The sequence below is a fragment of the Corapipo altera genome, unplaced genomic scaffold (assembly GCF_003945725.1).
Source record: "Corapipo altera isolate COAL_440 unplaced genomic scaffold, ASM394572v1 61411, whole genome shotgun sequence".
Classification (NCBI taxonomy): Eukaryota; Metazoa; Chordata; class Aves; order Passeriformes; family Pipridae; genus Corapipo; species Corapipo altera.
Genome location: NW_020884875.1, coordinates 20766196 through 20910374, shown reverse-complemented (window position 1 = coordinate 20910374; position 144179 = coordinate 20766196). Strand labels below are relative to the sequence as shown.

General features: G+C 38.1%; 2 protein-coding genes across 4 annotated transcripts; one reads left to right on the top strand and one right to left on the bottom strand.

Moving 5' to 3' along the window:
* Nucleotides 1-39742: 39742 nt before the first annotated feature.
* On the top strand, nucleotides 39743-69265 carry OSMR (oncostatin M receptor). 3 transcript variants are annotated; one of them, XM_027634403.1, is made up of 19 exons: nucleotides 39743-39836; nucleotides 42079-42161; nucleotides 46336-46432; nucleotides 49422-49591; nucleotides 51607-51766; nucleotides 53385-53660; nucleotides 54260-54389; nucleotides 55621-55778; nucleotides 56397-56533; nucleotides 57210-57369; nucleotides 57879-57955; nucleotides 58370-58592; nucleotides 59148-59330; nucleotides 60473-60574; nucleotides 61011-61190; nucleotides 62860-63024; nucleotides 64486-64564; nucleotides 64841-64913; nucleotides 65900-69265. In XM_027634403.1, exons 2-19 carry the CDS (start codon nucleotides 42132-42134, stop codon nucleotides 66347-66349), a joined length of 2850 nt encoding a protein of 949 aa, XP_027490204.1. In that variant the 5' UTR covers nucleotides 39743-39836; nucleotides 42079-42131; the 3' UTR covers nucleotides 66350-69265. The 3 variants fall into 3 exon arrangements, with proteins under 3 accessions (XP_027490204.1, XP_027490205.1, XP_027490206.1); XM_027634404.1 differs by lacking the exons at nucleotides 39743-39836; nucleotides 42079-42161 and adding exons at nucleotides 42303-42414; nucleotides 45705-45761 and having other exon boundaries at nucleotides 46334-46432; XM_027634405.1 differs by lacking the exons at nucleotides 39743-39836; nucleotides 42079-42161 and adding an exon at nucleotides 42303-42414.
* A 175-nt stretch (nucleotides 69266-69440) lies between these two features.
* Nucleotides 69441-143827, bottom strand: RICTOR (RPTOR independent companion of MTOR complex 2). Its single transcript, XM_027634402.1, has 38 exons — nucleotides 143734-143827; nucleotides 143519-143566; nucleotides 127326-127423; nucleotides 119612-119676; nucleotides 115378-115509; nucleotides 114357-114420; nucleotides 110075-110201; nucleotides 109031-109200; nucleotides 108716-108783; nucleotides 107569-107636; nucleotides 105548-105630; nucleotides 104807-104894; nucleotides 103727-103817; nucleotides 103556-103622; nucleotides 103369-103449; nucleotides 101542-101642; nucleotides 99887-100049; nucleotides 99375-99476; nucleotides 97178-97224; nucleotides 96312-96447; nucleotides 95544-95743; nucleotides 94411-94537; nucleotides 92011-92175; nucleotides 91480-91556; nucleotides 91278-91356; nucleotides 90325-90434; nucleotides 88107-88194; nucleotides 87269-87361; nucleotides 86363-86469; nucleotides 85496-85725; nucleotides 83661-84690; nucleotides 79995-80172; nucleotides 78625-78709; nucleotides 77049-77282; nucleotides 75834-75986; nucleotides 75014-75137; nucleotides 74372-74510; nucleotides 69441-74220 (listed from the first exon to the last, which is right to left on the bottom strand). Exons 1-38 carry the CDS (start codon nucleotides 143780-143782, stop codon nucleotides 74146-74148), a joined length of 5142 nt encoding a protein of 1713 aa, XP_027490203.1. The 5' UTR covers nucleotides 143783-143827; the 3' UTR covers nucleotides 69441-74145.
* Between the last annotated feature and the right edge of the window lie 352 nt (nucleotides 143828-144179).

The following is a 144179-nucleotide window of genomic DNA, read 5'->3' as shown; positions in this document are numbered from 1 at the left end:
GCAGCACTCACCACTACTACTTCAATACTCCTAAGAGGGCTGTTGAGGCCATGAATGCACCGATAAGCCTTAATTAGCCTGAACCACACTTCATCCACTTCCTAACAAATACATTCTTCCCTTCCATTCCACCTTTTCTGTTCCTAGGTGTGGCAGTCCAAGAATTGCTTACAACACACTAGTTCTCGGGAACTCCTCTGCAGTTCTCAAGAAAGCATCTGAATTCTGCTCTTGATGATATGAATTAGCTTTATGTTGTCCTGTGAGGAGCAGGGATTTGGACTCAGTGATCCTTATGGGTCCTTTCCAACTTGAGATCTTCTATGATTCTACAAAATATGGGAGCCTAGGAGTTAAGCACTGATTTACACATAGGCTAAAAGGCTTTGTGCTGTCTCTTATCAGTGCTGGTAAGTGTGGACTGGGAAAAGAAAAAGAGGAAATTAATCATTGCACAATGAATCAAAAGGTGGCAAACAAGATTTCAGGGCAAATAGAAGTCTGTGTTACAGCTCTGGGCACACAAACCAGTAGAGACGCAGAATGGTTTGTGCAGTTTTTCCCTCCCCACAGCCCACAGCTCCCGAAGGCAAGCTTCAGTGGGGAGGAGCTGTTTGAACAAGGACACAGAGGCTGACCCTTTTTCAGCAGAGATTGCTGTGAAACTATCTGCAGCAGGGGAAAAACACGCAAGACAGAAGCCCAGGAAGAGATTGCAAAGTCAACATGTGGGTTAATTGGAGGGTGGAGTGGGTGGTTTATGAAGTCCCAGTATACTGAAGTCTGCATCCAACTGCTCAACAAACACAGCAGTGCAATGCTTTTGCATGCTCAGTTGCCAGTAAGTGTGACAACCAGGATGCCATAGCTCAGAAGGGGTGCTGAATATATGTTCTGTTCTTTGTATCTAGCAGATGGCTGTGCTGCAAATTACGAGAAATGCGGTGCTTTCCTTTAAAAGCAAAAATGGAAATGGGATTCTTGTCAGCAGAGATATACTAGACTCCCATTAATCTCACTTTCTTGCCACTAAAAAGCAGAGTTCAAACATCCTGCAACCTTTACTGATAGCTAATAACTTGTCTCTCTGAGAGCTAAGAATAAAAAAAAGAAGAATTCTTACCGGAAAAATCAATGGGGCCCTTCCTCTCAGTTGTGGCTTCTGTGTACCGTGTATATTGAACGTAAAGACTTGCACACTATTTTAACAGCACTCCATAAAGTAAAAAACCCACTATAGGCATCTGCAGTATCTACTGCTGGTTAAGTAGAAGAGATCCTGGTTTTTGGGTACTTCAGGTTCCTAGAGCATCTCCACTGATACTTCATGTGCCTGTCCAGTTGTTGAAGGTTAACCATTCACACCAAGCATTCGCAAAACTGATCCAGTGACACGAAAATTCTCCAGTCTCACTGTTAAAACTGCCCCTGATTACTTTTGTATGTACTTTCTCTAAGACAAAATCATGTCAGTTAACCTTAAAAATGTTCATATGCTCCAAGTATGTAGGAAGACAAACTATACCAGTAATTATTTATAACTCATGTGATACATTTAGCTTTACAACAGTAACTCAGCACTCAATACACACATAATTGCTTAAAAAATAGTCACATCAAAGAATAATGATAGTGATAGATGGGAACCACAACAATTGTAACCACTGGCAACTACTTCCATAAAAATCAAGTGATCAATTGTTCATATGAAACAAGCACTAAAGTCATGGGAAGGTAGACTGATCAAAGCAAAATCATTACAACCTGGGAAATCTGGACTTCTTATTAATTATTCTTCAAGCCTTACTGCAAATTCACTAGAGGTAGATTTTTTGATAGCATGATGCATGATTTGTAATGTGTGCCATGACTCATGGGGTAAACGTCGATTTATAATTCTATCTTCAATGTTGTTAGCCCTTCACATAGGAAGACATCTGACTATCACCAGTGGGACAATGTCTTTCAATTAGGAATGCCCCAAAAAAGGGCTGTACACTGAGAGCATCAAATCCACTGATATATGTTTCTGGTAGCTTTCAATTCCTGACAGGTCCTACTGAATAGGACCTGTTCAAACACAAACTGATGTTGTATGTGCCCACACACATTGAACATACTCTCTCCAGGTATCAAGTCATAACAATCATATAATCTCAGAATGGTTTTGGTTGGAAGGAATCTTAAAGGTCATCTAGTTTCAATCCCCCTACCATGGGCAGGAACGCCTTCCACTAGACCAGGTTACTCAGCCCCATCCAGCCTGACCTTGAACACTTCCAGTCCACAACTCCTCTGGGCAACCTGTTCCAGTGCCTCATCATCCTCACAGTATAGAATTTTTTCCTTATATTTAATCTAAACCTGCCCTCTCTCATCTTAAGGCCATTTCACCTTGTCCTATCATTATATTCCCTTGTTAAAGGTCCCCCTGCAACTTTCTTGTAGTCTCCCTTCAGATACTGGAGAGTGCTATCAGGTCTCCCCAGAGCCTTCTCATCTCCAAACTGAACAACCCCTGCTATCTCAGCCTGCCTTCAAGGAGAGGTGCTCCATCCCTCTAATCATCTTTATGACCTACTTTTGACTGACTACAACAGGTCCACATCCTTCCTGTACTGAGGATCCCAGAGCTGGATGCAGTACTCCAGGTGGGGTCTCACAAGAGCAGAAAGAAGGGGCAGAAACACCTCCCCTGACCTGCTAACCGTGCTGCTCTGGATGCAGCCCAGGACACAGCTGGATATCTGGGCTGCAAGCACATGTTACCAGCTCATGTCAAGCTTCTTATCACCCAAGTCCTTCTTGGCAGACCTGCCCTCAATCCATTCCCCACGCAACCCGTGTTTGTGCTTGGGATTGTCCTGACGCAGGTGCAGAACCTGGCACTTGGTCTTGTTGAACTTGGTGTGGTTTGCACCAGGCCCTGTCTCATGTCTGTCAAGGTCTAAGTCTTGAATTGAAGCCAGCTACAAAGAGCAAAATAAATAATGAGAAATAAAATTTGTGGTGTTTATATAAAAGCATTAACATCCCTGTTGCCACGGTCCGCGTGGAAAAGGGGGGTGGGACCGGGCACTGCAATAAGGGTCCTTGGCACAGTCGAGGGTTAGTGCAGCAATGCCGTTTATTCAGGGAGAACAAGGGGTTAAATAAACTAGGTTTGAGGGGCGGATTCTAAACCGGGGAGGCACAAGAGATTGACAGCTCAGGGAAAAATGTGGTAGGGGGACAGGGGAAAGGTGGGTGGAACTCCCGGGTCTCTGAGGGAACTGGCCAATGGTAGCTCTCCCTGCACTGTGGCAAACTGCAACCAATCAGTGGCAGAGGAGCGGGAAAGTAGGGGAGACAGGGTGACAAACAACTTTTGGAGGGAAAGTGTGAGGGAGAAATGGGGACAATATGGAGGTATAGCAAAATTCATGAAATTTAACAATAAACTGTGGTGCACAAGAATTCATAAGCACACAACAATAAACTGGGGAAAAACTATCAGTCTGGTTGGTGGATTGTCCAGTAAGTGACAAGTCCATTTAGATTCCATTTATGCTTCTCCAGGCAACATATCTCTCCTATTCTGTCTTCTCATCCACTACACCCTGTCCCAGACCCCATTCAGGCTCTTCATGCTGCACAGTCTATCCTTTCCCTAGGATGAACCACGGCCTCCCTGCTGCCTGGTCCGTTAGCTAGGCTAACGCAATGTTTCCAGTCACACAACCACTGATCACAGGGTCTTTCTGGAGAAGCAACATTTGCACCTGCTCTACACTTGACTTGGATGTCAGAAGTGCTCATTGGACAGCGCTAAACCCTTTTAACCCTCTGCCTGTCAACTCTGCAGCTTGAGAGGATGGCTCGTATAGAGGCACACCCTGGAAATCCTAGTCTGGCACAAGCTGCCAAAGAAGGTCCCAGTCTTTCAGTGGCAACCATGGAACTGGACTGGGCCAGCTGATTCACTTCTCCAGAAGGTATACTAGGGCTAAGTGTAGATGGTCACAGAATAATTCCACATCTCAACATATTCCATAAACATGAGGAAAACAAAGTTGATTTCCTTTACTTTTAGGCTGCTGCGCTACCTTGTGCACTCTACCACCAGTATATACTGAACAGCCCTACCTGCTCTCTTGCTTGGTTTATGTAAAAAAAATTGGGCAAATACCTGTATCATTACCTCAGCATCCTTCTATAACTTGGTTTTAAAGTTTCCTCCCTTTAGACAGACTTGCTGAAAAACTGAAGTCATGTTGGTGCAAGTTAGATTTTGAAAACCTGCCTTATTATCAGACATCTCTTTCATGCAGACAGCTGTACATTTTAATGTAAATGTCAATGGAAAGCTCAACCTCATGCATAGTTCTCTTCTTTTGTGTACTTTTCACTTGATTTATCCTTACAAAGTTCATATTTTCCTTTATATTTTTAAGAAACAGAATATCCTTGTTTCTCTGCCTTTATATAATTTATACACACACTTCTATAAATTATTTCTTTTGTAACAGCAATTCTTTCCCCATCGAATTCAATGATTTCCACTTTAAAAATGAGAAAAAAATTGAAAACAAGCTTTATAATATTTAGAAATGAATGGTCCTTTCACTATGTAACAGCATTAGGGTGTCTCCAGGGTACTACAAATAAAATAATTTATAGTAAACGAGATTATTATTTCTGGGAAAAGAACCACTTAATGTCAGTTTTCTGTGGAAAAACCAAATTATACTATTCCAATAGGGGTGCTCAGAAATACACAGCAAATATTTAAAAGCTTCAAAGGTCCAAAACAACAAGGGAAAAACACATGCTGAGGAAGCAATTTGGAACAGGATATTTCTGTTCAACCTTATCGTAGGGAGGTAGTCTTACTGTCCTGAAAATGAGAATAGGAAGCCTATTTTATCACTGTGTTCTTCCAGTTTAATACCAGCCTATGTTCTACCAGCATAACTGAGCAGTAATGCGGTGTTGAGCCAAGCCTGGATATAGGGATCTAAAATAGAAATTGTTCAGCACTGAGAAGATGTGAATTGCTGTCCAAAAACCCCATAAACAGACCTGTGTGGCTACCCTGAGCAAAACAGTCATGGGGCTCAACTACTCATTTAGCCAGACTAAATGTGGCTCAGCATACTGCTATAGCAATCAGCTAGTAATGGATCCCCTTCCAAAGATACCAGTACTACAAAATTAGTAACTCAGCTATACAGTCACATAGCTGAGCTGTTAAAAATCCAAAATGAACCTTGAAATGACAAATATGTGCATAATGTTCACTAGATATAGACATCAAGGAATGAATTAGAGGTTGATCTATATTCCTTGCCGTTTTTACTGTCTGAGTATGACTATCTCCTTCTCCCTCAGATGCCCACCATACCCTGCCAAATTCAGCTGCAATTCTTAGGTCAAAGGGAATAATGGCATTTGGAACTGCAAGATCAATAATGCAAAACATTCTGTCACATGGATGTTGAGGAGCAGTCCCTATCTATTGTAAAGTATATTTAACCTGAAATCAGTCTCAACTCATTCTTGTATTCTCATGTGCTCTGCTCTGTCTGTCCTGAAGTGTTCATGAGGCACTGTGGGGGCTCAGGCTATTTATCCTGAAAAACTACAGATCTGTCATCAAGTTTCACTCCTCTGTTTCACCCACTCAAACACTTCAAGGAAAATTTTCTGGTTTTGACTTTCCCCATGCTTGTTAGTGCAGAACAAAGTGATTAAAGCGCAAAGGTGGAGAAATTCTACTGGATCTCTTCTACCTGTTTATATGATGTGAAGATCAATTCTAATGTCATGATTAGCGTGTAAAATAACTCCTTGCATAACTGTTGACAGTTTGAAAAAATTTTTTCTCTTCCCATGCAATATCGGCGTGAGCTAATTAATCCTCATGAGAACACCATCTTAAAGACAACAAAGTTACGAGACAGAGGAATTAAAGCCAAAATGCAATGCAAACATTTGTCGACCAGCTAAATGGACTCACTGACTTCAGGAATATACTTGAAAGCTTCTTAGGAGCCTAACAGCTAAGTGTCATTTGCACTTGCAGCAAGACATTTAAACAGCTCATTAGATTCTAATTATGAAGTAGGTAGGAATTAGATGAAATAGACGAAAAACCTGGCGCCAAGAAATTCATTGAAGACCCCACTGTTAGGACTGTGACTATACCAGTAGGTCTTAACTGCTCTGACCAGCCTCACCTGGGACCTTCAGATGAGGTTTTGTCCAAGGACCAGGAGCTCCCTGTAGGTTCAGACCTGGCCCTTTCATTCCCTGGCTCAGCTATGTTGTTAGCACACCTACCTTCCGCCCTACCTCCTAAATGACTCTTGGTCCTATGCCATAGCCTGCTTTAGTCTTTTCACTCGTCCCATCTCCTGCTGCTCCTGATTAGACTACCTGGATGGTCCCTGGACTTCTTCACCTCATCTCCACCACACCTCATGTGTGGAACTCTTGATGGAACAGTCTGCCCAGCCTATAGTGGTTGGTTTGACTTGGTTTGTCTTATGTTGCGGAGTGTTCTACTCCTTGACACACAAGACAGAACCAGGTTTTACGAGTCCTTCCCCTACTAGAATAAGTGCATGTAAGATCAAATCCAAAACTAGTGGTCCTTTTTAATAACTGCTTGCACATTTCTCTTCAATACATTTGGCCACAATGCAATCTCAGCATCTGCATTGTAAAAACAGAAAAATGTCCTGAAGTTCTCCTGTACAGCATGAAACTTACATGCAGCCAGAACTTGTCCAGAATGGAATATAATGTTACGCAAATTGTTAAAGAAATAGGGTATATGTCACTGACAAAAAGTAAGAGGTCTATTTTGAAGGCCTTTGATATGGCTTCCCCACATGTTTGGTTTTGGGGGTTTTTTTCAACTAAAAAGATCTGATAAAAGCTTTGGAAACATACAGGTCATTAATATATAATGAGAAAATACTCTGTTGATTACACAGTTGAAAAGAAAATCAAGATAGTAGGTAGAAAGGAGAGAAAAGAAAAGCACTTAGAGAAAAACAAGATGCAAAACATAGAAAAAAGCGAAAGCAGTAAGTAAATTAATAGAATAATCTACAAATGAACAAAGTCAAGATCCAATTTGGCAGGTGATGATGGTAGTGGAGATCAATGCAGTTGTCAACATTTTCTTCCCTATCCATCACAGCATTCAGAGTAATTCTGTTGAAACTCAATTAAGGAGGAAAACCACATGATTAGGAAACACGGACATAGTGACTTTAAAACATACAAATTGTGCTGCAATTCTTAATGACATAAAAAAGTAAAAAACTTACAGAGAAAAACTCACAGAGGGAAATGAGTTCAAACACCATTAGAAGTACATTTTCAGCTGAGGGCATGAGGGAATTCGGTTGCAGAACTTTTATTAAGTTTAATTGCTGCCATGGTATAAAGTCCCTGTGCATCAAGTTGCTAATGTACTCTATGAGGAATGGCTTTATTCTTCTGTAGATGCATTGAGGAAGAGAATGAAAATAGTGATTTCACCGTGTTGTAGGCTCTGAACATCTAAAATCTTTTTTCTTGGAGCACACATTAGTGCTATTAGTCAGCTTTGACCTGCATGGTAGGAAAAGCCACTTCCAGTAGAGAAAAATAATCTGTATGTTGTTAACTATTCTGAACCAGTTTTTTCACTCAAGGGATTGGTTTTGCCTCTTCTCATCATGCGCATGAATTTTATTAACGTTCTCTCTACAAATGTTCCCCATGTGGAATATGAGCTCAGCTGAATGCTTCAAATTAGGCCCCAGCTTGTCTAACTAAGTTCAGTATGTTGACTTCTCTTCCGTGACAACCTAGGGGGCAACTGATTTACTGGCAACAGAGGATGTCAATGGAAAAAAGGAACCATCCCAAGTTAGCATTCCATTTTATTCTCCACAACGAATTGATGAAGTGTTGTAAAGCACTGACAAGGGTTGTGGATTCAGAGAAAGAGGCATCTGAAGTGATTTATAGAGTGAATATATTTAGCACCATCGAGATTTCTTATTTTTCTCAGATTACATGTCTATCTTTATCCTGGTTGTCTTCTATCTTTTGTAGGATTGAAATGGCTGTTGAGAAGATGAATGAAAAAGTGTGAATATTTGTTATACATATGCCTGCTATCCAGTGCTTTCAGCATCTTCTCCCTTTAATTGCTTTTATATTTCTTGTTTTTTCTTTCTGACTGAATATTTCTTATTAAAGAGTCGAGAAACCAACTTTTGTGAGACCTGTTATGCAAAATGTGTGAATTCAATGACTGATGATGTGGTTACAGGAATTTATGTCAGCTGAGAGAAAACTTTTCTGTTTCCAAAAAAACTATATTCAGATGTCTGAAACCAAGGAACTGAAAGAACCAGCATGTATTTAACCACATGGAGCTAGTTCTAGCCAGTATGAAGAGTCTAGGAGAGATGGAGTTAAATTGGGGGTGTCAAACTGAGTTGTCTGAAAATGGTGCTTAGCACAGCTTGGCACAACTTGGTTGAACCAGGATTATGAGGGGAGACAATTTGGAATATCAGTGTCCTTTTGAGGAGAAATTTATGGTCACTATAACTGTGATTAAAGCCACTTACATCTCTTGTCTATCAGGCTTTGAAGACTGCATTACACTGTTGTGTGACACAGGCCCTATTCCTGAGCACCATGCTGTAGAAGTCTAATGATGACTAAAAGGAAGTAGTGTAGATGACAACTCACACAGAGAGGAGTGTCTAAAATTTTACTAATAGTATTTTCTGTGGAACAAGGTACAAGTCTAAGGTATGGATTCCATTATCCAGTGTTTCGTGAGTGTGTCAAAGTGTGGGTCTAATGGAGACCTCAGGATGACTCTGTGAAGGCTTCATTAGTTTGAGTTTAGCTAAACTTTAAGAATTGTGAGATGAAAAGAATAAACTAGGAGAACAGCCTTGTTTTAAAGCAGAGAAGGTCATACTGAGACAGAATAGATAATAAGAAGGTTTAAAAGCATCCCAGTTATCTCGGTGTTGGATTCAGGCTTAGTCTTACTCCACCAGTGTAGTGGGTTTCTGACATACAACCAGTTCCACAAACCTACTCAGGTTCATAAAGAAATTACTCTCCCTACCACCTCTGAGCTCTGACTGGGGTTGTGCTTATGGCTTTTCGTGTCAGCTTCCCAGCCTCTCTGTGTCCATTCATTCTGTTAAGTGACACAAGGGCAGGGACTGTTCCCATACCATGGGCCAAATGGCAGTGTTCACACTATACAGAGCTGGCTCTGGGTCTTCTTTGTGTTCCATGTGGTGATTACGTGGCTCTAAAATCTTTTCGCATGTTTTTTTTCTTTCAATTTAAGTTGTCTAAGAATAGAAAAAGGGCCGTGTTCAAGGGTAGGGCTTCAACATATGAATGCCTATTGGGAATTGCCTGAGAATAGCCTGGCATGTGCTATTGCCTGCACAACAGTCAGGCAGTATTTCAGACAGTGCTAACTGACACAAGCCAAAACTGTACCAGAGTTTACTAGCAGCTAAGCAGCATCTCAATGTTTGAGCTCCTCTCCTAAATCTGTCTCGTTTATAAACAGAAATACAACCTTTGTTCTTCTCTTCTGCTTGTTCCACTGTGGGAATTGCTGTTTGCCCATCTTTCTGTCCTGCTTCTGGCAAGAAAATTCAGGTACCCTTCTAGGAGAGGCCATGAAAAGCAGACATCCTCTTTGTTACCTGACTTACTTCTCCCAGAGCAATGCACAGAAAGCTATAGCAAAGTATACATATAGCAAACTGCTACCCTTGCAGGCTCAAGAAAAGATTGAAGAATATTACACTATTGAATCTGTCAGTGGCTGTCAGACACTGTCCAGGCTCAGGAAGGCATTAAGCTGCCAAAGACCAGCTAGAACAGTGTACCAGGCAGCAGGTCACATCGTTCTAGCACTTGCTGAGCATCTGCTACTGGTCCTGGTCAGAGGCAGGATACTGGGCAAGAGGTTTTGTCTGCTTAACAGGTTTGTCAGCAGGACAGCTTTTTTTAAGCAATCAGAGTAGCAATTTGACCTTCAAGGGAGAAGGATAAAGGGGGAAATGTATTCTTTGTTTTGCCTACTGTGTTGGGTATGGGTAGCAGAATGCCAAAGAGGTGTTCTGTTAATTTCATCTAACCGATACCAAATTGAAGTGTAGTCTTATTATTAGGCACATTTTCAGGATTGTCATGTGTTTATAAACACTGGCCTCTTAAGAAGAAAAAGGATTTTAAATAAGCCTTAAGTCTCTGTTCTAATATTATTTCTAGCTGTTTTGCCTACAAGGATGACTCAGTTTTAGAAAATCACAAGTTTTTTACAGACAGTCCCTACCCAAAGGCAAAACACATCAAAGAAATTACCTGTCATATTTTTCACTTGTGTGCAGTCATGCAATGATTCTATGATATTTTTTTGGTACTGGGGCACAGCAAAGTGTACATAAAATTATCTTTCAGTATTTAGTAATACATACATTTACTTTCATGCAGAGATAATTCACATTTTTTTCTACCTGAGATATTTTAAAAAATTGTCCCTTGAAAAAAAAGATATGAGATCCACGAAAAGTGTCATGCTATTACCAGTTTTGCCAATATAGGCATGAGAAAATCTATGCCAGAGCAAGCTAGGGTTTTTTTGTTCTCCATAGATAGTTGTATTTTTTTAGCTGGATAACATTAGGATGCAGGTATCACAAATAAAACCTGTGGCTGGCAGAGCCCAGGAGGTTCATATTTAATGTGGGAACTTAGCCCAATATACAATTTACTTTACAAAGTCAGAGGCTGTTCTTATTGTAAACTCTCTGAGAGAAGAAGGGAAGGACTTAATGTTTTAAGTAAACCAATTGTTCTCCATAAGACATCTGTAGACCTTGCAGGTGACTTTATCTTTGACACTGACAGATGGAGGCATACCAGGACACGTGATGGGAAGTATTTCCCTGAAAAAGGGTCCACACGTGGTCCAGTGGAGCAGAGCCTGGCTGCAGCTCTGCAATGTGCCTCCAGCAAGGCTCTTTTATTTCAAGGGTTGTGCTATGAGGTACAGGCAAATTCTCCCTTCTTGCCTGGGCTACAGCACTGTAGAATGATCACTACTGTGCCCAGGGCCATATGTGCTGAGAATATTGATTAAGGGAGCAAAAATGACACCAACCAGCTGCATCTGGTGTGGGGAGAGGCCATTGTGCTAAGCTCAGTTCTGTAAGAATCTGTTGTATAAAACACATGTGTATTTCTGTAGTTGGGGGACAGGCAGCAGAATGTGTCCTTGATGGAACTGGAGAGGAGAGTACATCAGAGTACATCTTGCAGAGTACACCAAAAATGGAAGAAACTCCTACTAGCTTTTTAAAAATGTTTTGATGACTCACACTCATTTCTGTATCTTTTAGAAGGCGGCCAGGCACTGAGGGCATCTACCATGCTCTTTTGCATTCTAAGAATATAGCAGCAAACACTAGTGTCCCTTCAGATTAATTTTTCTCTTTCTCTCCCCTGAATCACACTGCCACAGAAATTCTTTAGGTTTTAGAATTACCAGCTGCAAAAAAAAGGTAAATGAATTACCCTTAACCTTTAACTTTTCATCTAAAATTCCTGACAGGGCTAATGATTAGCAAGGAATAAAAAATTAAGGCTATAACCACAAATCATGTAGGTAGGTATTTGCTAGATATCATGCCTATTTACCTCCAACACCTCCAGTTCCCTTGCTCTTGTCCCCAGATTATCTTAATCAGAGTTCTCCAAGTGTGCCAGCTATTTACTTCCCTAAGAAGGTATGCAGGAGAGAGCCAACTGATAACACAGTACATGCCACTTGTCTACCCAGAACTAGAACAACATTTCTAAATACTTTGCATTTCTTATAACAGCCAGGTAACGTGATGTTATTAATAACAAAGGTCATATCATGTTCAAATCTTACTTTTCATCAGAGTAAGATACAAAATTCAGGTTAACAGTTATCAATGTTTTTAAGAACCAGCAGTCAATTGATTTATCATTTTCTTTTCTTTATAAAATAAAGATCTTAAATGATACTGACAATAAGCAAGAGAGCTGGCGATACAAATTGTTGTTTCAATTATACTATTACATACCTTCTTCTTTTGCCAAGTGTTTACCATTTAAGGAGTGTTGCTACAACATTCTGGTTTGTTCCTAGTTTTGGCAAAACACCACCTCCATTCCTGTGAATCAAATAAGGAGAGAACAGATTATATTAGATTTAAAAACTCATTTTAAAAACTTCAAAATTTACCCTAAGTCTTGCAATATGACAAGGGGACAATCTGAGAATATTAGACCTTTTATTGCTTGTGTGAAAATCTGTCCAGATTTGGCCAACTCACGAACTAATAGAAATGCCATTTATGGGAAAGTTTAGGAATACCTGAACTAGGTCTGAACACAATGCAAACATTGCTGTTTGGGTCCCAATCCAGTGTCTCTGAGAGGCACTGCATTGCATTTGCACCTTTTGACTATTGCTGCCTAAATTTCTGCACAGTGTCAGTAAAGCAAGCAAGCACCATCTGGTTGTTTGCGTTCAAGGATTTCCCCTAATCAGAGCTGGCAGAAAGCCTTATTCTTAAGCAGAAAGTCACACCACTGATTTAAAAAGTTTCATAAACATGAATCATGGGGGTCAGGAGGGAAATAGACTGTGTAGGAAAAGACTGCAGTGAACAGCTAAGAGACCTAGTTCTTTCTATTAAAACACTAGCAAGTAGTGATAAGTAAGCTGTCAGTTCTGTACTCTTGGTATGTTACTTAACAATGGAATTAGACAGCTCCTCGCCTCCCTGATCACTCTGCTCCCTGTGAACCTCTACACACTGGGACTAGCTGCTCTTGACTGGGCTTAGGCAAGTCTTGACTATAGTAACTGTATGTTTGTTTATCATATACAGTCCTGAGAATCAGGAAAAAACCTTACAAACTGCAGTCAGTGATATGGTATGATGAACAGTTGTCAGTGTTTTACAAGGTTTCTTTTGACTAGTTTCTCTGCTTTGAATCTGTTGGTAATGAATGCTAGCAAAACAAACTCAAGAGATTGCAAACACAATGAAGGAAACAAAACAATAAGCTGCTTTTATTACATGAGTGCTAAAATTGCAAAGCTCTGCCATATTCCCCTCAAATATGGAATGCTGAAAAAAAGTTGAAAGGGAAAAAAATGCCCTGTTATTTTGTGCAAAATGTTCAGTGCAGCTCTCTAAAATCAAGTAGCCCTAAAAATAGGAGAGACCCTTCATAAATAGCTACTAAAATGCACAGCCTTCTGTGTATTTTCAGTACACAGAGATAGCACAGAAATTACTGAAACTACTGCCAGAATAAAGCATGAGGTCAGCTAGGTCATCTGCCTCCCCATCTACAGTCGCTCAGTACTTGCTTAAGTCATTTTTAGTTTAATTGTTGAGGATTCAACACTATCTTAGGCAACTTAAGCAAGAGACAGACTACCTAATGCTTCTACCGCATTATCTCCATTGTTGCAACTCATACCCACTACTTCCTGTCTTCTCTGCAACATTTTATTCCTTTCCTCTTTTCTGCAAATTTGAAGCTGTATTATGCCTTCCCACAACCTTTCCTCCTCCAGACTAAACAACTGCCTTTTTTTCCATCTTTCCAAACAGGTCATGTTTCAGACCTTTTGACCTGTAACTTCATTGCAGTACTAATCAGTCAAGGACAATATTCCCTGAAATGATGCAACTCAGATATACCAAGGTTAGGCTGGCTGCCCAGTGGAGGCAACAAATCATTCGGTTAAAACCAGGCTCCTGTGTTGCTGATTCCTCATCCCCAGCCTGCCAGTTTGTTGATTTTAATCTTCTGTTGCATCTTATCATAAACTTCTTAATCCTCTTCCCAGTACATCTGAGCAGCACATAGCACAGTCAAGCCCCACACACCTCCTACTGGGAATTCCCATGGTCCTTTGTGTGGACATCTAATAACATTCAGAGTTCCAGCTGAAGCCCTTTGCAGGCTTGACAGGTGCCAAGTACATCTTGACCTCCAGTAGACCTGAATTCACATGCTGTTCATGTAAAAGCGCTCATCAGCACTCAAGTGGAAAGCATGGTCAAAGGACCTGGATTTTTAATAATTTTTCTCTGGCATCTTTTAAGCTCCCCAAAAGAAGATTAAACCTCTCTGGTGTGGTTTGTCAAGTTCAACAGCTTTTCCTGCAAGGCTTGTCCTTTTCCATGTTAGCACACTGACATTTCTCATTATGGATGGAGATCAGAATTATCACTGCTATCAGTGTTAGGTAGTTCTAGTCATGCATGAAATGAATTCTGAAGGGTTGAAGAGGGGAAAAACAGAGTTATGAGGATGAAGCACAGGTAGTGCTGCATGATAATCTGAGTAATGGGTTTGTGGGGGATGCTGAATTTAACCTTTTGGCTGCTCAAACAGAACAAATTGGTAGAAAATATGTGCACAAAGTAGAACCAGGACCCAGATATGTAGGGGTTTCATATGTATGTTGTTTCAAACACCACCTTGTGATTCACATGTTTTAGGCAATCTGTACATCCAATAAATGTGAAAGTTTCTCCTGACTGCAGTGGTGGTGATTTTGAGATCACTAGAAGAGCAGAGGGATAGAAGGTACTTTCATCTCTTTTGCATAGGTGAGACCTTAATTGTGCATTTCCATGGTCTGGTACGTAACTGCAATATAAGGAAAAATAAAACTGTTCCAAGACAGTCAGCTTCTTTTCCTTACCACTCAATTGCACTGTAACATTTTCTAGAAGGAGGCCAGACCAAAGGAAAGAAAACATGTTATTAAACATTATAACAGTGTTTGCTTTCAGTGGCTGGAACAATTCTTTCCCAGGAGACCTTCCCACAAGATCTGTTCTCTCTTAGAACACTCACTTACTCAGGACTTTCACTTGCTTTGTCTTGAATTTTCTAAGCAAATTATTACTTTCAGGTTTTCGGAAGAGATTTTTCTTTTCCTAAAGGTGATGTTACTTGAACCCTCTGACTCAGTTCTCTGCTAGTCCAGATGCAGATCAAACTTGCATAAAATGCTAATTATCCTGAAAGCAAATGAAGATGTTTCTATATGGTGGCTACACCATATTAAACATACTAATCATATTTTTTAAGGTTTCTGTACAACAGAAAATACCCACAGTTTTATGGGTGGTTCTGAACTTCTCCTAAAAGAACAATAACCTATGTGTCTGAACTTTGCCAGAGAAAAGAAGAAGTATTGAAAGGCTCTAGATGTCTTGCAGGCAAAGCTCTCCCTAGCTTTCCTGTGGCAGCTCTGACAACCTTCTGGAGAACAGTTCTGCATGTTTGGGACACTTGAGGCTTTGTGCATTTGAAGGGAGGAATATGCTAATGATATTTAAGCAATTTTGAAGAACTCTTTCATTCTCTGAAACTGTTGAAGCTTTCTGAACCCATTTAAGGGCAAGACAGGATTTTCTGGGACTTACTGGTCTTCTAAACATGCTCTGATTCTCTTGCTGTGGTCGGAGGTACCAAATTGAATGTTCAAATGGGCATAAGACAGAGAAGGACATTTTATTTGGGAAATAAAGCAGGAGTCAGAAGTAGATCAGGAATCAAGCAGAGCTGAGAATTAGTACTGGAAACTGTTGGAATCCAATTCCTATTTACTTCTGAAATAATAGCAGATAATGGACTAGTAGTAATAATAATAAATGGAAATATTTCAGGGTTAACTTTTATTTTCACCATGTAGCTTGCTACTTTCTGACTCCTCAGAGTCTATAGGAAAAGGACTTGTGAGTGTCTGAGAAGCAATGCTTCTGTCTTTACTTGCTATGTAGAAAAAAAGGAAGAAATATGGTCTATGGAGAACACCAGGATAAGGAAGGGAAAGCTGTCTTAGTAGCTGATGGAAGGCTCTGATAGGCCTTGGAGGAACAAGGAAAAGCAACCTTTCTGCAGGAGCACTTTCAACTGCTCCCAGGCATTTTCTGGCATTCAGAGAAGCATGTATGGATATTTATGTAGGGATAAAAGTTATGCAGATGCCTACATGCAGTGGGAGGACATGGTCCTAATTATACATCTTCCTGAATTTGTATGCAGGCTGGAATCACTCGTATCAGCTGCTATGTGTTTTCCCTCTTACCCTGCAGGAGAATGTAAAGTGAAATCCAAGAGAAAACAAAAAAGTCTCTGTTTTGCATGCTTCCCTGGAGTGAGGTATCATGAGCACCAAACTTTTCTAAAGAGAAAAATGTCCTTTAATAAAGCCATTTGGCATCCAACAACAAGGAGCTTTGAGTTCTCATTGTGACCAATTTCATGGGATGAGCCAGTTACTGTTAGTGACAGAGTAGTGAGAAAAAGGAGGGGGTACCTGTGCTTGTCATCTGTAGTTCAATATGCTACAACAATACTTGGAGAGCTTCTGGTTATCTACAGCCAAAAAGTGCTCCAAGAGATAAGTATCATTATTTGATGTTTCTGCCAACCTCTTCCAATTTTCAAAGGCATATGTAGAGGCTTGCATTAGGTGTGCTCTAACATGGGATCAGGGCTGTCATCCTGGAAGAGAGTGCTCAGAAGTACTTAAGATTTATCTAATTATACTTCAAATGTTTGAAAGATGGAAGTGGTAGTTATCTCTAAACTTTGCATTATGAAACTACCGTTTGGCAAATTAAAAGCCCTCTTTTTCCATCAAATATTTAGAGAAAAGTTCAGGCAGTCATTTCACTGTGTCAGTGGCAGCATTGCCATTAGTCATGACAGTGAAAAATGGACCCTTAAAAGTCTGAAAAATAGACACCCAAAACTGCTGTTTAGCCCAGCAACTAAAAAGTCATAAGCTGAGCTCTTAGGAGTTTTGAAAGGTGAGCTGCGTGGCAAGATATTGGTGATCAGTCGACACAGATCATAGAATCACAGAATCATAGAATGGCCTGGGTTGGAAAGGACCTCAAAGCTGATCTAGTCCCAACCCTCTAGCTATGGTAATTTTTCCCTAATATCTGAAGTAAACCTACCCTGCTTCAGTTTAAAAACATTTCCCCTTGTCCTGTCACTACATGCTCTTGTAAATAGTCCCTTTCCAGCTTTCTTGTGGGCCCCCTTTAGGTACTGGAAGGTGCAATAAAGTCTCCCCACAGACTTCTCCAGGCTGAATAGCCACAACAACAGGCTCTCAGCCTATTGTCATACAAGTGCCCCAGCCCCCTGATCATCTTTGTGGTCTCCTCTGGACTCGCTCCAACAGGTCCATGTCCTTTGTGTTGGGGACTCCAGAGCTGGATGCAGCACTCCTGGTGGTGTCTCAACAGTGCAGAGTGGAGGGGCAGAATCACCTCCCTTGGCCTGCTGCCCACACTGCTCTAGACAGCCAAGAACACAGTTGGCTTTCTGGGCTGCAGATGCCTATGTCGGGTCATATTGAGGTTTTCATCTACAAATACCCCCTAATCTTTCTCCCCAGGGCTAGTCTCTAAATCCATTCTCCAGCCTGTACTTCTGCTTGGGATTGCCCTGACCCAGGTGCAGGACCTTTCACTAGACCTTGTTGAGCTTCATGAGGTTTGCACAGACTTACCTCTCACATCTGTCCAGGTCTCTCTGGATGGCATCCATTCCTTCCAGTGGGTTGACCACACCACACAACTTGGTGTCACCAGCAAACCTACAGAGGGTGCCCTTGATCTCACTGTCCATGTCACCCTGAGGAACCACTTGTCACTGGCCTCCGATTGGACATTGAGCCATTGACCATAACTCTTTGAGTGTGGCCATTCTGACTCTTCCTTACTGACCAAGTGGTTCATCCACCAAATCCACATATCTCCAGTTTAAAGGCAGGAATGTTGTGCAGGACAGTGTCAAATACTTTGCACAAGTCCAGGTAGATGACATCTGTTGCCCTTCCCTCACCCACCCCTGCTGTTATCTCATCGTAGAAGGCATCCAGATTTGTCAGGAATAGTTTGCCCTTAGTGAAGCCATGTTAGTTGTCAGCAATCACGTCTTTGTTTTCCATGTGCCTTAGCACAGTTTCCAGGAGAATCTGCTCCATGATCTCACCAAGCACTGAGGTGAGACTGACTGGCCTGAAGTTCCCTGGGTCTTTCTTATTTTCCTTCTTAAAAATGAGGATTATGTTTCCATTTTTCCAGTCAGTGGGAACTTGACAGGACTGCCATGACTTCTCAAAGCTGATAGTTAATGGCTTAGCCACTTCATCTGTCAGTTCCCTGAGGACCTGTGTATGTATCTCATGAGGTCTCATGGACTTGTACACCTTCAGGTGCCTTAGATGTTCATGAGTCCTGTCATGTCCTACAGCAGGCATGGGGATGGCAGTCATGACTTTGAATACGTGGTTTTCTTCCTGGCAGAACATCACGAGTATGGACTCCATCCCTAGAAACATTATGTGGGAAGACAGAAAACATTTTTAAGTCACCATTCCAAAAGAAAAGGCCCAGTTCAGCCCTGGAACAACATTAAATACAGATATCCAAGGTTTATTTTAGCTTCAATGATTGATATAGTCAGGTCGATACAGCACTCTTTGCAGTTCTGTTCAGGCAAAGTCAGATTTCGGAAGTAATTCACATCACTATCTCTTCTGTGTGCTTGACAGAACTGTGAAGCTGTCGAAATGCCATAAAAATCCCATGTGTGTGTCATGTAGCAGCTGAATCCATAAAATGTCCTACTAAAGCCAATAGGACAAAGTTACATCTTTGGTACTGTAGCATCTTCACTGATAGCATAAATGCCCCCTATTTATATGGGAGGGTTTCTGTATTTTAGGTGGGCATCAGTGGATATGGATTGCATAAACTTGGAGGTAAGAGAAGCACAAGTATCTTCCAAGCTCCTCAAATCTCAAAATGAGACCCAGGGATTTCAAGAAAACATTCAATCCTATGTTAAAAGCCTGAACTCCACCTTCTCTAATCAGCTGCGGAAATAAATTACACTCCTGCACTGAATCACTCCCTTCAAAGACAGTCAAGATTAGCCCAAAAATAGCAAAGGGATTTCAGTTGGTCCCACAGCCATAAACCTCCCTTTACTTCTCTCTCTGGTCTTCTTGGGAAAATCTAGTTAAGCTCCCCCATATTTATCAGATTGGGTTTGGGGAGGTTTTTTTTTTCAGGCTACTGTATAATACTTATCCTCAAGTGCTCAATAAATCTTGAAATAGAACAATAGCGTAATTTTACAGTGAAAGCTTAAATTGAAATATTATCCCCTTGTGAAAGCCCAGACTAAAGCATAAACCACTGGTTGACTGTGCCCAAAAGGCTGTATCACATCTGCTCTCATTCACAGCCCTGAGGCTGATGACACTACCTCAATTGCCCAAGAAGGGCAGCCACAGCTTTCAACAAAAGACCAAGAAAAAAATAATTTTCTTCAATACAAATAAATCTGGCACACTTAAAAAGAATTCTTGTCTTTGTGGACAAGAAATCTTTTGCTTCTGGATGCCAAAGCCAAATGATGAGGCATCTCACTACCTGCAAAAGTAAAAGGCTACTATCACTTGCAGGTTAGCACTGGTATCAGAACTAAGCTGTTGTATCCTCTAGATCATATTCCCTTGTTCCCTTTTCCATATTGTGTCCCGTTCAACACCCTTCATTCCAAAAAGTATCATCTTCAGAGAATATCAGTAGGATTGGCTGTTTTAAGTAGCATTGCTTCACTGCACACAGGCTGAGCTTCTGAAGATCTGAAGTGTGGCTAACCAGCTTACTACTTACTTCAGTTTACTGGCATTCAGCTGAGACCCTGTGAAAGTGATGTATGTCCTGTTTACTCTCTGAATAATAACTCAGAGCCAATTTCAGGGATCCCACCATCCTCAGGGGTCCCACCAACCTCAAGTAGCAAAGCACCTAGAAATCCCCCCTGTTCTACTCCAGCTGTGTATGTACAGCACAAGCCCACTGCTCCCATGTCCTGGATAAACTACCCACCCCAAATACAACCCTTTCTCAGAGGATACTCTTTTCTCCTTTCTCAGGGAAAACACTGGAAGTTTTACCAGCTTTCCTCAAGTCATCACTTTTTTACTACCTGTAGAAAGATCTGTACCCAGTATAAGGCAGTGTTTTTAGCTCTATCTAGATCCAGCCAGGATTCTGATCATCCCATCCCGTCCCATCCTGTCCCATCCTGTCTCATGCATTTCTCACACCAGCTCCCTTCTTTTCTCTTCTGTGGTAGTAAACTGTGCAGTGATTGCAGTCCACCAGTATGGGAAAGCTTTTCAAAGGATAAGAGATCAGCCATAGCTCTGTTGTTAGCTTATTTTACTGCTGAAAATGATGTTTAATTATCAGCAGTGCATAACTAATGCAGCTATAAAAAACAACACTGAATCCTACTTTTCCTCATATATCATTGATAAAGCTGTCAGCTAAAGCTTTTCTTTTTTACTTTTCTCCCTAGAGATCATGACTGACCTAGAAGGAACTCAGTTGGCTTTTAGAAATACTAGTATGTTTGAAGTCATGAAGAAGGCCAGATGGAATTAAAAGAAAATCCCACAGAGCTCTTTTTAGAAAGAGTTTTGTAATGACAGTTGGATTATAGCCAAGCCATTGTCTCTGTTTCTGAATGTTGACAGCAACAACACTTAGCAAGTACCTATATCTGGTCAGATGACAATCTGAAGAATAAGCGCTAATAAATTTAGTTTCAGCATCCAAAAAGAAAAAAAAAGAAAAAAAAAGAAAAGGAAAAAAAGAAAATAAGAAAAAAATGAAAGATTGTTAGGTAGTTATTGCTCCTTTTTAAAAATAGTGTTTGTTGCTTCATTGCAGCAAGAAATGGAAAAATATATTAGAAAAAATAAAACTGTATTAGAAAGAAAGTGTGCAGAGAAAAGGGTATGTGCTTAGGAGGTAAACATTATTCTATGAAGAAAATTTTGTTGTAAAGAAATGCTATAAGGGAACGTGAGATTATGTTTAAAACATCCTTTTTCAACACTTATTTATAGACATTTGACTACTCCCACACAGGCACCTTTCCTGCTGCCTTCAGATGCAAGCAATGGGGATTGGCTTTTGGGTCAGAAAAAATCCAGTATTTTTATTTTTGGAATCATAAGCATCCTTAATCTCTTCAAATTTGAATGGTTTCTTCTTTGGAGCTGTTTTCTCTCCTCTTACCTACAGTTGAGTGCTTTTCTGCTTCCAGTCCTTGCAATACATTTTTCAAGCCTCTTCTCTTTCTATCCTTTCTTATTAGAATGCAAAACATAGGTCTCACTTATTGTCAAATCCCATTTCAATTAAGCTACAATTTGGCTTTTTTCTTTGATCATTTTTCTCATATTTCTTTTCCTTCAGTCCAGTCTTTCCCCAAAGACTGTCTTACAAAAAAAGCAGAAGATAGGATTAGGAAGTATTAGGATCTATGCTGCTGCCCCTGAGTTTGACCGTTTGTCCTCTGCTTGAGCCTTGCATGTTACTCTTGAAGAGAGTGATGGTTCCTCAAAATCAGACCAAACTGAGAGATGCAAGAACACTATCAGAGTGAATGTTAAAAATTCTTTTGTCAGGATCTTTGTACAAACTTTATTTTCATGAAATTATTTAAATGCTTTGGGTGCCATAACAGATTTTTCAAAAACATTAGAAACTCAAGAACTCAATTTATTTGAATCAGGTTTCTCCTGACTGTCTCTTTAGAAGATCAGAATGATTTTGCTGTTCCATGGAAAGTTTATAGCCATTTGAAGGTGTCCCCACATTTCTTTCTTGTAATTACACTGATAAGTAAGGAAGGTCACCTTCTTCACCTAACAATTTGAGAAAACCAGAAGTATGACACCATTTGAGCAGCTCCAGTTTACAGTGCCCTTATATTAAGAGTGAATTGGCAAGTCTACAGCCAAGTAGCTCTATTAATGAGTTTATCCTTGTGATACAGTTAAGCTGCTGGAATGTGCATTTGTGCTGTTTTGTTGCCAAAATAAATTAAACTCTGGTATAAAAGTCACTATTGTTTTTTCTGGTACTGCAAAAGACTTAAATACTTCAAAGCATGATGAGTCCTTTCCAAATAAACTTGTCAGGGGAGAGAGAATTCGACTGTTGGTCAGAGAAAAGGCCCAGAAAAAGGTTGAGTGTGAGGACTTCAGATCAATCAAAAACTTTTTTGCAACCTGTACTAAGAAATTTGATCTCTTTTTCAGTGAGTTTGACTGTAAAGAACACAAGTGGCTGAAGCTGGACATTTAGAACATTTCTAAATCCTTGCTGCTAAAGTGTAGCAAAGGTTCTCAGATATAAATAGAAAATTAATTTCTAAATTCCTAAAAATAAGAAGCTGGAGGCTATTTATTAGGACAAAATAAACATTTCTCATGCTGAAAAGAACATGACTGAGTCTTCATGTTCATAACACAGACAATTAGTGAAGGAATGCTGAAAAAAACAAAGCTTGCAGAGACATTCATGGAAGCTAAATGTCAGGTCTTACCATAAAACCTACAGTCAATGTTTCTCAGATCTGGCATCAGTGTTATTTTCCACAAAACATGCTTTATAGAGATTTTGTGGGTAAGGAATATGCTACAAAAAATGTCTTACCTACAAAGATTAAAGTAGAGAGGGAAAGCAACTTGATTGGGGTCATGAAAGACAATCCCTAGCTCCTAGTTAGAGTTGGAGCAAATCTAAACCAAATAAGTTCTTAAATACAACACTGATTTCTCCCTCTGCCCATAAGAAGACAAAGGCATTGAGAAGGAAATCAAAATACCAGCAAAAGGATAGCTGAAGTTAGACCATATTTGCTTATTCAAATGTCAGAAAGGTACTGAGTATAGTAGGCAGCATTCAAAATGTATTAATAGATAAATTAAATAAAGACATAATTATTTTATTAATAAAAACCAGTATTCCACTGCAAATATATCTGTTGCATACCAAGTTTTATTATTTTATTTTTAATATATTTTATATATATTTATTAAGAACTAGACAAATGGAAGGTTTTAGTAATGATGTCTACCAAAGAAAGCTTGTATCTCTACGGCCAGAAAAAAAAAAGTGGAAGAAGTGCTTTTATAGTGAAGACAAAAAAGAAAGGAAAAAGGAGGAAAATAGACAGGAGAGCCTTAGGTGTATTTTTATAACAGGATGAGGAAGTTAGATGGCTTCACATAATTTGTAGGTCTTACTGCATAGGAATAGTGTCTGCTTAATACTATAAAATTGGAAATAAACTTCATGTCCCTTTCTTACAGGAAGCGTGTTATAAAACAAACACTGGCAATATAATTTAAAAATTAGCATACCTTTTTCTTTCTGCTATAAATGAAAAATTTCCTATATGCTCTTTCAATTTTTTTCATTAAAAAAAAAAGAAAGATAGCAAAACTCTTGTAGCCAGTATGTTTCCACTTCACTCATTCAAGTCCCATATACTAGTCCAGAGTTTCCCACTGACTACCCACATTGCTACCCTTCAGAAGTGCCCACATGTGACTGGCTTATGAGTACTAGTGTAAAAATAGGAAATTCACTCCTGCTAGTAGTATTTAAGGCCCAAAAGACTTTTCTTCTTTCATAAAAATCTCAGACGTACATTTTTAACAGGTTTTAAGGAGTTCGTAACATCATAAATGTCTTCTACTGTATGGCAAGCAGTCTCAGTAACTATAAAGGTGCCATCAGAACAGGGCTTTGAGAAGACTTTATCGCATTGCAACCTCAGATCTAACACACAAGTTCCAACCATTACACGCACTCATCCTGCACGTGCTCCTAAAAGAGGGTTCCAGGTACTACAGTGAAGAGAAACAGTCTTTACAAAAATGATAATTTCCAAATCCATTTTCCAAGCATAAATATGGGACCAATTAAGCCCAATTTAAGGACAAGACTGGGTCTAGGCCACATGCAGCTTTGAGAACTTGAGCAGCTTCTCCCTGTTCCACCCTAACCATACCCTGAACTGGTGAGATCTGAGTATGTAAAGAGAGACTGCAATCATTTCTTGTGCTGAAGATAAATGGCAGCAGATATGCCTTTCACTTCTGCATGTTTGAATGACCGTATGATGGAGTAATAGCTCCCTCAGTACTGGGTGTTTCCACCACCAGTCAAAGATTTTTTAAGGTACCTTTCCTTAGCTTGTCTCTGGAAAGCCTTCTACCTCTGGCTTTCCTGTCTGCCTGTGACTGAAGCTTCCAGTGAAAAATTGTGAAGGCTTCTGCCTACCGCTGCAGAGTTCTGTGCTGCCATTTATATGAGACTGTGATTTCATGTATACAAATGCATTTTCTCACAAAACTGGAATTCTGAATTTGTGTGGATGCTGAACTAAGTAGTCAAAAAAACACTGTGAAAGTACAAATATGAGAGTCGTTGAGGAAATCTAATTGCAGAGGGCAAGGGATCCATTCCTGTCTGCTCTTAATTTTGTGTGACTGGACTGAGTTGCGTTTTTCTTATCTAAAGAGATAGAAAGGCTGCACTGTCCCTTGTGTCCCTGGTCACTGAGACCTAGACACAATTGTCAGAAGTCTTCAGAAGCTTAGTCAAATGCACAGGAATCCTGCTGAGACTGAACAACTCATGATGAGTCTGCAGTGTACACAAATGTCATGCAAGATCCATGACTTTTGGCAGCACTGATATCTCAATGTTTTCAGCACTGATCTCTCTTAATGTTTTCAGTTTTTCAGGTCATATCCTGTAGCATCTTCTGCTCGCACATGCAGTCGCTGATAAAGATGAGACATGACATTTGTGCTGGGCAGTTTAACTGCAGATGAAAAATTCAATCATTTCTGGCAAGCCTTACCATTCTTAATTTCTCAGAAGACTTGCAGGTGACCCATTAAACTTCCTTCAACTCTCGTCTAGAAAATAACTGATCCAACACTTTCCACTTTAGCCTGTGATTCTTAAATGCTTGCAGTGCTGATTTGTGGAGACAGAGCTGTGGTTATAAAAGTTCAAATTAATAACATATTTGAGAAGCACAGTCAAAATGCCCCCTGTATACATTTGTGTTTCCAACTTTTAAGGAAAGCTGATCGGCTCTATAATTTCAATTTCATTCACTATTACCAAGCTGTCTACGTGTCAAAGAACAATATGACCATTGGAAAACTCTGCTTACCTTGTTATTACAACTGTGTACTAAAGAGAAGAAAATACAGTGTTTCTTTCAATGCAGCATCTCTAATCTCATACACTACAATCAGCCTATTGCAGATAAGGTTTGACTGTGGCTATTTTTTGTTTTGGCTTGAGTTTGTAATTGCAGGCAGAAACTGACTTCCCTGTGCTTTAAAATGTTCCAATTGCCTTCAGTAAAATCCTGACACAGCTGCCTTGTACCACAGTGCTTCTTAAAAGTCCTTCTGATCCAAACTGCTAGTAGCACCTGATACATTTGGTAGGCACTGAAAAGGGGCAGAGATATGGAGAACGGGAAGAGGGAACCAAGTGCAGTACAAGCTAAAAGTCTGTATTTAATAGAGAAACTGAATCTATGTGGCTAATGATACAAAGAAAGTTCTTAATCGCTCACATGGTAAAGCAGGAACTCCAGGTGACTGCAATGTAAAACCACCCTGTAGCTGGTAGAGGCCATGGAAAAGGCTTGTGCAGAAGAGATTAGTTACTCTGGAATTACTGAAACCTCACACACCAAAGAATACATGTATGAATGTTCGTTAATATAACCCCCTAGAAGGTGGTGAATGTCCATAAGGAGTGCTCATCTAGAAAATTATACTGAAACACTTTCTAAAGATTCAACTTAATAAGAAACTCTTTTAATAGTTAGGCATATATGCTGTGTTGACAGATGTATTCCAGATGCCTTCTGCAGATGCAGAGAAAACATTTTTAAAATTCAAAAAAAGCTTGCACTAAACTGCTTTCATCAGTTTTCCCTGACTGGATGCTATCTCACATTTTCAGAAAGAATTTTAATTTGAAAACAAATATAAAATCATTTTTGTGAGTGACACAAAATTAGGTGTATTCCAAGTAAAAACAGAGGTAGGCAGAGAACAGACTCAAATCACTTGGGTGATTTCCTTCACATTAGAAATTTAAGTAAATTTAGATGAATGAAAGGAGGGTAAGTTTCCTAGAACAAAAAGGTTGAAAGGGGCATGGGACCATGTGGACAAGGAACTCACGAGACACATCAGTGATGCAGTGACAGAACAGTTAAGAAGGAGGAAGAATAGAAAGAAAGAGAATTATTAGTAGTACTGCTTCTATATGTAAATTGCTGAGATCCGGCTCCTATATGTAAATTGCTGTGACTGATGTCAAAATAATACAGCTCTACAGTCCACATTTTCAGGAGAATTTGAAGAACTGACAAGCTATGGAAAGGTACCTCAAAAAAGTATTTGATTGGTAGTGGAAATACCTGATGCTGAGGGAGGTATTACACCAGCATAGGGTCATTCAAAGCAGCCCAGAGCCTGGATCCACTCACCTCTTACTCCCAAAAGATTTGAAAGGCCCAAGTACTCATAGAAGCAATAACAACCTAATGGTTTACTCACATTATACTAACCTGAAGGGGATTCAAATGACACAGAAGCAGCAACACAGACAAGATATCCTTGATATCCTTTTATATCCTTCCATTGTGACTGGTGATTGTAGCAGATGAAGAAAATTTTAGCCAAAATACAAACCATGCATCTGCGAAACCCAGATCACACAGAGTTATGAAATTAAATTTTTAACACATTAAGTCATACAGATTTTGAAGTCTGAATATAATCAAAAACTTTCTGGATATAAAGAATTTCCTTTCAATTGTTAGTTCTAATAACCCAGATGTTGTTCTCACTGTTTGCTGGTCTTATAACACCTTTATTTTCTCCTGTCTCTCATCCATGATGTCTTCCTTGCCCAACATTCGCACAACTACACTTCATTTTCAATACAACAGTGTGAGAAATCCACCATTAAGTACATCAATTGGCAAATTTCATGGTATCACTCAAGGCATTTTATTATTGCATGTTACCACAAAGAAAACGTGCAGCTGTGAGCAACCACAACAGAGTTACTGTGATCCTTTGATCCCTTCTCATGAGTCAAAATTAACCAAACCCAGTGCAACCACAAACTCTTCAAAGTACATCTAAACATTCACTAGATGCTCAAAGGATTAACACCAGCTACACAAGAAAGAAGTAACTTGTCTCTCACTACTCCTTTTCCTCTTCCCGCATAGGATTTTGGGATTGCTACAAGATGACATTCACTAAGCTCAAACCCAAAAACCTGGTATTATCAAGTTGTCATTCATGTATTCTCACATAGGATTTATGCATCCTTCAGAAAACTTTCTGGGTGAACAGAATTAGCGAGAAAGCAGATGAGGTGGCATTATAGTCAGAAAGAGTAGATAACACAGGGTTGCTCAAGGAGTACTTTCCTTATATGTGGGCTGATCAAATGAAGAATGCTTATTTTTTTCTTTTTGGATAATTACTCAGAAGCACGAGTAAGCAAAAGAAATTTATTTTTTATTAGAAAGCTCACTTTCAATGGTGTAAAAAAGAATAAGAGTAAACTATCACACAAGTAAATTTATAAGATGCAAGTTAGAAAGCCATTCAGTGTCTAGGACAGGAGACAGAAGTTGATAGTGGAGCAGTGGATCAGTATTGATACAAAAAGTATTGTCCTAGTTGATCAGAAAATCACACAGCATAGCAAAGAAGAGGAGAAAGCTGTCAAGGGGAAGTGACAGAAGAGCATGACATACTATTGTGTCATCAGCGAGTAAGACTTGGGTGTTTCAATTATGTCAATGGGATTAACAGGAAAGTTTTGAGTTATAAATCGTGGTAGTAAACCCCCAAATACCATGAGTTCCCTGGCATAGTCTTGATGTTACCATGTACCATAGAATATGAAGAACAATTCTTGGCTAGAGAATGAGCCAAAGCCATTTACCCAATCTGCAAAAAAAAGCTTCCTGTTCTTACAGCAAGCAAACCCATTCAGCAGAATAAATCCAGACATACAAATAATTTGTGCAGTTATTTTAATTGACATTTAATTCACCATATTACTCATCCTTTTTTCCAATCTTAAACCGTTTGCTGGTAAATTTGATGGCACTTGAACCTTCTCAGAAATCCACTACACTTCCCACACTATTTTTCTGAGATACATCACTTAGTCTCACAAGTCAATAACCTAAGAATTATCATTGACTACACTCTCTCAAGTATTTACTGGCAGGTTAGGTCTAAAAACTAAGCATCCTTTCCATGTAACATTTCCACAACTTAGGCTCTTCTATTTTTAGAGCTAGCTAAAACTCTTCCAAAAAAACTGCTGTCTTTCATATCAGCCCCTAAGGAACTTCCCAGCTTGACCTGCTCATATTTATGCAGTATATTATTCTAGCATTTTGTCTTTATCTTTCATTTTGACTGGTTACCTTTCTTTCATTACCACACCAATGACCTCCCCTCCTTGTGATACCATATATCTTTTCTTTCAAGGGCTTTCATGGACTAACCCAAGCACAGACAACCTTGCTGACCCTTAAACCAGAGGGTAGGAACCACAAGTCACTCATCATATCCCTCAGAGACCTGAGTAGAGAAAGATCATAGTTCTGTAAAGATGACAGTGGCTCCCCAGAAGACCCACAGTTCTGTCTGTGGTTTGGGGTTAAACTGGGTATTATCACACAGTGCCAGCTTCAGAAACCCTTGCTGGCTTTCTCCCACAGAGAAGACCTGAGAATACTCAGTAGCCTGGTCCACCAAAGCCCTAGTAACATCACATAGACCTAGAATGGAAGCCATGTTTCAATAGCTTGAGAAATCCATGTTTGCTTCCCCAGAGCAACTTCATGCTCAATATCATAAAGTAGTTGAAATTTCAACAATAGCTAGGCTGTCATATAATCCTGCTAATGCTACTTATCACAAGACAAATATTTTTTCTTTGTGTTTCCCTTTCTGCATATAATCATCATCTGTCTTTTACGTCAAATTTCCACAACTGTTTGGAATTTACATTTATTTTGTCCAGTATATGTGCAGGGCCTGATACAGAAGACACTGAGGTTCCAGGAGAGAGTTTTTTCAATAATTTAAACACTTACCTGCTGCTGGCTTTTTCATCAGGATGCCTTTCCATTCAAATTCCAGAATATTTCCTCAAACAGGCTTCTGCATGGATCTCTTATGATTACACCTCATAAAGTGTGTGGACATTGCCTCAATAAAAATGCTTAAGGAGGTATTTGCTGTTCTAAAGCAGCATGAGCTTAGTTCACACTTCTTTATGCCCATGTAAGTTCTTTAAGTTGCCGTTGCTTTCCTATGGAATACCATTGTTACTTTCCTTTTGGCCTAAACCTGCCAAAAACATCTTCGTAGTCGTTGAAAATACCATAAGAAACTGGCACAGCCCTTGCTATTTATAGAGACTACCACCAAAGGGGATCTAAACTAGTACCTTCCTGAACCCCATGACAGGACAAGTAGATTATCCTGGAATGGGTTACAAATATGAGCTGTGAATGCTGATAGGAGCTGTGTGCTGAACTGGGCTGCTAAGCAATTGCATTTCTACCTTGGGGCAAAGGCTTGCAAAGGCGGTCAGCAGAGAGCTGACACCAATGTGTCCACACACAAAGGAGTCAATCACACCGAGATGTCTGTAGCTGCCCTATGCTATAGAAATACCTTGGAGTGAAGGGCTTAAATCTACCACATAAAGCTTTTCATGGCCTTTGGCTCACTTCAATTTCCCTCTGTTGTCTTCAGCTTTTATGCTTCCCCTACGTCTCAGAGCAGACAGGAGGTATTTCGCTTGCAGGCACTCAGCTCTCAGATTGGTGTTTACGGAGCATTGGTAATTTCCACAAGGCATTTCAGGAGAAGAAATCTAAAAAAAAAAAGAAAAAAATCAAAAGAAGGAAATGGATTTCTCCTACTATCCATTACTGCCTGGATGATAATAGCTTTATTTTGCCAATGGCTGAGAATCTCCTGGAAGTGAGTTCCCTCATTATTTTAATATAATTTGAGTGCACTCAGTGCCTTGCAAAGGCACTTGACACCTCACAGGAACAGACGCTAAATGCTCAGTACATTAACCATCTGACTGTTACCCTCAACTCTTTTGAAATTGGGGTTATTTAAAATGCCACATGCTGCTGCTCAAACATTGGTAACTCTTCTCCTGACCTCTTCTAAATAATATAAATTACTCATTAATCATCACTCAGTTATCTTCTGCAAATAACAATGCATGAGACATACTTATCTTGAACTTTTTATGTAAACAATATTCTCTGAGAAACTAGCAGTTTGCTACAACTTAATTTGGCACCAAAAAAAATTCCATTTAATGCTTAGTAAGCAGCTTCACAAAACTATTCAGGTAGTTTTTCTGAGTTTTTCAAGTAAAACAGAGATTTTTCACTACTAGACTCAGCTTTCTTTTTCATCATAGATGGCACAAGTATTGAGGGCATACTAATAATGTATTTTCAGAAATCTTTCCTTTTCCATAGAGGAAACAGCTGACACTGAAGGTTTCTTAATGTTTGGTAAGTATTTGGAGACAGTGGTTTATTGGTATACAAAGCATCTATAAACACGCTCCTGTGGTATTCAAGAGGGCAGTAGGAACGAAATAAACTCTAATTTTCCCAAATTAGAAGCAGTCAGACTCTGCCCTCCACTGCACTTCTGTTTTGAAGGCAAGGTATAAAATGTGAGAAAAGTGTTTCTATTGTTTTGTCCAGGAAGTACCTTGGAATTTTTCCTATGTGGACTTTTACTTGGATGACTATGAAAAATCATAAGGCAAAAAACCCACAAAAAGCAATACGTTCTTACACATTAATCAGTGCATCAATATATCAATAAACATATGAGGCTATGGAAATTTACAGGAATTTGCAGACTTTAAAACACTTGAAAAACTTTAATGCATTAACCTACTGCGCCACCTAGCCTTACTTGGAGGACATTTTCCCCTGGAATCTGTTGTCCTGGAATAGCGTATCAATCAAGAAACGTATTTAAATATTGAGTACACAGTGAAGTAGTTCCATGGGTAAAACACTCTAGTATGAGCATGATATTTTCTAGCTTGTGTTTCTTGTCTTGAAAGGCTTTATAGGTAAATCAGAAAAGCTACCCTTTCAGAAAAAGACTTGATCTGCAAATCACTATACACATGTCAGCAGAGAAAAAACCATCATACTGCTAAGTGGCACAAGTGTAACCTGTGCACACACGCCCTACATCAGCAGAAAAGCCACTGGATTGCAGCATTTCTTTTTCTCAGGGAAGCAGTGTGAACAGGGAAGACAACAGAACTTTTTTGTCCTGGTTTTGTCTGGGTTAGAGTTAGTTTCTTCTCTGTAGCTGGTACAGTGCTGTGTTTTGGGTTCAGTAGGAGAATAGCGTGGAAACACACTGATGTTTTGGTTACCGCTAAATTGTGTTTATCCTAACACAATACCTTTTCTTTTCATGTGTCGTGCTCTGCCAGTGAGGAGTTACACAAAAAAGCTGGGAGGGAGTGCGGCCGTGACAGGTGACCCGAACTGGCCAAGGGGACATTCCACAAGTTAGGATGCCATCCCCAGAATATAAACTAGGGAGTTACCTGGAAGCAGGGCTGATCTGGGTGTGGGGACAGGGCCTGGCATTGGTCAGCTTCCTTGAGTTTTATTTTTTTCCCTTTTTTAATCACCATTATTATTTACTGTAATTATTATGTTTTACTTTTGTATCAATCATTAAACTATTCTTATCTCAGCCTACAAGTTTTACTTTTGATTCTCCTTGCCACTTCACTGGGGCAGGGGGGATGAGTGAGAGGCTGAGTGGTGCCGAACTGCCAGCTGGGGTTATACCATCCCAAAATTCCATCTCCAGGAAGAGCTTTGCTGATACAACATTAGGGCTGGAATGGTTGGTGTTGGAACGCCCACACCCCCCTGAGGCATGGACAATACCCATGGATTATGCCCATGAACAGCTCTAATGATATATTATTTGGGCTGTTCCTTCCAAAGTCTGCCTCCTCTCTACTTAATGGTCATTAACTGGCACTGGCACTCTGTGTTTGGACCACAGAGATCCAAACAGTGTCTGATTGCTTGGTGCTCTTAGTCCACTACTCCAGGATGTGCTTCTAATGCCTCCTCTTCCACAAGCCAGGCTTCCTAAGCCTCACCTAGATGCACTGTGTAACACTGTCTTTGCCACAGAATCTTTTATTCTGTGTGCCAGATAGGAAATACTGCACTAAATTCCAGCCATCAAACCACTGAGCATAAGAACAAAAAAAATCAAAGGTGCAATTTTCTTTAAATAATATAGCAAACCTTTTATACATTACATCATGCATTCACATTATGTCTTCTTTTATTGTGAATTAATTATTAATTTCTAATTGATTAATTACCTTATTCATTCACTAGATACACATTCAAGTTTCAACAAGTAACAAAACCATTCATGAGGTATACCTTAAATTTGAGCATCTCAGCTTATTGAAGAAATAGTACATAACACTAACGTATTTTAGATTTCAAGACCACCTGCCTGCCAGTTTGTTCTTTCTAAATTTCACATCCTCGACATTTTGGGGGAAGAGGAAAAAATAACTCGATTCTCACTGGTGGGAGTTTGAATTTTTGCTTCTGGTAAATCCACATACCTCCCAGCACTTTTCATTTTTTCCAAGAAATGTATTAGATTTGTCATCCATGATGTTTCAAAATTTTGTAAGGAATCCTGATTGTTGAGATATCTTGCTGTGAGACATCTCGTTGAGATATCCTGTTGTGAGATATCTTGAGTTACACCTAAGAAAGCCTACCTCCTCTTTTAGAGCTTTATTCTCCTTCCCATGGACTTTCTACTGAAAGACGTTTTCAGGAACAAGAATGTTGAATACAACAATTCAAAGGCAAGGCGTGGAACAAAACAACCCTTTTTTTGTTTCATTTGTGTCACCAATGGGTTTTCAAAGCCTTTTCTGAATTCTTTTTATTGACTACTGTGAACTGACAAATAACCAGGTCTATAACAGTAGCAATACCATTTGAAAATGCTACTGCCAACTGCTTATTCAGTTGAAAAACTCAGTAGGGTTAAAATTTTCTGCGAAAGTTGACTGCTGTAGGGTTCTGTGTGTTTTCTTAAATTTCAGTCCAAGTGACTTAGCAGTTTCTAGTAATCATATTTAATGAAAATCTGTAGATTGTTTAGAGCTGTTCCACTACCCACAATGCTTGATACAGTGGAAATCCCCACACTCATTTTAAATAACTGAGAAGCCTGAAAACCACCTGGTTGCAGCAGCTCATGCAAGCTTCTAGTTCAGATTTGTCAGTTTAGAGTAGACATACCTTGAAACTGTGTGTAAACCAAATAATTGTCTTACGGGTTACAGTAGTATAGTATTAATTCAGGAAAGTGGAATATCTATGGAAAAAACTATTTTTGGTAGCAAGGCAACACTCACCCTGTGGGAAATAGTCCTTTGCCTCAGTCTCATTTGCTTGTCTGGCAGAGAATTGTGCCTGAACTTCGTCATGTCAGTGGTTTGTTGTGTTCCAGAATTCAGAAATGGTTTTAGGCTAGTCCCATGCTACCAGAGGGACTTTTGCAGACAATTAACCTATGTGTCATCTCTTGCTAGCTGTTATCTCCAACTGGCATGCTGGATTTTGCACTCTAACTGATGTGATTTCTCCATCAGAAAATGGGCAGAAAACTTCACATCTGTTCTTACATCAGAGTGAAGGCCCATAGCACAGCAAAAATCCACAGGGAATCTTCTTATCCTTCTTCTAAATATGCCCAGCTCCATTACCCAATCACTTAAAACAGGCTGTTGCAGCTGGACATGAGAAATAGTACTGTATGCACATCCTGAATAAGTGCTGTCTAATATAACCATAAAGATTCTCAAGTAGCCCTGCTACCACTATAACTAATGTCCTGATCACATAGGAAGAAATACTGGACCCTTTTTTTCATCCTAGCAAACTTTCTCACAGGAAAAAAAAAAAAAAAAGGAACAAACCAAACAAATCCGGCATACTTGAGCACACAATCCCAATATATAACAGTAAGTAGTGTTCCAGCACACTGTGCTGTTTACTCTTCTATCCTGAAATGTTTCATCACCCTCTCTATGTTTTATTAGTCCAGTGCTCCAAATATAGAATGAATTTTAACCCTTGGTTCCCACGTAGACTAATGTTTGCTCTTTATGTCTCTTCCTCTAGTTTGCCACAGGATGGAAGCAGAGAGTTTCTCCTGAGAAAAACTGATCTGAAAATGTGATCGCAGTGTCTCACGTCTGGGACCCAGCGAGTGTCTGTTCTTGGGTTTACTCTGTTTTGGATGAGCCTGGAAACTACACAATTACATATCGAGGTTCTTAGGCAGAAGCTAATTTCCCCTCTGGAATCCCATCTAGCTATCCATTAACCTGAAAGTCTGAATACACTTGGCCTCTCTACATTCCAATACCTTGAAGAACTAGACTTCATATGCAGAGAATTGTTATAGTGTGAGGAGCATGCAGCTGTAAAGGTGCTTTTGGGATCAAAAACTATGTGTGAGGATTCCCAGGAAGTTCATTTCTCAGAGTATGACTATCTCATGTTGCATACAATTGTCCTCTCAGAAAGGTTTAAGACACCTTCTTTTAAAATGTTAGGGCACAGAGCCCTTTTGTAATAGCCTACTGACCAGAGTGCTCAACCTGAAAGTAAAAAGAAGAATTCAATTCTCTCTTCAGCTGTAAGTGTTCAAATGCATGCTTGGAACGACCCCAAATATATAAACAGTACTTAATTTAATTAATTATTAAAAAGAATTTAACAGATTTAACAGTAGTGTAAATGCATACAGCCACCACCCTCCAGTTAAAGTCGTCACTGTTTGGAAAGACACAGAACTGTGGGGGTTGGAGAGGCAGACTACTAGTGCCTCATCCAATCCAATAGGAAAGAATAGTTCTGGGAACATGATCAGTTTGGAATTTATCTGCTCAGAAAAGTATCTAAAACTTTTAAAAGTTCTTGGAAGGTGCTGGTCTCTAAGCTGCAAACAACCTCAGCAGTAAATAAGTGCACTCAGGATGCACCTGCAAAACAAGTGCAGACACTTGCATCATTCCTACCTCCTACATTTCATGAGACAGTTCAGGCTGGTACCAAGGAATTCTAGCTTGATTCCAAGCTGAGGGGCCTATTGAGAAGCAAAGAATATTAGCTCAGTACAACAATAATATGGCTTTACAGTGTCAATGAATTCTCTGTAGCTGTGGGATGACCAAAATTACTCCCAGAGAAACTCCATGAATACTGCTGAAAACCTCTTGGAATTCTGGCTGCCCTAAAAAGTACATCTGAAATTGTTCAGTCCAGAGCAGCTCAGCAATGGGAAATTTTAAGAAAAAGTTCTTTGAATCAGGATGTGGGTATGATTCATCCTGCTTTGGGGATAAAGATGGCACCTTTCACACTGTCTTAAATATTCATATACAACTGAAAGAACTTCAGATTTCTTTTCATAAAAATTACTGGTTTTTAATAAGAGAATCAACATCTCTAGTAAACTGTCCAGAAACTCATGCATATGACCATTAACTAACTGGAATCAGAAACTTTTGAAATACATACTAATATTTCTGCTTTATTTTAAGTAACATAGTAAAGGGAAGTCCTTCATTGTGTTGTTAACAAGGAAGATTTAACTACCCCACTTTCTTTATTACAAGTCTTTGATTCAGTGCCTGACAGAGGGAATTGTCTTTTGTACATTATGTTTGCAGATTCTTTTTTTGTTTTCCTTTGAAATGGTCCTGTTAGCATAGATAGCATTGTTCCAATGGCTTCCTTTCTTCCTGAAGGAATAAGAAAATTACTTTTTTATTACTCATAAGGGGCAGATTTACTGCACTGTATAAGTCAGTATGGGTAAAGATTACTAGTATACAATACCAGTGGTAATTTTGTAAATGATGCAAGTAGATTACAAGAACATTTTTGAACACAGATCTCAATAGAGACAAATCAGTTTTTGATGCCAAGAAGCTACAAAAAATTGATGTATGAAAAGGGAAATATTCTATTTTAGGTAGAGCTCATGCTAAAATAATAAAAATAAAGAACTATTGCCAAAAGTATCTGCAAAAGTGGATGTATTGAAATTTGTTGTAAAAGTGCAACTTTTACAAAAAAATTCAACAGCAAGGTTTATTGTATTACTTACTGCACAAAGGATATAACAATGATTCAAATCTTCCAATAGAAAAATCAGAGGTGCCAATACAGAAATCTTAGTGTGCCATAATACCAGGTAACGTACACTATCCGTCACTTACCAAAGATCTGCAGTTGGTGGGAGGTCTCTCTGCCCTGAGGAGCAACCTTGAGAGGTGTCCCAGCTCAAGGGAAGATCCCATGCAGCCAGTTGCTCAACAGGGAGAGCTCAAAGAATGCTCATTTAGGCTGTCATATTTATGGAATACAGTGGCTGGCTTGTAGCCAAACTGCAAGCAATGGGAAGGGTATGCGTATGTTATTGACATGATCAGTGATCCAAGTTCGTATGCATCAATGCTCACCTGCATCACTCTGTTCCTTTGTGGATTTTCAGAGAACAGATTGGAACTACAGAAGTTCTTGGTCCGGTTGTGTCTTAGCCTGTTACCTCCTTTTGGAGCCGAGCCTGTACTAGCTACCCCTAATCTGGTTAAAGAGTTCAGTGCATCTGTCACAGTCAGTTTGTTCAGGTACTTTTAGCCAGGTATAGAGAAATTACATATAATATATATATATATATAATACATATAATTCAAAATAAATCAGTTAGTTACTGACTAACAGACAGAAGAGCTAGGTAGAGTTTAATGAGCTACTAGACAAAGCATAAGTATCCTTGCTATTCATGTTAACCTACCCAAGAAGGCCTTGTTTGGCAAGCAGACATGAGTCAAAAGGGAAGGAATCACTATCCATGGCTGTCTGGAAAGGAATCCCAGCACTGTCAACTTGCAATGCTACCAACACTGATAACATAACATAAGGATTGACAGCTAGTCCGCAGTTAGACTGGCTAGCTTGACCAGGTTTCTCCGGGTGATTTTTACCTTTGTGATTTTATACCTTTCCATGCTGGTGTTTTCCCTCTGAAACCTCTGAACATAAACGATCTCATGTCACAGTCCAACTTTCAAATTTCTCTGTAGATGACAGACTTTCATAGCAGTCTGGATCAAGGTTTTGCAGCTGTGTCATATCAGAGATGGTCTTCGGATACACGTACATAGGCAACTCAGCACCTAGGAGAGGTGTGGTTACAGAGAAGGAGTGTGCCAGATTGGACTGGATGTCTTCTAGGCCTTTCCAAATTAGGCTGCTATGATTTGGTATACAGAGAACTTTGGTATCTAAGTTGGGATTTTAGATTCTGTAGATTATGTGACACTTGACACATTGTGCTGCCAAGCTGTTTTGTGGATTTACCTTTGTTCTTTGCCTTCTGCTTCAGTTTAATCTCCTCAAATATGAGAAACTTGGTAACCTGCATTTTGAAACACTTTATGACCAGGCACGAAATTCCTTACGACGTATTCAATAACTTGTTAGGGGTTCTGGGTACTAATTAGTACCTTGAACAGTATTTCTAAATAGCAGTGAATTCATATGTTCATAAGCAAGCATTCAAAGAATATGCTAACACATTGTTCATTCTGGATCTTATGGATCATCTGAATCAGTGTGAAAGCAGCATCAGAGTCTATTGCTGCTACCCAAACAGAGAGGCAAGAAAGAACCATAGCAGAGTTAGAATCAATCAGAAAATGTTAAATATATAAATGGATTTTAACAGGTATTTCTATTAAAAGAAGAAAAAAAGTGTGCTCAAAGCAGAGAAATTAACAAATACATTATCTTTAAAATAGTATGTGTAAAAATTTTCTACCCCATGTTTTATGCATTGCATATCATTGCAAATCCCACTTTCAAACATACAACAGGTAAATTTTCAGGAAGCTTTTCCAATTATACTGTCTAGAAATTTAGAGGAAAGAACTTACTAGCATATTGCAGAGAATTGTTAACAAACATAAGAGAAAAAAAACCACAAAAATTTTGGCATCCCATTTTAGATATCTGTGATTTGCATTTTCAGTAAAACTAAGCAGTAAGATGACCTTTCAAGTGCATACTGCTCTGAGTCCTGACACAACAGTAAACGTCCTGTTGTGGTGCCTCTAGACAAGCATGCAGGCAATAAAAAAGGAGTAACTAGTGACCCTCTGTGAAAGTTCAGTTTCCATGACTCACACAACATGCACAGGAACTCTTGAAGCAATGGACTCAATTCTCCAGAATAAGACTCTGAAGAACAGAACTATCCCTTGACTGGAAATAATTTGCTTGACTAGAAAGCAAAAGCATAATAAGAAAATGGAATACCTGACTAAGAAACGTGGTGTTACTTGATAGAGGGAAGTATGAGAAATCACTGCAATAAAATAAGGTAGTGAACAATCGGCTAGACAGCAATTCAGAAACGAAGGATCAAGGTGCTGAAGTGGTTCACAAGCAAAGTATAAGTGAGCAACACTATTCTATTACAAAAAAAAAGGCAAACTATATATTGGGAGCTATAATAAGTAATATAACCTATAAGGCTGAACTTTGCAGATCTCATCCTCCTGACCAAAAGCAACCAAGCTTCAAGAATATGAGGTAATCCAAAAGAAAGTAAGGAAAGCAGTATCCTAATAGGTACACTGTGTCTAACCTACAAATGTAGCTTAAGAAAAAGAAAGTAGGAGACAGAAGACCTCAGTGCTACAAACTGGAGAAACCTTCACCATGAACACTCTGACAAGGATAAGCAACAGCTTTAAGCAAAACTTTCTCATAGCTATACATCTTCTGATGTAGCCAGGCAGCTTGTGTCACGCTTTACCTCCCTGACTGAGGCCAGTCAGATGGGGACCCTCAGTTGAAGGACAGGGCAACCAGGTCAACTCCTGGTCTCCCTTTGTGCTTTATGTGGTATTGGGACTGAAGACTTTAATCTTACTCAACGTGTTTTCTGAGAGAGATTCCATGGGTCAGCTGCATGAGGGAATGAGGTGCTGCACCAGAACGATTAGGACTCTGAGCCCTGCTGCGAGCACCAGGCCACGTCCTCACCCCCTCTACCTTCGTGACCAAAGTGACCGCTCTTGCCTCCCGGAGCCAGACCAGGGAGACACAGGTATCCCGGGCCATGGCATAAGAGATAAAGCAGCCTTTGAGACATCATTCCTGCCTGCGCTTTCTGTCTGCTGGTGACTGGAGGGCCCGGGGAAATGTACATTCTCTGCCCAACCCCCCCACCCCGGTCATCTTAGGCTACCCCTGCCTGTCCCCTGCCTGTCCCTGCTCGGCCCCCCCCGGGTCCCAGCCCGGACCCTGCAGCCTCTCCACGCCCCGGGGGCACCGCGGACGCCTGGAGGCGGGGACGGAGGGCAGCCCGCATCCTGTCCTCAGGAAGCCAGCTAAGGGAACAGGCGCGCTTCCCGGAGCGGGGGGGAAATTCCCGAAACTCGGCTCAGCCGGCTCGGGGAGGTGGGAGGAGACACCGCCCTGCCCGGGGAGGGGCGGCCGAGCCGCTTCCCTGCGCTGCCCGAGCGGCCGGCGCGTCCCGGCGCTGAGGGTCCCGTCTGCCCCGGTCCCGAGGTGGCTGCTCTCGGCTGCAGGTGAGTGATGCTGGTGTCCCCTTGTCCCTCGTTCTCTTAGTAAAGCTCCCCTCCCCTCCCCTCCCTCGGAGGTCCCGTCCGCCCTCGGCGAGCGCCGCTCAGCCTGCCCCGCTGAGGAACACCCACCATTCCACCCCGGCACTTGTTTTGAAACGCGCTGTGAAGTTTTTACTCTGATTTTTAGCCCTTCTGGTGCCCACTAAGCCCTCTCCGCCCTTTGCTTGCCCTTCAGCCCGTGTTCTCCAGGCACCCCCTCGGCACGAGTGGGTGCTCTTGAGGGGTGGGAGCTGTAGTTTCCTTCCGAAACCCCGCCAGCATCACACACCGATGAATTTAAGGCGGTTAATGACCGCCTAGCCTTTTCTGCTTTCAAGCTATTACTGCTTAGCTGCAGATTAAAAGCTCCTGATTTGACCTGAGCAAAAATTACTTAGGTGAGGTACCTCGTGGGACGAGGATGCTACACCTGCCAGGTGATTAGGTTTGGTGTTAGCATCTCCTATTCCTGCTGATTCAAGAAAACTTCCGGACCTTTGAATCTGGCATCATACAGAGAAAATTCTTGCTCTTACTTTCTTTTAAGCTGCTTAAATCCATAGTTTAATTTCAAAATCATTGGAGTAAGTGAGGAAATATCATAAATTCTAGTGTGGTTCCTGATTTTTTAGTTTGACTTTTTTTTTTTTTTACTTTTTTGGCATAACGTTTTTATTTCTCTTTCTATCTGAATATTGCCTGCCTCGACCAGTCCATACTCCAGGGCAGTAAGCTTGGTTAAGAGTCGATGATGGCTGAAAAACATGGTAAAACTATTTTTCCTGTTGTTATGTGATTCCTTCTCTACAACTATTAACATTCTTTTTCTGATAGAGCAGAACTAGTTTTACACTGTTAATTGTTTTATGCTTTTAGAACCCATTTCCCCCCCTATTTTTACTGCTTTTTTTCTTCAGATTCTGTTCTTTTGGGGACCATGAAGTACATAATTTCTTATTTTGGCAAAGCTTTTTAGAAAATCAACAGAATGCATTAAAGAGCTCTCTACTTACCAAAACACAGGAAATAAAGCTACCTTTAAGTGGTCAAATTACTACAGGCATATCAGACCTTAATTATAGAAACTACTTTCTTCCAAGTGCAGCTTTTTAAACTTGTTGCTCACCCATTAGATTTCAAAGGCTTATCAAGAGCTTTTGCTGTCTTGCACATAGATGTATTTTGTGCACCAAGTGTAACTGAAAACATCTTTAAAAGAAGAAAGCAAATACAAGGACTAAAGGAAGGATTCATGCACTTTAGAATGTGGTATCTCAGCTGTTCCTTTTTTTTCCCCCATAACTGAAAATCAGATTTTCTGTAAACAGTATGATGTTTATTTTAATGAGGGATCTATTTAGTTGTAGGATGTTTCAGCAGACATTGCTTTACCGACACTCCCTAGGTTCCTGGTGGTTAGACATTGCTCACTGTTTCAAGTAAAGCTGCCTGAGTTGGATGTCAGCTCTGCACTGTTGATTTTGCAAAGGATATACTGAGAATGGCAGGAATCAGGAGAGTGGAGGTACACTACTTTGTAGGGTCTTTTACAAATTATTGGTGCCTTCTGGTCCTTTTGACACTTACCTAGTTATCTGTTTATTTAAGAGGAAAAGAAACACGACAGGAGGATAAGTTAATCTGCTTGTGGGCTGCCTTACTTTCTAGGGAGTTTGGAGGCTATGGAAAGAGCTTATTGGGTTTTGGCACTAAAATGTCAGTAAATGTTATCAATCTTGTGTGGTAGGAACTTGGATTGTGATTCCTATCCTCAGTCTGTCTATGAAGTAGAGGAAATTAGAACACAGGATGAACTATGGATTTATATAAATCCAAAGTACTATTATTTCTGCAGTTGCCTCATTGACAATCCTCTTCCATGTTTGGTTTAGAAAAATTTGTTTGATTCATGGTGGTTATGACTCAATATCCCTATCTAGTACTCTAGTACTTTAAATAGATTAAGTTTCTTGAATCATAGCACCTGGAAACATTTCTTTTCCCAGCCTGTGGTTCATTTAAGGATATGGCTTGTGTTGTTATGGCCATGTAAGGGCAGCTGTTTTAAATAAGCAAAGAAAAGGACACTGAGAAAGTTGTATGAAATTTGATTTGAAATATGTGTCTTTAGGAAGATTGACTCTGCAGTTAACTATGATGTTCATAATATGTTCATAGCAGGGGCTTCCTTTTCTTACACACACAGATATTCCAGGTGCTGCAACAGTGTTTGCACTGTATGGCTCCAGCTCCCAACCAATGACTCCTGGACACTGTGAGCTTCATCTGGCAAGAGGTTTCAGCTGAATTTTGGTGCTTCAAAGACTCTGAGGAGGGGTTTGATGAAATGTTTATCTTATGTGTGTTTTGCAGATGAATAACGAGAATTTCTTTTTCCTCTCATCCCTGGCATTGGCCTGGACAGGACTACAGGGATCATCTAAGCCAGAATTTTACTCTGAATGAGGAATAGTTTACCTGGAGATAATTTATTTAAAATATTCACGAACTATCTACTTAAGGAGATTTCATTTACTCAAAGGTAATTTGCTCCTATGCTATCTTTAATTCTTGAGTGATTCTTCTTTAATTGTCAGGTCTCTGAACAATTCCTGTTTCTTCTGAATATTATTGCAATTTCTGTCAGGTCCCCAAAATGGTTCTGTTCTGTTGAAGTATCTATCAGTCTTGATTAATTTCAAGTGAGGCTAGGGAGACCTCAATCCATCTGTATCTTTGTCATACCCCAGGTTACATTTTTCCAACAGGAAGAATTACCAGCAGACTATACAGTCGTGATTTTTTTAAAATCTATCAGTGATTTAGGCTACAGACTGATCTGCTTTACTCCCCCCACAGATTTTAAATTTTTAAAAGGGGAACGAATATAGGGTAAAATGCAAGATTTATTGGTCAGCTAACTTCTGTAGGTCAGACAGATTATTTTGTGCCCAACTGACTTCAGATTGCAACTTAGTGTTATCCCCCATTTTATAGATCATTTTGCAATGTGTCTCAATAACCAGGTTCAACACAGAAAATAGAGCCGTAATTAGTGTTGCTGTTGATGGCAGAGAATTGGAGCTTAGTGATTATCTCCTTCTATTTGGCACAAATGAGGCAATATGTAAATTACTGTGTACAGTTTTGGGCTCACTGTACAAAGAAAGCTGAAAAGACAGAGCTAAGCTTTTTGCAGAGGTGTACAAACAAAGGGCAAAGGAAATGGGTGTAAATTGCACCAAGGAAAATATAAGGAGAAATATGAATATAAAGAGAATATAAAAAGATATTCTCTTTAAATGAACATAAGGACAAAACGCATGTTTGAATACAAGGAGAAAAAACCCTCACAGGGAGAGTGGTTAAGCACTGGAACAAGTTACCTAGGGAAGTTGTGGAATCTCCATCCCTGGAGTTCTTGAAAATGCAACTAGGCAAACTGCTCTGTGATTCTGCAGTAGGCTGAAAAATGCATTTGCAAAATTATGGAATGACGAAATTAGCTAGAAGGGGGAAAAAGTATTAAAATTATGTGTTTCCAGACTATACTCAAAATTACTGACAAAGAGTTTCTTGTCTTACCTGCAATTCGTGGACCAAAGTACACAGATGTTCCAGGTTGGAGCATAGTGACAAAACATATCTTCTTTCAGGCTTAAAAGGAAAGAGTCACCAGTAATTAATTCTCAGATTAACAGTGACATAATGATGTGATATTCATATCTTTTCAGATTGGCCTCTTTCAGGGTGGTGAATTGCTTAGACACCTAAAAACCTTCCCTGGCTACTCGTCTTCGTTCCCTTTGTTGTTCAATTATTTTCATTTTTGGCAAGGATGTTGTAAATTTATTATCATCATGTTTTGTTGTTGTTTTGATGAAATTGATAATGTATTTTATAAAGCTGTAACCAAGATGCAGATTTTTAAATTATTATTTTATAAAAGTACTTAATTATTTATAATACAAAATAAGTGCTTGACATTAGTTGGTAGTAAATATGATGTGTGATTAATTTGTTAGTCTCAGGCAGATGTTTCTGCATAAAGATGATGTAATGCAAAATATTACTCATATATTAAGGACCATATTTCTTTTTTTTTTAACTAATGTTTCATTTATTTAAATTTACTTTTTTTTAGTGAATTTTAGGACTTTCCTGATGACAACTGGTTTGTTACCTACAATTGCACGTTGTACCACAATTCATTTATTATGCAGTTTTAAACTAGAATAATAACATACTCAATAGCGAAAATAATTTTCATAATTTAAAATATGTTTATATTTTGGTAATCATTTATTATATTACACTACCCTTTGGTAGCATAAGGCATTTGCATCAATAAAAGTGATCTAGGTCGAGTCGTTAGTGAACTGACAGTGGAAATGACTGGAGCAAGATAGTTACATTAGGCATTTGTTTCATGACAACAGTAGAGAATACCTCTTAAGAGTGTAAAAGAGTTTAGATTTGTTTTCTAAATAGGAAGTAATTTAAACAAATAGTCTAATATGTCATTACTTCCACAATACCTTCCCACTGTATTTGCTGTTGAATTTAAATGATGCATAATAAATAGGGCAAATTTTGTCTGTCCAACCCCAAAGATGTTTACAAAATTAGGAGTCCTGTGGGGCCAGGTTTTCATCATGCTGATGTAATTAACTCAGGAGATATGCTGCTGAACCCAACCAACCACCCTTGTGTTAAATAGTCTTAGAGCAGAAGTCGACTGCCTTGACTTCAAGGTAGTTTTGTTTTCACCTTTTTTTCTGAAGAAAAGAGAAGAAAAAAAAATAAAGTGTTTAAGATTTGGCTTTGTGTCTCAATATTAATTTCAAACAATTAGAAAAAATAGCAATCTACTGAATAACTACCAGAAGTTTTGACATAATCTACTTTTTGTGTCACTCGCACTCTCTGCTCTTTAAGAAAGTGCCATTCTATCTTGTTTATTCCAGAAAAACCATAACAAATTATTTTCCCTTTAAGATACAAAATTTGATCAGGTGACCAAAGAGTCTAAATTTAGAAATCTAGAAAAAAATCAGATTTCCCATAATCAGTTCTTGGAATGGTCTGTTAGTTGCATGTGAGTTAGGCCTAGCTTCTCAAAAATATTTGGATTCTTCATACATGTTGATTTTAACGTTATTTAAACACTTTTGAGGATATTAGTATAATGGCAAGAAAGACTGCAGAAGCCTATACATTGGGCAAGACAACGCTTGCATGTTAAGTACAGGGCCCTTCATGTGAAGCATTTGAACTCACAAGGAGAATTTGGGGCATGCTGCAGCTCAACCCATTGAGCCCTGGGTTACAGTGCTGCGTGCAGGACTTCTCTACAGAGTTCATGTGACCTTTAAAAACATACTGAAAAAAAAATAGAATCTTCTCTTCTGATCCTTTGGAGAAATTCAGAGCTTCTCAAAACCATTGAATGTAATTAAACTTATTAAACGGTCTGTAGCTCTGAGGCATTAAATTGGAGGTTTTCTGCTAGGAATAAATTATGTAGTGAATTCCTGACCCATCTGAAATCAGTAAATGTTCTGTCCTTGGCTCAATTTTATGGAGACAGGTCCTTCTGGTTATCTCCTGCTGAGTGTTTTCAACTTCTGTTATCAAAGCATGATAGAAGACTCACTTTATCAGTGTTCTACGCAGCTCCAGAAATGTAAAACATAGAAGTTCTAAGTTAAAGATAGCTATATCCATTGTCCTGTTCCTGTTGTTTGTACTCCAGTACCCTCTGTGCCTGAGAGCTTTAACCATACTGGTGCTGAATATTTTCCTCTCCTTTCTGCACAGGGGAATTTGCAGGTGATTCATGTCTTCTGAGATCTGACATACAGTCAGTCCTTCAGACCTGGGCTGTGCAAGTCAAACACAGTTTCTTTCATGCTGTCAAAATATGAGTGTAAAAGCTACGAAAGGAATGCTAGATAGAGCTCTGTGTTACTTGAGATGATGGTCCTTCTGGAAATGGAATGTGCTAAGACTTTGATATGCGTATTTCAACTCCAGTTTAGCTAAAGCCCTCCATATAGTGTCCTCCTTAATACCTTCTTTTAGCTTGTTAGAATGGATATCTTGTTACTTGTGCAGGAGGAAAGACAAAATATATCAGGAGAAACGTTTGTTTCAATATTTCTTTGAAATAAGTGGATGGAAAACTTTAATTTATTAGTTTAGTGATTTATTAGTTTGGACTCAATTGAAGTTTTTGATTGCAGCATTCTCTCTATGCTCTAACCAGGTCCCAAAACCAAGAGTGTTTTTTCATTCCCTATCTTTCTTTGTCCATTCTTTCTGAATTTATCTTAAACTGGGAATCATGTGATTAGGTTTTTATTTTTTCATTTTTAAATACAGTAATATTATCTAGTCTATTGTTTGGCATGCATTTCTCCTAAAAAGACAAATAATTAAAAATGTCTTCTTTGCTGATAAATCTTGCGCAGGAAAAGGTGGACGAAGGATGAATCACTTCATGCTTCTGGTAGTACTGCTCCCCCTACAGACTTGCTATGCTACATACTCACAGCAAGGTAAGTGTCTGAACGTTCAATTTTTTTATTTGGAACCAATCTACAGCAGTTGAAGCTTTGGACTTGCTAACTTCTAAGTCTGTGATTAAGCAACATGTTACACACTTAATCAAATGATTTTCTTTTGTAAGGTGGCAAAGCAACTCGTATTATTACTTTTTGTGACCCCATTATGCAAAATTGCCTGTTGAATCAACGACTTGCAAAGATATGAAGTCAAAGTGTATTTATTTATTTGCTTCCCCTGTTTCTTTTTTTAACTTTTTTTAATGACTCCACTAGAAGAAAAAAAAAAAAAAGAGATGAAAAATTTTCACTGACTTTTCTGTGACCACCATTAAGAAGGCAGACCTTACCAGGCTCTAATCTGCATTATGGAAGTTCTGTTGCCTTAATTAAGTTGGCGAAGAAGGAAGAGAGACGTTGGGGTTTTTTTTGTGTAAATATATTTGTTATAATACTGAAGGGAGTTTCAGACATTTTGCCTCTCTTCAACCTTGAAATTCGTGTGTTCACACACCACTCATGCAAGGTGCCAGTTCCCCAGTTTTGAGGAGGGAGCTCTGTTACCCATGCTCCTAGAGTGGCAAAACTCTGTAATGTGGGCAAGTCCAAACAGTTACTGCATTACCATAATTTGGTCACTTGTTTTCACATGCAATTGTTTAGGAATAAAATTCATCTCTGTTGTTAATCATTAAGCTATTCACATAGTCTTGAGTTAGCTTTCAAGTTAAAACAAGTCTTAAAGAGACCTTGATAGTTTCAGTTTGCTAGGAGGAGAATATTATAGCTGAATGCTACAGATGTTTCTACATCTTAAAATTATGCTAAAAAATTCTTTAATATCCACATTGTAACTCAATGGCTGTCGGGATCTTGGGTATAACCTTAACTATATTGTTTCTTCTCTTTGTTGGTACTGTGTATAAGCTCTGACTGGAGATCTAGACTGTGTTATGCCAGAGTAAGTGGAAAACAAAATTGTGTGGGGTTTGAAGTGATATGTCACCTAGCTGAAAAGACATAGGGGAGAGACACTTGTACAGATGGATTAAAAAACAGAAACTAATGAGACCTTTGTGGTTTTTATCAAGTTAACTAAATGTGGCAGGGGAAAATATTCTCCATCGTGAAAAAAGCAATAATATTTTAGTTTGGACAAAACGAGACAGATGTAGAGAACGGAGGAAGGTTCATCATCAGTGCAATAGGCATAGTAGTAACACTTGCAATTAGAATTGGCTGAAGAAAGAGCAGAAGAAGGATAGGGAAATTCAGAAGATATGCTGGGGTTTGTTTTAATGCTGCACCCTGAAAAAGGAAGTGTTTTCTACCAACTGGCTGGCATTTCTTTTAGGTGTATTTGTTTCTTCCTTTCTTCCAGCAGATTTTAATATCTTGGAACTAATAGTAAAATACATTATTTCCTCCATTTATTCTTCAATTATAGGCTGGACTTGTATAAGCAACTAAGCTGTGTCAGTGTCTGTATTCTCATAATTAACAAATATATAAAGTTTATAAAGTTTTATTTACTTCCTTTGAGTGATCACAGATTGTTAGAACTGCAGCTTCTCTTGAACCTTTCATTCCCTACAGCTAATGTAAAAATCCATATGTAGGGAAAATGCTGCACAGAAGTTAGTGCGGAGCAGACACCACAGGATAAGTTGCAGAATGGTTTGGATACCTGATGTCTGCCAGAAGCATCTATCAAAATGCAGATTCTCAACCTAAATCTTCTGAGTGCTCATGTTTCCTGCTAGTGATATTCTGTGAAAGGCTCAGGTAATTCAGTTGGTGAAGCACATCTGGCTGACGAGTGGAGGTGGCAGTTTTGTGAGAAGGATCTGCTGAGGTCTCTCAATCCGTTGTGTCCCTGGGGACTGTGGTGTGGCAGGAATGCACAGAATGAGTTCTGTTTCATTAAAAGATGCAGCTAAGTCTGTGACTTCTTTTCTGTGTCCCAGTCAGTATAACATTCTGCCCCTGTCATTTGTAACAAGCAGAAGCACCTTGGAAAGCAACTGTGGCAAAAGCCTAGTTACTTGGCCGTTCCAGCTCCCTGGCTTCATTAACAACCAGATCAAGTTTAGGGCGTTTGTGTTTGTTTATTTTTCAGGAAGGAAAGAAGTTACAAATCAGCAAGTACTATATTTCATCTCTTCCAAGAGTTAGGGTTTTTTTTGGGAGGGGTGACAAAGCAAACATCTGAAAAGAGGAACCACTTATGAAGTTATCTGTAGTTTTCAGCAGAATAATGTTCTTACAGGGCCTTTTCTTTCTCAGCAACAAGAGACTTTAGTCTGACTTTTAAACTTTATTTTATTATGGGAATTAACTCCAAACCCACAGAAGGATGGAGATGCCATTAAAACTAGGTGTTTAATTCCAGTAGAAGGATCCACAGCTCCAACTAAGGTGCCTAAGCTCTGTGTAGAACAACTAGGAATGTGCTTAATACTAGAATGTCATCTGAGGTAGCTACTGGAGGCAATCTCTTGATCTATCCTCTTCAAATACTTGTTTCGCATTAACTAATTTAATCTGTATTTTATCAGAGATCAAACCTGAGGCCAGAGTTTCTGCCCTAATGATAAGTAGGCTTGTTGGGATTGGGATTTCTTGGAATTTAATTCCTATTAATACATTATGTTGTTTCTCTTCATAAAAATATGAAAGGTTGGATCTGTATTCCCATAAAATAGCTAGTAAATTGAGGGCATAAAGAAATTTAATAGCATACCAAATGTCATGGTAGGGAGGGCTACTGAGATTCAGGAACCTCATTTTAGCCTGCTGGTTCTTTAAGATGAAAGATTATCTTTGCTTTTTTTATCAGCAGCATGGGTCTTGATCAGTTTTGGTTTTTTTCCTTCAGAACCATCTAGTGTGGAACCTATCATACTTCTAACCACTGTTGTTTCAGATCTGCTTTGTAATTTAGCTAAACAGCAGTATTTTTGTGTCCTTTTTGTGCTCCTAGAATCCAATGTGTTTCCAGTAACCTACCTTAACGTTTCCAAGGATTTGGCTCTCCAGCGGCTCCTAGTGGAATGGGATGTTGTCAAGTCAGCACATGATGCTAAGCTGGCAATGTCTTTTGAAATACAAGTCAATCGAACAGATGAAAATACTTCTACTACTGTGTCGACAGTAAGTGTACTTTGAAAAGAAGTATACTAGTCTTTTACAATATAAAGGAAGCTAAAGGAAAAGGAAGAAGTAGTGATGTCTCTTTGCAAAGTCCCTATCCTGGTAGTTTTCCTTAACACTTAAATCAGCCAAATTTTCTGAAGAGGGGGAAATCACCCAATTCATAGGCCTGTTCCAGGTGTTTTCCCCTCTTTGTGACTTCAGCGTGAGAACAGTCTCCAAAGAAAATTTCCTTTCCTTTGAGTTTGACAAAATCTTTTGGCAATGTTTTAGTCATATTTTAACCTATTATGAGTCACCTGGATTATGGAAGAATATCAAACGCACATATTAAAACTTAGTAAAACTGAAAAACCGCTCTGGCTCATTTAAAGTTGCTGTTCATGAAAAAGCACGTAAACCAGTGAAGGGCTTGTTTTTTCAGAAATCAGTGATCAATAAAATAAGATAGGCACTGTTAAGAATCACAATTTACTCTTATCAGCGTAGCTGGTAGTATTTGATCTAATATTCAGAAGAACCACATCTTCACTGCAGATGACCTCTGTGCAATTCCAAAGATTTTTACCACTTTGATACATGGGTTCCTTGGTGGTCTAGTGGTTAGGATGCGGCACTCTCACCGCTGCAGCCTGGATTTGATTCCCGATCAGGGAACTTCTCCAGGCAGACAGAGCTTGTCAACCCTGTAAGGCCATCTGTCTAAGAGAAGGTCACTCTAAACAAACCTACGTCCTGAGGACTTCGCTGCCACTGTCCAAGCTCGCTCGGCCCCAGCAGATGAACCTTAGGATTAAAGGGTGGGCTCAGCTCAGCGCACACTGTGTCTCACCTGAAAAATCCACTTGGCAGGCTCGAAGGGTAAAGACCTTTCCCAAATCTTAGTTTGCGAAGACTGGCCATGAGTGAATGAGTGACACTGGATAGGATTTTTGACACCCCATGAGTAGATCTAACCCTGAAGTCAATAACTGAGGCCTTACAGCTACAAACAATTAAGTTTTGGGGTTTTTTTGGAGTATCTTTCAATAAACTATTATTAACTTGCTGGTAGGAAGTAAAAGCTTTTCAAATCCAACGATGTAGTGTGTACTGTTACTCATAATAAACATGACAAGGAAAACAAACAGGTTACTTTGGATGTCACTACCACACAAGAACCTTTTTGCTTCTGTGTTTTTCTGAAGAATATGTACCAATAAAGAAACTGTGAGTCTGCTCCTACCAAAGCACAAACAGCCCCTATAACTTCCAAATCAGTGACTACATTTCTCAGGGCTATAACTGAGAAAGTAAATTTTGAACTGATTGCAGAGTTTTTCTCAGAGCAGTAATAGTATGCAAGTGCAGGTGTTGCTGATGGGAAGTAGTACTAGAGAGCAATTCTCTAGTGGTCAGTTGAGCCCGGGCTTCGGTACAACCCATACAAATAAAGTGGGTCTATGTGATGAAAATCTGGTATGGTTGCTTTAAAAGGTACAAAAATGTATAGAATCATAGAATCTTATAGGTTGTAAAAAATCTTCAAGATCATTGAGTCCAACCATTAATCTGGCACTGCTAAGTCCACCACTAAACCAGGTCCTTAAGTGCTACATCTACATGTGTTTTAAATCACTCCAGGAATGGTGATATGTAACCCAGGATGCATTTGTAGGCAGCAGCATCTGTGCATGCTACTACTCATGTAATATCAGGCACAAATAACCTACTTAAAATCTCTGGGATCGAATCCATGTCATGAGAGGTAAGACCTGACTCACAAATATGTCAAGCACATCAGTCACCATACTGCTGCCAGTACAGATCTGCAAGTAGTTAATTAGCTAATAGTTACTTAATATGAGATCATAGGTAGTGAGTGGGATTTCAGAGTTTTGTTTTTCAAAAGCATTTTCCTCCTTTGAGCTTTCTTTCTCTCGCTGCCTTTGATTGTGTTTCCAAATACAGTGTCTACAGAGTGTCTACACTCTGCTGTGTTTTCAATACTTTGCCTTCCTCGTCTTTGTTTGTAGGAGTTTCGTAATGTTACACTTGATAAATTAGGAAAGCCTCTTCATTGGATATGGTATTCAGACATACCTTTGGAGTGTATGTCTCATGCAGTGAGAATCAGGAGCAAAGCAGAAACATCAAAAATCTGGAGTGAGTGGAGACTGTGGGAGACTGTCTTGGGTAAGTAAAACAAGATTTTGCAATATTTGCTTTATTTTTTTATAGTACAAAGCTAGTTTGTAATTCACCATTGTCTGTAATTGTGAAGGACAGTTCAGGAGAAGTGACATCAAATCAAGAATCCATTTTGAACTCATTAATCTCTAAACACTAACCAATTCCTTACTCTTTGTTGGCAATAATAGCGGTGCTTCAGTCATTGTTAGAATTTGCAGACTATCTTCTTGAACTAGTAGACCAAAAGTTTCAGAGCTTTTTTTGCTCATGCGTTAAAACAATGCAGTATGTGGAGTGGCATGGGATCTTGGAAAGGCTGTAGCATAATCTATCACCAGGTCAAACACATCGCTGCCCCAGACTCCTGGAGAGGAGATGAAGCGCATTGCTATGACTACATGATCTGATGCATGTGTTGCTTTTGTCTGGTTTCATAGCTTTGGTTAGTATTATAGAAGCAGAGAGAAAGGAGCCAGTCAGCTTCTCATGTCACCTGGAATGAAGGAGTAAGTCAGGTTCTTATGTCACTTGGAATGAATGTCTTATGAATTCTATGAGAGTAAATGGAGACTGAACCAATAATGTAATTAATAATATCAGAAAACACCTTTTTTTTTTAAGATTACTGTGTCTAGAACAGTTTGATTTCCAGAGAATTTTGTTTAAATAAAATAGGTAACTGCTTTAGAAAAAATTGGTACAGTGATTTTATAATGAAACACTATTCTCATTTGGAGCAGCAAAGGCTTTTAGTTGAGATGAGATACATCATGGTAGGAAGAGCATCACGGGTCTTTAGACTTGGATTGTGACACTTAAGTTGTCCATCTCCCTCTCCTTATATAATAGAAAATAGGATGCAAGACTCCCTTTTTGTCTCACTAACCTCAGTCTTGGAGACCTTATTTTTTTCAATTGAAATTTGATAGGGTTCAAAAATACTATTTCTCAGTCACAAAATGATCCCGCATTACAGACCTGATTTAGAGCTCCTTGAGACATAGTAACCCTAGATGTCATCAGATTTTTGGATCAGATTCTCGAGAGTAGAGTTTATCCACACAACATGTGTAAAAGACTGTGAGTCACTTAAATTCCACTAATTCTTACATCCACCAAGCAGTCCAACATTAAAAGCCATAGGAATCTCATTCCAAGTGGAGTGTCTCCTTACTGGTCTGATTCAGTCAATGTTGACTCCTCTTAGCTGAGCTCTGCATGAGCTTCAGAACATGAGGTTTTTCTAGCCCTCCATTCATAGTTTTCCAGAGCAGGCATTTGGGCTGTAAAACATCAGTCTGGGCATAGGTACAGGAGGTAATGTTCCTCTGTAAAGGCAGTTCTTAATCATACACTCTTTTTTTGCCTCCAAGTGAAAGGCAGAGAGATAGATTTAGTCTCCATCTTGTTGGACTACATTATATGTTTATGAGTTTAAGACAAATATAGGTATTATTGCATGTGAAGTTCATCTCTCTATGAGGAAGAATACTAAAGAAAAGTCTGTGAATGGATAATAAAACATTAACAATTTCTTGAATAAATGCTTAGCTATGTGTTCTGTTTGAAGGCTTTTGCCCTGAGCAGATCTTGAACTGTTTTTTTATGTATTAATTTTCAGGCCTGGACACTTCAAATAGCAGTGAACCACAAATCTTTCCAAGTAAAATAATTTTAGAGGAAGGCTCTGATACGACTTTTTGTTGCATTGGAAGGAAAGGTCAAATCATTAAGGAATTCTCTGTGCTCCCAGCTGTTCGTGTTTTCAATCGCACAAGCAGTCGACTCGGACTTCTCACTATGGAAAATGTGAGACATCACGAAACGCCTCACATCCATGTCTGCTGTTCTTACAGTGAAAATCACTGCCCAGCTCATGCAGCTTTCCTTGTGGGTAGTAAGTAAACACATTATTACAGTTCTATTTTCCCTTTGTTATTAAGTCAGGAGTGGCTGTGGGGGGAGGAAAAAAAAGCCTTCTGTAAGTTGTCGTAGCCCTGTCTTGTCCATCTGATCTTTGTTAATGTCTGACTTGAGATCTGTAAATTTATGTATAGAAAGCATTAAAGAGTAGCATCAAGCATGTTCAAATTAATCCCATTAATTGATCCTAGGACAGGTGATTGATTCTTAAATATACCTACCCATTTAGTAGTTCAGCTTCACTGTCTGTGTGCCTGTGGTAAAACTCAGGACAGTCCCTATTTTGAAGGCGAGTAGCAATTTTTACAGATAGAAGACAAAACAGATTAAATTAATGAATATATGAATATAACAAAAGATGATAACAAAAGTGTTTGGATTGCTATTAATTTATGGTATTATCCTGACTATCTTGCAAACTCGTCATTGAATAAGTGTAATTTCAATAACATTTGTAATAAACCAGACTTTGTACTTATCCATTATTTGTAGCTTGTTAATATATTAAACATTGATGACTTTTGCCTTGACTGCCATGCTATTGATGTGTTTTTGGTTATTCTCTCTGACAAGGAGCACCTGATACACCTAAAGATTTTTCCTGCCAAACACAAGACATGAGAATAATAACATGTACTTGGAGCCAAGGAGGAAGCACCTATCTTTATGGAAAGTATTCATCAAACTACACCTTGTTTGCAAAGTAGGTCTTGTTGTTGTATTAACTCTGGTGTGTGTTGTATAATGGTTTTTTTTCTTTTTTGTAATTAGCTGCCTGACTCTTTCCACCTCACTGATCACTTATTTAACAAAGCTTGAGCAATGCAGAACTGCTCTGATTTAGACTAATTATATAAAGTTGCCTGTCCTTTAGACCAAGTTCTGCCTGCTAAAGCTTGTTCTAATCATTCTTTTGGGTTAATTTGTTTGGATATCTTCCAGTAGGTATGAAGGCACCCTGAAATCAGGATATAGATAACTTAAAAGTGTAACATAATTATTGAGTGCACAACAGACAACTAGATCTAATCAGCTGGTAGGCTGAGTATTAGTGTGCTAACAATCCATTGACAATAATGCTGACTCAAAACTGATGATTCCCAGCTACCTCCTAGTTAGCCTGATTCACCTCCCTAATTCTTTTTTTTTTAGGATTTTAGGACTTTACATGCTGGTGTTTTCTTTCTTGAGTCCTTGAGCTAGTGACAATCCTATCTCAAAAACCCTACTTGTGTCTATAATTTCTGTAATTTCAGCTGGTTTCTTTACTTTTTGTTTGTTTGGCTGGTTTTGGTTTTTTGGTTTTTTTTAAGATTTCTCTGCAGACTTTCGCACAGCTCTTTCTTAGCACTCTGAGTCAAGGTGTGGCAAATCAGAAATGGCTCTCAGATGAGAAGAGGGGCTTTACCCCAGAGCCTGCAGAGAAACTCATTAAACAGGACAGATACCTCATCATCACAGCAAACTTTAATCAATAGATGTCAGCAGAAGACAGATCATCGTTGCATGTACCTTCATGGTCTCTGCATCATTCACTTCTATTGAGATATTATGATGGTAATTTAAAAATGGAAGCTTAGAAGGTGCACGTGAAATTACAGCTTCATTTTAAAACACAATGGTAGATGTGTAAATGGTCCTGGCAAATAAGTCCCTGGTTTAGAATTTCTGTGAGGAAATCACTAATTTAGCTGTATCTTAAAAAGACAAACATAGACTTTGAAGAAAACTTTCTTCTAATATCTATATATTCACCCTACTTCAGGCTAAGGGAAAGAACTGGTTGGCTTTTTATATTCCCCCTCAGCCTTATTTTTTATGATGCTGCATTCTAGTTGGACATCAAAAATTTCAACATTTGTGTTGATTGTACATTATGGAAAAATGTCTTTCTCTCTCTTCGCCACTGTCCCACCATCCCCTTTCTTTGATAGATCTTCCCAGAGAATGGTTCAGTGCACACAAAGTTGTTCCAAGATGTGTGCATGTTCTTGGGAGATAGGCCAGCAGAGGATCTGGAATGTCACAGTGACTGTGGAAAATCCACTGGGAAAGAAAACTACCATGGATGTTTTTAATGTAAATCACAGAAGTAAGGTCTTTTCTATATCTTTGTTGAGGGCTTTTTTTTACTCCTTCTGAGCTTGATACTTTGAGTGCCCTGTTTAAAGTATGGAGGCCACTGATTTTTAACTTCCCAGTTTTGCTACCTGTCCCTATAGTTATCTGCTCTCTCTTCAGTTTCAGCTCTGGAAAGTCATATTAATGGTAGAAAACAGATTCACTCCAAAGGTCAGATTTGGTTATTGAAATGACCCTAAATACTTCAAAATCTTCTGTTTTGCTGAAGCCAGTTCATAGTATAGAAAGGAACATGATACAAGGATCTAAAATGAGGAGTTTAAGAAAATAACTGTGTAGGTTACTTTGGGAATTGGTATGATATGAGATGTGATACAGGTGTATCACAGGTGTAAGCAGCTATTGCCAGGAAAGAAGTGATGATGCTAACCTGTCTTGGTCCTCATATGGGACAGCAATGTCCTTTGTCCTACTGTAAGGGAGGTAGAATAGTTCATCAGTGAAAAAAAAATCTTGCTAATTTTAATGTGCTAAGTATGTATTTTTTACTGTTCAGCTAAAATACCTTAAAATACTTTTGCATATATTTTATGTTTTACAAGAGCTGACTCAGATTTTCCATTTGCAGTTTATCCCACGGCACCTTTCCAGGTGTGGGAAAAATGCACAGATACAGAAATCACATTACATTGGAATTATCAAAGCAATGGAATTGAACTCTTTTGTCAGACTGAAGTGCTCCACCCGGATGGGAAAGTTGAACTGGTATGAGACCTGAATGTCGTACACAAAAACATGTGTCTTGTTCCACCTCTTTAACAAACAGTGAGGCTTCTATGTAGTCCTTTTCTTAGAAAGGCGGCTTGCCTCTAGCACATTAAAAAGGCATAGGGAAGATCACAAGCTGTGTTCTGTGTCAATATTGCTTAAGAGGTCTAGATCAAATGCGGCCATTGCAGGAGACAGTTTTGAGGAGAGGCTTAAAAGCATGCTCACTTATTTTGAGCTACCAGAACAAACTCTATTAGGAGGGAGTGTGGGAAAAGGTTGGGGAAAAAATGGAAAGAAAAGGTAGCTGTAGATTACTCTGCCTAGATCTGGAAGAGCATCCTGCTTACATAAAGTAATAGCCTCAGGCTCTGTGAGGGGAAGATCTCAGTAAACTCCCTCCTTGATGTAAAGAGTACTCGTTTGGAAGGTTGTGACTCCTACTCAGTTACATAGAGGTGACTTTCAGACCTCTTTTGGGATCTCCCAGGCTCTTCATCTGATGCATTTTTTTTTATTATTATTTTTTGATTGTTGTTTCATGATCACCTTTCCCAAGTCAAGCTTAACTTGCTGCTGCAGGACCTAGAGGAAGAAATATTTTTTTAGGACAAGAACATCTTGCTGCTGAGGCTGAACTGAGCTCTGACTGTTCTGTTTTTCTGTGTTGCAGCACAATAGTTCAGACATGCGTTCCCCTCACAGGAGCATAACTGTGGGTGGGCTGCAGCCCTACACAGAATACACAGTGAGGGTTCGCTGCGGGGCAGCAAAGCATTTTTGGAGGTGGAGTGAGTGGAGTGAAGCCCGGACTATCAGAACAAAGGAAGCAAGTATGTCCCACCATTCTTTTCTTGCCACACGTCTTTGCTATTTGTTGTTACTCTTCTGCTGTGTATCTAAAGCAGAGGCCTGTTGCATGCATGAAAGAGAGGCACACTAGGCAAGCTTCCAGAAGGTGACTTTTTAAATAGCTCTGATTCTACTTGCTAGTCTCTGATATTTCATCCAGTGCAGACAGTGGGAAATCCAGATGACTGGGAGGATGGACAGACAGAGTTACAGTGCTCTTTGTGGCCTGGAGGAATGGTACAGAGGTGGGAACAAGCATCTGGGAACTGCAAGCAAAGATTTTCTTGGGAAATTAACCAGACCTTTGTCCAGAAAAAAGAATGAAGGGAAAAGATGTTAAAAGATAACGTTTGGGCAAGACCTGGCAGTGATGGGGAAAAAGAAGTGCTGGGAGTGGAATTTCTTTGAGTGGAAGGAAGCAATTAAACTGTCTGTTCTTTCTGGATCTAGAGCATCTTTTTTTTTTTTTTTTTTGCTATGTTCATTGCAGCTCCATCAGGGAAACTAGACATGTGGAGAGAAATTACACCAGTTCTAGGGGGAAGGAATGTGACCTTGTTCTGGAAGGTGAGAAATCACTACAGAAATAGTAAAAAAACCCTTTATAAAGGGATTGGAAGTTTTTCCCATGAACTTTAGCAAGTTTGTTTGTACTTAAAAGCAGTTCAATATAAAATGTCTTTTATAAATCTAAGGCAGATATTATATATAATGTATCTCAGAACATATGTAGCTATGATGGTGTGCTGTCCTGGCATTTCAGACATAATTCTGTTCTCGTAAGTACTATAATATGACAAATATTACTGAGATTTCTTCCATTTCCATTTCAACCAGTATGTGTATGCATGTATGGAAAAAAGTGTTTATATTTTTACAGAAATAATACACCCCGTTAGTTATTTAAAGTTGCTCCTTTCATAGTTTTTCAGCAAAATTTAGTAAGTTATTGTTCTCTTCCTTTGTAACTTTTTTTCCCAGCAAACACCAGGTTTTCGAGCAAATGGAAGAAATATTTCATATGAAGTAACTTGGGAAAAAATAGAAGATGGCTCCAGGCCTGAAAGCATCTCCTTGTCATCAGTCTACAATAGCACCAGGATTTTCATTGATAACCATTCCTATAAAATCAGCATCATGGCAATGAATGACGTTAATTTTTCACTTCCTTCAGTACTGATCATCTCTAGAGCTACAGATAACAGTAAGAGTACTTTCAGTTACATTTCCGTTATGATAGTTTTGTTTCTACCTATTTTAAGTGAAGTCATAATTTATCATCTTGGGCAATAAATTAACCTGGCCTTTAGCTCACATCAGTGCTGTTTGGAAATTATTACTGTACTTTCACCTACAGGGTGATAATTGTATGAGTGTTAAGCTTAAGATCACAGTGCCCACAGAACAAAACACATTTGGCCTAAAACTAGGGCCTCAGACCTGTGGCAGATACCAGTGCCCTGTAGGGAACTCTCTGTGTGATCAGCCTCTTGTGGCTCTCTGACTCTACATTTCTGCAGCTGAGGGTTTTTTTTATTAATATGTAGTTACTTACTAGATGGGTTCTGAGCTATCAGCCTTTAGCATACAGAGAGATCAGCTTTCAACATGTGAAAGAGCCCATATGTCACGTAATGAAGGAATGCAACTCTTTTATTATTGTTTTTCACAATTTAGCATAGAAACTATATTGATCTTCATTTATGAATCTGAGGTTTCATTCTTGAAAGTAATAGATATTCTGTTTTGTTCATTCTAGGTACTGAAGAGCTTAAGGAGGAACAGGTTAATGGTACAGATGATGGCATTTTTATTTCCTGGAAGCCCAGATATATATATGACAGTTACATTATCGAGTGGTGTAACTTTCCAAAGTTGCAGCCTTGTGATTTGCAGTGGAAGAGATTTGGGCCCAACACTTCCAGTGCTGTGATTAACTCAGGTGAAAGCCAAACAACTTTTAGTTCTGATGTCTGTGTAGCACTCCTTAATGTTATGGGCATTAATTGAATTTAGGAAGCAAATCATGGAATATCGAAGTCTGTGCAGTGCAGGTGTAATTCTTCAGAGGCATCATTTTTTTGCCTACCAAATTAATTAGACACCACAAATGTGCCAGCACCATTAAGCCTTGGAAGTCAGCTTAGTGTATTAGGAAAGTTAACACAATATTTTAGAAAAAACCTTTTCTGAGTGGCTTGTAGTAGCATCTTGAAGGAGAATGGTGAGGTTAATGAAGGAGTTAAAAATCTTTGAGCAGAAGAGATGCAAAATGGAGCTCTGCCTTAACTTTAATGTGGATCAGAAGTTTAGACTCAGGCAATTTAACACCCACAGTGGTTTAGTGCTGTCAGTGTGCCACAAATTATGTGGCTCAGCACCAGTCCTTGCTTAGGATCAGTTGCATGGTTTTTTATTCCAGTGATGGCCAATAGACCTGAATCCTTTCTGGATTACTTCCATAGCTGCAAGAATTTAGCCTTTCTGGAGTCTCTAAAACTGAGAATTAATTTTAGAATGGAACATGTTTGAACAAAATTTTACTGAGTACACTTCAATATGCAATAAAGGAACTGCACCACAATTCACACAAACATGTGGGAATATGCACTCTTAGTGAAGGAGTGTGGTAACACATGGGAAAAGGACTGTCCAATTCTTCATGGTTTGCACTTGGTTGATGTGAATGGGAGTGGATATCACTGAGGATAATGTGGAATCCTGATGCATGGATATGCATCTGCATTAAACAGTCGAAACATGACCTTTTCCTGCACCAGAAATGTAAAGTGAAATTATCTTGCTCTTTCAGAGTCTATTGTGCAGTCACCTTGAATACTGTATGGCAACAAAATAAATATATAAACCCCATTATCTCTTTCAGACAGAATAAATTTGTTTAATTCACAGTATGCATACCATGAATTGACTTACCCTGTGTCTCCTTCAGTTGTTTTTGTAGCACAATAGCACATGGAGAAGACGTCTAATAGATTATTGACCTCTGTAGAAAGCAGCTCAGCAAAAGCAACACCAAAATACAAACCATAACCTATTTTTGTAATCAGTTTGACTATTTTCTAGCTGTCTTTGTTCCGGGGGTGAGATACAACTTCCACATCTATGGATCTGTTGCTAATAGAGCCTCCTTACTGGAAAAGAAGACTGGTTATCTCAGGGAGCTAGGTAAGTTGGCAACATATTTAGGGTTTGTGTGTTTGCTAAATTGACCTGTCACAACTAGAAGAATTGCTTCTTCCCACAGCTACATAAAATTTTATTTTCTATGTTCTTTCTATATCATCAGTGAACCATCAGTTGTATATAAACATACAGGTCCTCCATAGAGGATATTTGGCTAGTGCAGTGACCAGGTAGAGTCCATGTGTATTAGAAGACCTAAACAAAGCTGTGATTATCAGTCACTACTTTGTGTATAATGAGGATGCATGAAGGCTCTGTGAAGTTGACAGTGTTTGTAGAGCACTTTGGCTTTGTTCAAATTTTAAATACAAGTAAGATATAAACATGAACACCACATGGGAGAGTATATTTTTCAAGTGCAAATATAAACATCCTCGAAGAATAATTGCAAGTTTAACTTGAATTTCCTTTCTTCTAGCTCCTCTTCTTGACCCTGTTGTGGACAAAGTTGAACTGACTTTCAATGCAGTAACACTGTCTTGGGATTCTTACCTCACAAATGAGTCACAGCGTGGTTTTGTGAGAGGCTACCATGTCTATGTGTCACCTATACAAGAGAATTGCAGTTTAAAAGGATCAAAAAAGCACATTCTTCCAGGTAACCGAGCTCTGCAATGTAGGAAGTTGTGTTGTTGATACAGGTTGCTCATACTGCAGCATCTTAGAAGGTTCACATTAGGCAGTCAAGTTGGCTAATTTGGCCATCTACAGATTTCAACACTTGCTGCTTTTGATTCCCCTCTGTGCTTGAGGTGCTGACAGGCAGAAGTGGGCCCTTGCTTTATAGAGATTTACAGCCCCTGTCCTGTTGTCTGTAGCTCCTTTTTAGCTCCAGAAAACATTCCTTTGGTACTGTAGGAGGATGTAAGTTTCTGCCTCTTGTTATGGAAGTTCTGGATGAATTTCAAAAAACATTTGCGGTTTGCTTGGATAAGAGTCATAGGAAGCATGTTAGTCTTATTAGGATTTGGGGTATTTTAGAAACAGATGGGATGCAATTTATTTCCTTCAGAATTGGAACACTGTGTAAATTCCCCATTTAAATTCTTTTCCAGTGACAATATTTGTGTCTGTGTTCTACAGTGGAGTTCCTTCAGCTGAAGTGAGCTGTGAAGTGGCACAAAGCCACATAAACTTTTATATCTGACCTTCCTGTTCCACATGCAAAACTGCTCCAGATGACTTTGATCCATTATGATTTTCAGATGTTTCCATCATGTTAAAGGATATCTTTTTTCTTTGCCTCTTCTTCCATTTGGGTCATGTCCTGTGATCCTTCTGCTGATTAGACTAGTACCAAACTGAAAAGCATATTTTGAACTGAGGGAAGCTTACGTAGGAGTTCCTGTCTGAACTAAACCAACTATAGAAGTACCATAATTCTGTAAGTAATCCCAGTTAGACTTCAAAAAGTTTAAATCAAAGATTTTTCTGCTTCCCTGTTTGTCAGAGCTAGCAGACAAGGGGTGTGACTGGAGAAATAAGCTAACCCATTTCTCCCTGGGGTCTGGGAGTTGCACAAGAGAGGTTAAAGAGCGTGTTTTTTTCAGGCAGAAGTTTCTTGCTTTCGATTATCTTCAAAGAACTTGACCTAAGTTTAAGGGCTACAGAATTCTGGCAAAAAAAAAGGAAATGGCAAAACTCAAATTACTATGCTAAAAGCTCTAGTGAAAGGAAATGAAAATAAACAGTTGCAGCCTTTGACAACAAGTTATTGGGTGTCTGCGAGAAGATGGGCAATGCTGGACAGTCCAGCTAGAAGGGATGTGAGTTCAGCCCTGTGGCAGTGAGTCAGGATGCATCATCCTTCTCGTAAGAAAGTGTGCAAATTACAAAGAAGGCACGTTACAAATGTTTTCTTTATTTCAGTGACCATGAATAAGTGGGGTTGTAACATTTTGAAGAGAACTTACTGCAACCTTTCAATATCTAAAAGGGGCTTATGATAAAGATGGAGAAAGACTTTTTACCAGGGTCTGGTGACAGGACAAGGGGTAATAGTTTTAAACTGAAAAAAATTGATTTAGATTAGATATTAGGAGGAAATTCTTCACCGTAAGGGTAATGAAGCACTGGAACAGATTGTCCAGAAAAGTTGTGGATGCCCCATCCATGGAAGTGTTCAAGACCAGGCTGGATGTGGTTTTCAGTAACATGGTCTAATGGGAAGTGTCCCTGTCCATGGTGGAGGGGGATGGAATGAGATGATCTTTAGGGTCCCTTCCAGACTTTGTGATTTCATGATTCTATCTTATGTTTCATTTTAGATAATTCAGAGCTATGTAAATACACAATTGAAAATCCAGAAGAAAAGAGATACACCGTGGAACACCTGATGTCCAACACGAAATACAAACTAGGGGTTACAGCATATACAGGTGGAGGAGAGACTCCCATTGATAACTTTATATACATAGACACACCATATAACTGTGAGTACTGGCTGTGGAAAATGTATTCTAGCAGAAGTATGGGATGATTTAAAATTTTCATGAGATTATTGATAATAATCTCCCTTTCTCAAGGAAAAACATGTAATTCAATGCAATGTGCACTTAAGAAAGAATCCAACTGAGAAATCACATGTGCGTACTGATATGGCATTTTGATAATTTAAAGTAGATAGGTTTTTTTTAAAAAAATTTAGACTGAAATTAATTTATATCCTTATTTAAGTCTTAAATCTTTCTGGGAAATAGCTTAATATACACACACTTGCATGCCTAGTGAGTCCTGTTTGTTAGAGCTTATTGAAGAATTGTATTTGGATTTAATTGGTTTTCTAATGCATGGAAACTACAGATTTGTGTGCAAACAGGTAATATCTGTATGGACTCTTGGAACTTCTTATTCTCATCAGGCCTTAAATCTATTGCCAAGTTAACTACTTCATAAACTGATATGGAAGGTTTATTGGCCTAAGCACTGTGTTTGCTAAGTAGGCAGATTTGATCACCACAGCGGAAGAGGAAATCACTTGGCTGTAATTCTTTTCCCTTGAAAATACCAGTCAGCAGTCATGGTTGTGAAATTTATGATCCAAATTGGAGATGCCTGGTTTTGAGAAACTTCTTGGGTTTGGAGGTGAGGGGGAGGGATAGGAAAGGGGGAGGCATTGGCTTATGCAAGGAGACTTCATGCTTTAGGCTAACTAGCAGAACAGTGTCTAAACCCCCATGGTACCTCACAGGCATGGTTCTGCCTCTGCATCCCTCTGTGTTCCATGTTCCAGCTCCCATTAGCCAGCAAGACATTTGTACAGCCATGCAGAGAATAAAAATGAGGGCTTAACTCACCCAAAAAAAGAGATAAAAGGAGAACATAACATGTGCCCATTCCCTGCTGTGGTGTGTGGTAGGAACACATGAACTCTCTGGTACAGGGCAGAGGGAGAGCTGGCACTGACTAGTGTTCCCCCTCAGCCCACTTACAGCCTCAAGTGTTTGTGAACAGTGTAGCTCGAGGCTGTGTCTTCCAGCTAGGAGGAAATACTGAGATCCTTGTATCCACATAAATCCTAGAAGATTTGAACACTAGTGTAGTGTCTCTCTTGCTATAGTCAATCCAAAATGGAAGTATAGATGTTCTGTTCACTTCTTACAGTAAAATCTGTCTTCTTTGGAGATCTGAGAGAAAACCTAAAACAATACATAAGTGAAGTTCTCATTGCCTTAGGTTTTGGAAATTTCCTCTCACAGTAAAGATGCCAATATGAGAGCAAATAAAAAGCAGTCTAATAATAATTCAACCATGGACCACACAGTATTACTGCTGAGTTAGTGGCAGGTATCTCACATGGGCTTGGTGTTATTTTTGCCTGAGAAACTCAGGCTGTATTGATTTTAACATGTGAGGAATTAAAAGCAAAATTTAAAAGTATTTTTCTTTCACAGATAATGTGCTGTACTTCCTATTCCTGCTAGTGATAGTTCCAACCCTAGTAGCAGCCATATGCCACTGGAAGAAGAAGTGGTAAGTTATAAAGCATTTTTCTGTTGCAGACAGAGAATGTAACTAACCTAATTCACAAACCACTGCTGCAGCTTGTTGCTTCCAGCCTGCTGTAAGGCCTCATTCATTTCTTCCTTTGGCTGTCAAACTGTGTGCATGTTGTATTTGGCTTGTGGCATTTCTGAGACACTCATCTTCTGCTGCTGTGTCTGTACACATCTATGTGTGGCTTCTGCTGGTAGAATGTGCTTTTATGAGAGAACAAAAATGTCTTTTATTTTGCTCTCCTATTTCCAGGGTGAAGGAGTGCTGCTGTCCTGCAATACCTAGTCCTAACAAGAGCAAAGTGCTGTCATTCAAAGAGTTTAAGGTAAGATCAGTGAAAATCTAGTGTGTTTAATATGTCCATTCTTTGATTTCAAAATCAAAGTTTCAAAAAATATTCTTTTTGTGTTGATTAAATTTAAAAATTAACTTCTTTTTAATTTTTGTGTTGACTTCATTTAACCATTATAAAAACATTAACATAGTTTAATAATACTCTTTAGTGGAGAATTTTCTTTTTTGGCATTCATGTGACTCTACAGGGACCAGTTTATATTCTGCAGTCTGTTACTGCAAAAAGCCAGTGCATAACTGGAGAATAAATGAAATCTTTTGATACAGTAGGTGATTCCTCCACTACTGCTGTTCAACCCCTCACACTGAATGCAGCAGACCAGACAATACTGTACTTCACTGCAGCCTATGAGCTGTGCCTGCTCTTCCTGCCTCACATCTCGGCCTGTGAGCTGTGCCTGCCCGCTCCTCCTGCTCCCACACGCCAGTCTATGAGCTGTGTCCGGCCTCAGCTTCTGCCCCACACCCATCTGCAGTAGGGCACTGCAGAGCAAAGCACTTGCTGGCCCCTGGGAGAACACAGGGGGTTCTGCCAAGCACTGCCAGGTCTGGCTGGGAGGAGAGGATTGGCCAGAGGCCTCCAGGAGTCAGTACACCTATCAGCCCATGCTGATGTCTTCCAGTTGCTTCTGGTTAAGACTAAAACCAACCCACAACAAAAACCTGGCAAAGTCTTCATAGTAGAGGGGCATGGTTCCTTCTTCAAATACAGTTGTAATGAATTTACTTAAAAAAAAGAATTCTCTAAATAAATAGTCTGATAGATTCAACATAAAATACTACTTCCACTGAACATTCTCTCCATAGGTTTTCCTTCAAATTCTCATTTATTTGAAAAGTCCAAACCAAAAAAATATGTGTAAGACAATATTAGAAGTCCTTGAAGTGATCACTCCCTTTTCTTTACTCTCAACTTTTTTCATTGACTAATTTTTTTGTTGAATGGTTCTCTTGTAGATTGGTTCTGAGAAAGTGCTGAAAATAAATGACTGCATTCCTGACATGCTGGCTGTGGACAATAAGGCTGAAGCCCAGAAATTACATCCATGGAGCAAGTTGTCTTCAATACCAACCGAAGACAAGACTGATGGTCACAATTCGCCCTGGATTTACCCTAAGGAAAATGTAGAGAGAGACCTTCCACCCACACCTACCTCTCAAACTCATAATTGGTTTGAAAATTTTGCTTATTTTTCTCATCTTGATGTTGAATCTGATCCCTATCAAACACCGGAGACACTGGAAGTGAACAAGACAGAGCCGGTAGTAGGGCTATACCAGCCACACTGCTATATTGATATTTTTAATGAGGACACAGCCTCAGCAACCAGAGAAACAGCTGGCAGAAAGAACAGTCCGAGATATATCTCACAGAGAGATGTGCACTGCCTGGGGAGAAGGCTTTGATGTACTCTCCTCCATTCAGTCCATCCAGTGTTTGATTACACAATATAGATGAGAACTTCTTTTGATTAGGGCTCTCACAAACTCAACTGCCCTACTTTGACTAGTTTTCAGTACTGGCTTGCACACAGGAACAATGTGTGTTATGGTTTCATTACAAGTTTATGGGGATTATATAAGATTTATAGGCTGTTTTGTGGCCTGTATTGTGTAGAAAGCTAGATCACAGCAGTCTGTCATAGCGTGATGCAGAGAACTGCTGTATTTGACAGAGATAAATTTATTCATAGAGGAGCAAGTTAAACAAGGGGATAGGTTGTTGTGCTCAAGGAATTTATTTCACTTGCAGTACGCTACTACATGCTCTGGCCACCCCAGCCAGGGGTGCTGTGCTGCTGGGCATGGAGCATTACCCAGCCCAGTGATAGTGAGGGGTGGGTTTTATTTTCTGTCTCTTAAGTGATGTAAGGAATCATCATGGAAAGTTTACCTGCATACAGTGTGGCACATTACTAGAAGATTTGAAGGAACTTTGACTTTCCCTAGGAGAGCTGCCCAGAGCACCAAAATCCAGTTATTGCCATGCTTTCACTGCACCTGCATCCTAACGGCACTTGTTGGGTGAAAGAGCACAAAAACCATATTTTTATAGTACAAGCCCCTGCTTCCATCTCTTGTCACTGGGGCTCATCACACTTCTGCCTTCTCTGTTTGGAAGAATGACCCTGTAAAATTGTCTTTACTAAAGAAATGTGGGGAGCTAGGTGGGAAGTTCTTTTTGCAGCAGGAAAGCTGTTTGCAGAGGTGGTACCACGCACTGTCTCTCTGCTTTTGCACATGAACTGAACTTCTTTTGGCATTAACTCCTGTACTTCCATAGCAAACCCCAAACCACCAACCACGTAAGGAAACAGGGTAGTCAGATGCATAGGTGTATGTATCCCATTTGTGAAGAATGTCATATTCAGGCTGCATCAGCTAGATCTCCCAACACTGCTTTTGCATGTGTTAAAAAACAGAACAAAACAAAACAAAACCAAAAACCAAACCAAACCAAACAATCAAAAAAAACCAAACCCAAAACCCTAGACCAAAACAAACAAAAACCAAGCATCAATGAAATTATTTTAACATTCAGAATCCCTACAGTAGGCAGCAGTGAACTTGGCCTTTCACTTTGATTTCAAAAAATCATAAATTTGTAATGATGCAGTATAGTTGGAACTGTAGCTGAAAGGCTCATTAGATTTACCTCCTCTGGGCACAAGGAACCCTTTAGTTTTTCATCCTTACAGTGCTGTTTGGAATGTGTCACATGGTTTCAGCTTAGGAGCATGGAATAAGCGGTTATCAAAGGTGAAAAAAATGGAAGGTCTCTGCCAATTTGATCTTCAGTTAGTTCACTAAAATGCAGTCACTTGTCTTCCCTGTGTTTAACAAGCTAGCTAATCACACTTCCTAGGAACTAAAGCAGCTGCAGGCACAAGTGAGTTCTGATACTGAACCACATCTAGTTTTTACACTGTTGATTACAAATACTGTTGTAATGTCCACAAGCTATGTTGCAACAGGAAAACCAGTAAGACCTTAGCCTACAGCTGAGACAAGCACTCACTGCAAAGAGAGAGAGGTTTTCAGGTAGGAAAAGGTGAGGTACAGACAAAGGTACAAACACAGGGATGGCCAGCTGGGGTCAGAGGTGTCCAGTCCAGCACACTGTGCTGTGTGTGTACAGATGGCACACAGACTCATTTGACAAGTAAAGAAAAATTACAGCAGGGTCCTTCCTGTCAGCCTTCAGCCAGTGGAGTAAGGAAATGTGGCTGGGCACATTTTGCTGAAGGGCAGTTTGACAAGAGAAGGTAAGGGAGGAGGCTGATGCTGTTCAATGGAAACATCCGAGAGAAACTTTTCTTCCCTTTACCTCTGGGTTACAGTGCATTTGAAACCTTGATACCACAGTATTATTACAGCTTGGAACATTTCCTTCTCCAAAGTGTTTCATCACATTGTATGTACTTGTGTAGTTTAAAAGTTTTGCTGCTGGAGAAAAGGCCAATAAACAGAAGGGAGCTGTTCTGTCACTATCGATATAAAACTTCTGAGCTGTGCATTTCAGAAAAAGGCCTGTTTATTCAAAAAGGTTGAAAGGTACCCTAAATCAAGAGTTACGTAGCTAAGGAATTCTGACAAGTCAACATCCCACTAAACATGTTAAAATTTGGCATTGCTGCAATTCCTTGTGTCAGAGGGGACAGCTGCAACAAAGCCCAAATCCCTACTTTGAAGAAGCTGCTGTCACTGGGGCTTGGCTGCAGCAATTCCGCCCAGGAAATGAATGGAGGAGTGTGTGTGTGTGTGTGGGTTCAGCCAGTTGTGCCTTCCTGATGGTGGGGTGAGACACATTAACCTGTTCACCTCTCAGCTCCCTTGGTCTTTCCTAGGGAGATCCTGTGCTGCTGAAATTTCATTATCTGGACAAAATGAAACACTTGACTGGGTACCAGACTGCTGGGTGAGCTAAGGAGAAGCCAACAGCTCCTTCCCTGTAAACCCTTTTGGTTCCTGGCCCCGATGGGTGGTGCTTCGTGAAACCACCTGTGCATAAAAGCACACAAACAGAGGATTCCAGGGAGGATAATGCCCCTGTGCCAGTCAAGAGGTGCAGTCTGTGTGCCAGAACTGAAGATCAGGAAAGTATTTTTGCATGGCTGGGGAAGCATGTATAATTTTTATATACTAAGACATCTGTCTTGCATTAATGGCTGAATGAGTTCAAAAGTGTAATCCTCTTTTTTTTTTGATAATTCAACTCTCATAGCTGTTGTTGAAATGCTAATACTTAAACCATCACATAATGGAAAAGTATTCTCAGTATCAGCATGATAAAGTTTTAAAATAAAAATGGTGTGCAAACTATTAAAGAGTCTCTATTTTTTTATCTTACAAAGCATTAATATAAAATATGTTTTTGACAAAAACGTTTATTTAGAAAGCATCTGGTCATTCTAGTTGATTAGTAACTTACAAATGTAAATAAAATTCCAACCCATTTCTAGTGCTGAGAGGTACATAAGAGACCAGAACAACTATGAGAAGTTTAAGTACATTTTATTAACAACGCATCCCTTTGATAAGACTACGCTTCAGGAGGCCTTTAATGCTCATTGACATGAACTGTACACAGTATACAAAAAAAAACAGAAAAAGAAAAAAGAAAAACACGAAGAAAATCAAGATGGGCAATACCATTTTGGGACAAGCCTCTGTTTAAATTATACACAGCTCAATGCAATATTCTTACGTAAAATATATAAATACTTTTTCTTTCTATGTTACAGGTATACAATATAAATCAGATTTCAATGTCTGTTCAGTGACCTAAAACACTAGAACCTCCAAATATGTAGCAGCGTATTACTAAATAAAAAAAAGACCGCACAGGACAGGGAGAATAAGTATTGAGATTTTCCTTGATCCCTTTCCTCAGATCAGAACGATTAATTTAGATAATCTCTTGTAATGAAGTTTTAGGGATGCTGACAGCCCAGTATTGGAACAATTTTTCAATCAAAACTAAAAATTGTCTGCCTTTTATCCCCTTAGACATTGTATCTTGTGCTGAGACACCCTATTCAGTGGCAAAATGGCATGTTACATTTTTTGGCATAAATCACATTTCTCAAATAAAATAGTGTATTTTACAAAGCAACTCAAAATGTGCAACTTCTGCATGCTGTGGCATTGCTGTCCATCTATGCTACAAAAATAGCCCAAAGAAAATCCGCATTCTTTATTGAATATAAATCTGTTGAAAACAAAACTATCTATGGAACCACCATGAGGATTTACAACAAAAACCAAGGAGATGGAGGGCCTCTAGAAAAATACAAACATGGTTTCTAGCATGTCCCCAGAGTTCTTTTATAGTTCAGGTTTTACTCTTACCAAGTATATCTTTAATAAGCACACAATAATAGAAGTGTTCTAATAGTTTTTTTAAACTATTAAAAAAAAAGCAGTTACTGGACCTGCTTTCAACTGGCTCCAGTAAAGCTCACAGTAACAAGACTTGTGTGCTGCCCTGCTGGGAGGTGAGCAGAACCAGGGAGATGTTCCTGAGACTGGTAACAAGCCTTCCACTGCCATTGCTAAACTGGAGCTTATGTTCCCTTACAGGGAAACACCAGTTTCCTGCAGCCCAAAAAGCCAAATATCATGACCAGGACACAACTATGAAGCAGCAACAACTCTTCCAACTCTCACAAGGTTTTGATTATTTTCTGTTTCTTGAATAGCTACCTTACTCTTCAGGCACATAGTAAAGGTGCTACGGTTTTGTTTTCAGTCTCACTGCAAACTAAATCTCATTCAAGATCACTACGTATGTTTCAAATAAGACAACAAAGAGCCAAGCAGGATTCTCACTGGTGCCTTATAATGGCAGCTTACCTCAGCGTGCTGAGCCACTGCACCCTACACTACTGAATCCGAATTGTTTAGAACTCCACTTGGGAAAAAACACCGCCACCCTGCAATGAGAGAACATTTTGGGTAGGTATGCCAGATGTCAGTCAAATAAGAATGGTCAGATGAGGAAAAGCAACTTGATTGAAGCACAATATGCCAGGGGCCCCACATACAGGTTCACCACTTCAAAGCCTGACCATCTCCAGCTCTAACTGATGTCTGCAACAGCTGGGAGCATGCTGCATGTCTGAATTTCAGAGAGCTGAAAAGGTCTCTCTTTACAAAAGGAGACTCTCAGCACCCAGCTCTGTCCTCCTTCCCTCCCTGGAGAGAAAGAGGTACCTGGGGGCCCCACCAGTTCACTGCCCTTTGCAAAGGGCTGCCCCTTTCCACTGACTGTAAAAGCCAACAAAGTAAATTGGACAGCTAATGCAGTAGACTAAATGTGACTGGTTTCAGAAGCAGCCTCTCCTTCCCACAATGGCTTCTGTCTCTAAGCTGCATATGAGCATGTGGGAAAGTTTTCTTTGCCACAGCAACCCAACTGCATTGGTATATAGTGTAGGTGAACATTACACACTTTGCCATTTATTCAACAGTATCATTCAGACTGGAAATATAATAGTGGGTGGTCTGTCAGCTTCCCTAGGAGAAGTGGAAGAGATTCTTTATTAGGGCTAATACAAGCACAATCATTGCTCACTACATTTTCATTTTGAAGCTTTAAAATGAACCAAACGAAAGCCCAAAACAAGAACTTTGAAAACAGTATTTGAAAAAAAGAGATCTATAGATTTAGAAATTCACAGTTTATAACTAGGCCAATATAAATTTCCTTCAACAACAGTATCCCCTTCATTTGCCAATTAAACAGAAACATCAATGAGCTTAATGTCAGTATGTAAATTAATTTTCTAGAAATGTTGTATGTTATGTACAGTACAGACTTTACATCCTTGATGCATACTTGTTGAAATTACTGACACTCATACATTTTCAGAAGAAAAATCACGCTTTATAACTGAATTTGCAGCCATAATTATTTATGTCAAGTTTCTGTTGTCATGGATCCCCACACAAGCAAGCAAGTACTTCAGAATGCATAAGCATTTCAGGATGGAAATTCTTTCAAAAGTAGGTTTGCTTACCTTTTTATAATCAGAGGCCTTTCTACATTAAGTGCTATGGGTTAAACTTAACAAATGAACAGAGGTGTTTTATTTAAATACAGGTGATAAAACTTGTTTATTTTGCTTTAACTGCAGAAAAATAACATGGAGTTGTTTGATGTAACCCCATTTAGTTATTAAAACAAATCTCTTCTACTCTAGCCTAACTGAGGTAGTGCTTGAAACTACTGTATAACATACGCTATCCCCATTTGTGGGAAAACTACATTATTTTCCTTTGGAGTTTATACCACTATTTGGTCTACTGTGATTGACATTTTGGTTTTACAGAAGCATTTATTTCTTATGACCAGAAGTCCAGTAGTTACTGGTGTGGTCTGTTTTCAGAACATTTCAAACATGTCTTGACACAGATGTATTATATGTGTCAACGACCACAGAAGAGTTGAATCAGTTTCTTTTTGCTCCTTCTTTCAGTGGGAACTCATGAAAAGATAATCTTAGGAACTAAATTTGACTATGAGCAGCAACTTACAATTTGCTTTACCGGAACTTGATGGTATGCAGTGCACACAAGAACTCAGTGAAGTGATAGCTGCAAAGCGGTGCTTATATGGCATGGTGAAATTTCCAATAAGAAGAAATAAATTCTATGTTTCACTAGGAATCATGTGTTACCATTCACAGGACTACTTCTTGAAATCTCCAGTAGCATAGCTAGTAAGAACAGAGTTATGAGCATCAGGATAAGTTTCAGTTAAGTATTAATCTGACAATTATAAAAAATGGTAGAAGTGAATGGATAAAAATACGTTCTACTCAGTACAGTCCAGCTGAATTATTCACCTATATCAAAATCAAAGGGTAATCCCTTCTATTACAGGCATTCTAACAAAGGTGGCCATGCTACTATATGTACACATTTGCATATATTTATACTACCTTTGTATAAAGGCTTCTGAATCTTTAGATTCATGACAAAAGTGACAGGGATTCTTTTTTTTTTTCTTTTAAGCTTGCACTTATTAGTTTAGAAACCTAACTAGTAACATGATTGAGGCAACTACTTCAGTCATTATCAGTCACTGTATCATTTAACTTTTGCAACAAGTCTTAAATACCAGTATAAAATTATAAGTACGGCTGCTCCAAAATTTGTTACTTAAGGCTTTTCACTACAATTATTAGTACTATCAGACACTTGATCACTAACCCATTGAAAATTCAAATAAACCTTTGTTTTTATAAAAAGTTGTTTCCATGGAACTTGGAAAACACTCATGTTATGTCTCCTCACAAAAGCTACAATGATTAAATGTCTTCAAGTTTAGTTCATACAATATTTGCTTATCTGATACAAATCATGCTTTTTAAACGATTGTAGTTAAGAGTAAGACCCACATTTGTATTCTATGAGCATGAGTGTAGAAACTGCAAACACATGCATAATATTCAGGGAAAACAATCTCATTTCAGCATTTTAGATTTAAAGTATTTGGTTTTTTGAAAATCAAATTGTAGTGAAAATCCTTAACTGGTTCAGGCAAGGTACATGTATGTAAATGTAATGAAATTGAAGAAACTGCTAATAAATGTCTTACAACTATAGCAATATTAAAATAACTTAATGAAACCTCAGATTCACAGAGGCATTTCTTTCTGTCTGAAGTTAAAAATCCCCATGTTCATAGTGTTATAAACAGTACAAAAACCAACAGAGAAGGGCTAATATTAATCCCCTAGTGCCCACAACTACAGCATGGCTCCCCATTGCTGGCAGTGGAATGCACTCCCATCTCTCTGATTCCTGGTATTCAGGGTTTAAAAAGCAAGGCATCGTTCTGCTTCTCTGGAACAGAATCGTAAGTCAATTAATAATGTCTCTGCAAGTGTCCTTTTTCTTCTTAATGTATGGTAGAAAATGAAATGAAAACTTGTGGAGGCGTTCAGTGCTTGGCTCTTGCATATACTGGTAATTACTATTATTAAAACTATGTAATGTTTAATAAATCCCCAAAGGGCTCAAATCACTGTGGCAGTAATTGGTTGAGGAAGCAAATGTTTTCAGTTCAGTCTTCAGGTACCAGTAGCTTCTGGAACAGTCTAGAAGATGGTGCTCCAAGCCTTTTTTGTCCAGTCAGTCGTAGGTTGTGTGAGGATTTCAGAAAGTCTGCATGAAATGCACCGCTTCGGCAGAGGTCAGGATTCAGCTGATGCATCGATTACAGGCTGCTTTGTTGGTGTTGCTAAAATAGCCTCTGCTTCTTCATGCATCTAAAAGAAAAAGATGGAAGTATTAATATTGTTAGAGACTTTGGTTTCCTTTAGGACATACCTCTCTGAAAGCATCTTTTACTCAGAACGTGAAACCTGCACCGAGCTAGCACATTTTGGTACCTTCAGTGCACGTGAACCCTCCACTTACTTGCAAGAACTGAACATCTTGAAACAGCTCCTGAATGAATCTTCGGGATGGAAGTCGAAATGTACAATGTGCTAACAAGTAGGACACCTCAGAGTAAAGGCAAATGTCATCAAATGCTTGGGGGTACTTCTCCTTAATTCTGAACAACAGAATAAACAAAATTTATAAGTCTTGAGCAGATTTCCACAATATTTTAAAAGAAACTTTTCAATTAGACTATCATCATTAACAAAGTAGAACTCTTCTTTTAGCATTTGCCAGTTTCCAATGTCACTAGTCCAGAAACCTATAGGTTATAACATTTTTTAAAATAAACTAATTTCAGTAGTTGTACTCTTGCCTAAAGCAGAGTTGTGTTTCTCAAGAAGTTACTTTCAGTTTGTTATTGTGCTTATTTATTACTCAGCATAAATAAAAAAACTTAGTTTCTTTTTTAAAGACACTGATTTTAAAAAGTCTGGTGAAGAGTACAATATTAAACACAGAGCAAAAATGCTAAAATTATTTGTTTAGCTTTTACATGACAGTCAATCATATCTCCTTGACAATTTTTTGAGAAGTTAAATTCTTCATTGTCCCCCAGATCTTAGAGAATACAGATGACTAAATGTTGCTAAAACATCTGGAATGTGTTGAACTTACGTCAAAAGTCCAGTTTCATGGCCTTTAGTTCCTACTGAACTACTCAAATTGATTACCAAACGTAGGACCTCTTTCCGCAGAAGTATTCTGCACACTGGAGTATCATCTGGGATTGATTTTACTCCTGGAAAAACAAATTAAACAGTATGGCATTTAAACAAAATTGTCTTTGATTTTGCTAATAGTATGCCACGAAAGTCTGTTTTAGCACTCCATACACGTACATGCACATACATATTTACATATTATTCTGAGTGATCAAAAATATTTCTACTAAAATTAAATACTATTTTCAGGAATTTAAACAGTTTAAAACCCTTTTCAAATATTTGAAAACTTTGTAACTGGAATATCCTCTAAGATGAAGTCACAGTGCTCTCTCTATCACTAAATCATGTTGCAAACTGGAAGAGTTTCTCTCAGATAGTGGAGAATTCAGCAACCAGCTACTTCATAAGAAATGATAAGTCAAAATTTAATACGCAAGTATAAAAAAGAAATGTCTTTCTCTTTACAGAAATTCAGTCATTTTTAAAAGTTTTTTTTAAATTAACATCAGTTAGGAAAAAAGGCAGTCAATTTGCTTGTAATGTCAGATACAGAGGTACTGAATAGCCTGTAGAAATGCTTATAGCAAAAGAAGAGTCTAGAACTACGTTCTCCCACCCAGAGATGTTTTTATCCAGATTTGTTCAGTTTTTGTTTAATAATGAGCATTAATCAGTTGCAGTGTATATAAGCGAAATATAATTTTTCCACAATACCTAAAACATACTTCAAGAGTTACAGTCTCTAATAATCATAAGGCTTTCAAACTTACCTAACATAAGTTCTGTACTCTTGGTGCTGCTAGCCGAACCATGGGATACTGCATCACTACAGCCTGAAATTCCAGAGAATTTGGAGGAATGCACGTCTAAGTGATTGTGAATGGTCTGCCCACACCAGTCAGTATATGGAATGTCTGAAAAATCTGACATAAACAAAATGTTGCATCTTTGTTATTCACGCTTTTCTTCAATTCACATGCTTTTGCTATTTTTCAACAATGGTAAACATGCAAGACACTGATGCACTAATTACTATGTACAGCTGGAAAGTAGATGCTGTATTTTGAAAAAATCATACTTAAAATCTTTAAAAATTGCTTTTTTAGAATCTTAAAATACTCCAGTGAAAATAGTCAACTCTTCTAGACACTGATGGAAGCCTAAAATGCTTACACATAAAGTTCCATTTTATATAACGATACAGATGCTCTTTCATATGTATACTTTTTTTCATACAATTATCACAGTTTGCAGAAAAGTCTCTGACAAGAGCCTGGCTCTGTTGCACCTGTAAATACAGCTGGGATTTTATTTGCCATCCTTTCTTGCTTCTGAACTCAAACTCAAGCTCAGCTCTCTGAGCCATTCTTCACATTTTGTGTATCATGGCCCCTGCCAACATGTGCTACTAGCTGAATGTGTAACACTAACGTCAAACAGTAAGGATTCCTACTAAACATCCATTACTGGATTATCTTTTCTCCACAGACATTGTAAAAAGGCATGTAAATGCAAGCTCTGCAGAGGACATTACAAAAAAATATTTCTGAGTCTCATCCGAAACTCAAAATATGAGGGAAGACGACTAAATCCCAGAAATGACAGCTCAGCTTACACACCAACTCCTCAGACTTACTTCATTGTATTTTAGGGTACAGACTTGAAGTCAGACTGTTCATTAGTTGGACAGCAGGTGTCAATTTTCAGGAAACGGATTCTAAGTGCTAAATAAGGTTTCAAGTTTTATATTTTAACATATACTCAGAAATATTTTTAAAATACATGCAGGTACCTAATCATAATAATATTAAAAACTGAAAAGCTGGAAATGACCACAGAAATACCACTGGTTGCAGAGTGAGCTTATTAAAGAATTAATTTTAAGGTCAATAGTCAGTAACAACACAAAAACTCTTACAGATTAGATGAACAAAATCCAACAGGTTCACTTGGTTTTACCACACTTCTCCACAGGGAACACTAACCTGTACGACTATACGCAGAGTTCACTTTGTTGTTAGGCTGATAACCCAGAATTTGAATGCAGACACAGTAAAGACAGTTCTCATCTGTGTGCTCCTGCAGACCAGTATCCTCTGTACTTTCTAAAAACTGAGAGGCGTCTGAACGGCTGGTATTCATGATTTCTGTGAGACTGATCTGCTGTCGTAGCATCTGGAAAGGGCTTTTGACAACATCACTTGCACCTGATGGAAGACCTGTAGATAAGACTTAGTTATTAAAAAAAAACCCCAAAACCAAGCAACCTGCACTATTTCAATCAATTTCCACTTTTAAGCCTTTTAAGGCTGGGGAGCATGTGCACATGAACACCTATAACATTATTTTTTTTGAAAGAGGTTAAGCTCCCAACATTGTTAGCATTTGAGAAGTAGACATCACATTTTAGTCTCAACTTGCCAGACACAAAATAACATTGCAAAGGACAGAGTTTAACCTCTAAACACACATACTGTAAAAGATGGTAAGTGGCAAATCCTGACATAGTATCAACATTACTAATACCTATGTAACACCAAACAAATTACCAATTTTCATAGTGTCCAACAAGATTAATAAAATATACCAGATGTTTAAATTACACATGCACTAATGCACATAGAAACACTATTCAAAAAACTGTAACTTAGTGGTCATGACAGGAAGAAACCAGAGTCAACAATGTAGAAACAAACAGAAGACACTTTATGACATGCTCTTTCCTGGGTGGAAAAAACAAACAAATACAATTTTGAAGAAGAGTTACTTTACACTGAAACTTAGCAAACTACAGAAGCACACTTCCAGGAAAATCAGCTTTGTATACAATGCTAACAAAACAAAAGAAAAAAAATCAGTAAAGTGTGTCTTTTTGAATGCTCAAAGTGGTTGTAAGCAAACACCAGTTAGCCAGGAGGCAGGACAACAGTTATCCTAATATACTACTAGAGGACCAATTTCAAGGCTTCTTTTTTCAGTTGTGCTTTTTAACAGATATACTGAGACCCTACAAATTTCTCTGGAGTAAAACGAAATTGCATTCCAGAACAAGCCACACATTCGAGTACTTGCAGTTCTCTTGTACCATGTCCCATCACCTTCAATGATCAACTGTGATGGACACATCACAGAAAGACAAAATTTACTTTCTGAAATAAACACTGCACACCATCACTGGTTCCTATACACTCATGTTTAATCCAAGGGAAATCAAAATGTAACAGTTCAATATGTGGCATTCATATTTTACCTAGTGTTACTTCCTTTAATTCAATATCACTACCAGTCTTTGATTAGCATTAGCTCACATTATCGAAGATAAGCAGACTTTCCTCCTCCCTTCATTAGAGTAGGATCAAACTTGGATGCAACACTGTATTATCTCAAACTAAATAAAACAGGGAATTCATGGCCTGCAATCCAGATTCCAGAACGCAGTTCTCAAAACTTAACAGCTAATAAATAAGCTTTTCTCTAATGAAAAATTAACGAATAAATCAACAACCCACTCAATGTACCAATAAACAACAGAAACATGCAGGAGAGGAACAAAACCAGTACCTCCTGCATCAGGTGCAAAGACCCTAGCTCCACGGTCATCAAGTGGAGGTGTAGTTTTCTTCTGGAAATATGGAGTTTCTTTTACCTGGAATATTCAAATGAAAATTAAAATTAGCACAGGTGATAATCATAACACAAAGGAAAAAGAGATTTTATGAGGAAATAAAATGTTGTTGATTTTTTTACTTCAGGAAGAAGATATAATTAAAGAAGAAAATTAATAATAAGCTCCCAAGTACTGAAGAAAAGCCAAATGAGAAAAATATACATTTGTGAATAAATGTTTATTAAGTAAGGGTTATGACCAGTTAGTAAATGTTCTAACAGTGGTGATAGGCTGGCGCAAGAAAACCAGTGACCCACAATGGCTATTAATAATTTGCCTATGATGACTCTACAGCACTGGAGATCTTGGAAATGCAGTGCAAAAACAACCAGGACATCTAACATGCTGTCTGTAGGATGCAGAGTTGAGACATGTCTCAACTACAAAAAGACTTTAAAGAGAAGAAATTTAGCAACATAAATGTGCCACAAAGACTGTGAAGGAGAAAGAAAAAGTAATCATTTCACAAAGGGAAAATAGAAGCAGGTATTACAGAATAATTTGCCTTTGGTCTTGGTTTTGTATTTTTGTGAGATTAGTAAGAAAGTGATTTACAACTGAAAGGCAACAACTAAATAAAGTAAACATAAGGAAGCCCACTGATTTACTTTTGACATAGACCATGTCCTGGTTTTGATAATTAAGTAACAGAATATTAAACCCTGTTTGTTAAACCAGAAAGTATTTTCTACCAAGTAGAAAGAGGAAAGCAATTGCTGAGACACTTAAAATAACCTGTTCTAACTTAAAAATATGTATCTTTAAGGTTATGTAAAGACAATATAATTTAACACTACGATGATTAAATAATAAAATATTGGTATATATTTCAAGATCAAGGTAAGCAGGGAATTAATTGTGTGGTTATGCACATAATTTATGGTTGACCATAAATGGTCATCGCGATGATCAATTAGTTGGCTAAAGAGGTATTAACAAATGTCCACAGACTATGCTAATTTTAGTAAAAAAGTCATATGTCAAATAAAAATCTTATGACAGCATATTTATGTCACCATTGTTTAATATTCCTTTAACATAGTGTGTCTCATTATTTGCCTAATAACGCAAACCAGACTAGTGACCTTGCGTAAACAGGGTTTGAAGAAAACCTCTTGTTCTCCGAAATGCGTTTCTTGAAAGTACCACATCCGTTTTTGCTCATTTCTCTAGATTTAATCTATTCTGATGGAAAGGCAACAGTTGACTACCTATCTTTCGGTATGAAAATGCATACAAACCAAATCAGTTAATGCACACATACCTGAAATATTTCATTGATATCCACCGGGAGAGCAAGGCCAATGTAATCATCAGAGCTACCATAGGTAGCATTAGAAACCATGGAGCGAACAGAAGAGGAACGCTGAAGTGTGTTTTGGTTAATAGGACTTAATAAATCTTCTTTATCTAATGAAGCATAACTTAAAGCTTTCATGAACCTGCAACATGGAAACAATAAATCACAATTTTAGTAACTCTCCCATTCTAGCACATTAAAAGTAAGACTATCCTTATCATCCCGTTGTAGACCGTGGAGTTTGTTACAACAAATTACAGCTACAGGCTCATTGCTTTTTCTGCCTCGTATTGCATGGTTTGGCAGTTCCTAGAGTAAAAATTTCTTCTTTGTAATTCCTAGTACAGGAATTCAAACTAATCTTGCAAAACTATAAATTTTCTCCAAGTTTCCAGGCTTTGAATATTTACAGCCCAGACAGAGCCAGTAATGATTTAGGCTAATGGCCTAACTGCCTCATTTTGAAACGTACCTATACACTGAACATGTATTTCCTGGATATTCTCAAACTCTGAGCTGAGCAGGCACATCCCTGCAAAGGCAGACCTTGAGCCTACCAGTGATGTGCGCAGGGAATATTTTATTCCTGTACTCTGAAGGTGCCACCACCAGGCCACCAAAGCATGGAGGAAGTATTTGCTCAACAAATGCCCAAAGAACAAACTTAAACCTGCACAGTGAGCAGAGCTGACTGCGAAAAATACCTCAAAGAACGAAGACACAAAGGTTGGGAAAACGAGTCGGGATAGAAGAGGCAGGAGAACAAGTTCTCAGAGCTGATCAGAGCCCTAGTAATGGAAACCTCACATTTGGCCATCTGTCATTTTATTTCTCAAAGATAAAAATCTATAAATGTTTTCCACTAATCAGATGATAATGTAGATGGTCTGTATGCAGTGGATTAAAGCTTCCTAATAACAAGACATACATCGGGAACAGTAAATTTTTATTGCAAATTATTATATATTGGAAGGTAAAGTACAGTGAACATTTGCTTTCTTTTTTGCCTTCAAAATAGTTTTCTATCAATTTTTTGTTTTAGATGGGCAATAAAAAGTCTTCTTAGCCCTAACAGACTAGCAGATATTCAGATAAAATTAAATTACCAAAATTTGACCATGTATGGTTCAAGACATTATTAAGCAATAAAAACGCATGAAACAATTTACAGGATATCAATAATTTTCTTGATACTTATTCAGACCATTGCTAATGACAGTAGCAGTGGACTTCCAATAAAAGTTAAGCCATACTTCACAAAGAGAGGGAAAATGTCTCAAGTTGTGCCAGGGGAGGTTTAGATTGGATATTAAGAAAAATTTCATCATTGAAAGGGTTGTCAAGAATTGGAACAGCTGAGTCACTATCCTTGAAGACATTTAAAAGGTGGGTAGATGTGGCCCTTAAAGACATGGTTTAATGGTGGACTTGTGTTAGTAGCTGGACTTAATCTTGAAGGACTTTTCCTACCAAAAAGATTGTATGATTTTAAACTCAAAAAGTCACCAATTGCATTACTTATTTCATAATACAACATGCTACAATGACTCTCAAAATTAAAGATAGAAGTATTAATCCTAAATGTTTGTCCCCGCTTTTCTTAGAAAAGCTAACAGACATATCATTAGTAGTTATAAACATTACTAAGTTTTCATGAAGGAATGTCTGCAGCTGATAGGGCGAGAGCCATGATCAGGATTTGAGACACGTGCATTAACATTTTTGTTGGTCTTTGAAGTCAAAGGTGGGAAATTTAGTTTCACAAAATAATTCACCCAAATAAAAAGGTTTTTTAACCTTCTGAATGAAAAGAACAACTAAAATCATCACAGAAATAAATCTAACACATAAATCTGTCAATAAATCATAAACAAAAGTTTTCTGAAGACTGACAGAGAAATAGCTTTGGTAGATAAAAAAGACAGTATATTTCTTTCTAGTTTATTATTTAAACAACAGTTAAGGAGAATTTTAGCTGGAAATATTAAACTTACTCTGAAATTATTAGTAAACATAATCTGAAATTATAAGGACCACAATTATTCAGCGGTGACACTCAACTGTAAGCAGTAAGAAAAACACATGTACTAGTTACACTGCAGTCCTTCCAATCAATTATATTAGTGACCAACACAATCTGAAAATCTCTTTTAGCATGTATGTTTGCAATTATTTAACCTTCTGAGAGATATGAGCACTCTAGACATTTCAGTTCAGTGTCAAACAGGTCGGCTCAAATCCTTGAGCCTATCCACTGATACAAGAGAACATGAACAGCTAAGCACCAGGAATATTGTCAGTATGACACTGCATGCAGAGTCTTTGGATGAAAGTCCACTGCAGCAAGGCTGCTCTGCATAGCAAGGCTGCTCTGCATATCAAGGGCACGACTGCAAGGAATGGTACAATCTTACTTGCAGCCATAACAGAACCTGTACCACCACTGAAATGACACCGATTTGTTCCTGCACTAGCACAGGAAGCCCGTGACAGAGCAAGGAACAGCACTTTCAATTTCCAGGACAGTACAGGTTAACTACTGAATCATTCTTAATATAATCAACACACTCATGTCTAGTTCTAACATAACTGCACAAAGAGAGAAGAAATTATCTTTTATGGCATCTTTTCAGAAAGGTGTGAAAATATTAACAAATGAATGTTGCTCTTTATCAGGCCAAAAATGCAGAGCAATAAGCAGGCACTGTATACGCTCAGCCGGGTGTGGAGTGCAGCTCAGGAACTGGACATTTGCTGATCTGTGCGATAAGCAGATGACGCATGTACTGGTAGCATCTCCGCCTTCTCTCATCTGAGAGATGATGTTAAGGGAAGAACAGAGATAGAAAGTGTCTTTTCCTTTTCAACAGTAGTGTGAAAATCCAACACACGAGGTAAGATGATGTGAAAGGAAAAATCTGACACAAGGCCTTTCAAGTGAAAGTTGTTAAGCACTGACTGCTGCAGCTGGGAACAGTGTCAATGTCAAGAGCCAGACATCTTATGTAACTCTCTAATTAGTCTTCAGAACATCTAATATTACTCAAAAATAAAGAGGTGACACTGCCATCTAAAAATAAATGCTATGAGTAAATCTTTGCTCTGTTGCAGCTAGAGCCAAACTGACATTCCTATCAGTGGTACCAGTATCTCCTCACTGGCCTCAATGCCACAGTGAACACAAATATAGCATACTGGCAGGAGTCCCTGTCCTAAAACCTCACCCAGTGACATCAAAAAAATTTGCTTCTGAAATACAGCTCTGACTTCAGGGGCAATTTGGTGTGTTTGCAACTTTAACAGTTAGCACTGCAATTGCGTTTTTATACTGTGAAAAATAAAACAGGAAGGAAACGTGATAAAAGGAAACATTTTCCTTTGCCACCAACAGCATTAAAGGAGCTAAGCAGAGCTGTGAAAGCCAGGTTTCTCTGACAGCACTTATAAAGTTGATAATTATTCTTCTGTTTTTCTCCTAATACTGGTACTGCTTTCAGTGGAATTAGGAATCACCTTGCAACAACTGCCCCTTTTAGGCACAAATAGAAAGAAGTATTAGAAAGATACTTTTCCGATTTAACTGATTCTTACAGCACTGAAGTAAGAAATGAGTGCACAATAATCTCTTACCGGCTTGGGGTTAGCCGAGAGTCCAGGCTGCCAGACTTCATGGTAATGGTGTCAGTAAACAGCACGTCTTTTGCTGGAGATGCCAGGGCTTCTGAGTGAGACAGTGAAGGATGCATCCTCTGCTGCTGTAGGCGCTTTAGTGTAGCATAGCCAAAGGCATCTCGAGAACTTGTGTAGCTGAAGTTATAGTCAGCAAGACTTTTTATCGTAGCAAGTGAAGGAGCTTTAAGAGACTGGGCTCTTCGGGGAAGGGTATGAGAAGACCCTGGCGGTACCAGGGATACAGAGTTGGATTTTGAGAGAGGCAGGTGGTTAGACTGTGGTGTTGAACAGTGACTTGGTTTAACTGTTTTTGTGCTTACCACAGTACTCAAACTTCCACAGTCAGTATCTACGTTTGTAGTGTCCACACCTACAGTCTCCCTTGAAGGGCTGGAGCTCATTGAGCTTATGCCACTTGTTGTGGTATCTGTATTAAAACTTAAGCTACGACTCTTGAAATGTGTTTGTGTAGTACCATCTCCTATCAGCCTTTCTTTGCTTGTGTTTTCCCGATGAATTTCATTTCCAAGACCTTTTGGCAGCTTCAGATCATTTTCTCCAATACTTGGGGTACTATCAGTATCTTCTACGTGTTTACTTCCAACAAAAGAAGTTTCTAATCGTAAAGTCTGGATTTTTGGAACTCTGAAAACAGGGTTGAATTCTTCCCCAGCAGGAAAGTCTATGCTACCACTAGGTTCTGTTACTGTACGATTTCGCCTCAGGCCTGATTTACTGTCAGATGATGTCAGCTTTCCTCCTTTCGGATCACTGCTACTTCTGTGTTTTTTATTAGGTAGAGTAAGAGAGTTTAGAATGCGATTTTTCACAAGTCTACTAGAAGAAAAAAAAGGAAAGGGACTACGGTCTTTGTCCTTTGAAGGTCCAGGTCTGTCATAAAATATTTGTTCTGCATCTTCAGTAATATCTAGAAAGAATGTACTGGTGGAAGTACTACCAAAACGGTCATCCTCCATGATGAACATACCTGAAATTACACGAGACTTTGTCACTGCAAATGGACATTTCTTCAGAGTGTAGAAACGATGTTGCAAAATAGGAAGTCATTCTATAGAAGCTAAAGTGTGAATCTATGCAATTTACTGCTACTTTAATTCATAATTTTTTTCTGCATATTGTAGTGCAAATTAACTAACTTGAGGAGTATCTGAGGTGAAGGTCTCACTGCTTCAAAAGGAAACCCACGCCATCTTATTTCAGTGCAAATATCCACCTACTGGGATCACAACGGAAGCACTCCTTTAATGATATCTAAATATGATATACTTCTGGATTTGAATCTCAGCTACACATAGCAAAAATAAAATGCATTAGATACTCAAAATACACAATGATTTAAATACAGCAATACTTTGTGTATGTATGTACACCCAGAGAATACATGAATCTATTTTCTAGAATATTCCTTTGACTACAGCCAAGTGTATCTTTATACCTAAGCACAGAGTTTTCTGCAGCATACTATAGCAAACAGCCAAGACTTGACATAAAAAATTAATAACTTACCCTAATGTTAAAATTTCTTTCTTCTACACCAAATGTGAAGCTAAGATACTGTTTAATCCCTCTCACTTGTCTGCATCTCTCTGAATGCACATAACTGTCCTCTTGCTTGCACTCTTTTTACTGCACAATCACCTTTACACCATTTGCCTGAACCTCATCCTGCCAGAAGGTTGGTAAGGACACCAAAATGCCATTTTATCATGGTTTGGGGCTTTTTTCCATTTGTTTTTCTTTCGTTTGCTTGTCTTGGTGTTCTGGTTACTTACTTGAAGGAGCAGATTCACTTTCACTGTTGTGCCTAGAACTGGTGGACTCAGAGTTCAAGCTAAGAGTGCTGGGTATAGAAGAAAGTTCATTGCAGAGCTGCTCCATGTCATCAGGGACCACGGGCCAAGGCTGTCTACGACTGTGTCTTACTGCATCCCAGTTGTGATGCTTCAAAATGTCACATCCTTGTTTAGTTTTGGCTATTAGACCAAGCACGTAGACACAGGTTCTGTATTTAACGTACATATAGAAAAAAGAGCAACAATAATAGCATCTCATTTAACTAACCTTATTTCTCTCTTGAAAGTTTCAAAACAATTCAGCAGAAACTTCACAAAGCTGCCAACTACTATATTGTTAATTTTTATTTGTAAATCACTGGAAGCTTAAGAAATGCATTGAAGTATCTGCGAAATATTCAAAAATAAAAACTAATTCTCACAAGAGCCTTATTACATAAAGTAGAAAAGTACCTTTTGAAAAAAAAGGACAAACTCTAATGCAATAGCAATATTAGGCAAGATACCATCTATTTATGCTTTTAAAGATTCAAAAAGATGTTCAATAAAAATGAAATGATAAATTAATTTTCAGAGAGATAAGCAGCAAATATTTTATTTTTTTTTTAAAGAAGAGTAGTATGTATCTTTTTTCATAGGTTTCATTTGTTTACTGCATTTTCTTTCAGACTTCTTATACAATTCTACTGTTACATCAAACTGAGACTGAGTATCAATCATCAGTGATTTTTAATAGGTGGCTTCCAATAAAGTACAAAAATATACTCATGTAAATGAGGTAAAGCTATTTGAAAACTGATGGCAACCACCATCTGGAAATTTTATGTATAAATCAGATACACATACCCTCTAACAGATAGAACCTCACAATGTTGAGCAAGTGCCATTATATCCGGAATTACATTCTCCTCTTGAAGCAAGTTAAGACCCCAGTTCGATGATCCAATGTTGCCCTGGAATAAAATTTGTCAAGTAAGTTTTGATCTTGATGTGATCTGCAGCACTGTCAGTGTAAAACTTTGACATTTTTGTTTTTTGATAGAGTTTCAAACCATATCTTCTCAAAGCAATTACAAGATTTGAGCACCCTGTCTGCATCTTCTAGTTGTGCAAATCCAAAACTCAGCACACTATCTGTAATACCTCAACCAGCTCACAGTTACAACTACTATGTATCCCTCACTTTACCACTTCTACTACACTGCAGTATGATCTGGGTTTATTCATTTTATATTCCTCTCACACAGCCATTTTATTACAAGAAAGAAGCAGGTGAACAGTTGAGGTGGCAAAGCAAATTTCGAAGTGTAGTTTGGATTCACACCAACAATAGGTTTTTGCCTGTCCCAAGTACCAGGCGTGTCATGACTGCCTATATTCTCATGCATCTACGCTGGCTGCCAACTTTCTTCCGAAAATATGAGGGACTACCACAGTGAATACATTAAAATCAGACCACAGCAACTTGTAACTACTGGTTCCATACTAATATTGTTGCTACATATGGCAATGTGGAGGTTTTTTTGTTAAAAAGAAAGAAAGACAGTGATTATTAAAAAACTCAGAACAAAACAGGTGCAGTGAACCACTTTCAACCCAAAGTCCAGTTATGGTACAGATTCCAACTTGAAAAAATCACATACTTTTTGACAAAAACCCTAATTCATTATTTATATGAAATTTTGCCTGGTTATTTCAGAACCAAGAGTCATAACTAAACAATTGCAAAAGGTTTGTAAATCTGTTACTAACCAAAGCCCAAAGGGCTGCTTTCAGCTGCTTAATTCCTTCCCATTTATCCAGCATTGGGGATCGAACAGTGTAACTTAGATCTGTAACAATACTCTGAAGGAGAAAAACAGAAGAAAAAGAAATTAAGTCAAAAATGAAAAGGGGATCTCAGTTAAACAGGTTCTCTTGCATTTATAAAAAAAGTTAAAGCACTTATTTAAAGCACATACCCCAAGATGAACAGTGGTAATTCTGGAATTATAACCATAAATTAACAGCTGTGATAATGCAAGAAGAAAATCTAAATGAAATCACTGATTGCATTACATTATTTCAGATTTTATAAAGAAAAAAGATTAGTCAAACTAACACACTGGAATATAAGTTTTCTCTTGAACTTTTCAATGATCATAATCAAGCCCACTTTGAAAGCAAATTTAAGCAATTATGAACTGGTTTAAGGTTTTTCTTTTTATGTTTTCAGAATATTCAAAAGATTCTATTTCCTCACCTCCACATTTTTGCATGCTTAAAAGGATAGGTACAGTTTTACTGCACGTATATTTGTCAATATACAATTCGCAGAGAGTGAAAAATTTTTACCATTTATGAATTGCTTTCCATTCTAAGATTTTGCCAGTCATTTTAAGAAAAATGTTACAAGGCATTTTGCTGACATTTCAGCATCAGGAAGGAATTTAACATGAGACTAAATGGCAAACACTTTCACAACTTAACAACAACCTAATCAACTTATTTTGCAATGACCATTTAAATGGCATCTCTTTCAAGACATATTTAAAAAGGGTTACAGTGATTTTTAAAAACATTTTAAGTTATAAACAGTTATTATCCTCACCTGGGACTCCAATAAATGGGAGCCTGTTTTATGGTGTACCAGCTGGCCGTAAAGGTGAACTGGCAGGTACACATGTGGTCGCTGCAATCTAGCAGAAAGAGAAATTATATGTAGGTTTCCCAGCACTTCTAATATTTTCTTTTAAAATAAATTACGCTGCAGAGTAATGCAATGAGTTACTCTTGATTTTTTTCAAATGAAGAGAATTCTCTAGAGACATTTACAAAGGAATTGACTATTTTGAATGGAAGGGATCTAGTCCAACTGCCTGATCACTTCAGGGTTGACCAAAAGTTAAAACCTGTTACTAAGGGCACTGTTCAAAAGCCGCTTGAACACTGACAGACTTACGGTATCCACCATCTCTCTAGGAAGCCTGTTCCACTATGTGACCATTCACAACCCTTGTGATAAAGAAATGATTCCTTATATCCAGTTTGACCCTCCTCTGTTTCAGCTCTGAACCATTCCCACGAATCCTGTCACTGGATATCACAGAAAAGAGATCAGCATGTCCCTCTCCTTTCCCCTCCTCATAAAGTTGCAGAGAGCAATGAGATCATCCCTCAGCCTCCTTTTCTCCAAACTCGACAAATGCCTTTTAATAATTTCCAGTGTAACCTTATTCATAATTTTTCAGGAACCCAGTTTAGACTCATAGGTCGTCTTCAGTTTTTGGGTCTTCACTTATGCCCTTCTTGCAAACTTGAATAAAAGTTTCTAGTCAGCAGGGACTTCCCCAGGCTCCCAAGACCTTTGGTACCTGATAGAGATGGGTCCTGTGACAACATCAACTAGTTCTCTCAGTACTCTGGAAGAAATCTCACCAGGCCTCATGGCTTTGTGAACATTCAGCTGATAACAGCTGGTCCCTTACAATTTTAGTGTCCACAAATGGAAAGTTACAGTTCCCATACTTGTGAACCTCCAACTCGTGACCAAGGTCTATCAATATTGCTACAGATTGAGACAAAAAACACTGAATATCCCTGTTTTTAATTCATCCCTACAAGTCAGGTGACCATCTTCGAAAAGTATTGATCCAATGTTTTCTTCTGAGCTACTCTTGCCACTAATGCACTTAAAAAAGCCTTTCTTATTGTATTTTAGAACACTGGTCAGTTTCAGTCCTGAATGAGCTTTGGCCTCTTGTGCCTTCCCTTTTGTGCCTGCTTACATGAATCACAGCTTTATAATCTTCCTGTGAAGCCTGACTTTGCTTCCAGAGATCATGTCATTTTCTTTTCCTCTTGAGCTCCATGAAGAGCTCCCTGTTCAGCCAAGGTGATCTTCTGCCCTGCTTGCTTCACTTACAATTGTCTGCTCCTGTGCTTCTAAAATGCAGTTCTTACACAGACCAACACTCACGGAGTCCTGGGCCCTCAAAAGCTCAAAAGGGTACTCTGCTAAATAGCTCTCTTGAAGTTCCAGGCAGCAGCTCTACTGCCCCTTTTTTCACTACACTGAAAATTCTCAACTCAATCATCTTTGTGGCCAAGACCATCACATCTCCACAAGTCTTCCTGTATTCACAAACAGCAAGTCTAGGAGGGCATCTTTCCTAGCTGGCTCACTGAGTACCTGTGTCAAGAAGGTATTTCCTACAGACTCTGAGAATTTCCAAGCTTGCTTGTTACTGCAGTATGATATTCACAGTTGATGCCTGGGAAGCTGAAGTCTTGTGTAAGAAGCCCATAAGAACAAGATCCAGAAATTTCTCCTAACTGCCTATTGAATGACTCATCAATGCTAACATCCTGGCTGAGCAATGAGTAGCAGACACCCACTACACCTCCTTTGTTTCCCATCCCCTTAATCCTACCCATAGGCTCTCAATCACATAATCACTAATTGTATAATCAAATCTCTTCCTTATATATAGAGTGATGCATCCATCTGCTCTGCACCCTGTCTATCCCTTCTAAACAACCCGTAGCCCACTATCCCAGCACTCCAATCATGGGGCTCATTCCACCAAGTCTTGCTAATACCATTGATATTAAAGCTCTGGGAACTGACCAGCACTTCCAGTTCATCCTGTTTGTTTCTTCTACCATGGTGCAGAAGCACTTCAGATAAGCTCCTGAGACCTCTGTGTTCCCAGGAGCAGTGTAAACTGAAACCCTGTCGGTATGCCCCTCCTTCATACATTCTAGTTTACAGCTTTCTTGATCAGTCCCACCAACTTATGCCTCAAGACTCACTTTCCCAAACTTACCTTTGGTTACTCCGACGAACGTAGTTATCACCATCAACAGGTTTGCGGTACGTTGTAAGTGCTTCATTAAGTTGTTCTTCAATCAATTCAACGTACTTTAGGTTATATTCCTATAAGAAGACGAAGGTTGACACAATACATTTAGTGGTTTATGGTTTTATAGCATGATACTTTATAAGGAAGAAATAATTAAAGTGCTCCTTAAGGTTGGCTGAATTTTTTTATAATTTGAAGGTGGAGCTCACCAAAATTAATGCACTTAATACATACAATGAGTTTGCAGAGTCAACAATTGATTCCATAACCATTTCAGTGAATTTGTTAAAAAAAGGAAGAAAATACTTCACATTTGACAAACTCAAATAATCTCAATAGACCACCATGCATTTCAGCACTCCTTGAGAAGTGACAGTTAAACTAGTAAAAAAATTGCCAATGGGAATGAGACCAACCACTTATAATCAATTACAAAAACAAAGTAGGGTCTGGAGAGTTTTATTCAAGTTATGGCAATTACGAATTTTTAATAGTCTTGTGTTCCTCTTTACTTCCTAAGAGAATAAAGCAATTCTATCTTCGTGAGCTCCACATTTAACTATAATTAGCAATAACCAGAGGTAACAGCTATCTTGAAAAGTGGCATTCCTTTGCACACTCCGCTAGATAAGACCTTACAAACCAACCTCTTTTAGGAAGTCACTACACTCTGAAATATTTGCTGAAATAAAGGCCTCAGTAAATCAAAAGCCCACAGGTACAGAGGACCTATGCAACTCTAAGTCCCTTGTCAACCTTTTTCAGCAAAACCATTAAGTCACTGAGGCAATAAATATATTCGCATCAGTCAGGCACATACATTAATATACAATATTTTTAAGGATCTCTGACTGCCGAAACCCACATTCACACCATTCCCCCTCCTGATATCAAGCACACTTTCTTCTTAGCATTACCTTTTGCCACTTTTCCATCTGTTTTGTTACATAACCTCTTTCATTTAGATAAGAAAATCCCTTTGGGATGGACAGAAATCTGTAAAATAACATCAGACAGTTACCACTCTACTTTAAAAAAAAAAAAATCACACAATTTGAATAAAAAGGAACACTTATTTGTTTTCACAGTGTGAAGTCTAACACAATATTCAATATTTACCTTAGGAGTAGAAGCAAACCCTTGTCACCAAGATGAGAAAGAGCTGGTTTCATTTGGATAAGGGCATGAAGATTGGCCTAAAATAATTAAGAACACATAAGGAGTATTTGAGCACTATGTTATTCTGAAAGCTACAATAACTACATCAATCTGCCAGCAATGAAGCAGCAGGTTTTTCACAACAGGAAGTATTAAACAGCACCAAATGTATCCTCATATTACCAATTTTAGGTACCTTTTCTCATTAAATATATATTACGTCACAAAAAATATCATTAACAAAACAGCTGAATTTGTTGCAATTCTTATTTAAAATAGGCAGACTCCAGGAGTCTGCATTTTCCTGTCAATCATACTGCAGTGTTTTCATCAAAAGGGTCTATAAATTATTGTAAGTCCATCATGTACAACCAAGAAAGGCAACCATAAGTAGCTCCTTACATATTTTTACTTTGCTACCAGGGAAAGGGGTGGGGAACAGAGTTAAGAGTATCATACCAAAAAGAGGGAAAAAAGGGAAAAGATGCTCACCTTGTCTTCACATGCCTCATCTAGAATATCAAGTGCCTCAGAAGAAATAGTTTTATTTTTATCATGTAACTGGGTCACCAGTAACTCAATCCCCCAGTTGCTGAAGAACTCTACATTAGCTCTCAGCAGTACTCGTAAGTGTTTTGTTGCATACAACCTGCAGCTCTGCAAAGCAAGGAAAATGCTTTCTTGAATGGAGGAAAAACAGTTACCGCAGTTAAATAGTTTCTAACTTTTACAAAGATATTTCAATTACCATATCTTGTAGCAAGCAGCTGTGATGAACACCTTATCTATTAAAATTACAGTTTATTAGAGCTATTTCTATCTTATCAAATAGGAAAATCAAGTCTGAGATCACAAGTAAATTGGTCACTGTGAGTCTGCTTGGAAAGCCCTTATGTGAGAGCATCATACAAAGTCATCAGAATTAGCAACAAATATACCTTGCAAGTGGTCAGTGCAATAAGTTTGTGATTTTTGCAGACGACTTTAAAAATTAAGTATTAGAACCTCTGGGGAACTTTTTTTATAAATTTTGATTTCCTTCCTGAAAATACTTGGTCTTCCAAACTTCTTAGAAAACCTAAAATATTTTATGTAATAAAACAGTTTCCCCTACTACTATGAGTTTCTCCAAGTGACAGTATAAACAACCAAGTACCCTGTCAATTTCTGTACTGCTGTTCAAAACTTACTGAATAAACAGCATAAATTGATCAGTTTATCTGTTCAGTGTGGAGAAGAGAAGAGGGGTAAAGACCAGAGAGGGGAAGCCCAGTATTGCCTTTCCAGATGAAGGAAAATCCTGAAATGTTTTTACTTTCGATGGGAATGAACAGGAAAACCAGTGCAGAGGATATCTCTTTTCCTCATGCGTGAACTACATGAAAAACATAGATAAAGCTCTAATCTGTCAGAAGGTTCTTACTTTTACTATTACAGGGCTTTAAGACCCCTAGAAATGATGAATCAAGTCAGAAGTCACTGCTCATCTGACTACACATAGCAGAGCATAGATACCAGTAGATGTAGGGTAATTCTCCCTCTCCCAGCCACCTATAAGGATAAAATCTGTGGTCATGAACTGCAGCACCTGAGGACACACTGGCTACTCTGCTATTTCTACCATGAACTGGCAGAAAGGCAGCTGAGGCAGCATTAATTTGTTTTAGCATGAATGATGGAAGCACATCTGAAAATAGGTTAAGATGTGCTTTTCCTTCACTGATCTGTAAGGATATTGCTCTGTAAATGTTTTTGTTGTATACAGCCACCCCAAAATGCTACTCTCCCCTTCTAATTTCGAGTTGACAAGAGAAACTAATTTTTATTGTTTGGAGACACTCTCAGGGAATTAAGACTTCTGAAAGAAACAAACCTACTGGAGATTGTCTTTCCCCCTTCCTAAACATAGCTTTTCAGAAATTATGTCAACTCCCATATATTTTTATTGATTTTAAACAGAATTGAGAACCCAATTTAAAAAAACTGTAGTCAGTAAGGAGCCTCATCCTCTTCTTTCAATGAGTCATCCCTTCAACCTCAACTATCTTCATTACTTTCAGATTTCACTGTTTATCCATAAGAATCATCTTATCTTTGACAGGCTCAGAGAAATATCCTGAATTCCCTTCCCTCTCTTCCAAAACACCATGAGACACTTAAAGGTAGCACTTACTTTATTCTTTCTCATATCCACTCTAGAATACATTCTGTCTGTTCAGGTGACAGAAACAACCCCCCCTTAAAGTAATGAATATTCTTTCCCAGTCATATTTCAACTTACTAATTGTCATTTCCCTGACATCAATGCTTGCTTGTCTAATAATACTACACCTTAAAAGTTCAAGAGTCTCCTCTCCCAAGTCCATGTAATTCTATTTTATTCCCACTCAATTTCTTTGACTCAAGAGAACAAATCCCAGTGACTATTTCTGGACAACCCCTCACTCCAGGAGCTATAGCTTCTGCTCAGTTCCACCACATTGAGTAACCTCAATCATTACTAAAACAGTATCTACTACCAGAAGGTTAACCTTCTTAGCAGTGCTAGAAATACAGATTTCTAATTGTGATAACAATGCCTTCACAATTAACTTAGGATGTCCACTGACCTAGACAATAATGTTACCCTTAGTTTATACATATTGAGACTTTAATCCCCTTCACACACAAGAGAAACCTCTAATTGAATGACTTTTCTTGAGTACAAATACAATATAGGGTGTGAAGTTCACAACAAATTCAAAAGCTAGACGAGTAGGAGTTTCATTTCCCAGAATACAAAAATAAAAACCTTCCTGTATATATAATAGCTTAAAAATAAAGTCATACACCTTGAATAACAAAATAAATGTCTAATGGCACCTAAAGGAACATATGTTGAACTGAACTTACATCAGTAGCTGCTGTCAGGATTTTAGAAAGGATGACTCTTGCCAATCCATCTCTGCTATAATCCAGACTAGAAACAGTCAATTTTAACAAGTGATCCTGGTTCTTCAAAGAACAAAGGTTAAGAAGACTGGAGGCAGAAAAGGGAGGAAGAATAAAATTAGTACTTGAACTCACTCAAACCTGTTTATTTATTCAAGCAATAATTTAAACTTAAGCACTTCGAATTATCCTTCCATATGAGGTATAATCACAAAATTCATTACCATATGAAATGGAGTATCTATAAACTGTTATAGCTGTAAAGTCAAATGAGGACAAAATAATGCACTGAACTGTAAGGGGGTAGGGTAAACCCCAAACTAACATTTTTCTGTAACTGCTCCGTAAAAATTTTGTCAGCATACTTAGTGATTATGAGTATTGAAATTGTTCATGAAGCTCTGTGAACAATTCTTCATTGTGAAACACTGTGTATAAAGTTTGCCATAAAGTTAGTCCTATTAACTGTCTAGATTTTATTGTAAATCAGGTTTTCTGAAGGCAGTAAAAAGCTTGCTTTCTAATAATTGACAAAACCAACTTAGAAAAAATGGAGTACATCCAAACACCTGCATTTCTGCTTGTATTTTACTATATTTAAATAAACTGGTATTAGTCACTAACCAATTCATTCCCAAAGGAAGGTAAGGTTATCTGTACATGAACAAAATTTTGAACTTCAGAACTTCACTCAAGTATAATGGACTGGGCATTAAGTTCAAAATATATCAACACATTTCACAAACAGTATGATGCACACCAGTTTTTGGTGGTTTGTGTGTTTTAGGTTTTGTTTGTCTTTCTATTTCCCTACCCCTGTCTTTTCAGTACACTATAATCCTTCATGAGACTGATCTCTGTCAGACAGGTGTGGATAGGAAAAAATAAGCTGTTTATGCCACAATACATCTATCTGTTTATTATGACAGACTAAAAGATCCCTTCTTAAAAAAAAAAAAGGGGATCTTTACCTGCAAGTAAACCAAAATAACTAGAGAGTTCCCAGCTTTCCAGATGGTGGCCCTGATGCACAGTTTACAATTATCGTAACTCTTACAGTGCAAGCACAGTTCAAACAGGATAAAAACACTCACCACTGAAACACATTACATTTTTCAAGCATTTTCACTCCATGAGGATGACAAGATAAAGTACCAAAAAACAGAAAGTAGTGCTGGCTAAGGGTATTTAGTAACCCATTATTTTGAAGACTACGTTCAGGTTTCATTCCTGATGAAGAGTTGAGCCAATGTACAATATCTTTAACCAATTCTTCCAGGTAACCTTGTCCATCCTAACAAAACAAAGAGGAGTAACATCTGTAAGTAACAGAACTGCGTCTCTTTTCTGTACTGAAACCCATAATTTCAAATTTCTTAAAATGTACAAGCACAACACAGACACAAAATAGAAATGCAGGCTGGTAATCAATTCAGACTAAAGAAAAAGGTTCAAGGCAAATAAAAGGACTTAAGCTTGGAGGTATTTTAGGAACTAATTCTTTCTTTCCAGGAAAAGGGAAAAGTATTATTCAATGATGTTTTCCTCTGACTTGAGGCATAAAAGTCTTCAGCACAAAAGAAGAAAGGACGTAGAAAAGGAAGGCTATACATAGCAAAAATAATAGAAAAAATCCTCCAAACTCTAAGTTGCATTTAACAAAGCTGTTTTTAATAAAACTTCTACATAATCACAGTCATCTTTCTCAGTATTTTACATTGTATTTCTTATTTACACTGGTCACTTTAGATTTAAGACCCAAAGTCTCAGAGGCCTTTACCAAAAATTAAAGTTTTTACTCCAAGTGGCACACAGTAAGACTACTCATTCTACCTCCAGTCCTGTAGCTGAAAATATATTACCTCTTCTGATTCAAGAAGAAATTCAGTAAACTGACAGCCCACAACAGTGAGCTGCTTTGCCTTGGCATAGTCCAGATCCAGGTTGGCATAGAGTTTGCTGCTAGGTTTGTAAAAATACAGCAACCTCCTTACAAACCTACAGAAAGTAAAAAAGAATTTGCTATTTTTCAGTATGACAAGGACAGTCTCACAAGACACAGTAATGCTGGGAGAAAAAATAGGTTATCATTAAATTGGTTTATTGGCAAAAAATTTTCAAAATCTGTTAGAAGAGTAGCAGGTAACAGCAATGAGTTTATCCAGAACATCAGAGATGTTGCTGTACTGTGTTTTATAAAGGGTTGTCTAAACCATTACTTAATATAAGCAAAGAAATTTAAAATCTCTATGCTCTTAGGAGACATAGTTCCCCTCTCATTCTCATGCTCATAATTTATTCTGCTGTAATATATCCTGTGGCAAGTTTCAAAGACTGTATTATCTAGACTAACAAAAAGCTAAAAAAGAATCTTGCAACCTGAGTTTTCTCCAGCTATAACAGTTAATGCTACCATAAAAAACACGCTTTTCTGTTCTGACAGGAAATGGTCTTATTCATTCAGCAGCAGTATTTTTATTCACCTAACTTGAACATTTTGAAACATAACGCAATGATTGCAAACACAGACTCTCACTTTTTGAAATCACAGTAAGCAATGTAGCTTGAGTTTTGTTTCACGTGAATAAATTTTCAGTAGAGATTCTCTGCCTATCTATAGATTAAGTTTTAGAAATGTGATATATCCAAGAAATATTTTATTGCAATAGTAAAAACCAGTTTTTTCAAATTTTTTTCTTCAAAGGAAGTCTAAAAAATTTTTACATACCTGTGCAATTGTTCATCTTTATAGTTCCTTAGATTTATGTTTGGCCACTAGAAAAACAGCAGATATAGCATTATATGAAACTGGTCCTTAATTAGTCACTAGAATTCACTTACTTCTATCAGTCATATTTACCTAATTAGAAATACAAGTTTCCTTGCACCTAACGTTACATCTGTAAAAAGCACTTATTTTATTGAGAAGCCACACTTCCTGCTTCAAGAACCATTTAATTTATTCTAGAGAAGGACAAGGAATGTTGGTCACATGCTACATGTACGAGGCCTCAATTCTAATGAAAACAGAAAACCATGAAAAGCTGATGAAAAATAAATAAACAATTTTGCTCAGTTTTTTCTCTGCAAATAAAAAAAATTGATATGCATAATAGGGAAATAATTTTTGGGTTGTTGTTTCCAATATTTGTAAGATTTGTTTTAAAAATAAACATTATTCTGCTATAGCTCACTTAAATTTTGCTTATTAAAACAGAATTCAAACTCGCCTCTTGACACTTTGTAAGATGCATTAAGACATAAAATGCACTAGTCAATGATCAGTAAAACTGACTACACTAATAATAGTGTCAGATACAGATGAGGTTGACACTTTTGTCTAAGCTCTTTTAGCAGCTTACACAGCAACCTGGGCAAGTAAAAAGGCAGTAAGGGACCACATGACATGCACATAGTGAGGTGGTTAGAGAGCTAATGCTCCACAAATGTAAGAGGCAGGTGAGTAGCCACATGAGACAGCAGATTCGGAACACTAGAATCTGGATTCTGCTTGTCTAAGGACTAAAGATGGATCATTCTGATAACATTATCTCAGTTTATGCTGGTGTTGTGCAGTTTAATAGGAACAGAAGTGGTTAAAAGTGAACCAGAAAACACATACACTCTTCATTCTGCAAGAACTCCCCAGTTTTGAGACATTAGCAACTGTTTGACAGAACACTAGAAAATACATTGCTGGGGAGGTCTGATATAGCAGAGAAATTGACCATTTGGTGCAAACTGCAATTCAATAAAACTCAAACACCTGAACTAAATAAAACTTCCACTGTCAAAGTACTATATAGACTAATTAACAGTGAGGTTCTGAAAAACACTTTCCTGATAATATTTTTAATATTGAATCAAAGGTAAAAATATCTACAACTAATAATAATAGGTATCTAGTAACCCAGTAAATCTAATAATTGCTGTAAAAAAAGCCTGGAAATCTGGTGGAGCAAAGCTACTGTCATATACATATTCAGGTCTTTATACCAGAAAGATTCTTGCTCTTTCAAGTTTATCGGTCCCTGAAAGAAAGGCACAGAAATACTTAATTTCTTTTATTTTTTAAAAAAACAAATGAACAACACAAAAAAAACCCCACAAAACCCCACATAATCTTGATTATGATTGTTACCATTAATCCTTTTTTTGTACTTTCACTGTCTTCATATCAACACAATACAGACAGTAAGAAAATGTTACTCAGCTGAAGGATGGCTTTGATGGCCAGAATGACAGGAGCTATTTTGGTTTGAAATATACTGAGTACTCAGAGTTTTCTTACGCAAAGAAAGTAAATTTTCCGCTTACAAAAAGAGGCAGTATCCTAAAACCTGTGCACTAAATATATTTAAAATAATGCCCCCCCTCAGGTATTACCTTTATGTTGTAAAACCAAAGTAATTTTGTAATAAGCTGATGCTACGGGAATATTTCTATTAGTTCAAAACATTTGATAAGGTTGCATATCAATGAAGTTTTGATATGTGGCTCAGTCTAAGCATCTAAAGTTTGATCTAGAACCCATCTCTGGCTTTGACTTTCAGCTCATATAATTTAAAAGTCTGCTATGAAACTGAACAAGGCAGTATCCCTCTGCAGTCTAAAGTACAAGCAGCTTTAAAGACAATATAGCTAATTCTGTAAACCTGAATTCTATACAAATAAAAACATATAACATTTAACCCATGTTTATTAAGAAAACTTGTGAATTTATCTGTAGTGTATTTTTTAATATAGTTTTGAATACAAAGAGACTACATCAGCACTGATTAAACCTATGAGATCCTAATTTTCCCAAATAAAACAGATTATTAGATGTACTACAGAATTAATATTAGAAAGTCAAAGCTCTGATGTGAAACAGAGACTTTTTCCCAAACAATTTCCTCAAAATATTATGCTCTTTGTAAGCTCACCTTCAGTATGGTCCCTATTAGATTCCAATTCCAGTCCAGGTTCTCTTTGTGATTGAGAACCTGGCTGTCTCGAAGATTCATGATGAGTGCTTCTTCTGTATCCTGGAATACAGACACAAAAAGCTACAATAAGTTTCCTCACATTAATTTTTCAGTCTTGTCACGTGATATACTTACTGTTCATGTCACAATCATTAAAAGGGCAATGTTTCACAATAATTTTAATTTGAAGTTAAATTGTACGGTTATAGTACTGTATTAAGAATCTAAAAGTAAGAGATCACAAATAGTCTCAAAAACCATTAAAAATTACTGGAGTTTTGCACATCCATGCCTAGAAATATAATACAGTATCTACAAGTACCCAAAAGACAAAACAGATTAAAAAAAATACTACAAAGAAATCACATAAATGACTCAGAATTAAATAAGTGAAGCCTGGGTGAGGGTAGGATCCAAGTCTCCAAAATACAATGTCAAATTCATTTTTGAATAATGAATAATGGTAATACCTTTAAAATAAAGATGTCTTTCTGTACACGGTACTGATCCCTTTTTTGGTGTGTTGAGATTGCTTTCTGAATAATATGATCTAAATGAAGGCTGTAAGGTTTAGGTCCTCTTTTCTTCATCTCATGAAAACGCTTTAAGCAGTTGAGTGCTGCACTTGCTCGTCTAAGAGAAAAAAAAATACCATAATCAGTATTTGGCAACTGTTATCAAACTAAACAGCACCACTATCTCTTGAGTAAACAGCTCAAGAAAGACTTGACCAACAATTCAGAGGCAAAGAAAGTTATTTTCTTGAGACAAGTTTTCATATACCTGTAAGCCTCAGTCTCATACTGAAACTATACAGAAAGCTATCTTTCAGAGCCTCTGAAGCACGACCCTTATGGATAACTTTTCTTCTACTCTGCAAGTAGTGGTGTCTGTCACAGCTCACAGAAGGTATCGTAAAGTTTGAAGTTGATTTACATTGTAAGATGCCACAGTAGATCAATATTCTGCTGTTGATAGCTGAGGGGGTTAGCTTCAACTTAGAGTAACGAAGTTTTTCTCTTACATTCTATTACTTCCCCCTTCCCTTGAGGGTGGTGGGACTATCAATAGTGCACTTCCTGCTCTTATATCTAAACAATTCAGCAGCAGCATGTAACAAGGGTTACAGGAAAAGATAGGAAGTATCAGAAATGACAGCTGACAAGGGCAAAACCAGTTAATTACAAAATAGTGGTAGCAGAAAAAAAAAACCCACCTGCTGAGTAAATAAAAATAAGGAAGTCTAAAAATGAGAACTTAAGTCTATCTTCCTTCCCCATAACGAAAAATTTTTGAAGTGTAGAAGAGTGTTTTTTTTTTTGTTTTCAAACAAATACCTTTGAATTTGGTCTCTTATCTAAATTATGCAAATTCAATCAGTAACAGGAATTACAGTTTTTCAACGTATGAAACAATGTAGTGTTGACCAATATCAAGATCCCAAAATAAAAAGTACCACTTCTATAAATCACTTTCTTCCAACTGAAATGGGAATTCTTACTGCTCTACCAGGTATGTCCACAAATGCCAAAAAGCAAATGAACTGAAGGTAATCCACAAGCATATCTCTTCTGCTTTTCATCCTTCCTCTCATCCCATAGCTTTGACCACCTGAAATATCCTCTGATGAAGTTTTTCAGATATGCCTTTTTTGAAAACTAACGGTGCTTTTGCATATCAAAATCATCTAGCGACAGATATGAAATCTTCAAATCTAAAAAGCAGAAGAGTACTACACTTCTAGGAAGCACTCTACAAGTAGCATTTATCATTTCACAGTAGCAGTTTGGAAACATTCTGTAATTTATCACTAACAACAGAATGAAAGATAAAACAGAACTTTATGATATTAACAGAATAATGATCTGACAGGACACATGGAAGAGTAATTAACAAAAGAGTAATTAACAAAAATATTTCCTATTAGCAAAAACCCAACACACTCAATTTGTCTTCTACAAAAAAAAGCAACTAAGGACACTGAGTTGAAGAAATACCAATTAAAGATGCGAATCTATCTATTATTTGAGTTATTTCATTAGGAGGTTTAAATTGTGTAAAGGCCCCAGAAGATGGCATTTTGTGACAGAGTGTTATGCTTTTAAATGTAACTTAGAATTCTTACAGTCTCTTCTCTTTCATGATGTCAAAAGATGCTGCCATATTCATCAGTGTTGGCAAGCAGTGCAAGTGATGGCTGTGAGAATGAGGAAGAATTGTGTTTGCCTAAAAAAAAACAAACAAAAAAAGATCAGTTAGAATAACTTATTACAACAATTTCAGCCATCTCTTTAGGATCAACATTTGAAGAATCTACCACTTTTCACAAGACTTTCAGAAAATCATGACAATGAAACTACCTTTCACTTAATGTCAGAGCATATTACACATACAATTTCGAATTTGTGATCTAACTGATCAATCTCAAATACACCTGAAAGTAACATAGGACAATTTCAGATTTCAGAAGTTTATGATCCATATTTTTTGCACTGGTGGTTTTTTAAGTGTTAACATGCAAAAACTTGCAGAGCATTGGACATGCTTATGTTATGTGCACATAGTACTAAAAAAAATCTAAAATCAGAAATACAATTTAAGCTGATTTCTACTAAAATGCTATGCACAAAAACTCCAACTGATTAATTAACATAAGGTACTAGATGTTCAGCTGCTTTTAATTAAAGTAAGTAGTTCTGCAAATATTTTTGGAAACTAAAGAATAATGAAAACAAGGAAATGATTTCCATCTCTAAAAACTAAATAAAAATATAAATGTTTGTTCTGTTCTTGATAAAAGCCATATTTGACTAATAAATCACCTCTTCATAAAATCAAGAAATACTATGGTTTCCAGAATATGCCAATGTGAGTAACAGTCACAACCATTTCAAAATTATTTGGGAACCAGTAAAATAGTAAACATTATTACAGATTCCTCTTTTTAAACTTTGTAATGACTGTCTGAACACCCGTGCAATTCCATCACTTATTTAAAGAAAAACGACTCAAAAAACTAAAAAAAAAAAAAAAGATTTGCTGTGGTTGTGACCCATACTGCTGAACTGAGATGTAATTACTACAGTAATAAACAATCCTATATCTGAAGATTGTTACTTCGGGTTTTTTGGCATACCACCGAAAGGAGTCAACAGCCTAAAGATGCAGACTACATCTGATAACTCGTATTCAAATTTTTGCAAGACAAAGTCATATTTTGCAATCTTACTAACTCTTATAAAATAGTTTATCTGGAAAAAAAAAGATTTAAAAAACACAAGAAAACTGGTTAAAGTGCTCTGCTGCATATGCTATTCTCATCATTGAGAGGACATGATGTCATCTCCATATGAAAATAGTTTAGGTTAAAGGAGGGAAGTACTGTAAAAGTCACATAAGGTAGACGGAAGCAGAACGAAGCAAAAGCTTCTCTGCAGCAGGAGATACCCACAGCAGTGCTGAAAGTCCACTCCACCAAGATGGAGTTCCCTCAATGAATAATACCAAGTACCCAAACCACATGGAGCTGAATGTGAAAAAAGTTTTATCTGCCTACCCTGGGAAGCAGAAAGCTAAACATGCTGTCAGAGGGCCACCTACCATCATTCTAAGAAAAGGAAAAATCACCAATGGTCCTTTACCCAAACACAGTAACTGATGGGCGAGTTTGCAGGATTCCAGCTTAAAATACAACTGGTTACTATGGCAAGGAAGAGAGGCAGAGCTGGAGACTATCCTTGGAGCAGAACTCCTAGCACTTCCAATTCTTTCCAAACAGTCTTTCTATTGATTAATACTGGTTTTAATACATGAAATACCAAAAGATGCAATGTAAACTAATCCACTATTCAGACAAAAACTACATGTTCCACGCTTGTAATACAAATTCAATATTATAATAGCTATAATAGCAAATATCTATTTACAAGTAATTACAACAAGTTTTACTTACCATGTGCAAAAGTTCTCCCAAAAGGATAGTTGCTCTAACAGACACATGGTCATCGCTACTCGTGATCACTTCAACCAGACCCTTCAAAAAGTTAAAAAATATTACAACATTAATGTGTAACATCTTATTTGAATGCTTATAGGAAAAAAGTAGCAAGCATCTATTCAAACTCAAAGTCATTAGTTACCTCTAGAAGTCCATTGGTAATAAAAGCTGAAAGCACTAATGCCAAGTAATTATCCATGAGATCAGGTCTAAGGAGAAAAAAAAATATGCCAGAAAACAGGAAGTATTTTGTCAACATCACCAAAAAACAAAACAAGAAAATATGTTTAGACTGAATTCATTAAATCCTCACCTTGACCTGGCTCGATGGGGTAATACGGTTTTAGCTTCAGCAGCTACAAAGCCATCAGAAAGTCTCCAGCAGTCTTGAAACCTGCCTGGATCTATAACAAGAAATATGGACAAAGGTAACTATAACATTGGCTTTCGTAGTGTTATTTTAATGGCTGTCAGTAGGTAAATAATAATCCTTGCCAGCAAATGTTACCTCAGTTTCAAATATCAGAAAATTTTGTCAGAAGGGATCTTTAACAACACATCTAACCCACATTCCTGAACAAAGCAAGGATACCTTGGATAGCTAGGATAAAGACTGTGTCTAAGAGTCAACCAAAATAATGACATTTCCAATTCATAAACCCATTAAACTTGTTTAACAGAAAATACGATTAGCACCTAAAATTTTACAGTATATGTCCATATATTGAAGTAGCAAGTTTGCAACAAAGAATGATTTATTTACTTATAAACTTGGAACAAGGATTAAGCTTTTATAATCAATTGCATGACAAAACATTTGTAATCAGAGTTTGAAGAGGAGAATTGCGGGAACACTAAAGGCTGAAACTTGCTCCTTTTGGGCTCATACTTTTGCACTGAGAGACAAAGCAGAGAATAATCTTGGGTTTACAAGGAGTAATTCTAAAGATAAAATACAAACTCAGTTAAATATAAAGACATAAAAAAGCATGCACTTGCCCTTGAAAAAGCAAAAGTTTGGTAAGGTACAGTGGGGATAGCTAGCAGATACACAGTATATAGAAAAAACTGAATAATAACTTTTCTGTAACATTCACTAACACATCTGCATTATAAATAGTTGTGACAGCTCAAAGAACTCTAATTTGTAGAGATATGTTTACACAATACTTTGTGTAAATGCCTAACTACACTCCACTGCTGATCTTTTATCAAACTTTACACTTAACAGTTGATAAAGGATTTTAAAGAGGACTTCTGAGTACTCAATGAATTCAGAGATATAACAGTTAATAATAAGGCAATTGACAACATAGAAGAAACAGTGAAAGTTTCAAATTTGCAGAGAAGTTTAATAGACAGAATTCTTAAGTGAACTGTTTTAAATACCTACCTACACTGAGAAGTGCCTCAATAAACTCTTCTGCAATAACAGGAAGAGGAAGGCGAAATATATCATAGAGAACTTCAAGCAGGCCTCGCTACCAAAAAAAAACCCCACAACATGCATGTTAGAGATGTACAAAAAAATTGTCCTTACTTTCACTATTAATACTGAAGTTGAGATTTTTTTATAGAGTGCTAAAACTAGTGTATGTGTTGCATTTGTGTATTTGTGCAATTGTTCCTTTTTTTATAAACTGAAATAATCTGAAGAAGAGAAGACGTGGTTTGCTTACTTTTGAACTGTACCTTATTATCACTGAATTCTATAGAAGTTGAGACTACTTGGATTGCAGATTTTTAGAGCAGTTACAGCTGGCACCATCAACTTCATTGGTTGATAGTTTTAATTTGTGAAGAAATATTTTTATTTCCCTTGGATTCAACTCTGACTATTATGCTTTAAGCTTGTAACTGCAGCTATTGTAAACTTCCTTTGATTTGGGAGCACAGTAATAATTAATTCCTGTACTTTTCTCTCCTCAATTTTCTCAAAATACATGCTCTGCTTCCCATTCTCGCAGGAATTTTGTAATGGAATTACAGACTTGAATTCGGGAGTTAAATGAACTTGAGAATTGCGGTCTCATAACTGTGGAGTCTGTGTTTACTGAACTGTTAGAAAGCTAGAATATGTAAATTAAAACATTCAATATTATGCCTACATCAGTAATAAATATTTACTACCTACCCGTATTTCCATATTTGGTATACAGAGTACCCCAATAAGAGACTGAATCCCAGAATTTCCAGGTTTGCACAGGCTGATAATACCTAGAAAACATTAAATATAAAATAATATTCCCCCAAGAGACCAATGCTCATCTCCAGATGTTTCAACACAGCAGATTTAACATTACATAAGTCTCTCCTAAAATTTGCATGTTTTACACTCTATTTTTACTCAGTTAGTTTAAAATTTCAATATTAATAGGGAGAATCTTCAAATTTTTCAAGTTACATCATATCACTTAAAGCTTACAGTGATTTTCAGCCTCAGTTTATGCAGTCTCTTCATTAAACGTGGCTGCAAAGACAGTAACCTTGTTCATTTCCTTGACCACTTTTCTTCAGATTTCACAGAACAAATTAAACTTACAGAAACTACACTATCCAGAAAACAAACAAATTTCTACAAAATGCGACTTTAAATTAAATAATGTAGACTTTCCCACTTTTTTGTCTGAGATATCATAAACAAACTCAAACTGTTATTCTTTAAAAAGTACTGAGAGATGAAAATATCACCTACTCATCTACTTATTTTCACTAATAGAAATTTAACTTCCATGGTGTGCTTTATAGGAACTTGAAGAAAGTTCTCAATTTTGAAAATTACAAGTCACAAAACCTTCAGATACGCACATGTGGCATCTTAGACACACTGAGGGCCATGGTGCACCTCAGAGGCCTTTTGCAAGAACGTACAGTCGCCACATCCCAACTGCAATGCAGGAATAGATTTGGGTGCATGCAGTCATTGCTCCATGCCCCAGTTTTGTCTCTAAGGACAGGATCACACATGAGTATAAAGCATGTAGTAACCATCAGCTCAGAAGAAGAACCCAGACTGGTAAATAAGCAGAACAGAACAGCAGTATACGGTAAATAAACAGACAGGTGAAAAAACACGCAGAAGAAGTCAAAACAAAAACAACAACACCCTAAAGCATATCCTTTTCAAAGGCTGACAGCATAAGGACACTTTTGCAGTAAGAATATCTAAGACATTACTCTCCAACATAACAAATATAAAATAGGATGAACGTGTAAACAGCAGGAGTGCCACAACAAGTAACATATTCCAGGACAATTGTTTCTTCAGTCACTTGCACTTTCAGGCACAGGCTTTAAGTTCTAAGCGCCTGAGTACAGGAAGATAGAGCAACACTCCTATCAGAAACTGTTTCCTAGAAGTTTCAAAGTTGTCTCAAGCTTCCTGCACTTCCTCTCCAAACATGAAAGAACACATAAGAAACTTAAAGGATACTTCGATATTAAAATTAAACTCAGTGATCATTTTCAGAGCTTTAAAAATTAAATCAAAAAGTGTGAAAAAAGAGCCTGAATCTTTTCTAAGTATAGCCTGCAAAATTCCGACTCAAAATTTTGGTAAATGGTTATATTAACTGATTTAGTTAAAATTTGCAAGACACAGTCTTGACTAAAAAAATTAGCAGTCCCTAAGCAGTACATTCATTTTAGATATTGTAATATTGCAAAGAAAGAATTTAAAAACATTAAAAAAACCCTTTTTTTTGATTTAGAAATGTTTTCTACATGAAAAATTGCAACCTATATCCATTTGCAAATTCTCTTAAGCTATGGTAGCTCGTAAAAGCAAGTGCTAATGAAACTAAATTCTGTCAGTATCTCTTAACATAGATATTTCTCATTTACAGTGGCAGAACTATCTCAAAGGCAATTTTTATAATACAATGTTACTTTAAACATCCTGTCACCCATTAAATGTCAAGTATGACCCTCAAGATACAACTCATAAGGTATTCTATACAGGGAGGGAAAAAGCTGTGCCATGTTATAGTCAAAGAAAACTATCTATGTGTCCTCCAATTTTACAGTATCAAAACATTGTAGAAAGGTATTGATAGGAATTAGAAACATCAAATGACACAGATTTTGCGTCATTTATACTGGAAAGTAAAATCACCCTTCCAATCATCCAGTTTCAAACAAGTAAACAAATCTTACCTGCCCATGATCGAAATGCTGCCACTATTCCCATTTTACTAGCTAGGAACCGTGCTTCTCTGTCCTCTCTGTCATTAAAACAACAAATGTCACAATGCAGGTAATTACTAGAAAACAGTGTTACTAAAACAGCAAGTTAAAGGTAGTTAATTGAGATTTTAGATGGGGGACAAAATCCAGAGTAAAAGAAATATTTCATGTATGCATATGTATTTACACAACGTATATACACACAAAAAAGTTTAGAATTTTTAAGTATTGTTACTCTTCCTCTTCCACGGGAGTTTCCACAGGAGGAGGATAACATCAAAAAGTAAACACCTATATGGGGTCAGGTGAATCACTCTGCACCTCCACTGACAGTGAGTCTACAGCAGGGACACAAAGATTGGACCTCATTCAGTTTCCCCGACCTACGCTTCTAAGTCCATCTGACAATTAAAAAAGCCTGAAAAATTCAAGTTGGAAGCAATCTCAGATCTCTCTCTAGCTGAAATTCCTGCACGAAGAAGTTGACAGTTATCAAACCAAGCCAGGTTATAGAATCATAGAATGGTTTGCTTTGGAAGGGATCTTTAAAGGTCACGTAGCTCAACCCCCTTGAAAGAACTTAGCAAATGCAGTGTGGATTACACATGCCTTTTACAGTATCCAGAGCTGTGGGAACTATATAAGCCTTCTGTAATTCAGTTTGAAACCTGTAAAACACTCAAGGCTTTATCCAGCTGGGTCTTAAACTCTTAACAATGAAGGTTGCAGGATCTCTCTGGACAGCCTATTCTAACTCTTGACTGGTCTCACAGAAAATAATCCCCCTGCTACCCTCATATGAAGTTGAAATGTCTCTTGCTTCAATTTCTCTCTGTTGCTTCTTGTCCTTCCACCTTTCACCACCATGAAGGGCCACACTACATCTTCTTGATAACATCTTCACAGGTATTAAAAAGTCTGCTATTCCAGGGAAGGTGTCCCCCAACCCTCTCTTCTCTAGGTAAATTAAGCCCTTTTAAATCTTAAATGCTTAAAAGTATTTTAGGAATTTGCACTCTAGGCTACTGTATTCAACTTCAAGAAAATTAGTATTTGGAAAGAAGAATAGCCTAACTCCAATATAACTGGGAGCACAAGTTGCAGCACTGACACTTACTTGACTTGTCCTTCTGCTGTGTCTGGATTATGCCTGTAGTGAAAATCTGTGTAAGGGGCTAAAATTCGCTAAACAAAAGAAAGACATACATTATTTTCATATGAAAATACAGTTAAATCGCTGTTGTCTTTTCCTCAGTCCCACTCCAAACCATCATATTATTGCTGCTTTATATTTCTTAGGCTGTTAGCCTAAAATATTATATTTTAAACACTGTGCATTAACACAGAGGGTGAAATCTGAGACAAAATGAAACATTTTCATTACCAATACAATGTTTAATTTCTGTCTCTAAACAAGTAAAACTGCACCCACCTCTAATTCTACATCTGCTCGCACATACTGTCGGGTCTTTGGATGATTAATGAGGTGTAAAACTGTAGTTATCAGAGCCTCATTTATTCGGCTTAGTTGACAATCAATCACATTTTTCAAGATGGTACTTAAGCCACCCCGAAGAGCCACCACCTCGGGATTCTGAAGTGCTAAATAAAGACAAACACGTCATTTTGGCCAGTGATAGGAAAGAAAACATTTAATGGCATATGATAAACTTGTCATCTCTTCAGTATATAAATCTTATCCTTCCTGAACACCACCGAGGAACATACAAAGCTTTTAATGGAACTGGCTGACAATAAATAGAGATTTTGGATTAATTTATCAAACACAAAAATACTGGTCAGTATCCACCATGTGGCCATGTCCTAACTTAATTCCAACCAAGTTTCCATGTGGTAGTTTCTGGATTTCCCCACAGAGAAGTTTCACGCTTCACTGGACAGACTAGAATATAACAGTAACTTATCGTTTATTTCTTTAAAGCAGAAGTTTGTATCTTGAAAATATTGCTGAAGTTATTTCCCTCTGATTGACTATGGAAAAACTTCAAAAATCAGCACACAAATTAAAGTCTAGGGAGTTCGTATAAACCACTGTCCAGATAGCCTTTAAACAGGAACACAAATACTGACTTCTAGAAGCCAGTTAACTACAGTAATCACTCCAGGAATTTTTAAAAAGAAAATGTCTTGTAATTCTCTGAACTCCTGTAAATTTGTCAGCATCTTGTGTATGGAATTCTCCCTACTTCCAATCCATTAGTATAAGAAACACCAATTGCAGTACAGAAATGTTTTTAAGGTAAATCAAAAATTGGCAGATCTTAATGTAAAGAAGCCTGAAGCCTTCAGGTACTATTCTTAAAGGGATTTTAAGTAATTTTGGTATATATCATGTTAATTGCGAAAATCCATGAAACTGACATTAAGAACTCTTAACATCTTATTAATTATTAAACAAATACTGCTAATGACAACCCCATCAAAACTGAAAACTAATTAAGAAAAGCCATCTTACCTAGTTCACAGATAATGGCTATGCATGCTCGAACCATTCTGTCTCTTTCTTGAAGACCATCGTTTCCAACTGCTATCAAAGAATTAGTTATAGAACTGGGGAACAATGAAGCATTCACAGTGATCATCTGCCAAAAAAGAAAGAAAAAGCCCTCTGGTTTCTTCATAATATTTCTCCAAATACACTCATAAATTCACCAGCATTCTGTTTCCTACATACAATTAGACAGACCACTCCATCTATTACTTGGTTTATCGGGTGAATCTTCATAAATATTTCTTTTGCTCCTAAATTGAATTTCAATTCCAATTCATCTGTCAATTTACTTTAGCATTCTCTTCCTGCTCCAGTTGTTTATTTTTATATTATCTTAATAAGAAAGAGTTAAAAGATGACTGTTGCAATTAGAATTATGACTACATTTTCCATAGCTGTTTTCAATAATTTCTTTATGACAAAGAACACTATCCAATGACACAGAGTAGATGCAAATTCATGTAGAAGATTCATTCATACTGCAGCAGATTATTCAATACCTACTCAACTGTTTAATTAACCAAGACTAGTATCTCCTGTATTGTAGAGATATCTTTAGACTGCTGCAAAATCTAAAAAAAAAGACAGGCAACAGAAGCAGCTGCTATCAGTATTTGGAATGCAACTATCAGTAACACCCCTATATTCTTTTGCACAGTACCTGATCGTCCTAGAACTGCAACGTAATTAATCTTCATCATAAGTTATAGAGATATAGCAAAAGAAAAGCACACACACTTTAAACACGTTAAATGGAAAAGCAAAGATGGAAATAACACCTGTGTCCATTAATGAGGTCATTCTTCAACTAAAAAATACTTAAAATAAATCTGAGACAGAACAGAAAAACAGATTTAATAGCCAATGCTCATTTACACTACTGAGGATGTTCCGCACCACGGAAACCCTCAGCTACTAGTTTGGTACACTCAGAATTCACACCAGATGAAGGACCAAGACCCTGTGCACACATTAAAGGCCAAGAAAACCACTCCAAAACAAACAACCAGTACCACCAACTCTTCACCATCCCCCAAGTGGGGCTTTGATTACAAAGGCTGAGTAGCTTCTCCACATTTTTTCAATTTGTGAAAATTAAATACACATATACTCTACTAAAGAATATCACTAAACAGATGTATTACTAAGGAGGAAATAGGTTTTTCTCTGACTGCTTAAAAAGGGAGCAACACAATGTTTTATAGCCCACTCCACCATGTCACTTTTTTTCCCACTAAAAGTGAGATGTACAAAAATACTCAATTTCCATCAAGCACCTAAAAACTCAGGGCTAGTTTTCCATGGGTTTATCATCCCTTCCATTTACAACAAAATCTTCATTATTTTTCAAAAGAATGTTTTGCCCTATATTCATTTTACATCTGCCTTTGATGTGTTATAGATACTTGTTCAAAGGCAATTAATTTTTTACCTTTTTTTGCACGGATGTTAAAATGAGATCAATCTCAATGACCAATATATTGGAAGAGTTTTAACAAATTTACTTTTAAGACATGTTTTTGAGAAATTTCTTTTTATACATAGTGTTAACGCCAACAAAACAGGAAGCTTTAAGACAGGACTCTAAATTAAAAACAAATTCCTCCCCACCCACACAGTCTTTCAGTTTTACAATGGCATGAAGAAACAAGAATTAGTAATAAAATGGGTGTAGTGTAAAACCGTAATCTGTTTCCTACTGATACTGACATGTACTAAGTGAGAGGACACAAGCAGCCTCTTAAGGCTATTCTGCTTCATTGCCTTCTTTGGTTTTAAGACATGAGAACGAAAGACTTATTTTAATAATCAATTCCAAATACATTAGTAGAATAACAAATTTTTGTATTTGTATCTGCGCTAGGTATTAGAATGCAGTTCTAAAGACTAAATGACAGGTAATGCAGAGCTACTTACAAGTAGCTATCATGAAATAATAATAAAGATTACAAATTTGGTCTCTTAAGATTCCTTTAAAAAACAGGAAGAAAGAAGGTGGTTCATATTGCATCTAACCCTGACTTCTGTTTTAACAGGAAAACACCCTGCCTACTACATTAAAAAAAAAAATTGTCTTACTGACTTCTGTTAGGCAGAAAAACACTTCCCAAAGAAACTTCATGCCATCATTTTCATGGTTGAAGAAATTACTAAATTGTAAAGCTCTTAGTAGGAAATTGTTTTTATCTTCCTCTACTACTTTAACCTGCACAGTTTTTAAACAAATTTATTATTAAGTGCCTTTTCTAAATTCATAAACGAGTATTAATATTTTATATTTTGTTCCTCTACTCTATGAAAAGGAAGACAGGAAAGTGAGAAAATGTTTTAATTAATCTCTGCTATTCTCATATAGGTACTTTTGCTACCAAACAATTGCATCCAGACCTTGAAACTGAAAACAATAGTTCTGCGATGCTGAAAAAACCCAGTTCAGCTCCTTCATGGCTCACATGTACATGGTTCTTCAGCACAAATCAGTTAGCTTTGTTTGTCTTATTTGCCATTCATTCTCCTCCTCTAGACCTTTACATGATCTTTTAAGAATCCTGGCATGAAGCCACTGAGTCTGAGACATTGAGGGAGATGGAGAGGTGACAAAAAGGTAAGAGCAGGGTAATAAAAAGTGTGAAAATACAGAGCGTGCCATTCAGGAGGTGTGTCAGAGTATTCCTTGTTAGAGTCTCTCAAGTACTGACTACCCTATGCCAAGGTATGTTTAGCTGCTGTAGCCTAAATAGTACATGAAAAAAACAACTTTACTGGTAGCCAGGTTGGGTGGGTTTTTCGTTTGTCTGAGATTGTCTTTCAAGAAAAAAGAATGTTGTAGGTAGCATGAGATGGTAGAAAACACCTTTCATCAACACAGTTCTCAGTGTCAAGGAACCACAAGCATCCCTGTACAGCAGGTACACCTGATGCACATACCTGGTGCATGCACAGTACCCTGCCACAATGATGGACAAAAAAAAGGACTGGTGGTCAGCTGCATAATTTCTCTAATGTTTATCTATGAACATAATTTTTTCAAATGAAACTAATGGATTTGATTATCTTGTTGTCTCTTCTTTCATGCAAGACAGAAGCTTTTACTCAAGTAGGAAATACTCAAAAAAGCCCAGGAATAATGAGGACAAATTTCTGACCCAAATAAAACCAATTATAAACGTGTTTCCACTCCATCTTCAGATTTAAGTTATTCTGACTCTACACTGAAACTCTGTATTTCAAAGTAGATTAGCAAAAACTTTTAAAAATTGCAACTTTCTCAAGGACCCATTCCATTATGGTTGTTTTCTTGTTCATTTGTTTGGGTTTGGAGGTGGAGGTCAGTGTTTAAGATTTAAATCCCTCTTTTTTGGCACAATTGTTAATCAACTATACTGATTTTTTTCTGTAAGACAGAAACCAAAGGAGCTTATTACAAGAAAAGAAATCATATAGAAAACTCCCATATTTTAAAACTATATATATATACTGTAAATACACAGTGCACCCAAGGAACAATTCTTCCAACTACTTCAGACTTTATTTGAATCTCTTTAGGTCAGTTGAACAATGTAAGAACGATAAAGAATAGTGAAGTCCAGCACTTCCTGGACTTTCTTCACTGAAGAAAATACATTTAGTAGCTGTATACGCCAATTTCTCAAGGATGAACTTGAAAATGTAGCTACCATAGCTTCAAACATCTCATATACATGGGTACACAGTGCAGTAACCATCATAGACTAACCATGTATTATTGACTATCTGAGAAAAAAATGCCCACTGATAGCATCAACCTCTATGAATAAAGCAATAAGACTACAAGCATTCTTTAACTGATTACCACAGTGATGCAAATTTGTCTCATTCCTCAAATGGCAGGAAATCTCCCATCCTTGACTCACAGATGCTTAAACAGACTACAATGAAGTCAAGTCACTAGATGAAACTTAATATTGTTCTTATGCCCTTGCATTCACTCCTCGGTAAGTTTTTCCCAAATCTCATCCAGTATGACTTCTATCAAAGGAAAATCAGCAAGATTCTAAATGGTAAAATATTAAAATCAAAAGAAGTCTCTTCATTACTTTTATTTTGTCTTTTAAATTATCCATATTCAAATTATCTAAATCTATAATTTCTTCCCATGTAAGGTAAGGTAAGGTAAGGTATGTGAAAAAACACTCTTGATGGAAAAAAACAGAAGTCAGCACCACGGACTGGCACAGTTGATACCACCATACATAGCAGATTTTACCTTTCTGACTAATCGAAGTGCTTGTGTTCTTTCTACTTCATTACTCTGTTGTATGTCAATGCACCTAAAATAAGTCAAAAACACATTTTGCTTATAAAAACAGTAACTTTCACCTTAACTGTTAACAAGTCATGTTAATATTTATGCACATGAACAAACAGAGGAAAAATAATTGACTTACTGTTTAAAAACTATGCATTTCAGCAAACATACTCATTATGATAGGTCACTTAGCTTTGCTTTATTTTTTTTCAGTTATCCTCATTAGAATTAAGTCAGTAGAATGTTCTCAAATATACAATGGCAAAGCATTTGTCTGAGCTAGCATTTGTCATTTGCAAATGAGACTAAACCAAGTATTTGTAATGATTCATATCAACACTTTTTGTGAGTTCTCAGATTAGAAAAGCCCTTTGCTCAAACAAAATTAAACAGCACACTAAAATTATATGTGTATATCTGCAAACAAAAATTCACACACACCTCTATCAGTATATTGAATCCAAAAATTTTAATACAGAAGGCACTACCATTGCTAGTATTTACATCTATTCATCATGCTGATCTTACTATCTCACTATTGGTTTGCCCTTTGGTATTATTCTGTTGTGTCATCGGTTATACTTAGACTACAAGTTCTTCGGCATGAACTACGTTTAGCCCTGACTTTGTACTGCAGGTTCCAAAGCACTGTGATAATACAAAGAATTAAACAACTCACATACAACAACTTAAGACATGAAAATTATTGCTATTTCGATCTCATTGATTTATGATTAATGGCATTTATGATGGAAAAAATTCTTTAGATTACTCGTAGTATATCATGTATTAGGACAAAATTTTATTTGGATTAGATGTTGTGATGAAACAGCCTTCTATTGAAGAAAAATGGCTTTTATAAAACTACTTATTAAGAATGTAAGCAAGTATGAAAACACTTTTTTCACCTGTCTTAACCGTGAAAAAGCAAGTGATTCACAACTGTGCAATTTACAACATGAAGAAAGAGAAAAATTACCTGGCTATCAAATAATCCACTTTCAGCTTTAGCACCTTCTGGAGAATACTGGAGTCTCGAATAAGATAGCGGAGGGCTCGCAATCCCGCTGCTCGCACCTCTTTTGCCTCATTCAGTAAAGCTAACCTCAGACTACAATGAAGAAAACAAGAGGGACAAACAACTAGTAAGCAGTAGGTAGACTTCATCATCTGACATGCAGCTACTACCTACTCATTTGAGATACTTCCATGTGCAGCCTAGAAGCCTTGTCAACAGATACAGATAATATACTGCAGTGGGTTTCTGTGGCTGGGCTTTGGTAGCAGAGGGACTACAGGGGTGGCTTCTGTTAGAAGCTGCTAGAAGCTTCCCCTGTCCCATGGAGACAATGCCAGCCAGCTCCAGGATGGACTTCCTGCCACTGGCCAAGGTCAAGCCAGTCAGGAGTAACAGGAACACCTCTGTGATAATATATTTAAGAACAAAAAGATTGTTGTGCAGAAGAAACTCCAGCCAGGGAAGAGCGGAGTGACAACATGAGAACAACAATGCAGACACCAAGGTCAGAGCAGAAGGAGGGGCAGGAGGTGCTCCAGGTGCCAGAGCTGAGGCCCTGCAGCCTGTGGTGCAGAGCATGGTGGAGCAGCTGTGCCCCTGCAGCCCATGGAGGACCATCAGGGTGCAGAGACCCACCTGCAGCCCATGGAGGAGCCCATGCCGGAGTAGGCGGATGCATGAAGGAGGCTGTGACCCTGTGGGAGGCCCAAGATGGAGCAGGGTCCTTCCAGAGACTTGTGGCCCGTGGAGAGGGAAGCCCATGCTGGAGCAGGTTTTTCCCGGGTAGGACTTGTGGCCCCTGTGGGGGACCCACACTGGTACAGCTCATTTGTGAAGGACTGCACCCCATGGAGGAGTGACCCAGGGGACAGCAGTTTGGGAAGAACTGTTGCCTGAGGGATGGACTCATGCTGGAGAGGTCCATCAAGGACTGTCTCCTGTGAGAGGGACCCCACGGGAGCAAGGGAAGGACTCCTCTCCCTGAGCAGCGGCAGAAACAACAACTGAGCATAACTCCCATTCCCCATCCCCTGCACTGCTGGGGGGGAGGAGGGAGAAGATGGAAGGAAGGAGGGGTGGGGGGAAGGTGCTTTATTTCTCACTCTTTGGTTCTTATCCTGTTAGAATATCCCCATTTTGAGTCTGTTTTGCCCATGAAGGCAATCAGTAAGTGACCTCTCACACTCATGAATCCTTCATTGCTTTTTTCTTCTCTCCTCTGTCCAGCTGCATACCCCTCTGTCCAGCGGGGTCAACCCGCTACATATACTAATCTGAAAAAGCCACAAACCATTTTTTTTTCCCCAAAGAACAGCTTGTACATCCATAAAATGACACATAACCAAAACCTGTATGTGACTTGTTATTTGACAAAACAGTGGAGTACAATATTAGTCCAAGAAAATTAACGGGCTGAGTAAAGTAGGTAAGAAGAAATAAGATATGGAAGACCTCTAGAAATGGAGTTTGAAAGCAGTAAGTGGCACACTGTCCTTCTGAAGGCCCTCAAAAGATTTGTCCCTCTTTCTTGACCACATGAAGGTGGGGGAGGAATCCTCAACCCCGCAGTGACATATTCTAGTAGGATCTTTCACTGTACACCTAAGAATGTAAATACTTCAGCCAGTGAGACTGAATTTCTACTTATACTAATGGTTTATTTTTTTCTTATTCTAGGGTCATGATGTGTGGTAATCAGCTACTGCAAGGCAAAAAGTCTCTTGAGTCTGTTGGTGATTAAGTGGTTAGGTAAGCCACTGTAACAGAAGACTAATTCCAGGTGATATTTACACAAAGTAGAAGGTCTGCAATGTCATATGTAGATAAAGATGAACTTATTATTACTTTCAGCACCAAGGAGGAAATTATTTTAGGAAGACCATCTTTTCTGTAACATGAAATAAGATTCTTTACATAAAAAGAGTGCCACTCTAAGCTGAGCTGTAAGCAAATAAGACACAGATTTTCAATACTGTGACATTAAGAAAAAGTATTCCTGCAAGAAAAAGTGTACTAGAGAAGATATTTATTTCCAAAGTTATTCAAGAAAAGCATGTAAGTAACTCTTCAATTGTGCTGAGCAGATAATAGGTATTTTTTAGATCAGACATTTTGCTTTGTTTCTAGATTTGCACGTTTGAAGAGGTTAAAGTCTGATGGATGAATATGTAAGAGTCAGTGGTATTTTTTCTGTTTGGACATCTACCTCACAGTTTACAACTGCTCTGGATATGCCAGTTTAAGACTCTTCAGCAGTTTCCTTTTAGGGCAGAAGTTACCATTACTCATGCAAGTGGTGTTGTTGCTATCCATGTCATTTCTCATTAGGGTAGGCAAAAATTAATTCTGGATTTTTTCTTCCCCTCATCAAGTAGAGTACTTTACTTTTATATTTGAGAGAAAAATGTTTCTTGAATGGCAGACCAAAACAGCCTTTAGACAAACAGTTCCTCAACAGAAATCAATGCTTTCAGAGCTTGTTCTACAACTCACAAGAGGAAGATATTCTTAATTTGTAGACCGAAATCAATCATAGAATCATAAAATGATCCCACTGCCACAGACAGGGATGCCTTCCACTAGCCCAGGTTGCTCAGAGCTCCATCCAGCCTGGTCTTGAACACTTCCAGGGATGGGGCACCTACAGCTTCCCCGGGCAACCTGTTCCAGGGCCTCACCACCCTCATAGCAAAGAACTTCCTCCTAATATCTAACCTAAACCTACTGCCCCTATCTGTCTGCATAAAAAATTTCCTCTGGATGACCACAATTAGGTCACCCTTAAGCCTTCTGTTTTCCAGGCTGAACAAAACCAATTCTCAGAGCACCTCTCCTCATAACAGAGGTGCTCTGCTTCTCTAATCATTTTGGTGGCCCTCCTTTGGACTTGCTCCAACAGGATCGATGTCCTTCCTGTGCTGGGGACCCCAGAGCTATATGAGAGCAGAGTAGAGGGGAAGAACCATCTCGCTTGACCTGCTGGACACACTGCCTTGGATGCAGCCCACAACACAGTTGGCCACCTGGGCTGCAAGACTGGACATGGGACTGCTGACTCATATCCAGCCTCTCACCCACCAGCAAGGCTGCTCTCAATCAGCTCATGCCCCAGTCTGTACTGACAGAAGGGGTATTCTTGATATCAAGGATCACCAAGTCCAGTTCCTGGCCCTGCACAGGACAGCCCCAACAATCACACCATGTGAGAGCGTTGGCCAAATGCTTCTTGAACTGTCAGGCTTGGTGCTGTGACCACTTCTGCGGGGAGCCTGTTCCTGTGCCCAACCCTCTGGGTGAAGAACCTTTTCTGAATCTAAACTGGTCAGCACAGAGAAGAGATCAGTCTCTGCCTGTCCACCTTCCCTTGTGAGGAAACTGTACAGCAATTAAAGTGAAACCACTACAAAGGACAACACAATCATGAGATCCAACATTCAAAAGAAAAAGCTACCAAAAAGGGATGTATCACTATATTTAAATATTGAGAAATGTAATGAACAGTACAGCTAGTCAGAAAGACAAAGACACCAGTTCTGTTTAGGAAAATGACTTACAATATTTCCATAAGCAACTACACAAGATTTCCCAACATTTTACCTAAAGAGTGATTAGCTTTTCTAAGCTTTTTTTCTTAAGTGAGATAACAAATTGAAAGAACACAAAAAATGTATTAAATACTAGATCTTGTTGTGGTTGTTTTTGCCACCACTGCTGAGCCTCAGGATAAATTTATCAATGTCTTATGTGGAAACGTGCATGTCACTTGACTGTCAAAAATGGCCACAAAATAAATAGAAATTTCACTTAAGAGTACAAACACAAGCTGTTTGGTAGCAGGGAAAGCAATGCTACAAAGACATACACATAACAAAATAACAAAATACTGATCTTTAAAATCCTGATTCTACATCAAGAGTATGCTCCATATTTTGTAGGTGTAAATTTTTACTAAATGTGCTTTCTGTAAGTACTGAAATATTTAGAGGTACTTTTACATCTATGAGTAATATAATAAAGTGAGTAATGTATTTCTGATTTTACTCATTAAACTATTTGCATTGCAATGTTTACATTATGAAATTTCAAACACATTATAAATACAAAATGCTAGCTCAAAAGCACAAATGAAGTTTATTGAATTGCACCAAAACAACTGAAGCTCCCTAGGACTGCTCTAGTGCTCCTTACTACTTACCATATTATGATGCTGTCATAGGTAAAACCTAGCTTTTCTTCAGCATGGCCAGCATTACAAAGAAGCTGGAAATAAAAGAAAATACCTGTTATTTATAGCTTTTTAAAAATGACTGTGCAAAACTTCAGATTTTGGGAAATGTTTCCAAATAAATCTCAGAAATTTCATTCATAGCAATTAAAAAAGTACCAACTTCACACTTTTCTGAGAATTTCTGCTATCCATATTCTGTTCCTATGCATATCAAACACTGAGAAACAGTTGTGGCCTCCCATACAAAGAAAAGGTTGCACAATTGTGTAAGCTGCGTACTGGTCAAGTTTTTAAGCTCCAGATGGCTGGCTGGGCAACTGGTAACCTGAGCAGAGATAAAAAAATGACTGAAGTCACAGCACATCTGGATCCAAGCAGGCTCAGGTGAGGATTTTGAAGCAAAGACTGACACAGATGGTCCAATGCCATGTTTTGCCACAGTAGCAGAGGTGTACAAAACATCAGAAGGCATTGCCAAGTGTTCTGTAACTGGTATTTGGTCTTGGACTGTCATCCATTGCACAGAACTCCTAACTCCGGAAAATCAGCGCAAAGGTTGAATTTATGCACACAAAAAGACAGCAGTAAATTATCACAAACTCTGAACGTTTCAACCATATCTATTAATTTTGAACACAAAAAATTTTAAGTGCAGTTTTTAAGTCTAAAACCAACCTCAAAAGGAGCAATCTAGTGCATGTCAATGCTTTAGCCTCTTGAGGAAAGGAAAATCTGTTCTGTGAGAAGAGGTGATGCTGTCCTCCTTTGCAAGAAAGGCAAAGAAATTCCTAGTCATCTCACTTACCACCTCCTGGCTAAAATTATAAAATACTATCATGTTCAAATCCCAAAGCACTTTTCCAAGCACTTCCAAAAACTCAAGTGACTAATACTGATTGCAATAGCTTTGCACTTTGTCCTCTGTTTTCGAAACAGGCATGTGTTCAGTTCTAAGTCAGTGCAGTATTAAGTTTCTCCTCAGTGAGGTATTCAGGAAGTGTTTGTGCTAACTAGTCAAAAGCTCTGCTCTAAAAGTGCTATAATATATCAAACTGTGGGACACTCTCTTTACTGCTAACAATAAGAAATTTATAATAAACAAAACGAACAGCTAAGTTAAGGCTACTGTAATTTAAAATATTTTGTATGTCCCATGCTCCAGTTCTATACTGTTCACCTCTAACTGAAAAAAACAGCATACTGCACACAAACTCTGCTTTTAAGTAAACCCATTTTATTAGCATGACCATTTATACTCAAACAATACTTAGGTTTATGTTCAAAAAGTACAAGGATCACATTACATTTTACGAAATTGTATGCATAGTTATAATTGTGAAATCCAAAGCTGTTAATCAGAGATTATTAAATTGGCCTGGATCAGCTCCGCATTTGGGCTCAAATAATCTAAGTTAATCGAAGTATTTTGGATTTTGCACTTTTCTTAACCAAGATGATTATAAAACATAGGGGAAGTTTTTACATAACCTCTTTTTCCCCACCTTTCAAATTTAAGTGATAATAAAACTAGACAATTGATGCATTAACTGGTTATGACAGCATGCCACTTCCTAACATCAATCTATTTTTGTGCCATGTTGTTAGACTGCCTAAGGCCACCACTGCTGCTCTAGCATTTCTATTGACATCTTATGAACTGTAAAAATTGGCTGGCAGAGTGTAGGCAAAACAGTGTGAGAAGATAGCGAGTAAAAACAGTTCATTGTTCAGTTTCAGACAATTACATCAGTAGTTGTTTAGGCTAATCATTTATACATCTAAACCTCTCCCCAGCATTCCACCCCAGACACAAATGAGAAATCCTAATTTAACATACCAGATTATCCTCAACAGTCTATTTTTCCTATTTAAAAAACCCCCACAGAATTGTAATTCTGATGCAGGAAAAAAACATTTTTTAAAGAGTTGCTATTGTGTGCATCAGTGCGTTTCTGAATCTGCTCTCCTAGCATCATACTCACCATTGGTTTGCATCTTGAGCAGTCCTGAGACGAAACTAAAGCATCTGATGTGTTCAAGGAACCCACTCAACCTGCTGCAACTGCTAAAGAGCATTCAGTTCACTAGACCAGTTCTAGTCTAGTTGTTGTTCTCAGCAAATATGTATACTGTGGTTATTAGCTCCTCAATGCCAACTGTTTTCATCTCTGTATGTGTTCCCACTGCACACACTTTCACTGATGCAGCAAAAAAATTATACCTAATCTTGAAATTCCAAAACAGTTAAACCTGACAAGTTAAAATTTTCATCAAGTTTAGCCGCTGTGCAGATATATATTTCCGAATTTGATGGAAGTTATTATAGAGGTGTTTGATAGTGTCTGTGCATAAATGCAAAATATTTCTCACAGAGAATGAACTGGTAAAATTGGCTAAAGAAAAATATGTAGGTTAGCTACTGTAGCTACTCGTTTCTTCTCACTTCAATGGGCCACCAATATTTAGGCATTAGCTTTCTTTACAATTTATACAAAGTAGTGTTCTAACAGGATTTCCAGATAAAAAAGAATCTAAAAGATTGACAGTAAGATCAGAATTCAAAAATGTTTCAGTGATTTAAAAGGAGTGACCAAACTCAAGAAAAAAATTCAATTAAATAAAAGGAAGAGTGTATCACATCCTTCAGGGTACCACACATTAATGGATGCATAACAAATTAAAAGAGTCCAGTAGAGAAACAGTAGATGTCCAGAAAACATTCATTAAGTTAATTTAAAAGAGAAAAGAAAAGAGAGATTTATCTTTGGGAATACTAATAGGACTGCACTATGTTTGAGATTAAGAGACTTTGTTTTCCCCATTTGACAGGCTGCTCTCAAAACCATAAGAACAAAATTTTGTGTGCCACATTTTAAGAGTAGAAAAAGAGGGAAAGTGCACTCAAAACTAAATTTGGTTTATTTAGTCCAGGAAAAAAAGAAAGGTAAAGCCAGACTGCTGTATGTTTGAAAGTGGAAAAGTCATGGAAGCTGTCATGAAGAAGATACCCTTCTGCTGGTCTTAATGCTTTGGGTGTTGCTGAGTTATAAATGTCTGGGCTTAAATACATGGAAAACTTTGCCACTTTCTTCTCATTTCACCTTCAAACAACATTAAGCAGATCAAAGATTCTGGCTGAAGTGCAGTGATATTTGTAGAGGGCTGAATTCCTGACAAAACTAAGTAACTGTCCTATGTTTGACTGTAACATACATAACATTGTAGCATAAGTTTGTAGGCGACCAGTACCAGAATACTAAAATCTACCTTTGGCCATACACTGACATATTTCATTAAAATAGCAATGGATTATCATATCATACTTGGAATTATGCAATTCTCTATATTTTTATATTTCTTATATTTTTCCATACATAGATCTTATATATAAAATATATTTTTATACACACTGTAAATTTTATATATTTTTATATATACTTATATAGAAACAAAACTAGAGTATACTTTGCAATTTAAAAGTGCCAATGAGTCAACCTTAAAATTAAAATTTTGTGATATAACAGACAATGAATAGGCACAGCAAAGACTCTTTGAGGGTGAGATTTAATACTGGGACAAAATGGTACTTACACTAGGCCAGAGAGTGACTAACTTACAGTGAAGGTTTTTTTCATGTTTACTGTCAGCTATGAGTTTTTCATGCTACTCAGATGAGTCATAGTAATATGAGTAACATATCAACATGTCTTGGAAACGGTAGCTCAGAACAACAAAACCACAGGAGGTCAACAGCTCATACAAGGGGAGTGCACACTGAGACCATTCAAGTTCATATTTAGAATAGCCACAGCAATTACTAGGTAAAAATATTACATTATTCTATGCATCCAAAATGTAATTATTGCATTGTAACTTTGGAAATAGTTTGAACCACTGCTGGTAACATTTATGAGGAGACTACTTTGTAGATCCCAGTCTTAAGAGAAGCCCCTACTGAAATTGTGGACTCTAGATTTAGACACATACTGTCTCCAAGTTTTTCACAGCCAAATGTCCCTAAGCACATGTTCTGTTCCAATCTGCTACATCATCATGACATTTCACGTTTTGCTGACAATTGTTTATCTACTTGGATGAATGTTACAGTCTGCATATACATTCAGATTCTAACATACTTAGATTTTGCAAAAGACAGCTAAAACTCTAAAATCACAGACTACAATCAAGACACAATTCGTGAAAGCCTCTATGGCCATATCCATATCCAAGGCACTCAACCTATGTCACAGTGAAAGTCTGAAGCATGGTCAAAAGCTAAGACATACAGAGAGCAGAACAGTAGAGCTTCATTAAATAATGGTAGAATTAGTTTTGAGTAGATTGAAAATAATTTTCCATATCGCTGTATCACTGATGCTATTCAACTGCTAAGTTTAAGCTAAAGTGAATTAAGTTTGATTTTTGTCCTTTAAGAAGTGCCTTCCTTTTCGAAAGAAAACCAGAAATCCCTACATTGTCTGTGGATTTTTTCCTCAGTTCATTAGTAAAATACCCTTTTAGTTTTACAATGGTATAAAGGATCTCTCAGAAGCTCCCAGTAGGATAAAGCTCCTATAACACAGGATTATAAATAAATACTTCAACTCACAAAGATATTTTCCACTAGGTAATTGCAATTGTACTGTTTCTGGTTTCAGTGATTTATCACTTACTGCTTCTCATGGGGGTGGGGAAAACCCCCAAGAAGTAACCATGATGTTTTGGTATTAATCAGCAGAAGCTGGGAAACTTCAAGGCTCTTGCCCTATGTAGGTGGCCATATAAATGAAAGATGGGTAATCCTACTCAGCTTACTGAAGCTAAAAGCACATACCAAGCTTGTGAACTGCTGTGACAACTGAAAGTGTCACTGATCATTTACCAGAGGTCAAGTTCTCAAACAGTTTTCAGTTCAGAATTTAGGTTAGCTTAAACAGCGATACAGGGAGTTTGAAAGGAATACAGATTGAGATAATGCAAGTTTTTGCCCAAAAAACTGCAACTCCACTTACTAGGTGACAAACAGCAGGGGAGGAGTCTGCTGTCATTCAAAGCAGTTAAGACTTCTGAGTCTGCCACTGCTGCAATTCAGAACTAAACACACCTTTCCATAGCCTGTGCATCACCAGACTGGGAATGCTAATTTCTTGGATCAGAAAACTTAAAACACCTGTTGGACAAGAACAACCTACATTCTGCAGCCAAAGAGCCAAGAACATGAACATCAATGACTTAGCTAAGTAGTAGTACTAGCTAAAACTTGATGAATGAAATGTAAGTTTTTGTAAAATATCATGCATACAGCATTCTCTGCACACTAATAATGGTGTTGTGGAGATGTGAAAGTCACTAGTTAACTAGTTAACTAGTTTTGAAGGCAAATAAAAATGAAAAGGGATTTATATCACCTACGCACAAAGTATCTGCTTTACAGTATCATTCTTACAGATGAAGTAATAAATCCTGTTGACTGCTGATCACCTTTATTTAAAAAAATTTAAAAAAAGTAAAAAAAAATTAATCAAAGTATTTAACTTCTGCATAAAATCCTGGAGTCTAGTTCAGTACTAATTCAGTAACTTTTAAAGGATGAATACTTTCCTTCTCCTCAAATAAAGGGAGGTGAGGGGAACAAACCTCACCTTAAAAATCCCACGCTCTCTCAAGTAAAGAAACCTAAATCTAAGACACCTCAGATATCTTTAAATTAATTCAAAATTTGGTGTCTATTATGATCCCTACCAGGAAACTCCATGTTAACTTCCATCACTTGTTTCCACATGATATGAACATTTTGCTTCCCCTGACCAAAGAACTAGAACAGTCAGATTTGCAGTCTTTGAAGGAAAACATGACTACTGCAGACATTTTCTCTTAAGTATAAGAGAAAATTCCTAGCAGGAGAGCTAAACTTAATCGATTTTCCATATTATTTCATCCAAAATATGCTACTAAAAATTTTCAAAGGTCCCTCCCCCGTCCATAGTACAAATATGCTAGATAAACTAGCCCTTCAAAAATGGATTATGAAATGCAAGAATTTACAAACAAATCAAGTTCACCTTCAATTCCAAGACAGGATACAAACATCCTCAGCTCTTAGCACATCAACCTTACTTACACTTTTGTCTCACAAAGGGGGAACTGAGACTATACTAGTCCAGGGTAGAAGAACAGAGTGCAAAAAGGAAATAAAACCATTTCCCTCAAGCTCCAGGCTTTCACTTTTAACCACTGGAATGAAAGACACAGAATTGTTCCAACCACAAGGCAGACAATACAGTACAACTTGCTACTTTTATTCTATTCTCATAACTGTATTTACAGTTCAAACAGAAATAGGAAGAGTTTTTAAAACCAAATGCTCTGTTGTACATTTGTAAACCACATATTCCAGGGAGATAAATATAAGAACAAGTGTTAAATATTAAACACAGTAGTATGATTCTCTTATACAGGGTCACTCTGATTTAGGACAAAAACCAGGTTCTGAACTACAGTCTCCACCTTCAAAGGTATATTTCATTTCAGGAAGCTGCTTCTCACAAACTCATGATTTCCTGCCAGACTTATGTCCAATTTATGAAAAACTTCCCTGCATTTCTGTAAGTATTTTCCATTTTTAATGGAAAATTCTTCAAATATTAAATTGTGGAATTATTCGGTTTTTCCAAACTATTTTCTAAAAAGAATTTTTGGTTCCTCTTTTAATTACAGTGTGCTTATTTACTAATTTACCAGTTATGGGTGATTAACATCTGATTTTCAATAGTAGAATTTACATTGTTTTAAGATCCATAGTTTCAAATATTGACTTTCCATTAGGAATTATGCATCTGCAAACCTAATCCAGTTCTTTAATTTTAAGACAACTAGAGAATATGGAAGTATTCACATTTTAAAGTTTCCAGATTATCACAAAAGGGAAAGACAGCTATGCATCAGACTTTTCTAACAGCATAAAGGGCTTTCTTGCAACACAGTTTGGAATCCCAGTGAAGACAGCAGCATTCTGTCAATGGGTGATGCCTGACAGACACAAAGCAATGACCCAAAGAAAAGATTTCAGTCTAAGTTCAGTTCCTCAGTGAATGCTGTGCACCTACACGTGCTCTGAACCAACCCAGAAAATGGAGCATTTACACATTTGCTACTAATGCATTAGAAGATACATTTATTTTTTATTGTGATTTTGTTCTCAATACTCACCCACCAGCTAAAAGAATGTCATACGTTACCACTGAAGTTGTCAGTCTTACAAGGAGCCCTTTTAATAGCCAAAATGCATGAGTCCTCCCTACTCACCATATTCAATCAGTTTACATCCAGAAAGTTTGGCATTTCACATTTTTTATTTAATTCTGTAGCACAAGAACTAATCTTTAGCTCTATTTATGCAACTTAACCCATTAATTGGGAGGTATTTCAATCTTCTAAGCACTAAAATACTACAAAAATTCAGCCAGCAGAACATGTACTCAAACTTTAGCATAACTCTCCATTCACATATATTCCTGTCTTTATTTGGTACCTTCTTCTCCCATAGTATGTATGCATACCATAGTATGTATGTTCCATGATACTAAGTGATTTCATTCATCTCCCAGCCAATGTCTGAGAGTAAATACAAAATATTTTGCCTGTCGGATCACTAGTTTTATGACACCATTTGAGCTCTTACCTTAGTAAAATTATTCAAGTGACCTAGTTTTCTCATATTTGACACGCCTTGTAATTTGGCCACATTTTGGAGAATCTCTCTCATATTATCACAGGGGTCTGCAAAAGAAAACACGTTATTAGCAGATACAGTAAAAAAAAAAAAAAACAGAACCAAAAAAAACCCCCTAAACATGTGTTCAACATGCAGTTTCATAAATATAATAGGTGCTCTCTCGGCCTCATTTTTGCTCCAAGGAGCACCAATTTGATTTATGCTTGGAACCAAAAGCAGGCATACCTGCGTTCTGGAAAATAAATGCTAAAGGCCATGGAGGAGAGATACTCTTATTTTAAAGTAGATTTTAATCAGTATTTTAGATTTACAGCTGACAAAGAAATCCATTTAGTGTCTGAAACTCCAATCCATACATCTCATAAGTGAACAACTTTATCCTTAATCCCCTTGCAATCGAAAGACAAGAAGTAAGCTTAAAAACAGAAGGAAAAGGACCGTATGTTACTGACACATCACATTATTTCTTTTTTTCCAGACAAAGGGCTGGAATTTTGTAAAGATGGGCCTCTTTTCTGCTCTTCCTATTACTTTCCACAATGACCCTAAACTTTAAATAGAGGGTCAGACCTTTCTAGTGACATGGGAAGTGAGCTACAAGGTAAACAGAGAGGCTAGGAATGTCTTCTCCTTTCTTCCTAAGAGTCCACCATCCCAACAAACAAACAAAACCTCACCCACAACAACAAAACCCCACAAACCAGAATTCAGACACCAGTTGACGACCCCGCATTCTGCTGGAAAACAGAAAAGGGACTATGATAGTGAGGAGAGACAATACTGTCCCACTTTTGGGACTGAGGTTGGAAGATTAGGTAGAATGGAACAAGCAGCATAGAATGGGGCTGGGTACACGGGGAGCTCCTGTAACAGAAACTCAGTAAGCTCTGCACATCATGGTACTGCAACAGGACAGTTTTCAAAGGGAGATATATTTGGCTGCAGGATTCTCATGCAGTCTTGGTTTAGACACTGAGGATAGGTTTTACAACGATACTATCAGCAGCTTGAAATAAATGAAATACCAAGGTTATGCTGGAAATGTAAAGTAGTGAAAATAGTACCTTACCAAAAAAAAAAGAAATAATTGTGTTACATAAATTGAAGCCTTCAGAAAACATCTGAAGAGTCCAAACATCAGACACCTGGAATGCAGGACAGAGAAGAATGTTTGTGTGTGGTGCCCCACACTAGCTTCAGCAAGAGAAACTTGCCTCCTACTTCAGAATGAACAGCTGGAGTTGAATTTGTGGCACATACATAGTCTTTTATTTCCCTGTTCTTCCTGAAGAGGTACTTGTATATTTTTCATTATACAAAGGAAATGGAAATGTAAAGAAAGCATTATTACCAGTTCTCTATAAACCAAGCTTTTATATCATTTGTAGTTTAAAATCTTAAACCAACAGATCTACAAAGCAAACAACTAGCTATCTTGTCAGGATATATTCAGAACATATTTGGAGAGACAAGATCATGTACTTGAACCACTATCAGGCATCAAGACAGCATTTAAAGATTATGACATCTACAGGTAGGCACCTGAATTAAGGTGTACAAACCTGTTAATCCACTGTAGTCAATGAATATCTTGTTTATCAGCCAATGAAGTCAAAAGCAATTAGCCTGATGAGCTGCTAGATGTCTACTCAAGGCTAAGGTGAATCAATTGTATTGACTATACTGTTTAATGAAACTTTAGTACATGTAGATATTATGCTACTGTCACACCATATAATTCTGGCAATTTTCAAACAAAGGATCAGTGAGATTTTGGGAAGGCAAGATAGGTTTCTAGATTTGGGAATCAATTTCTGCTACCACCAGCTTGATGTGAAACATCCTTTTCCACAGACCTAATGACAGCATAAGCAAAGTCAACAATCAGATACTCAAGTACAGACACACTTGCACTGCTGAACAGTATGCACAGTAAAACCAAACACCCCATAACTCTGAATTTAAATTGGAATATAGGCATGCACATCTTTGAACCACCTCCAATCCAGAAAAAAATTTAAAAAATCTTTGATATGATCACAGAAATTAGACACAGTAAGAATTTTACCAGATCCCAAGTTTAGGATTCCTCTGAATAGTTTGCTTTTCCAGGGCTTAATTCTGTTTAAGAAGTTTGCAATAGCTCAAGCCATAGGATCATAGAATAGTTTGGGTTGGAAAGTACCTTAAAGATCATCTAGTTCTAAGTCCTCTCTCATGGGCAGGGAACCTTTCACTAGACCAGTTTGCTCAGACCCTCATCCAACCCAGCCTTTAACAGTTCCAAGGATAGGGCACACTGAAAACAAGTAGTTTAGCATAGTTATGGCACTACAAATAGTTTATATCATAGCCCCTGATTTTAGGTGTACATAACAGGAGAGGAAAATAACTTCTTCATAATTTGGTTTCTCTGAAAATACAGTTTGGTTGACATTTATACTTTGGTCTGCCTTGGGTAACGTGTGGGAATTTCCCTGGCTCACATCACTTTTGGACCTGTAACATACCCCTTTACACCACAACAAAGATCCCAGGTGAGCAGTCTTAGAGCTTCCCAGAGTTTTCTACTTCAGTTCCCTGGAGAACAAGCAGCAAAAGTAACTTTCCAAAACGCCTGCAAGTATGTTTAAAAGTTTTATTTCTGAAAGTGCAGATAGCTACATGAGCACGGTAAGCCGTAAATTAGTAAACCTCTACCAAAACTAAGTTTGCTGTATGGACAGGAAAGACCATGAGAGTAGCCCAGAAAACCTCTTGCGCTTCAGTGGCAATCAATATTCCTATCAGAAGTGCGTGAGTTGCGCTGCCTTGGAGAAAGGTAGTCAATTTGGACGTGAAGAAACCAGGACACAATGGTATTACAATTTCCCACATTAACAATCCTGTAGCAATGGCAGACCTGTGTGATGAGGATGCCTAATTAAAACATGCACTAAAACCATTTTCCTCTATTTGTGCATGAAAAACTGCAGTTACAGCAACTTTTCCTCACCTTGTCCTCTTTCTGCTGAGAAAAACTCTCATTTCTAGAGACATAAAAGTTTGAGGAAAACCCTCTCTGCAGTGCTTAGCAGGGCAGCCAGGTATTTCCCAGAAGCTTCACTAGCAAATCAGTAATTTGAAGCAAAGTGGGAACTCCAGAACAAGATCTACAAACCTGTGAGAAAACTGAGAACATGACAGACATTTCCAGTATTGAATTGATAATACAAATACAGCAAGTTAGATGTCTCACACTTCTATCAAAACCACTACTGCTTAAGAAAAACAAGGCAGTAAAGAAATAAAGACCTTCTAACAGCATCCTACCTCAGAAGGAACTAAAATTAAAGGAGACTTTTTGAGTTGAAGTCTTGTTTTAAACTCCAGAACTCTCTCACTAAAAGTATCTTATAAAAGAAGTTAATAACTGCAACATAAGGTGAGGGGGCAAGGGGGCTAGTGGTGGTGGTGTGTGTTGTTTTGGGGTTTTTTTTTAAGGACCCCAGTTCAGACCACTGCTGCAGAGATTTCTTAGCTTTTACTCTTTAGCTCTTCAGAAGTTCCTGCTTTTGTATCTGAAACAAAAGACTAAGAAGCTCCTTACTAAAGACCCCTCAAAAAGCCTATTCTTTTCTGACTCACTTTATTTATTACTGAGATGCTGACTCGTATTAGGAAAAATTTCTTCACCGAAAGGATTGTCAAGCACTGGAACAGGCTGCCCAGGAAAGCGGTTGAGTCACCATCCCTGGAGGTAATTAAAAGATGTGTACACGTGGCACTTAGGGACATGGTTTAGTGCTGGACTTGGCAGTGTTATATTTATGGTTGGCTTCGATGACCCAGGGTCTTTCCAAGCTAGACAATTTTGTGATCTCCAGCCGGCCCACAGCAACAACCAAGTATCTCCACATTCTTTCCCATAATGCTTCTGAAGGTGGAGTTGCGCAAAATGACTGAGCTGATCTTACAGCTTTCTTCTGCCGAAGATGCACAATCCCTTCCCTTCCCTCTCCCGTCCCACTATGATACATCCTATCCTTTACACTACTGCAGCATCCATTGACTTTACATTCAAATTATCCTGTTAAATAACTCAGCAGAATCCTTTGTGTTCTTTTTGCTATCTTAGTTCTCTAGTGAGTTACCACTCAAACTGAATTCTTACAAAATCCACACAGAAGTGGTTGAACCACTGAGCTATTCACAGGTAGAGTGATGAAAGCAGGATGTACCTGTTCCACAAGACGCTCAGTAGAAAAATGTCCAACTATCTTTTTTTTTTTACTTGCACTTTACAATTGCCAAATCATCCCAATTACTGTACACAAAGCCACTTTGCTTAAATGCCATCATAAAATTTGTTGGTATATATAGAACTTGCAAACGAGCCCACTTGTGTTTTGCAGCAACAGATTAGCTTGCTAATCATTACTACCTCATTTTCTGAATATCTGTCTGCCTTTTTTTGGACAGCAAACACTTTGAAGTAGCAGTTGTTCTGTTTACTTTTGTGACACCAAACACAGTTTCTCACCCACAACTATCTGCACTAACACCCAGCACTTAAAATTATAATCTTTAGCACAGAGCAAAGCTGGTGTTTTCAAAACATTAGCCTCAAGAATTCCATGACCTTCTACGCCTAAAAGTAATTCACAGACGCATGTATATCAAAAATCTTCGATGTTGTGTTGTTGTTTGTTTTCAAACTCTCATGACCTTTTAGGGCTTGACTCATTTTTCACCCCTTCAGGACTGTGACATTGTTTTTCCCCAGTGAGAATCATGATGCATTCTGACAGATCCCATTCTCCAGAGAGAAAGAACACCACAGAGGTCCCTCTACACAAAACAGCGAGCGCTTCATCTAATGCAGGGATGAAATAGGACCAGCAACAGCTATATTAGCACAAGTGACAACTCCTTTCCCCTGACAGATTTAGCAGCATTGTTTGACCACATTCAGTATGCTAGCAGCATACCAACTCGCTATTCTGTTATGGCCATGTGAATAAAAAAGACAGAAAGAAAAAAAAATGGTAGGCTTTAGCACACAAATAATTCAGTAACTCTGAAGTCAGGTATAATGAGTTAAACTGAGGAGTGTGTATTTCATACGCATCACTTGGTAGATGCTAAAAAAGTAGCTGTACACAGCAGCCAATGTATGTACAGTAAGTAAACTCTCAAGTGAGAGACTCCACTAGCAGCTGATGTCACACCTGCTAGAATCACAGGGCCAAAAAGTAAAAGACTAAATACACATGAAGAAGGAAGTTGTACTTCACTGTACTCAAGCATCTCACTGTTGACTAAGAACACAGGAGATACCTTCCTCTTTCTGAAGGAAAGAATTACAATATAAACGGATGATCCTGGTGAACTTCTGTACACCTCTACACATATTAAGAGATTTTTAAAGTTTAAATGCTGTGCCACTGCATATTGCCAAGCTGCTCTTAATTGAAGTACATGCTGCCAAAATGAAGGAAGTTGAAGCATTAATACACTGTTCTCCATTTCTGCTGAAAAACTTATCAGTTATTAAAAGCAGTGAAACATTAGAAATCAATATCTTCAAGGTGTCTATGTAAGATTATATGACAAGTAATCAGTCTGCTAAGCCACTTCTTAATCAAGACCTTTAATAATGAAAAGAAATATCAATGAGAAGGCATATCAAACCACTATCAACTTGTTGGAAAAAAAAAATCAGGGCAATTATGTAATCTTCATGATATGAAAGTATTCTTAATATACATCTAATTCAAAAGGTGGAAACTGCACAGAAAACCTAAGAACAATTAAAGAAGGGAAAGCTACATAAAAAAAAAAGCAAACTGCATGACACAGAGATCACTCCTGAATTATTTATGTTAACACATCAACTCCACTTTGCCAGATTAAAAAAAAAATTGGCACATGAATACTTTACAGTCGACCAAGGATTTCCAAAAACATAATAACACATGTTTAGACTGAAGATATGTCTCAGTTTATACTGTAAAAAACATAATTAAATGTTTGTTAGCAGTATCAAGTTAAGGTAGTTATGCTGAAAAATGTATTGAATACTAAACCAGATGGATATCCTCTACGATCACAGTTAAAATTCTATTACGACATTTGAATCAGTGAGGTGTGAAACACTTTGCACTGGTATAATGTAATGTTTTGCCACAGAAGTCTTATAAATTTTAGATGAAAAAATCCACATTGTATATCAAGTTTTAAAAATTGAGAACAACCCCTTGAAGAGTGTAGGTGACCAAAAGTCAGATTTCTGAAGAATGAACCTAGTGATTCATGTGATTTATTTAGTTTGATTCCTATAGCTTTCAGGGGATTCCACTAGCTTTAACCATACAAAGAGCACTTTATTTTCAATACATGTAAGTTCCAGTTCAGGTTCATGAAAACAGAAAGCAAATAAAAGCTAAGAACTCAGATTATTTTCACAACTACTAATTAAGAAAGCTATGAATAGATGAAAGGGGCTCAGTAATAGAGAAAAAAGCACACCTCCTCTCTTTCATGGCAGTCAGCAAAGAAAGTAACAAACTTATACCCAACCCCTCCCAAAAAAAACCCACCACAATGCCATCTCTCTGCACTAGTACATACACAATTGTATACCATGATGACTAAAGCCAAACTAGGATTACAGTTTTCTAACAACATTTCTTCATTACCACTTCATAGTAATACATGTATTCCAGAATACAGTGAAACTCAAGAAGAACTTCCTCTAAAACTTTCAGAAGTTTAGATATTTAAAAGAAAAAAGAGAAAGAAAAAAGAGAAAGAAAAAAAAAAAAGACAAAAAAACCAGAGGATCAAAATGCTGGAGGCTGAGAAACACTTTGTAACTGCGTGACTATGTATTTATTCGCCCTGTTCTGCTCTCTTCTCTGCAACAATTATCAGCTGCTGCCAAGGTTGGAGTGACCCAGTACAACTGTTCTCATGCTCGAAAGTCAGTAAAAGCCTTTCCCAGACACAAAACACTGGTCACGTCAGTACACAAATCAAATTAATACTGCCCAGAACATCAAGGATGGATATGAATGACGAACATAAGTTTATTGTAATGGTTTAGAAAATTATCTTCAGTTCTTCCAACCCATTTTCTTCTTTTCTGTCACTAATTCTAGAAACAGAAAATTCAGGGTGATCAATTTTTAGTTGTTTTAACAAAAACATACACTGCACCTTTCTCACATCATTGGCTTACTGTTTAGAAAGTAGATCAGGCAAATCTGGTTTCAAAACTACTCAAGAGAATCCTGATCACCTACTTTGCTGAGTACTATCAAACTGAGAAGCAAGTTAATATAACTAACATTAAAAGAAAATGTATGAAAGGGAGAAATATCATCCTATTCTAGGACTATTTTCTCAATTAGCATTCCGATTCTTCTCTGAATCATTCTGATTTGTTCAAGAACCTGAAACTGTAAGTATTACCTGGCCCTTTCTGATAAACTCTAAGCTTTCAGGAGGCAGCCACTGTCTCCAGAAATATCCTGTTACTCAGAGAGTCATGTAAGAAATCCAGTAACATCAGCAGACGTAGGATCACCCAATTTGCCAATCAAGACACGAAGGGCAATTTGGAAACATCGAAGTGATAACATACTCAAATAATAAATGGACACATCTAGAAACTACAAGTAATTCACAAAAAACACTAACTTCAGCAGGAAAACTTTAAACTGTGGTAATTACCCCACCTTAAAATGCTATAACCAGAAGATTTCAGAATAGTGCTGATTGATGACGCTTGGGAACTTCAGTCCCTTGTATTAGGGACAGGTCCCTGTGTCACACAGTTCATACAGTCACATTGCTGCCACCACTCAAGACTTCTATACTTTCTCCTGTAAAGGTAATTTTAAGAGAAGGTATAGGAATATCATTCATAAATTTCAGAACAAGACCTAGGTACAATTCTTTGAACATAGAAGACACTCAACTTGTTGGTCAGCTTCAACTTAGGAAAACCTATCCCACTGAGGTAACACACTAACCTAAAAATCTCAGCTGCAAACATCACTTTTATGAAAACAGCAAATTTTTTTCCATTTCATTTTTTGTATTTCATGAAAAAAAAGTCTACCCACAACACACACATATGGTTTGCATAAAGAAAGATGAACACATTCTAAATTCTCTAGATACAAGGTTGCTCAAGCTGAATTCTGACTTCACTGATGCTCAGGAGGTAACAAAGGAGTAAGATTACTTACAGATTTAATAATTTGTTTTTAAAGAAGTAATTTCCAGGCAACAGCTGTTCTTGATAGTCCTCTATTTTTATGAAGTAATTATTTTTAAATATATGTATTTATTTATAGACTATGTACCCTTCTAGCAGGAAACAAATATTTTATGCAGCTAAAAAAACCCAAACAAAATCCCTGTGTTGTTCACCATACATCTTTACATGAAGAGATTAATTATTCTTTGTTACTCTTACAATTATTGTGTATTTTTCCATAAATCAAGGCCATATTGTTTTGCTTTAAATACCTTACCTCTGTGCACAAGTACCTCCTATTAATCATTCTGTAGTCTTAAATCAACAGCTGTAGTTCATTTCACAATGAATAGTTATGCAAATAGGGCATGGAGATGTAGGTACCTCATTTCAACCAAACAAGTGCTAACTGACAGGAGCTATTTCAAATATGGGCAAGTAACTGTCTTTGCTCATCTTTACCATTCTGCCATCCTTTTGGTCTAGGACTTGAAAGGTTATTGAAAATATCACTTATAAACAGCATAAAATTATGTTAACTACCCATTTCTCCAAATGAAAGAGAATTAAAAATCTTTGTGCTTTTAATTTTACATGTCAGACAATGAATGTCAGAAAACAAACAAATAAATAAATAGATAATTTAAAAAGTATTGTTCTGAAATGCTGCAGGAGAAACCACCTAAGTGAATGGTGATATGTAGCCAAAACCATAGCAGTAAGTAGCAGTTGAATTAAAGTGAGTTTAGAGAAGTCCAGATAGCGAAGAACAGAACTAGTAAATTTAGAAACAAAATCTCCCCTTTTGGGAAAACTTTCATAAACACTCTATCACTCAGACTAATTTATTAATGAATAACATTGATTCATAAGCTATTGCTGTTCAGGCAGAATTTAGGTGAAAAGACTTCCTCATTACGTTTATTTACTCAAACCTATGCAGGACACCATTGAGGTGCATACTAGAAAGCTTTCAGATATGTGCTTACAGTAAAATTCAGTCAAGTAACTAAAAAATACAATGGTAAGTACATTTTTTTTGTTCTTGTTGGTTGGGTTTTGGTTTTTTTTGTTTGGTTGGGGTTTTTTAACTCCATTTTCTCACTTATGCATCTTTACCAGTGTTCCTCCTCTTCACTAGACACAACATCTTAGTTAAAACATTCCTCACTAACTGTGTTCTGAAGTTTTGCTTCCCAAATTTTCTGTCACCAAACAGATGACCAGCAAATGAAAAAAAAAAAAATCACTTCTGCATTAAATCCAATATTACAGATTTTTAAACTGGAATAAATACTTTTGATTGTGACAGTTATGAGTACTCCAGTTAAAAAACTGACAAATATCAGCCAGCACGGGTAGTAATGTTACGTCACCTTCCCCTCTGTATCATAACTAACCACAGGAGTGCTGCTCAGTGTACAAATTTACCTGCAGTCTTGTACAAGCATCTGCCCACCTGTATGCAGTTAAAAACACCTCCAATGAAAAGCAAGGCTCTTATTTTATGACATATTTTGTGTAGTTATCAAAGCCTCAAGACACATGCTTATATCTTATTTGCAAGAAGATAGTCGGTATTAAAAGTAGACATCTTGTGTCACTTAACTGTTTTAAAAAAGAAGTTTCAGACAGGAGTATCCATTATGAAGTGTCAAGTACAAGAGTTAAGAAAAACTTACCTGATTTTTCAGTACATTCCCCCAGGCCAGTCAGCCATCATTTCAACATCAATTCTCAAGCCGTCCTGTAACTCTCTTGCCCTCCTCTGCAGGTTTGAGTTTGTATGGATATAAACAGTAGGAAAACTGCAGTTGTAACTATAACTATACAACTATAACTGACTATTTCACTTTACACTTAAAAGAGAAAAACCCCTACCTGATGTTAAGCATCTCTTTATGTTACTAAGGGAAAACTTCCAAGATTGCTAAGTAACTGGTAAAGTATGCATGAAGGTCATCAGTTTGGCAAGTGATGCATTTCTTTCTGGGCAGGCTATCCTTGACACAGCTTCCTTATTTACTGTAATTATGATGAGGGGCGTGTTTCTTTACACAGTATCTACAATGGATAGGCTCAGACGGAAAAAAATGGCGAAACCAGGCATTGCGTTAACCTCAAAGTGGGGTGGTCAGAAGCAAATGAAAAAAACCTGAATAACATTTATCACAAAGACTCAAACATATCAAGAAGGAAGCAAGACATTTTGATACTTCACCGGTTGGGGTGAGTAGAGAGGAAGCATGTTGTGGAATGTTGAGAAAACACAGCATTGCCTAAACATCGAAGACGATATTGACAATGATGCAAATCGCAGAATAATCTCCTTTGTAAAACAGAAAGTACAAGATATTTTATTCTCTGAACCACAAAGAACCCACACACAGAAGCAAATTTAGAGATGCTGCACACAAGAACTTTAAACACAGATACGAGTGCAGATATTCAAAGACATAGCAGTACCCAATTCCTAGAAATCCCTTAATGACAGACAAGCAAGTCATAAGGTTTTAAAGTGGTCTTTTGTCAATATTTTTCCTTCACTGAAAATGTTGTTCCTACTTTCAAGAAATGAAAAGTGAAAATATTTTAAGCACACACCATGTTTGTAGTTCCGAGAAGTCTTACGATTATAAAAGCAGCACTTAGGAAGCAAAGACAAAGGTACACAAGTGTTCTTAATCTAACCAGGCCAATGCACTGTACAATTCCAAAGCAACAGTCAACTAAAGACCATGTGCAAGCACAAGTGCAGACAGGAAAGTTAAGTGCGTGCCTTAATTTTGGAGTGCATGTACTCAGCCCTTCTAACTCTCTTACTTTTAAAACCTACCAAAAGCTTGCACATTGCCAAAAAAGTTAGCAGGCCACCCTCATTATCACTTTCCTTTGGTCCCCCTACATAAAAACCTCAATATACAAGAATAACACAGTAGAACATTTCTCAGACAGTAAGCACAGTAAGATCTCTCTCTGACAGCTTTTTTCAAGTTGCTCCTTTGTATCTCAGAAGAGCTGAAAAAAATGTTACTAATTACCTTTTTGCTACTATTACAGCTTCAGTTACAGATTCACAAACACGGGAGCAAAAAACAGCTATTGCTCCGTGTGACCCGCTCTAACAAAACATCCTGCTATAGCTACCCATCAGAATGGTGGCAAACTGCAAAGTGAGGGTGAAAGGTGCCCACACATTATGATTACTTGGCTATTTTTAAAATACTGTCTCTATGGTGTGGTGGAGCCCCACTTCTTATTTTCAAGCCAGGCCACGTATACCAAGAGTACGCAAAGAAGAACCTACAGGTTTTCCACAAAAGTCTTTCCATTAGTGTGCAAGAACTGCCTCTGAGCCACCAAAAAGTATGTACCAGCTGCCATCTCAGCACTGGTTCCCTACCACTCCAAAAGGGGTTTTTTCCTTCCCCCACTACTTCGAGCTTTCAGTATCAGACAGGTGCCTTGTATTCCTCCCCTGCTTCTTCCATACTGATGAAGGAAGCTGAAAACAGCGTGGTCATCAAATCTCAGGCTGACTTTGGAAACAAAATTCATCCAGCCTTCTTTGACTATCCCACAAATAACCCTTAAAAATGCCCGACATTTCTGTGGGCTGTAAACTGCAAACAGCATCCCGAGATATTTGCCCTGAATGCAATGCACTACGATTTGCCATGTGGGAATATGGAATCAAATACTACATGGTTTAAAGCAATGCAAGCACAGTAAGAAAAGTAACACCATTTAGATCTTGTGATGTTATATGGAACCTCTGTATGTTTTATTATTACCTACACGACAGGAGGAAATTATTAACAATGGAGGCAAAAAAGGAAAAGGGTATTTTCTCAGATAACACTAGTGAGTTTTGTGATATTCGCTCTCAAAGAGAAAAAAAAAAAAGCCAGTTTTCTCAGCTACTTTGTTCATGTATGTCCTGTGTTATAGCTAGAAGACTCAACATTTACAAAACAGAGAGAATTGGTTGTACAGGAGAAGCTGATAAACCAAAGTATTATCTTATAATGTGTGTTTACGAATAATAAATGAAAGCACTGATGTTTCAGATAGGTACATTTCAGTTGATTAAAGAGTACAGTATCAGAAAGTGAAGACTGTTACCTTCAAAAAGAAGGAAATGAACACATACAGCACTCAACCATGAGCAGCTGGCATCCCTCTATCCGTAAGTGAACACGTTCTGTGAAGTTCCTAATAGCCTTTGCAAGCTCTAAGCTACAAGATTCCCCGAAAACAGGGATCCCTTGAAGAAAGACAAGCCTGATTACAGATAATGCACTGTGCTCTCAACTAGGCAAGTTATAAACTACCTCAGCCTTCACAACCCAAAGGCAACAGCTAAAACTCCAACAAGGAAAAAGGTGTTGAACATCCAGCAGCAGAAGGCAACTCAGCTACAGAGGTGAGCAAAGAATCATGGAATGGTTTGGGCTGGAAGGGACCTTTCAAGGTCACCTAGTCCAACTCCCTGAAAGGGCTTAGGAGCAAAACAAGTGTGGATTACACATGCCTTTTAGAGCTTGCCCAAAGCTCTGGGAGGTATATGAGCTGCTGTGATTCAGGTTGGAATACCTATAAAACATCCAGAAACAAAGATGAATTCTACTAAAAATATATAATATTTGCATTGTCCTTTCTGGCCTTAAGGAGTTACGAGCTTGATTTCAATAGTCTAATTAAACCAGCCTCTCTCATCCCATTGCTAACTCCTTCCAGATGACTGCAGTGGGAGTTGCACTGGTAGCAAGTCTGTCCTCCTTTTCCTTTCCTTTTCTATTCTGAGAAGGTAACATAACGCCAAAACCTGAGTGCTCTAAATCCCAGTTATTAATCGCAATTTTATAATCAACAGAAGACATGACACATGACCTTAAACAGACAGAAGCAATGAATTTAACCTGTATCTGTACAGTTTTTTCTTACTATACCAGCAATTATGCCCAAAATTGTTCTGGGGACAATTCTTCCAGAGTTGATCATCCTTTCAGCAAACTGATTTTCTTAAGAGAAGATTTATCTGAATCCCTTCAAAGGATGGGGCACAGGCAGGGTCAAGTGGCTCAGACATAAAATAAAAAAAACCCAAAACCAAAACAAAACCACCAAGAAAGAACCAATCCCCCACTCAAAAACAAACGAAAAAAAAGCAAACCCTTCTGCCCCAAAACAGCAAACCACATACTTACTTTACATTATCATCTTTTACCAGGTTAATATTTTACATAGAAAATTCACACACACCTATGCAAACACAGACAATGCATCATCCACTATCACATAAAATCTCATTCATAAGCATCATTATGTATCATTTTTAAAAAGGCAGAGCACAAAGGATCTCCAAAGAATAAACCCCCACTAAAATAGCCATAGTAAAAAAAACCAATATGGTGTCTTGTGAGAGAACATCAGCAATCCTGGAAACTACTGCAGCAAAGAGCAAACCAAACACATGCAGAGGAATGTAGATTAGCTCCACATAGAGCAAAGCACTCTTTGAGCCTTAAATGCACAAAAAGACAGGAAGAAGCCTGACCCAAAGCAGCATAAACAGGGGTAGTGCTCACCCCGCATCTACTGTTAGTTTTGAAATTCTTAATAACAGCACTGGTTCCTTGCATGGGAAGAACATAGTTAGAATATCGTCCACAGGTACAGACGAGTGAAGGACTGACCTGTATGCTAAGTCGTGCTCATCAAACCATTACTAATCAAACCACTACTCAAAACAAGGCAACAACAATATAACTTCTTGTGTTTGTAACAAGGAGGGCCCTGTAACTAGAAGCATATGGCTGAAACACTGTTTATGGTGATCCTCTACTTGGCCCAAATCAGGTATTCCATATTAATCAACACAAAATTCAGTTCTGCAGGGAAACAAAAAACTTTAGAATGTTCTTTTAAACTAATGCAAAGGTGAGCCCTATGGAAAACTATGCGATCTGCACAACACAGTGAACCAAAATACTGTACTATTAGTACTGAATTAGGGTAACAAAATATTTGAACCAATTGCTTACATAACCATTTTAACAGCTGGAAAAACAAATATTCATTGTGTTCACTGTGGAAATCAAGTTATCATCTAGCTTAGTTAATGTCTTGATATGACTTTTAGGCTTCTTACTTTTGCTTCCTCTTTAAAATGATGTTAATACCTACTGTGGATAAACAGTGCTACATTACTGACCAGTAAGCTGCAGGTTTTCCAACAAAATACCAAGACCCTCACTTTTTTCATAAGAGATGACACTTAAATTTAAAGCAGCTTTTTATTCAACTGCAACCACCGCAATGATTTTTTTTTTACTGTTGTTAATAGGAGCTATATAGTCACATTGCAAAATATTTTTTATGGTATTAAAAATGTTTTGCATCTTACCTGAGAGTCTCTTTTCAATACCATACAGGTCAAGTAGTTTTACTGCTACTACTACAGGTCTCTTGAAATCAGTAGGTGGCTGAAAACAGCTCATGGCAAAAATCAGTATCACAATGATGGTTGCCTATAGAATTCTGAGTAAATGATGTCAAACAGACCACATCTAAAAATTACCATTCCACCATTTAAATTCTGTGTATTGTTCTTTCACATCAAAACACTTCAGTATGCTATGCTACACAACATAAAAAAGTTACTAAACCCATTGATTAAAATTCTGATTCTGCAGATAAACAGGTAACACTGCTTACAGTACTAATTGGGTCGTGTTTGAACAGTTAAGGCCTTCATCCCACATTCTGTTGGCAAAAGTTTCCCTTGTCTTGACTTTAAAGACCGCATTTCACTGGAACAATTATATCCATTTGGAGAGAGAGGAGACATAAGAGCCTACTTCTTTAAGCTGAAAAAACCCTAGCTCTCTTCCCAGGAACTAAAACATACTTGTAAGTATGATACATATACATGGAGATAACTTTCAGCCCTTTCTAAACACTCATATTGGAGGAAAAGAGACTTAGAAAAGGAATTGTTGATCCTGCATCTTACTAAGTAGAAAACAATACTTATACTGCTAATGTTTGTACTTCCTTTATGTTTCACTGTTCACTTTTATCTCATTGATTCTGTCATTTCCCTGCCTGCTTCCCCATAAAATTGATCTATACAGGGTAAAAGCAGTCCTGAATCTCCTGAAGCAGAACAGTTATACACCAGCATCAAATTTATTCCTTCTCCCAGACTAGGATCCTCTGCCCCAGGAAATATCATTGCTTCTAGAGCAATAATATTCCAACTTACTTTTTGCATTTTACCCATCTCTTTGAGACAGCCTAATGCTTACCTTAGTCCTCAGCAAGACAAGACCAACTACACATTTAGGTAGGAGAGCTCCCCATCGTCTGCGGCAAAATCTCTCGGTGTGTAGCAGATGTCAGTGCTGCTTCCTTCCTCTTACCTCCCCCCCGCACACACACACACACATCTGAGGGCAGCGGAGGATGTTCGGAGCAATTTAACAAGCAAAGAGGAGACGAGTGGCTGCCGGTCTTGGAGCAAGAAGCTCACAGCCAGCTGGCCTAGGACAGGCAGGGATTCACGACAGGCAGGGATACACACGGAACGGTGGCAGGAGCAGGCACGGTGCTGCCCGGAGCTGCAGGGCGCGATCGGCCGGAGGGCCGGGCATCGTAAACACGAGCACCGGGGGCTCGGAGCGCAGCGCCCGCCCGCCCGCCGGTGCGGGAGGAGCCCGGCGGCCCCGGCGCGGCCCCGCGGTGCCCGAGCAGCGGCTTCACCAGCGGCCCCGGCCCCGCGGCCCCACCAGGCCGCTCCACGCCGCCGCCCGACCCCCCCCACACCTCCCGCCGCGGCCGCAGCGAGGCTCAGGTGGCCCCCCCGGCCCGGCGTCCCCGCCCATACCTCGGCTGAGATCGAGGGACACGTTCTCCTCGCCGCTGTCGTTCCGACCTGCGGGGACGGGGGGAAGAGAAGAGCGTTAGCCGGGCGGCGAAGGAAGGAGCGCCGGGGTAGAGAGGGGGGGCGGGAAGAGGGAGAGAGGGAGGAGAGGAGAGGAGCCAGGGGGGGTGCCGGTGGGTATGGGGCAGCGGCGAGGCGGCCCGCGGGTTGCTCCTCACCTCGGATGCGGAGGTGCCTCAGCGAGCGGGCGCGGAGCGTCGCCGCCATGTTTGCGGCCCCGCAGCCACAACACCGGAAACCTCGCCCGCTCTCGCGAGGGGAGGCGCGCGAGGCGCCCCCCCCCCCCCCCCCGCGGGGGCGGAGGGGGGGGGGGGGGGGGGGGCTGGGCTGAGGGAGCGGCCTCGGAGCTGAAATTGCGTTTTCTTTCTCTCTCTCCTTTTTTTTTTTTTAAACGAGCTTTGCCTGTTCTGTTTCTTTCTTTTTCTTTTTCTTTTTTTTTTTTTTTTTCCCTGGCCTTGTGACGAGGTGATAATTCACGTGGGTGCTGCGTGACCGTGGGTGCTTTTGTACGCCGGATGTTTTCTGCTTTTCTAATGCGTGAAGTAATTAAAAAACCCCAAACAAACAGAAAAAAAAGGCTTTTCGCCGCTTTGTTCGGTCTGTG

Excerpts from the sequence above, each read along its gene's own strand:
- OSMR (XM_027634403.1), top strand. The coding sequence starts at position 42,132 with ATGACTCCTGGACACTGTGAGCTTCATCTG. Across the intron at positions 42,162-46,335 it reads GACACTGTGAGCTTCATCTG|TCTTGCGCAGGAAAAGGTGG; the intron begins GCAAGAGGTTTC and ends TTTGCTGATAAA. Across the intron at positions 60,575-61,010 it reads TGGTTATCTCAGGGAGCTAG|CTCCTCTTCTTGACCCTGTT; the intron begins GTAAGTTGGCAA and ends CCTTTCTTCTAG.
- RICTOR (XM_027634402.1), bottom strand. The coding sequence starts at position 143,782 with ATGGCGGCGACGCTCCGCGCCCGCTCGCTGAGGCACCTCCGCATCCGA. Across the intron at positions 80,173-83,660 it reads TCTCGGCTAACCCCAAGCCG|GTTCATGAAAGCTTTAAGTT; the intron begins GTAAGAGATTAT and ends TCCATGTTGCAG. Across the intron at positions 74,511-75,013 it reads CATGAAACTGGACTTTTGAC|AATTAAGGAGAAGTACCCCC; the intron begins GTAAGTTCAACA and ends TCTGTTGTTCAG.